General features: G+C 44.2%; 1 protein-coding gene across 2 annotated transcripts; it reads right to left on the reverse strand.

Annotated features, from left to right (window-relative positions):
• Window positions 1–3614: 3614 nt before the first annotated feature.
• On the reverse strand, window positions 3615–68331 carry LOC139577114 (protein FAM222A-like). Of its 2 annotated transcripts, XM_071403943.1 has the most exons (3): window positions 67395–68331; window positions 33198–33352; window positions 3615–8745 (listed from the first exon to the last, which is right to left on the reverse strand). In XM_071403943.1, the coding sequence occupies exons 2-3, from the start codon at window positions 33301–33303 to the stop codon at window positions 7256–7258; spliced, it is 1596 nt and encodes a 531-aa protein (XP_071260044.1). In that variant the 5' UTR covers window positions 33304–33352; window positions 67395–68331; the 3' UTR covers window positions 3615–7255. The 2 variants fall into 2 exon arrangements, with proteins under 2 accessions (XP_071260044.1, XP_071260045.1); XM_071403944.1 differs by lacking the exon at window positions 33198–33352.
• Window positions 68332–144179: the final 75848 nt, after the last annotated feature.

The following is a 144179-nucleotide window of genomic DNA, read 5'->3' on the forward strand; positions in this document are numbered from 1 at the left end:
CCCTATCCCCTGTTCATATCTGCAGTAGTTCTATGGCCACAGGCATGTACACAAGGTGAAAAGACGCCATGGACTTGAAGCCAGGGGGCGGGGGCTGGGGGGGTTTACTGAGAGATCTTAACAGCCTGTCTATCACAGTCAATCCCTCTTTACCTCTCCCCCATTGGCCTCACACTTAGTATCTTCCCTCTGCCAGTGTCACAGTGCCCTTCAGATGCCTGAGATGCAGAGCACTGGGGGAATGCATCAATAGACATTCTGTGAGATTAACTTTTCTCCATATCCATTGGCCACAGTTAGATAGCAAAAAGGTCGTGGAGGTCATTCTCTCTGTAGTAAAAGAGTAGGCGGTTGTTATATATCCACTGACCTCTGCCCTTCCAGGAACAACTGGCAGGTGATAAACAAGAACATACCATTTGTGCTTCATACAAATGGAAACCTTTCAATACCCCTCACTGAAGACTGTGCTAGGCCGGGATACAAACAAACTGCACCGACATCCCACTGCACTTGACTAATAAAGGTAATTTTATGCTTCAGCCGACATCTGCAGCATTTACCAGTGAAAAGACAGTGTGATATTGGTGTAGTGTGATTTGTTGGAATCCTGGCCAGAGATCTTGATAGATTGGCAGAAGGGTTTGATGTGAGTAACCAGTGTGCATCATAACACTCCCAGAGGCACACACTACTGTTTCTCAAAACATAGCCTATGTGAATATGGGAGAACAGTCACCGGCTGTGAGGCTGAAACCAGCAGCAGCCGCAACGTGGCAATTATCCTGATTACTAAATGCTTCAGGGGCTTGCTCTGACCCCCACTGCCTCTCCATCTCTCTCTGTTTGTGAGATCTGTCACAGAGAGCAGGCAGGGCCCCTCAGCCAGCTAGGACCTGGGCACATACAGCCACATCCATGCATAATCCAACATAAAACAAATCCTCCCCCAATCATCAAAAACAGTAGGCCATCTTTCAAAAGAGCCTTCGCTGCCTCGGAGCCCAGGGTGTTGTGGAAGAGGAAGGCCCTCTGAGACGACGCTGCATTGGCTGTGTTTCAGTGACTCCCACCCCCCTTATACTGCCCCATCCCTTCAGTCCTCCTAACATTGGGTTTGTTTAAGCACTGGTGAACTCTATTGGCCCTGGATGAGGGCGAGGAAGGGAGGGAGGGCTTCCATAATGACATGCCATATGGCACTTTGCCTCTGCAGCTGAGAGAGGCCCTGCACGGATGGACCCATGGATGGACGCCCACAAGTCTTATTGAAAATGTAATTCCATTATCCTAATATAGGCTGAGCATCCATTGTTCTAAGTAGACAGAGGGTAAGGTATATTACATCAACAGTAACCCCCCTTTATCCAGAGTCTGGGACAGAGGGACAGACGGTTTGGAGGCTGTGTGTGACCACAAAATAAAGCCTCCTATCCCACCCAATGAAGCACGAGAGATACATTGTAATAGTATTACTGAATGCTAACAATCTAAAACAATCGCCTTTATTGACCAAGGGTCAATGGTCCCGATTTTTATAGATGAATGGAACGATGACACTTTCTTTATGGAATAGTTTAACTCAAACACAGTATTATTCTCTATCCTCAGATAATGACTAGTACAACTCTGAAAAGCAGTGTTGCAAATGGACATTACATAATAAATCAACCGTCTACAGGACTAGTTTGAGAGGATAGTGCCCATTGTGGAGTGCAGAGCTTTGAATTTGGCTATAATATAATATAAGCCTCAATTTAAGTCTGTGTGGAGTCAGGAGAGAGGAAGAGAGCTGAGGAGTAAAGTCCTGCACGTCCACTGTTTCAAAAGCACATTGACAATCTGCGTTTCAACGCACAACAATAACGTCCCAAAAGGGACAGACAGAAGATGACATGCCCTGCATGAAGAGATACCCGTCTGGAAGGGTGCTCTGAGACGTTCCGTTTGTGGTGACAACAATCTGACAGATACGACCAAAAGAAGAAAGACAATCCGTCAGCATGCCAAGTCCCCAGGGGCTCATGTGGTCAGCTTGAGTGTCTGCCACAGTGAAGTCGAAGGGCAGAGGGCATGAGCTCACAGTTCAGATGTTTATTTCTAAAATATCCTTTCAATTTTCTAATAAGGAGAAAAATGTAGATTTGATGGTATTTTGTCATTTTCAAAAAAAATAAAAACATGAGAAGAAATACCTAATGGGATAAGGGATATAATACAATATAGTTAAAGGGTTTAATCGATTCTTCTCTTCAAGAAAATCCCCTTGCTCTCTGAAAAACAGGATATAGTGCATTACAATCCTGTGGGCAAATTCATCCCACTCCCACAGTTCGTCACCCAGGCGTTATCCAATACTCTCATTAGATGGGAGGCCCATCACCACTAACGTTTCCTTGTGGAAAATGCTGACACCAACTGCTCCACACAAGTCTCACTAGCCCTCCTCCAACATCATGTGACATGGTTTAATGCATGGGTGCAGAAGTCAAAGGGAAGGGGATTTGGGATCTGATGCATCTTCTGTAAATCTGTCAAAATATTTAGACAAGACTGAATAAAACGATGCCAGAAACAGAACTGTGGCGGGGGTACTAAGCTGTTGAAACAACATTAAAATATTTTACTATGGAATGTTAAAGGCCCAGTGTAGTCAAAAACATGATTTGCCTGTGTTTTATATACATTTCCAAACTATGATGTTGGAATAATACTGTGAAATTGTGAAAATTATAAATGGCCTTTTAGTTTAAGAGCTGTTTGGTGGGATGGAGTTTTGGCCATCCATGGGGACATCACCATGTGGTAAATTAGTTAATACACCAATAAGAGAGCGTTCTAAACCGCTCTGCCAATAACAGCAAATTTTCAGCTCAAACTGAAAACTTTCAGTTCAGTTCTTCCTGCTCGAGAAATGTTTGTTTCTTTTTGACCATTTTAATTGAAAACAATCAATCACAGTAAGGTAATTAAATTGTTACCCCGAAATGATTTGATATTGAGATAAAAACTGCTGCATTGGGCCTTTAAGGAGGCTTACTTAAACTACTAGTGCAAGTCCAGGTACTCTTTGGTCTAAGAGCTTTGCTTCGTCAGCCTTCCAAGGACTTCCACAAACATTAGCATATTCATTAAGACTCATGATTCTGATTAAAAAGCGGGTTGAGGGGAAAACGTAAATTACGTTTGCTGATGCGTTGAGGTGCTGTTAGTGGTCTCCTTTTTGTGGCTCTAGTAAATCTAGGGATACAGTGTTGGAATATCTTCAAATTCGAAGATACAAAGACTGTAGGTCGATAATTGTTATTTTTCAGTGTATGTGAACAATGGACGCAACTCATACTAGGCCATTTGAGAACACGTGGCAAATTTAAAAGAGCAATTCCTTATGCAAAGGTTAGTTTGGCTTCTGTAATGACCTCAAAAGCATGTATGAAGCCTTTTTAACACACATTTCACACACACAAACCTTAGATATAGCCACACCATGACTCGCCAGAAACACAAGCATCTCCAGAATCATGTGGATATTTGACTTGAGATAATTTTCTCTCTTTTTTTTAGGACAATAGAAAAATAATGACAATTCTCACAGCCAAGATTTGGCTTCTGAATATATTCTCAAATTAGATTTATTTTACACCTGAAAACAGAAAAGGATGGGGATTGGGGAACATTGGGAATGTATTCACAACTGTAGTTTACATTTTTTGGTGTAAGCTCAGAGAAACGTTAATACAGTCATAATAATTGCACTTTATAAATCTCCACTGTTGCCAGCATTTTCCCGTGACAAAGCCCAGCTCTCTCTCCAGTTAATAAATTCAATTTACCAGTGAAATTTGACTGACAAAGGAAATGCTAATTTGGGACCAGAGGACTGCTTCACTGCTGCACTGATCCTATTTGTCTTTTTTCTCGGGTTCACTCGAGTCCCAAAAGGCATTAGACATCTCAGTAATTTAAGTGCAGCACATTCAAGGGAAACTCATAGACATAATAAATATTTAAATGTTCTGAATCCTGAAGTCAATGAATGACCCGGGCTCAACTCATCTCAACCATGGGCTGAAACGTACTAGGAAAAAGCAGTGAACCGTGTCTCACCTCACATCACCTGAGAGGACAGGGCATGATTGTTTCACTTTGTTCTTGTTTTTCGGGGTATGGGGCACATCGGTGTACCCTGGACAGACTCCCTTGGTCCCGGCTCACACTCCTTCTATATGATACGTCCCAAAAGTGAAAGGGATATCCCACTTCTACCATACTTACTTATAAAAGTTAGGCAAGAGAGGAATAGCATTATAGCTGAATTAAGTAAAAAGCCCTCTCATAGGAAAAAGCTGATTCAGCCTCATTTTCAGATTCCTAAACTGGGGGTTTCTTTGTTGGGGGGGGGAGGTCTAGGGGACAAAAATAAACTAACACACACGAGGTCATAGTGGACAACCTCTCAATCATAATCTTCAATAGTGACATTTTTCTAATCTTTTTTTTTGCAAAATGTTTTGTTTTGAAGATATACTGTAGATTCCAGTGTTGGTTAGAGAAGAGAGCACTCTGGCCAGCCACTATGCCTTACACCAGAACATCAGAAACTGCACGTCAGTTTGAGGAGGAATAACAAAATAAACCAATAAACCCCACATGAAACAATAAAAAGCGTTGAGACACTTTCCCCCATAGCAGCCAATGCATATAATATACCCACAAATATAGAAAACAACAAAAGTAGTTTCAAGTTTAAGTTTCTTCAACATATCATATCCAAACTACCCATTTCCAACCTCCAAAGTTAACAATGTTTTTAAACTCCAAGCAGTGCAATTTATAGTATCAATTATAACAATAATTACTAATATTGTAATATATTTTTCATTCAATATTGTGATTCTTGCACATCATACCAAAGTACTGATTCCATGTTTTTATTTTTCTTCTTAGTATATTGTGTATGCATATAGGTGTGTATGCGTTTGTGTGTGTGTGCGTTTGTGTGTGTGTGTGTGTGTGCGTGTGTGCATGCGTGTGTGTGTGTGTTTGCGTATGTGTGCATTTGTGTGCTTGTTTGTTTGTTTGTTTGCGTGTTTGTTTGCGTGCGTGTTTGCATGCTTGTTTGTTTGTTTGCGTGTTTGTTTGCGTGCGTGTTTGCATGCTTGTTTGTTTGTTTGCGTGTTTGTTTGCGTGGTTGTTTGCATGCGTGCGTGCGTGCGTGTTTGTTTGTTTGTTTGTGTGCGTGGTTGTTGTTGTTGTTTGTTTGTTTGTTTGTTTGTTTGCTTGCTTGCGTGCGTGTTTGTGCGTGCGTGTGTGCGTGTTTGTGTGCGTGCGTACGTGTTTGTGTGTGCTTGCGTGTTTGTGTGTGCTTGCGTGTTTGTGTGTGCTTGCGTGTTTGTGTGTGCTTGCGTGTTTGTGTGTGCTTGCGTGCTTGCGTGTTTGTGTTTGCGTGCGTGTTTGTGTTTGCGTGCGTGCGTGTTTGTGTGCGTGCGTGCGTGTTTGTGTGCGTGCGTGCGTGTTTGTGTGCGTGCGTGCGTGTTTGTGTGCGTGCGTGCGTGTTTGTGTGCGTGCGTGCGTGTTTGTGTGCGTGCGTGCGTGTTTGTGTGCGTGCGTGCGTGCGTGTTTGTGTGCGTGCGTGTTTGTGTGCGTGTGTTTGTGTGTGCGTGCGTGTTTGTGTGCGTGCGTGCGTGTTTGTGTGCGTGCGTGTCTGTGTGCGTGTTTGTGTGCGTGCTTGTGTGCGTGCGTGTTTGTGCGTGCGTGTTTGTGTGCATGCGTGCGTGCGTGCGTGTTTGTGTGCGTGCGTGTTTGTGTGCGTGCGTGTTTGTGTGCGTGCGTGTGTGTTTGTGTGCGTGTGTGTTTGTGTGCGTGCGTGTGTGTGTGCGTGCGTGTTTGTGTGCGTGCGTGTGTGTGTGCGTGCGTGCGTGTTTGTGTGCGTGCGTGCGTGTTTGTGTGCGTGCGTGTTTGTTTGTGTGCGTGCGTGTTTGTGTGCGTGTGTGCTTGTGTGTGCTTGTGTGCGTGCTTGTGTGTGCTTGTGTGCGTGCTTGTGTGTGCGTGCGTGCTTGTGTGTGCGTGCGTGCTTGTGTGCGTGCGTGCTTGTGTGCGTGTTTGTGTGCGTGCGTGCGTGCGTGTTTGTGTGCGTGCGTGTTTGTGTGCGTGCGTGCGTGTTTGTGTGCGTGAGCGTGTTTGTGTGCGTGAGTGTTTGTGTGCGTGAGTGTTTGTGTGCGTGAGTGTTTGTGTGTTTGTGTGCGTGCGTGTTTGTGTGCGTGCGTGCGTGTTTGTGTGCGTGCGTGCGTGTTTGTGTGCGTGCGTGTTTGTGTGCGTGCGTGCGTGTTTGTGTGCGTGCGTGCTTGTGTGCGTGCGTGCTTGTGTGTGCGTGTTTGTGTGCGTGCGTGCGTGCTTGTGTGTGCGTGTTTGTGTGTGTGCGTGCGTGCGTGTGTGCTTGTGTTTGTGTGTGTGCGTGCGTGCGTGTGCTTGTGTGCGTGCTTGTGTGCGTGCTTGTGTGCGTGCTTGTGTGCGTGCTTGTGTGCGTGAGTGCTTGTGTGCGTGCGTGCTTGTGTGCGTGCGTGCTTGTGTGCGTGCGTGCTTGTGTCCTTGTGTGCGTGCGCGCTTTTGTTCTTGTGTGCGTGCGTGTTTGTGTGCGTGCGTGTTTGTGTGCGTGTTTGTGTGCGTGCGTGCGTGTTTGTGTGTGTGTTTGTGTGCGTGCGTGCATGCAAATGTATGTGTGTGTGTGTTTGTATGTGTGTGCCTATTCTTTTGGAGTTTAGAAAGCAGCCCTACACCTTGGCCCTTTGGGTCCTTCTATGTGACTACAGCACCCCACTGGCTTTCTATTTGGATGGGGGAACAGAGGTGGCTGTATGCACTTCATATCAAGCTATGATTCTCAGGAAAAAGTTTGGTCAACTCAACAACAAAACAAGAAAAAAAAACAGCCCCAAATTCCAGTTGGCAAACTAAACCACGGAACATCTGGAGAATCTTCTAAAAACCAAAACCACTGAAATCCATTTTCTCCCCCACTGATAAATAACCACTGGGCTAAGAGGGAGAACCCCCCCAGCCTGTCATCCAACACAGGATCCAGTCTAACGCCATCGCTTCCCTCCCTGGAGCCCCCGAGCTGCTTCAAGCAGTGCCAGTCTCAACAGACTTGTACATCCCCAGGAAGTCAAGATCTTCTCTGTCCCTCACCTTTAATCCAGATTTCGCATCATTCATTAATTCTTGAGCTCTGGCACTCGCGCTCTTATCCCCCACTCTATCTGTAAATCGGGAGGCGGATGTGGGCATGCTGGTGGTCCAACAGCCTTGGCACCGACACAGTCTCGTAGCCTTTGCCCAGCATCTGCTCTTTAATGCAGGGCGGGTGGATGTCGTTGACCAGGTACTCCAGAGACTGCAGGCTGCTGCTCAGCACCGATGTGTTGCACAGCTGGCTCTTACTGGGCAGGCTGCAGCACAGGCCTCCCCCACTCCCGCTGTCCATGGCGGGGTAGTGGTGATGGTGGTGGGGGTGGTGGTGGTAGCCCATCTCCCTGTGGCCCCCCGTAGCTGGTCCTCCTGTGGTGGTCCTCAGGAGCTCCTGGTGGGGGTTGTAACAGTCACTGTCAGGGGTGACCAGCACGCTGTTCCAGGGCGGGGCAAAGTACTGGCCCACAGAGAAGTTGCCATGCATCCCCATGCAGTTCAGAGGGGAGGAGCTGACCTTGTCCAGGCACCCCCCGCTGCCAACGCCCCCCGTCGGGTGGTAGGGTCTGGAGGAGGAGGAGGACGACGACGACAACACCTGGGCCTTGGCCATAATCCCCCCTCCCCCCGGGGCACCACAGCTTTCAGGGGACTTACTGATGGCCCCTCCTCCCCCACTGCCCCCACTGTACATGCGAAGCACAGCCTGTTGTTGTTGCTGCTGCTGTTTCTGCCACAGGATGTAGTCCATACTGTCCGAGTACACCCCGGCCTTCATGGCCTCGCCACTGTGGGCCGCCAGCGGCAGCCCCGCTCCTGTGTACACCAGGTTAGGCTGGGGCGCAATGCTGCCCACATAGCCGCCCCCTGAGGAGCCAGAGGAGATGCCCATGACACCCCCCGCACCCTGCTTGGAGGGGCTGGGGTTGGTGGAAGGTGCAGTGGAGGAGGTGGCCCCCTGGCACACTTGCTGCAGAGCCTGGGCCTGGCAGTGCTGGTTTATCTGATAGATGATGCTCTGGATGGAGGGAAGATTGGACTGGGAAAGGGGCTGGGCCAGGCCTCGCCCCCCTGTCACGGGGATCATAGAGCCGGCCACAGTGACGTTAGGGGGCACCGAGCGGGAGAGGGCAGGGGCTTCAGGGGGCTTCGAGGACCCCGTGTGGTACACCATCTGGCCGTGGCCATTGGCTAAAGTGCTACTGCTAGGGGGCGGGTACGGGGCCACAGCTATTTGGGCCGGGGAGAGCTTAGTCCGTCTGCCTTCCGAGTTCTTGATGATGCCCTTAGTGGGGCCGAAGGGGGAGGGTGAGGAGGCATTGACAATGGCCAGGAGTCCTGTGTAGCCGCCGGTGTGGAGGTGTGGGTAGGGGCTGTAGCGCTGGCTACCTGTGGTGTCAAAGCCATTCACAGTCCGGTTAAGGTGCTTGTGCTGGGGGACCCTGATGTTGGTGGGGAAGATCTTGATGGACAGCGGGCTGCTCTGCATCTTCTGGGCGTAGGCATCCAGCTCAGTCACACTGGGGTAGCGGGGAGAATGCATGGGAACCACCAGCTCACCTGCAAGACAAAGAGAGAGACACTGGAGTGAGAACAAGGGACAGAGCTAACCAACATGTGACCAAGTAATACATCACCACAGGGAACATCAAACTAATACGTCACCACAGGGAACATCAAACTAATACGTCACCACAGGGAACATCAAACTAATACATCACCACAAGTATAACTACAATGGTTCACAATTTTTAAATATATTTTAATGAGACCATGTTGAATAACTAGAGAGAACTGTGACGACTGCTGATAAACTACTGCTGGGAATCTCTGAATTGTAACGTTTAGATCTAAGTTGTAGTATAGGGGAGTAACCACAGATTGAATTTGAACACATTAATATAGTCATATACGTACACATCTCTATGGGAGTAACACTAGCTAGATATTCTGCCTGGTACCAGAATTACACTCTCATAACCAAGCTCATGTGTCACGCACAACTGAAACTAGTGGTTGTAGTGGGGCTATGCTACCTGAAGTACCTGCAGCCATTCCAACCCCCAAAATGAAATTCCACAATGTTGGAGTCCGCTCACACAAAATACTTTGATTGGCCTTTACTCAGGTAGGAAGAGTTTAACCGACGTGAGTAGAGGTGGCAGGCAGCAAAATGTCCATACAAAAAATAAAACGTGTCAGTGTTTGGGGCGGTGTACCATGGCGATATTAGATTCAAACGACATTATTCAGACAATTTCATGGCTAATTAACTACGTCCGACAAAAAGTGGCGTCAGGGAAAATAACTAAATTGACCAACGATAAATCAACTGCCACCAATGACACACAACCTCTTCAAAAATGTGATTTTTATGCAAAAGCTAACCAAAAAAAGCACCAAAATGAGAAGCCAAAGAATCAGTCAACGAATGTTTTGGAAACCTGAGGAGTGTCGAGGGTAGGGGATGTGTGAGCGGGACTTACTCCATATAATTTCCTATCACAAAGTCATGTTAAAGAGACTCCATAGCTAAGCAGTCACAACTCTAATTTCTCCGCTCCCATTACTGATACCATGGAGAGTTCATTTCTACAATGCAATGGGCCTTCAACTAGGAAAATTATTCAATCTGCAAGATCCATATCATAAAGGAAATAAAGTGGGAGTTAAAAAGCAGGGGGGAGGGCATAGTATTATTGTCTGTGAATTTTCAATGCCAAATGGAAGATGCTTTTTAAGCGCAGTCCCTTTGCTCCGACTACAAGAGGAGCCTATTAAATGCTGTATGTCGAAGTAAAACATTGATGGTTCAAGACAAATATATTAGGCCTATATATCACAACCTTTTCAATAGTCAATGACAGATATATCAGACTCCAGCATCACAATTGGTCCTAAATAAGACAAGAGACAATGGATTAAAAAAAACACAATCCTATGTTTATGGCTGTAAATTAACTGATCACAATGTAATGAGATGGAACTGTCATACACAGTGTACAAAACATTAAGAACACCTTAATATTAAGTTGCAGGTGTATGACTAACACCAAAGATGTCCGAGTTTCCTGATAAGGACACTGTACATATGTCCTAATACAGACACCGTACAGATTACAAGGACACTGTACATGTCCGAATCTGGACTTGTACATAAAGGACCATAGGCATCCAGATCAGTGGGTAGCAGGACCGGGGCTGCCTGACTGGGACACAACCCTCCCTGGTGACAGCAGTGGTGGCACCATGCTTTGATGTTCCCACAGGCACTTATTTCATTTGCTCTAAAGAGAAAAAAAACACGCTAATGGTACGGTGGCAGTTTTTTTCTGATCTTCTTTACAACACAGGATTAAAAAAACATCTTTGATCATCACATGGTTTAAATGAGGAGAGATACTCAGCTTTGGCATATCAATGACCTGTGCCGCCCCTCGCACTCCCATAATTTCTCCTAATTACTGCCACATGAGAAAAAATACAATAAAAAAAACTTGCCAGAAAGAGCCAGGATTTTATTTTATTTTTTTAAGGTGGCTAATTCCCATTTCTTTCTGGTGACCGAGTCCATATTTTCCACACCTGACTGCTGTGCCGTCTTTTTCCCTCCTGCAGAAACCTCATTCTATGAGATCAGGCTGGCCACAGAGAAACGCCCCACTACTCCCTCTCTCACCCGTTGTTTGTCAACAGGCAGAACCTCTCTCAGCCCCACAAAGGCAGAGGAGTAGAAGGATGAGGAGTAGAAAGATGAGGAATAGAAGGAGGAGTAGAAGGATGAGGAGCAGGAGGTGGAGTAGAAGGATGAGGAGCAGGAGGTGGAGTAGAAGAATGAGGAGGGGTAGAAGAATGGAGGTGGTAAATTAGTGTCTGTGCTCTTTCTGATTCTAATTGCCTACAATAATTTCTTTGTTGCAGAGTTTGTGACACACACAATTCTCTACGTCATTCTCCCATTCTCTCGATTTCTCTGTTTCTCTCTCCCCTCTCATTTGTGCACAAACACGCTCGTACACACACACACACGCTCACAAACACTTTGATGTGGTGTTTGATGTGCATGGCCAGGGTCTCTTCATCGGTCTTCTCCCAGGAGGAGCAGTATGTCAGGATAAGTAAACTAAGGCCATGGAGAAAGGACACTGCCTGGCGGTGTTCAGGCCAGATCTGCAGCTTTGCGGGACTTATTGGCTCTGGCTGCAGTAGATCACAGTGCTGAGCAGCAGAGTACAGATGGTACTGGCTGATAAACACCCTCTGAGGCACCTACCCACTGCATCCTCCCCCTACTGCCTCCCCACAGGGCTAGGGGTTTCCTGCACACACACACACACACACACACACACACACACACACACACACACACACACGAGCTCCAGCTGTGATTGTGTGTTTCACTTGCCATCACTGGAGCATCCTGCTCTCTACTGAAATGTAGGGCAGGGACGACAACAGGTGCCTGGGCGGGCGACAGCCTGCAATGCCTCCTGGGCTAAATGCTTCACACTCGCTTCATTTCAACACCTGACAGCCCTGTACGGATTAATTACTTCCCCTGGGGATGGAAGAATACACTTTTTTCTCTTCTTCAGAACGAGGCATGAGGCGACGACCGGCACTCTCACGTGTACATCTGAAACAGCGTCACAGAACAGAAGAAATACAGGAAAGACCAACACGGCTTTATAGCAAAATGCTACGACTACCACTCTCCAAACCATCACTTCAATGACTATCCAACCCCGATACCACAAGATTAAACTACCTGAAGTGAAGAGAAGTGGCATTGCCGGGTGCAGCTAGTGGTGGTGAGAGCTGGGCTGGGCTCCCACGCCAGGGTGAGGAGATGGCAGGGAGGCAATTAACGGGCTGACCTTCGCCCTTAACCACCCAGCGCCTGGCACACAATGCCCATGTGTCAGAGCGGGCACATCTCTAAATGCCATCGCTCATTAGTGCCAAGCACCCGAGTAAGAGAGGCAATGTGTGTGTATGTTAGTGTATGTTAGTGTATCTGCTGATGTAAAAAGGGCTTTAAAAATACATTTATTTGATTGATTCACGGGTTGCCCGCAGTCCCCATGGTTATATCCACAGGGTGGGCGGGTTTAGGGTCATTAAATATTGTGTGGGTGACGGGCAGGTTGAATAAAGAGAAAACAATACCTTAAAATCCAATTTACACAAGACCACCTACTCTTTCCATGGCATAGACTGACCAGGTGAAAGTGGTAATCCCTTATTGATGTTACTTGCTAAATTAACTTAAAATCAGTGTTGATGAAGGGGAGGAAGCAGAGGAGACAGGTTAAAGAAGGATTTTCAAGCCTTCAGACAATTGTGACATGGATTGTTTCCCATGTGTATCAAGAATGGTCAACCAACCCAAAGGACATCCAGCAAACTTCACACAACTGTGGGAAGCATTGGAGTGAACATGGGCCAGCATCCCTGTGGAACACTTTTGACACCTTGTAGAGTCCATGCCCGACAAACTGAGGCTGTTCTGAGGGCAAAAGTGGGTGCACGCTCGGTCTCTCCTGAGATGTCCTAGCACTTACCTTCAGATGGGAAGTCCTCCCTTCAGCAACAATCTCTTGGTGTCCAACCCACACTTATACATATGTTTTTTTTTTTTGTTGTGTTCGTTTCAACATCACGTACAACCTGATTCCCCCCCTAATCGATATCAGTGATTTATAGCTACTTGTCAAAACAACAGTGTTTCGGATGCTTGTGCAGTTTATAAGGAGCTTGTTTAAAAAATACAAGTAATGTGATTATTGTGGCAGATGTTTGTGTACATAGCACATTTTATCTGAGGTTTTTCCCTTCATTATTTTAGGCTATCTGGCATTAGTGCATAAGCCTAATCTTTAGGGCCTATAACTGTACGCTAGCCAAATAGCCTACACCCCAATTATCAAATGCTTTTGAGAACAGGCAGAAAAAGTTAGTCGATCCACGAGTCAAAAAGGACAATGTCGGAGTTTAATTCAATAATAGAAAAGCAGCGAAATGGAGAGTGGATGATAGCAGTGTGTGTTATGTGTGATGGTTGTGAGACGCTATACAAATCGACAGTCACAAGACGGGGACTTTAAATAGGCCTATGGCACATCAGTGAACTGTAGCCTACTGTGCAGATGGGTTAAATGGAAACTGAAATCTGAAAACTAACTGTAGGTCTATAACCTCTCACATAGCCTTGCAGTAAAATTGTACACCAAATGCAGGCTACATTTTTTGTGGAGAAACATGATTTCTTTCCTTCAGCATCATCAGAGAATGCAAATGCGCAGTTAGGTACACTACATGATCAGAAGTATGTGGACACCTGCTCGAACATCTCATTCCAAAATCAAGGGCATTAATATGGAGTTGGTCCCCCCTTTGCTGCTATAACAGCCTCCACTCTTCTGGGAAGACTTTCCACTAGATGTTGGAACATTGCTGCAGGGAATTGCTTCCATTCAGCCACAAGAGCATTAGTGAGGTCGGACACTGATGTTGGGCGATTAGACCTGGCTCGCAGTCGGCGTTCCAATTCATCCCAAAGGTGTTCGATGGGGTTGAGGTCAGGGCTCTGTGCAAGCTAGTCAAGGTCTTCCACACAGATCAACAAACCATTTCTGTATGGATCTCACTTTGTGCATGGGGGCATTGTCAAGCTGAAACAGGAAAGGGCCTTCCCGAACTGTTGCCACAAAGTTGGGAGCACAGAATCATCTAGAATGTCATTGTATGCTGTATCATTAAGAGTTCCCTTCACTGGAATTAAGGGGCCTAACAATGAAAACAGCCCCAGACCATTATTCCTCCCACACCAAACTTTACAGTTGGCACTATGGTAGCGTTCTCCTGGCGTCCGCCAAACCCAGATTTGTCCGTCGGACTTCCAAATGGTGAAGTGTGAGTCATCACTCCAGAGAACGCGTTTCCACTGCTCCAGAGTCCAATGGCGGCGAGCTTTACACCACTCCAGCCAACGTTTGGCATTGCACATGGTGATCTTAGGCTTGTGTGCGGTTGCTCGGACATGGAAACCCATTTCATGAAGCTCCCGACAAACAGTTCTTGTGCTGATATTGTTTCTAGAGGCAGTTTGGAAATCGGTAGTGAGTGTAAAAACAAAGGACAGATTGTTACGTGCTACGCGCTTCAGCACTCGGTGGTCCCGTTTCGTGAGCTTGTTTTGCCTACCACTTCGGGGCTGAGCCGTTGTTGCTCCTAGACGTTTCCCCTTCACAATAACAGCTCTTACAGTTGACCGGGGCGGGTCTACCAGGGCAGACATTACGGTACCACGTTAAAAGTCACTGAGCTCTTCAGTAAGGCCATTCAGGTACCAATGTTTGTTTTTGCATTTACTCCCCGGGCCCTAAACGAAAGAAACAGAGACGAACAGAGAAGAAAAAAATATCTCTGACCAGCACACCACTAGTGTCTGTGTGTACCACTACTGAGAGAGCGAGAGAGAGATGGCAGAGCTAGGGATAAACTACAGCATGGTGAGATGGAATTGAAGAGAACAGGACTGAACAGCAGAGGGCCTTTCTCAACAGTGCCTTTAATAACACAACGCAGAAACACAAAGTGGCTGTAACTGTTCTTCCATTGGTTTTGGTGACATGGAGCTCACCAAGGGCATCGTCCTTGGAGTGCCCTGTGCCGTCTTTGGGGGTGGTGTGTGTGTGTGTGTGTGTGTGTGTGTGTGTGTGTGTGTGTGTGTGTGTGTGTGTGTGTGTGTGTGTGTGTGTGTGTGTGTTGCCCAATCCTGAACACTCAATTAACACTCCTTTAATCAGACAGCGGTACTCTGAATTCTGATTAACTAATTTTCTGTGTGTGGGGGTGGAGGAGGGAAGGATGTAGGAGGCAAGGTGGGAGGAGGGAAGGAAGGATGGGGTGGGGGGTGGGGTCCACTGGGTATGATGAGGTCCACTGGGTACGATACAGCAATAAAGAGAACTGGGAATGGGATTAGACTAAACAAATCCCTTAAATTCGGTGCACTTCTAAGTGAGGGGTCAAATTGTGTTGATCACAAGAAGCAGTGGCAGACGGAGTGAGCAGGAGAGCGTGGAGTTAGGTTAGTTGGAGGCAAAGGGAGGGAGGGATGGAAGGAGAGAGGGAGGGAAGAAAGATAGGAGGAAAGGAGAGAGACGCGGAGTCAGAGAGAGTGCAGTATCAAATTCAGAGCAGCATAAAACTGCTTGGCATTCTAATTAGTGGCTTAATTGAATATTCACAGGAATAAGCCAGAAAGAACTGGATGAAATCCTCTCCTTCCTTGCTTCCATTTATTAGAGCTCCAAACGTTCTAAAATCAGGAGCAGGTTGGGGATATTTCTAGTTATTATGAGAAGCCAACGAGTCACACATCAAATCAGAGCATCTGGTATTTTCTCACTCTCAGGCACAAGCCAGTATCAATGTGGTGCTTACTTTACACATCCATCTATCCCCTCTTTTATCCTACACCAACAAAGCCAAAGGAAATGTCCTTGTTTAAAAAAAAGAGGGTAAAATACTAGGTGGTTGGGATGTTTGCAATTATGTCTTCACAGAATGATGAACACATAACATGCATTAGCTATAACCAAATCAAAAGAGGCTGTGAGGACGAGAGGGTTAGGGAAAATACAACAGGAGCTGATTTGTAGGTAGGTAGGGGGAGAGAAAGATGAAAGAAAACACAGGGTCAGCCACAGTGCAACATCCACCAGGTTCACCGGCGTTAACCTGTTCTCCAGAGACGAGTCGCTGCTGTTAAATGTGCATGAGCTGTCAGCACCATTGAGGGCCACAGAGGACATTAGCCGCTGCAGCCCCGTCACCCTATAAACCACAATACTTTTAGGCCAAGCCATCCTAATCTACTTTTTTCCATTTCCACCATGCTGTTGCATATTCAATCTGTCCTCCCTCCCTCCACGGAGCGAGCAAGCAACGCTTTGCCCTTTCCACCTCATTGTTATGGAGCTATTCAAGTTAATAATTAATGGCTAGAATGGCCTTCCAATCCCTCATGCCCGAATCACTTACTTTGGAAAAAGTTTTACTTGCTTAAATGTATTGCCATTCGGGAATTGACAGATTTGAAAAAGCATTGTTGCGAGGGGACACCCTTGACCCGTGCCTATTGTTGGGTCCTCGGCTAAATAGAATCAGGGTCTATGACATCCCCCCCCCCCCCCTTGTTACCAACGCCAGACAAAAGCAGGGCTGTGAAAGGAAGCGCAGGCCAGGGGGTGGAGGGAGGAGCCAGAGGCGGCACGCTAAACAATACCTGCCTTGTGCTAATGGAGGTGTCATCTGGCACATGGCTGATTAGTCAACGATTACAGGCCGGTCCTCGATTGCCGTGACAACTGCTGCAATGCACAATGGGCCCTGATAGAGCCAGCTGTTAGGTCCTCTGCAATTAACCCTGCATCCCTGTCGTCTCCGGCGGTGCGCCACCTCTAATTGACTATTGGGCACACAAAGCAGGGGCTGTAGGCCAGACCCCCCCCCCCCCAGCCAAAGGTAAAAACTATAATAATAGCTGTCCTGCCGACTCGGCCACCAGTCAATCAAATGTCTGGCTCCCCTGCCGGAGCTTCCGGAGGAGAGAGAGATGGAGAGAGAGAAAACTGAATGGAAGAGCTTGCGTGGCACAGTTGCCTGGCGGGGGTGGGGGACATGCTGATTATGCCCTCAGCCAGGGAAACGAATTCAAGTGCATGTGGGGGGAAATGAGTCCCACTGCTTGCTTTGCTCAGCATCAGGAAAAAAACATCCCAGGTACACTCATCTATCTCAGTTAATCACAAGGTTGATTGTTACACTGAACAAAAATATGAAAGCAACATGTAAAGTGTTGGTCCCATGTTTCATTAGCTGAAATAAAATGTTCCATATGCACAGAAAGCTTATTTCTCTGAAAAACATATTTGTTTACATCCCTGTTAGTGAGCATTTATCATTTGCCAAGATAATCCACCCACCTGACAGGTGTGGCATATCAAGAAGCTGATTAAACAGCATGATCATTACACAGATGTACCTTGTGCTGGGGACAATATAAGGCCACTCTTAAATGTGCATTTTTGACAAACACCACAATGCCACAGATGTCTCAAGTTTTGAAGTGAGCATGCAATTGACATCCTGACTGCAGGAATGTCCACCAGAGCTGTTGCCAGAGAATTGAATGTTCATTTCTCTACCATAAGCTGCCCCCAACATCATTTTAGAGAATTTGGTAGTACTTCCAACTGGCCTCACAACCGCAGACCACGTGTAACCATACCAGCCCAGGACCTCCACATCTGGCTTCTTTACCTGCGGGATCGTCTGAGACCAGCAGCCCAGACAGCTGATGAAACTGAGGAGTATTTCTGTCTGTAATAAAGCCCTTTTGTGGGAGAAAAAACAAATTCTGATTTGCTGGGCCTGGCTCCTCAGTGGGTGGGCCTGGCTCCCAAGTGGGTGGGACTATGACCTCACAAGCCAACCCATGGCTGTGCCCCTGCCCAGTCATGTGAAATCCATAGATTAGGGCTTAGTGATTTGTTTTTGTTACTGACTGATTTCCTTATATGAACTGTAACTCAGTAAAAAAATTGAAATTGTTGCATGTTGCATTTATATTTTTGTTCAGTATATTATATATATACACTGTATATATATTTTAGAGGGTAGATCAGCTTTATTGCAGATAGATTGTGGCTTTAATGTAATTGTCTATATCATTTCCAATCCCCCATATAGATATCTCTATATATTGTTTTTTATTATTTTTTGTAAATATATGTATTATTTTATATATACAGTACCAGTCAAAAGTTTGAACACACCTACTAAGCTCCAGGTGGTATCTGATTTTAAGAACATTGGCATCATACTTGATTCCAACCTCTCTTTTAAAAAGCATGTGAAAAAGTTAATTAAAATAACCAAGTTCACCCTAGCTAATTTCAGATTTATACGAAATTGTTTGACTACAGAGGTAGCAAAACTGTACTTCAAATATATGATACTCCCCCACTTAACATACTGCTTGACTAGTTGGGCCCAAGCTTGCTGTACAACATTAAAACCTATTCAGTCTGTTTACAAACAGGCTCTCAAAGTGCTTGATAGGAAGCCCAATAGCCATCATCACTGTTACATCGTCAGAAAGCATGAGCTCCTGAGTTGGGAAAATCTTGTGCAATACACCGACGCATGTCTTGTATTCAAGATCCTAAATGGCCTGGCTCCCCCTCCACTCAGTACTTTTGTTAAACAGAAAACCCAAACATATGGCAGCAGATCCACAAGGTCTGCCATGAGAGGTGACTGTAAATTTCCCTTAAGGAAAAGCACCTTTAGTAAATCCGCTTTCTCTGTGAGAGCTTCCCATGTCTGGAATACACTGCCATCAGACACACATAACTGCACCACATATCACACTTTCACAAAATGCATGAAGACATGGCTAAAGGTCAATCAGATTTGTGAACATAATCCCTAGCTGTGAATTGCCGCTTTCCACGTTGTCTGTTGTCTGTAGCGTTGTCTTGCTTGTCCTATGTTGCTCTGTCTGTATGCTACGTCTTGCTTGTCCTATGTTGCTCTGTCTGTATGCTACGTCTTGCTTGTCCTATGTTGCTCTGTCTGTATGCTACGTCTTGCTTGTCCTATGTTGCTCTGTCTGTATGCTATGTCTTGCTTGTCCTATGTTGCTCTGTCTGTATGTTACGTCTTGCTTGTCCTATGTTGCTCTGTCTGTATGCTACGTCTTGCTTGTCCTATGTTGCTCTGCGTGTGCTCACTGCTCAATGACTGTCTATATTGTAATTGTTTTTAATAACCTGCCCAGGGACTGCGGTTGAAAATTAGTCGGCTGGCTAAAATCGGCACTTTTACTGAAACGTTGATTAATGTGCACTGTCCCTGTAAAAATAATATAAACTCAAATTCAAGGGTTTTTCTTATGACTATTTTCTACATTGTAGAATAATAGTGAAGACATCAAAACTGTGAAATAACACATATGGAATCATGTAGTAACCCAAAACGTGTTAAACAAATCAAAATACATTCTATATTTTAGATTCTTCAAAGTAGCCACCCTTTGCCTTGATGACAGCTTTGCACACTCATGGCATTCTCTTAACCAGCATCATGAAGTAGTCACTTGGAATGCATTTCAATTAACAGGTGTGCCTTGTTAAAAGTTAATTTGTGGAATTTCTTTCCTTCTTAATGTGCTTGAGCCAATCAGTTGTGTTGTGACATGGTAGGGGTATTATTTAAAATATATATATTTTACATTTATTTAACTAGGTAAGTCAGTTAAGAACAAATTCCTAATTTCAATGACGGCCTAGGAACAGTGGGTTAACTGTATTGTTCAGGGGATTTTTACCTTGTCGGCTCGGGGATTCGATCTTGCAACCTACATAGAAAATATATATATTATATAAAATATATACACACACACACGTACGTATATAAATATATATACAGTTGAAGTCGGAAGTTTACATACACTTAGGTTGGAGTCATTAAAACTAGTTTTTCAACCACTCCACAAATGTCTTGTTAACAAACTACAGTTTTTGCAAGTTGGTTAGGACATCTACTTTGTGCAAGACACAAGTCATTTTTCCAACAATTGTTTACAGACAGATTATTTCACTTATAATTCACTGTCACAATTCCAGTGGGTGAGAAGTTTACGTACAGAAGTTGACTGTGCCTTTAAACAGCTTGGAAAATTCCAGAAAATTATGTCATGGCTTTAGAAGCTTCTGATAGGCTAATTGACATAATTTGAGTCAATTGGAGGTGTACCTGTGGATGTGTTTCAAGGCCTACCTTCAAACTCAGTGCCTCTTTGCTTGACATCATGGGAGAATCAAAAGAAAATCAGCCAAGACCTAAGAAGAAAAATTGTAGACCTTCACAAGTCTGGTTCATCCTTGGGAGAAATTTCCAAACGCCTGAAGATACCACGTTCATCTGTACAAACAATAGTACGCAAGTATAAACACCATGGGACCACGCAGCCGTCATACCGCTCAGGAAGAAGACGCGTTCTGTCTCCTAGAGATGAACGTGCTTTGGTGCGAAAAGTGCAAATCAATCCCAAGACAACAGCAAAGGACCTTGTGAAGATGCTGGAGGAAACAGGTACAAAAGTATTTATATCCACAGTAAAACGAGTCCTATATCAACATAACCTGAAAGGCCGCTCAGCAAGGAAGAAGCCACTGCTCCAAAACCGCCATAAAAAAGCCAGACTACGGTTTACAACTGCACATGGGGACAAAGACTGTACTTTTTGGAGAAATGTCCTCTGATCTGATGAAACAAAAATAGGATTGTTTGGCCATAATGATCATTGTTATGTTTGGAGGAAAAAGGGGAAGGCTTGCAAGCCGAAGAACACCATCCCAACCGTGAAGCAGGGAGGTGGCTGCATCATGTTGTGGGGGTGCTATGCTGCAGGAGGGACTGGTGCACTTCACAAAATAGATGGCATCATGAGGCAGGAAAATTATGTGGATATATTGAAGCTACATCTCAGAACATCAGTCAGGAAGTTAAAGCTTGGTCGCAAATGGATCTTCCAAATGGACAATGACCCCAAGCATACTTCCAAAGTTGTGGCAAAATGGCTTAAGGACAACAAAGTCAAGGTATTGGCCATCACAAAGCCCTGACCTCAATCCTATAGAAGATTTGTGGGCAGAACTGAAAAAGCGTGTGCGAGCAAGGAGGCCTACAAACCTGACTCAGTTACACCAGCGCTCTCAGGAGAAATGGGCCAAAATTCACTCAACTTATTGTGGGAAGCTTGTGTTAGGCTACCTGAAACGTTTGACCCAAGTTAAACAATTTAAAGGCAATGCTACCAATACTAATTGAGTGTATGTAAACTTCTGACCCACTGGGAATGTGATGAAAGAAATCTACTATTTTTGACAATTCACATTCTTAAAATAAAGTGGTGATCCTAACTGACCTAATATAGGGAATTTTTTATTACAAATTCTTATCTACAATGATAGCCCACCCCGGCGAAGCTGGGCCAATTGTGCGCCGCCCCAATCACAGCCGGATGTGATACAGCCTGGATTCAAACCAGGGACTGTAGTGATGGCTCTGCCCTGAGATGCAGTGCCTTTGACCGCTGCGCCACTCGAAAGTATAAAGATAGCCCTATTTGGTAAAAGACCAAGTCCATATTATGGCAAGAACAGCTCAAATAAGCAAAGAGAAACGACAGTCCATCATTACTTTAAGACATGACGGTCAGTCAATACAGAAAATATGAAGAACTTTGAAAGATTTTTCAAGTGCAGTCGCAAAAACCATCAATCGCTATGATGAAACTAGCTCTCATGAGGACCGCCACAAGAAAGGAAGACCCAGAGTTCTCTCTGCTGCAGAGGATAAGTTCATTAGAGTTACCAGCCTCTGAAATTGCAGACCAAATAAATGCTTCACAGGGTTCAAGTGTAATATTCTTGTTAGAAGCGAGTATTGAGTTATTTGTTATAATTAATTGGTATTAGATTTAAAAGGTGATTGAATTGCTCCCGAATTGTAATGTTGTTAATGCATTTCTTTTGAAGAAATGTTTCGGCCTTTCTAGGGAGTTTTTCCTAGCCACCGTGCTTCTACACCTGCATTGCTTGCTGTTTGGGGTTTTAGGCTGGGTTTCTGTACAGCACTTCGAGATATTAGCTGATGTACGAAGGGCTATATAAAATAAACTTGATTTGATTTGATTCTTTAATGTATAAGTGAATAGGTTGGTTTACTTTTAAGTTGGGAGAAAAAGCTGGGACGAAAAAGAGGGAGAGAGACGTTGAGAAAAGGATGGACGTTACATTATGACCGTTGGTGAAGAAAAATGATAAAAGACGTTAAAAATAGAACAAAACCCATACCTACCGAGTTTAAGGGAAATACAGATTTTATTTTATAAGAGAGTTGTTATAATTTTGTTAAGACTTAGTAAAGACTGAAGCTATCATCTCATCGTGGAGGTATTTGACAGCCTTGAGGTTAGCCTAGCATCGTGTGACACCGAGAGAGAATTGCTTGGGAAAGATTAACGAGTTCATGTTCCCATGGGATTTCGGTTACTGCGAAAGAGTACTGTCTGCATTGATAGCTGTGCTCGCTGTGGATCTTGTGAGGAAACCTGCAAGGTACTGCCATCCTTCACTGAGGGAATATCTACGAGTAGTGAGTAACCACAACGGTGGGGTGCTTCTGGACTTTATGTGTGTCATCATTTTTTTGAGCTCCAACGCGCCAACGGGGTTAAGCAAGCTTGAAACAATTTGGACATGGGTTGTGCACGACTCATTGGGGTTTATTATTTACTATTTATTTTGATGTGGTGCTTTGAAAATGTAATAATACACATCTTGAACCTTATGTTGCCTTGGTGGAGTCATTTACTGTTTCAATTTAATTTAATGCATGGGAAAGTATATCCTTATACAAAAACAAAAATCTATAATCATTCCATCTGAAGTTAAAACCCTATTTGTCATCACCCTAGATAGTTTACAATAGGGATTCTTATTGGAGATGTCCTTCTCACCTAACATCCCATGCTGTTGAGATATTCTACGTAAGTTAATATCGTGAAAGTCAAATTCGAGACTGGTAAGAGGGTTACACAAGTAACAGACATCTCAACATCAACTGTTCAGAAGAGACTGTGAATCAGGCCTTCATGGTCAAATTGCTGAAAATAAACCACTACTAAAGGACACGAATAAGAAGAAGAGACTTGCATGGGCCAAGAAACACGAGCAATGGACATTAGACTGGCGGAAATTTGTCCTTTGGTCTGGAGTCCAAATTGGAGATGTTTGATTCCAACAACCGTGCCTTTGTGAGATGCGGTGTGGGTGAAAGGATGATCGCCGCATGTGTATTTCCCACCGTAAAGCATGGAGGAGGATGTGTTGCATCAGATGACCTGGCCTCCACAATCCCCCAACCTTAACCAAATTGAGATGTTTTGGGATGAGTCGGACCGCAGAGTGAAGGAAAAGCAGCCAACAAGTGCTCAGCATATGTGGGAACTCCTTCAAGACGGTTGAAGCTGGTTGAAAATGCCAAGAGTGGGAAAGGCTGTTATCAAAGCAAAGGGTGGCAATTTGAAGAATCTCAAATATAAAACATATTTTGATTTGTTTAACACTTTTTGGGTTACTACATGATTCCATATGTGTTATTTCATAGTTTTAATGTCTTCACTATTATTCCACAATGTAGAAAATAGTAAAAATTAAGAAAAACCCTTGAATGAGTAGGTGTTCTAAAACTTTTGACCGGTAGTGTATCTGTACTGTTAGTTCCTCTATTTCATTTTTTAAGATAAAAACAATTTAGGTTAAAAGAGTTTGTTTTAAAAGATGAGTATTGAATTGCATGGCTGATTTGGTTAATTACTTGCTTGGAGATGACATCTAAAAGATTTGGTATGTAGGCTAGCTATAATTGTTCAGATTCTTATGAAAGTTCATGATGACAAAGATATCTTGAATTATGATTGTGATGCATAGGCCTACAAAGGGTACTTGCAGGAAAATAAGTCAGCCTCACCCCACCCCCCATCTGTGAACTCCCTGTCTCTGATGGCTACTCGACTAGTAACAGAAATATAGATCTCCCCTCTGATCTATCACAGCCAGCTACAGAACCATGGCGCTATGTAAAAAATGGATTTAGACATTAAAAAGTAAAAAAACAACTCATATTACTCCTAATTGTTATCTTTAATTTCAAAAAGGTCATTCTCACCTCAAATCCAATCAAATAATTTCCTGGCAAATGTTGGATTTGTGCTTCCTTCCTTCAGCCTCCTGGCACTGATCACCTCAGGCTCAGGCCTATGAGAGCAACTTCATTGTCATAAATTAGCTTCAACAACTGTCCTTCTGGAAGGTTCTCCCATCTCCACAGAGGAACTCTGGATTCTGTCAGAGTGACCATCGGTCAGGGAGGTGACCAAGAACCCAAGGCTCTTCTCCACCGATTGCTCAGTTTGGCCGGGCGGCCAGCTCTAGGAAGTCTTGGTCGTTCCAAACTTCTTCCATTTAAAGAATGATGGCCAGTGTTCTTGGGGACTTTCAATGCTGCAGACATTTTTTGGTACCCTTCCCCAGATCTGTTTCTCGACACAATCCTGACTTGGAGCTCTATGGATCTCATGGCTTGGTTTTTGCTCTGACATGCACCGTCAACTGTGGGACCTTATATAGACAGATATGTGCCTTTCTAAATCATGTCCAATCAAGTTGTAGAAACATCTCAAGGATGATCAATGGTAACAGGATGCACCTGAGCTCAATTTCACTTCTCATGGCAAAGGGTCTGAATACTTATGTAAATAAGGTATTTCTGTTTTCTATTTTTAATACATTTGAAAACATTTCTAAAAACCTGTTTTAGCTTTGTCATTATGGGGGATTGTGTGTAGATTAATGAGGATTTTAAAAATGTAATCCATTTTAGAATAAGGCTGTAACGTAACAAAATGTGGAAAAAGTCAAGGGGTCTGAATACTTTCCGAATGCACTGTATATAGCGATATAGTGACGTCCATTGTTTTTATTTTCTATTTGGTATTTATCGCTATACCCAGACGTTAATCAATCAACTAATTTGTTGGTTTGATGTAGCAACATGCCTTTTATGGGCTGTAGGGGAAATGACTGAGGATTGATTGATTCTGAAGGAGTTCCCTGTGCACAGGGCCTAGCACACATACAAAATCCTGTTTATAACAGATTATCCAAACCACCCCTCTCCAGTTGAACCTTACTTCCTCTAGTAGCTAGCACTGTGCATCATTTTAGAAGAGTCTGGATTTTCTCCCTCTCTCTACCTCCCATCTCTCGCTCTTGCACTCTCTCTCTCACCCAGAGTAAGTGAGTTCCTTTTGGGGTGCTTGCAGAGTGAAATCACCTTGTGGCGAACACTTTATTATCTGTAGTCAAAGCGTCACCACAAATAGCATTCTACACACACGTGTCACTTCCCATTTGTCTGCGCTCAGGCTGCATTAGCAGAGCCCCGGCCGAGCCCAAAGCAGAGCCCTGCAGACACCACTGCTACAATACTCAAGTGTTACCATTATTAGGATTATTATTAGACAGAGTAGTCCTAGTAACGCTGGTGGTCATGTCATAATGGTACCTTTATAGTGATTTTGTTATCCAGAGAGACCGTTTCCATATGTCACCACCACAAAATTCCTATGGCTGAGTTATTCAAATGAAGCTTTCTTGCTAAATATTTCTTGTTGTTGGTCATCTTAGCTCAGTGTTGTTTGTGCAGCATATGTCATAGACAGACTGTATAGAGGATAAACAGAGGTGTGTCTGAAATGGCACTATTCCATATGGGCCCTAGTAAAAAACACAGCACTATATAAGGAATAGGGCTCTGGTCAAAAGTAATGCACTATATAGGGAATAGGGTGCAATTTCACATGCAGCCAAATAGTTTTAAAAAACTCCCCACATTTAAAAAAGGAGGTCGCTGACTATCTTCAACAGTGATTCTAGTCCTCCATCTCCCGGGTTGAGCAGATAGCGAGACCAACAGAGAGAGACAGAGAGCTGGCCGAGCCGGTCCCCCTTTGTGTTGGCTGGGGAGGAGGAATGCAGGACGTCAGCAGTAGCCATGTCGGCTCTATTGTGGGACGGAGGCCCGTGTACCAAACAAACACCGAATCTGGGGCAACATGTTTACCCCCACAATTCACACGACCCCGATAAACAAAACAGGCCAAACAAAAAGAGCTATGCCAAAAAACAGGAGTCCAATTGAATTTTTAGAAAAATTAAAAAAATTACATTTACAATCTCACGCCGCCGGCAAAGCCCATAGACCCGACCTCATTTCAAGCACCGAGACACGCCAGTCTTTATTCACCAGCCTGTCCTTTGGTTAAAATGGAGTGTACCCGAGGGGAGTCTGGGCCTGGTACAGTGCATGGTTCTGGGGGGGGGGGGGGGTATGGCATGGCGGTATGGCTGTGACGAGCCTGGCCACCCTCATTGTACACACAGCATGTTCTATAAAGCTGAGCTTTATCAGCAAATCCCCGAGTCAGCAGCACCAGCGAGTGGGGGGGGCTGTCATGCGTTGCGACTTGCACACCAGCCAATATTGTCATGTGTGATTAGGCCTGTGCTCACGAGCCCGTGAACTCATTCCTGTGGCATCAAAGTCACCCCAGCCCCCTTATCTCTCCCTCCCTCTTCTCTGTCCGTTTCTCTCCCACTCCGCCCAGCCCCCTCCAACACAATGTGCCCCCATTGCCCTGTTAGAAGCTGCGCTCCAGTGCCCAGGGACACAGAGCCAACATTCAACATCAACCCAGACTGGTTTTCATTTCCAAAACAGTAGTGTTGGCCTTTTTATACGCTAATGATCCCTGATCTCACACACACACAAGCATGCACTGGGGCACTAGTTTCAATCACAACACACCTCTCCAGATGATAGCCCTGATAAATAGGAACAAAAGGAGTCTCTGTGTAAAGCCACACACACCAGCTATATCATCTATGATGACAACAAGGCACCTCTTCTGTCCTGGCTGCTGTCTTTCAATAATATTTGCGACTGTGCTACACTATTTCCTCAAAATTGCTACACAAGGGGAGCAGAGCCGGCGGCATGCACACACAAACACACAGCACCCATCCTCCACAAACTCAAGTAACCCAGAGTTTGAGTACGGGACCTGAGGACTGGAGATTGTAGGAGCACACAGAGCCAGAGACAAGAGGCAGGCAGGCAGGCAGAGCAGCAGAGGGAGAGGAGGGAAGGCCGGCTCTGGGCAGGACTGTCAGACTGGAGAAGGCCTGCAGGTAAATGGGAGAAGGCACCCGCAGGCTGCCTGAGGCAAAAGCCCAGGCCCTTCTGTTCTATCATTTAGGAGACAAGTCCTCCACTGATTCCCAATTAATTATTAACGCTGTACAGACAACAAGGCACTCCACCAGCGGGGGAGACACACAGAGAGAGAGAGAGACAGAGACAGAGAGAGACAGACATACCTTTAATGACTCAATGCAGGTCAGAAAGGAAACTTCCAATCTGGATGGATACCGGTCTGGATATATGAGTAAGGAGAAATTGAGTGTTCTCTCTACATAAATCCTTCTGTCACTTAAAAGCACAGTGTGGTTTGGATGGATGACTCGTTTTAGCCCTTAGGGATCCACAGAGCAGTAGTGACAGCCAGGGTCAGCAAGAACACTCACATCTGACACAGCTACTGTACACTGCTGTAGTCATGATACCTCAGATGGCCAACCCCCTTACACATGCACACAATACAGTGAGGTAAGAGTATTACAGCATTGTTAATTATCCACATTTTGATGAAGAAAGAGTCCTTCCCTTGGCAGTGATAGGCTGCCATATCTCAGCGACAATAGAATGTCACAGCCAGCACACAGTGATAGAATGTGTTACTGCCCTGCACCTGCGATACCAAAATGCCATCTAGCTGGGAACGGGGAGCCTACAGTACATTTCCAAACCAAGTCCCAGTGTGGCCAAAACTAGAGTGGTGGCCTGCTTTCTGGAGCCTCACTGCCCTATGAAGAAACACCACCCCCACCCCCACGCCACCGCCACCGCCGTGCCCCATAAACAGACGGTAGAGGGCAGAGCGAAGGGGCATGGCACTGTGAGATGCAGCCTGCCGGAAATTATCTTCTGAGTGCCAGCCCTGAGATGCCCGCCACCCTCCTGGCACAATGGAGTGCCAGTGGGCATGAGACAGGCTGCTGGTGCGTGTACTGTATTTCCAGACTGTGTCCATCCACCAAACCACCCACCCAGGTTCAAATAGTTGTTTTCTTTCAAACATATTTGAGTGCTTGATCGCGATTTGCACTTTTGGGACTATTCCATTAGTTCCATGGCGCCAGGCAAGCGTCAATCGAGCGCAGGTGAAGTAGTTACATCATGATTTTTTACATTTGTTTTATTTATGTGAGTAGCTGTTACACTTAGTGGTACTGAGGGGGTGTGACATGGAACGCTTGGCTGTCAATCACCTCTCACTTTGAGAAAGACCACTTTAACAGCTCTCCCTGTTCCCTAACGCGGAATAAATGGAATAATGATGGCGGCCGGCCATGTGCAGTGAGTCTGTGGAATTCCAAACGGGAGATGGAAGAGGCAGTTCAATCAGTGGGGAAAGGTCAAGTGCATGCAAATTCTCCCCGGGTACACTGCTCCTCCCCTCTCTCCATTTCCACTCCAGTCCTCTCTCCCTCCGGGCTCAAAGGCAATCAGGGAAAAGGTTGTCATTTCTGCTGCCACATTTAAGTATTCTACAGAAAACCTTTCCCTTTTTCTCCCCATAACAGGCTGTGGAGGTATCCGATTGGATATGGAAAGGTAATTCTACTGTCATGTTTACCTCTGGCTCAAACACCAGAGAGAGAGTGGTAGATAGGGTGCTTTTTCAGACACAGACTATTCCCTATATAGTGCACTACTTTTTGACTTTGAGGGCCAATAGAATATCAGCATAGAAATAGATTTTCATAAATGTATTTACTGTTCTAGCCATTCTATGTCTATGGATACCAGGGATGTAGTGAACCTAGGATATCAGCATAGAACTAGATGATTAGAATGGACATTACCATTCATTTTGACACATTCTAGTTATTCTATTTCTACTGATGCCATAGAAACCCTCTGTGCACCTCCATGATTGGCTCTCGAGGCCTGCTGGATGATGATATCAGCGTGCCTTCTGGACGTGGGGTAGAATCAGGGCCTGCTGTTGGCTAGAGGCACGACACAGATTGAGCCGAAAGTCTGATCCAATCAGGGGGCAGACACAGGAGCGTCTGTGACATGTGCGGTCTAACAAGGGCAGGACCTACGGCGGACTGACCGGGGAAAGAACCCACGACGTGCAGATCCCAATCTGACAGGGCTGGCACAAACACGCCATATTGATAGCCACGAGCGTCATGGTCACTCCTGCTGATCTTGCCGACATCAAACAAACCATACGATGAAATAAGAGAATAAAATGATCTGGACAGTGAACACATTCTCACATTCTCGTCAAATTGTTACATTATCAAATTGTTACATTCTCAAATTCTCATCAAGTTGTTACATTCTTATGTTGGTGAGATGAGAAGTTGACCTGCTGTAGAGAGTACAGTAGCCTCTGTCTGGGACTATAAAAAGGTTCTATCCTCTCCTCCAAATGAATGGCTGCTGAGCTGTGCTCCCTCCTGACCAGCCCCCTTAAGGGCCCTACACACGCTTTCAAACAGAGCTACGGAGCGTCAAATACGGTGTGTAGCGGCCTTTCGTTGGGGCCCTCAGCTTCTCTCTTAGCCCTCAGCTACACCCTTCTCTGTCTACACCTCCCTATTTAGAGAGAGGCCGGTTCCACAACCATGAAGGGCTAGGGACCTGAAGGCTGAGGGGTGAGAAGAATAAGCCTAGGTGCCTGGGGACTGGAAACTACGTTCAGTGGCATCCCTCTCCCCCTACAGGCCCAGGGCCTTCCCTCTCTCTCCTCTGACTGGTCTCGGTGCCCTCTCTCTGGGGGAGAACGGCCTGAAGAGAGACACTGGCTCCACTGCCGTGTCCTCCCCTGCTTCTCACGAAGTGCCGCGTATAGTGGCAGACGTGATGGGGAGGGGAGGACGGGAAGGGGGGTGCTACAAATGTCCCATAAGGGGAGATTTAATAAAAAATGACAGGTCCTGGTAGTGCAGCCCCATACACAGGGAATTTGGGCACGCTGAAAGCAAATGCCTATGATTTATAATTTAAGTAATTCCTCCCCACTCTTAATTCCACGGCCAGAGAGCAAGAGAAGAGATTTTTTTTTAAATCTAAAGGCCCCAGTGAGGCTAATCCAATAGGATATTTTTAAAGGTCCAGTGCAGTCAAAACCTAGATATTTCAGTGTTTTATATATATTTCCACACTATGAGGTTGGAATAATACTGTGAAAATGGTGATAATGCCCTTTTGGTATAAGAGCTGTTTGAAAAAAACACCTGAAATTTTTGCTGGTTTTGGTGGGATGGAGTTTTGGCCTTCCATGGTGACGTCACCATGCGGTAAATTAGTTAGACTACTAATAGAAAGGGAGGTTCAAACCTCTCTGCCAATGACAGCTACATTTCAGTTTTCCCCTCCCCACCCAGACATTCCTAGCCACATTTCTTCTTGAGAAATTGCCCTTTGCTAAGAGCTATTTTTATTTCTTTTAGACCATTTTAACTGAAAACAATCACAGTAAGGTATTTAATTGTTACCCAGAAAACATTTGATATCGAGATAAAAATGGCTGCATTGGACCTTTAAAGGCAGGGAGTCAATGTCATTTTAAAAAGCCTCGCTCTCGTTCTCCCCCCATCGCTCTCCCACTCCCCATCTTTCTTTTCTTCTCTACATCCCGATCTCCCCATTTCTTTCTCTCCCTCATCACCCTCTCTTCATCTCTCTCGCTCTCCTGGCCCAGATGCAGAGCAGACTGTGATAATGGAAACATCCCTCTCTTTCCGCCTCCCGTTTCTCCCGCTAAGCTCTATGCGCTCGGGGGAAATTGATTGTCTGGCGAGCCGATCTGAACTCTTCCCGCTGATGGCGAAGCCAGTTAAGTCCTTTTTTATTGAGGGTATGAGGGATTTTTAATGGGAGTCGCATCAATGAACTGTGCAGCTGCTCAGCATCGCTGCCCCCCTCACCCACCACCACCCCCTCACCATCCCCCCACTCACTGCTTTTCTGCAAAGGACAGCAGATGCAAATGGCAGAGCAGCTCACCTCTCCTGCCACTGCCAGGTAATAATCTCCCTCACATCCTATTTCTCTCTGTGAGGGGGTGGTGTCTGGCAGGCAGGTAGGCAGAGACAGGCATCACTCGGGCTACTAAGAGCCAGGGTCACTTTACCCCACAACCCCCACTCCTCCTCCCTCAGCTCAAACTGGGCCAGAGGGTGATCAATCGACGGGGACCTAGCTTTGCACGAAGGAGCCCAGTGTGTGTGCCCACGATCCCCCTGGCCAAAGCTGACATCTGCCTCTCCGCACCCCTTTTGAGCCTGGCTGAACAATCCCCTCTCTCATTGAAGGGCCAGTGGCTGTAAAGTACAGTACAATGCTGAAATCCAACACTCAGTCTCACCTCCGCGGGACAGAAAGGAGGCCATTCTTCTCAAATCCACTCATTATATATGACCACAGTGGTAATCTTTCAATCAAAGGGTTTAACAGGTGGAGAGAGAAAGAGAGAGAGCGAGAGAGAGAGACTGTTATTTTTCTCTATTGATTCAATCTGACTCCCACTGGCTGCTCTTCAATAAGAGTCCTGAGGAGGAAGTGGGCTAATCCTGTCCAAATTGGAGGGAGAAGGAATCGATTAAGACAGCCATTGCCTCCCTCTTTTTCTCTTACTCTCCATTTCTCCCCTCTGACTCATTCTCACAGCCCTCCCTCTTTCTTCTCTGTCTCTCTCACTTTCTGGAAGCTCATTAGGGAACCTGGCTGGAACTCATGCCAACAGTACCTGTTCCATTCCCATGGAACCAGGACACCCACCCCTTTGATCTCAACCTTGGCACATACTTGAAAAACATACACACACGTAGATCTGAACAAAAGCAACACTGACCTTGTCCTCTCATTCCCCTTTGACAGTTGAACCAATCATGTGTATTACATGGGGGTGTGTGACACTTACCCCTCAGGCTGAGGTGTCGCGCTTGTGTCGCCTCACTAGCTAGCTTGACGTGGCGCAATCGGCTAAGACGCTTGAGGAGGGCAGTCATGTGAGTTTGGGAGGCAGAGGTCCCTAGTTCAGGCCAGGTATGTTGTAATCTATTTACTGTGTTGAAAATGTATTTCTCTGAAGCTAGCTGGTTGTTGTACTCCCATCTTGAGTCTTGGTTCACGTTACTGTAAAATAAAAACAATTGGTTCTCGTGATATTTACTCTATGTAAAACTATACGATCACATTGTGTTATTATAGCCATGTCTGCCCTTTCATTTATGATTATGGCGAAGACAGAGCTGAGGGAATGCAAATTCATAATCGTCTGATTCTAACTTGAACACCTACGCTGTGTGCTTTATTGCCAGACTATAATAAATGGGGCAATTGCCTGAACCCGATGATCCTGTGTATGCCTGTGTCAGTCCTGCAAAGTAGCAACAGTCAAAAATCTAGGGGTTACACATGCAACAGGAAGATGTATACATAAGCGGGCCAGACCCACTAGTCGCGGTTAAATAGCGTCATGCGGATGTCCAACAGTATGTTTTTCTCTAGTGGAATTTTTTTATTTTACTACTAGTGATATGTTGTTGACAATTAGGGCTATTAGCAGGTGGAATTGTAACATGTTTAAGCTTTTGTAAACTGAGGTTGAAAATGCTAGGTTAACTCCTTCTCTCCATCCGCCTTCCCTTTTAAATCGGCTTGCCATGCAAACATAGGCCACTAAAGACTCTTGGAGCGTTCTATAAGCGGAACAGCCCCCTCCACCACCGACACACACACACACAGGACAGTCTCATTCCACTAAAGGGCTAATCCCGAGGCTTCAGGGAAATTAGGCAGAAAGTCACCTTCCAGGGGAATACAGCAGCTTTCTTTAATCCTTAGCTGGTCCAAACTAGTTTCTTTCCCCTTCATTTCCATAACAACTTCCCATGGCCAGTCCCTTTATATACAGTATTTTATGAGGGGGACTTTTGGGGATTTTAGAACCCCACAAGGATAGAAGAACCAACACACACACGCACACCTACACAGTCACCGAGGGCCAGGGAGGCACGTTAAACTCTGCACAGTCAGCACAGCTAAACAGTCCCTCTATTCACAATGAGTAACAACATAGCAACACCAAGGTCTCCCTCTACCAAATCAAATACATTGGGAAACCTAACAAAACTCCTGACCCTTCTTTGTATTGGACTCACATTTTCGGCTGAGAGCTTGAGGTGGCTCCAGGGCCTTGCTGACGCACAAGGGGTACTGGGAGGATGGGATTGGAGGGTTCTGCCTCCTCTGCAGGCAGGCCAACATGGCAGGGGGGCGGGCGGACAACTACAACTGGGGGACTGCCAAGGCCAACCTGGGGGAGAGAGAGAGAGAGAGGGGGTTGAAGAAAGAATGTGAGAAAAGCAGGAGGATTTAGAAGAAGCAAAGCTCCATGGGCATGGAGGTCTGTGAAGTTCAGTGGTGGACTGGGACTGGCTCTATGCCACCTACAACTGTCTGCCTGCCTAGCAACTTGGACAGGGATAGCTCTATGCCACCTACAACTGTCTGCCTGCCTAGCAACTTGGACAGGGATAGCTCTATGCCACCTACAACTGTCTGCCTGCCTAGCAACTTGGACAGGGATAGCTCTATGCCACCTACAACTGTCTGCCTGCTTAGAAACTGGGACTGGAACTGGCTCTATGCCACCTACAACTGCACTGGTCCGGGGGCAGCAGAGTCAGACAGGTTAGGAGGAGTAGAGTCCAACCTCTGACATTTATAAATAGGACGTCTGCTTGAGCCTGACTTCTGTCTATGGTGACTGCATTATCTATAGACAGCTAAATGGTAATGCTGAGAAAAGAGCAGTCTACCTGCAGAAAGTTAACATGGGACCACACTGGGAGAATGTCAGCAAAGGCCTGGGGGACCAAGATCCTAAAGTCCCCAAAAAGATAGTAAAACAAGGAAAAGTCTTCCTCTCGGGGACATTTTCGATGTCCCCATGAGGACAAAGGCTGTTTTAAGGTTAGAGGTTAGAATTAGGGTTACAGTTAGGGTTAGGAGTTAGGGTAAGGGGTTAGGGAAAATAGGATTTTGAATGGAAATACATTTTAGTTCCCCACAAGGATAGAAGAGCAAAACGTGTGAGTGAAAATGGGTTGGGTGTGCCAGCAGTGCATCAGGTCCAGTGACAGCACTAATCAATCTCCCCCTAGGCTAAACATATCCAGCTCTACCCCCGCTCTAGAGGAACAGAGCCTCTCAAAAAGACCATCAGTGTGGAAACACAGAACACAACACGCACGCAGCCAGCCAAGATCACCTCCATCAAGGCCCATACACAGACCTGCAGGGCAGCCTCATCCACATAGACTGGATTAGATCGAAATTCAGTCACATATCGCCAATGAGGGATTACACAATGATGAGTGATTACAAGAACCGTGGGCTGAATTAATGACCATAAAGAAGCAAACTGCATCTTCTCATTAGACGTAGAGTAACATTTTGTTTGTAAACTAAAAAGAGACGTGCAATGTAAAAACAGTAGGTCAGAACCTCAACCAGACCTAAAACAGTACTGTCTATGATGTTTCAAGCTATTTCTTTCCTCTGTCTAGGACACTGTGCTGATGGAGTCTCCTGACGGCACTGCATGGATATGAATCAGTATCGTTTTCATTACATGAAAACAAAGAGAGCAGGCAAATATTTCACCGGGGCTGTCAATGCTGCCATCTCTCGCTGTGATGCATAGTGGATTATTGAACAATTATTTCTCACGCGCCTGTCAAATGCTGGTCTCTGTTATTCATTTTCCCGGTGAATCACTAGATGAACATTTAGCCACATTCGCTCCAGTACTTAGTATTATAGATTCTAATATGAAAGAAAGGAATTAAAATGATGAGTAAATGACTAGCGGTAACTCTCTAGAACCCGTAGCGGCCGTCGAAGGCCTTTCTTCAAATTACTATAGCGGCCACGAACGGCCTTGTTTTTCTAACAATATCTGTGTCAATATCGAAAAATGTACATTACCTGTTGTACTCACATGGCTGTTGTCAACCATAAAAAGAGAAACAGGGTTTACTTCACTTCTTAAAATAATGGCGCCGAAGCGGACACAACTTTTAACTGTGAAAGAGGCTGTATCTGTGTTGGTTAGTGATACGGATTCGGACATGTCCTTGCAGATTGAAAAGCGATGATGTTGCGGTGAGTTAAATACAGTAAGTTAAAAGTACATATATGTTTGGTGCTGTCGATGTTTGATGCTGTGGAACAGCTCTCAGATTAGCAAGTCCTGTCATGATAACTTGGTTGGTACAGGCTAGCACATCAGCAGTGGAGCTGGAATGATTGCCCTCTGTCTCATGAATTAGTTGCAGTGTGTATTTAGCTGTATATAGTCACCTAACTAGTTGGTTGTTTTGTCTTGTTTCTACCGATGTAAGTCATATGGAAACAGCCCAAGCTGCTTGTTATAGCTAGCTAGATAGTTAGTCTATCATGCAAGAAAAGTTGTGTGAAGGTAAATTTGGGCTGCACTTTCACTAGCTAGCCGTACACAGACTACCATCTAACTAGCCACCAAAATGAAGGCTAGAGTAATGTGTTTATCTGTTGGGCTTAGGTTATGGTTTGTTATGTTTGCTAGATGCAGATATGCACAGGCTATGCATATCCTCGTTTCCGATTCTTTGACAGCTTAGCTGTCGTGTTAGGGTAGATACCCCCGCAGTGGAGCTCATATGATAGCTAGCTATAGCAAGCAGCTTGCGCTGTTTCCATATGACTTACATCGCTTGATTAAGATGGTACCGGAAAAGAAGGCTGACGTTTTACGTATTCCTAAACAATTGTGTTTTTTTTGTTCGTTTCTTTGCATTATTTGTAACTTATTATTTTACTTATTTTGTACATAATGTTGTTGTTACCATCTCTTATGACCGAAAATAACTTCTGGATATCAGAACTGCAATTACTCACAACGAACTGGCAGAATCCTTTTTTCCTTTAACGAGTCCGATGTGAATGATACTCTGCTTTCCCGGGAACAGGCCCAGATCCCTGTCATTTGCATGAAGAGATGGTGGAGAAAAAAAGGGTCCGGAGGGCAGGCTGCCTTCTGAGAATTGTTAAGCGATCGAATATACCCCCACTGCCTTCCATTCTGCTAGCAAACTTTCAATCTTTGGAAAATAAAATCGATGAACTACGTGGAAAATCGATGACAACATTATCAACATACAGCTGGCTGATTATAACAGTGGCATCTGCTAAGACAAGGGGTGGCGGACTATGTATTTTTGTAAATAACAGCTGGCGTACAATATTTAAGGAAGTCTCGAGGTTTTGCTCGCCTGAGGTAGAGTATCTCATGATAAGCTGTAGACCACACTATCTACGTAGAGAGTTTATCTGTATTTTTCATAGCTGTCTACATACCACCACAGACTGATGCTGGCACTAAGACCGCACTCAATGAGCTGTGTTCTGCCATAATCAAACAGAAAAACGCTCACCCAGAGGCGGCGCTCCTAGTAGCCGGGGACTTTAATGCAGGGAAACATAAATCTGTCTTACCAAATTTCTATCAGCATGTTAAATGTGCAACCAGAGAGAAAAGAAAATTATAATAAACTCTGGACCACCTTTACTCCACACACAGAGACGCATACAAAGCTCTCCCTCGCCCTCCATTTGGCAAATCTGACCATAATGCTATCCTCCTAATTCCTGTTTACAAGCAAAATTAAGCATGAAGCACCAGTGACTCGATAAATAAAATCTGGTCAGATGAAGCAGATGCTAAGCTTAAGGACTGTTTTGCTAGCACAGACTGGATATGGATTCCTCCGATGGAATTGAGGAGTACGCCACATCAGTCATTGGCTTCATCAATAAGTGCATCGATGACGTCGTCCCCACAGTGACCGTACGTACATACCCCAACCAGAAGCCATGGATTACAGGCAACATCCGCACTGAGCTAAAGGGTAGAGCTGCCACTTTCAAGGAGTGGGACTCTAACCCGGAAGCTTATAAGAAATCCTGCTATACCTTCCGACGAACCATCAAACAAGCAAAGCATCAATACAGGACTAAGATCAAATCATACTAAAACAGGTCTGAAGCTCGTCGGATGTCCAAGCACACCAAGGTCCAAGCACACCAACACAGTCGTGAAGAGGGCACAACAAAACCTATTCCTCCTCAGGAGACTGAAAAGATTTGGCATGGGTCCTCAGATCCTCAAAAGGTTTTACAGCTGCACCATCGAGAGCATCCTGACTGGTTGCATCATTGCCTGGTATGGCAACTGCTCGGCCTCCGACCACAAGGCACTACAGAGGATAGTGCATACAGCCCAGTACATCACTGGGGCCAAGCTTCCTGCCATCCAGGACTACTATACCAGGTGGTGTCAGAGAAAGGCCCTACATTTTCAAAGACTCCAGCCACCCTAGTCATAGACTGTTCTCTCTGCTACCGCACGGCAAGCGGTACCAGAGCGCCAAGTCTAGGTCCATGAGGCTTCTAAACAGCTTCTACCCCCAAGCCATAAGACTCCTGAAAAGCTAATCAAAGGCCTACCCAGACTATTTGCATTGCCACCCCACCCTCTTATTATCAGATTCCTTCTCTCACAGTTGAAGTGTACCTATGATAAAAATTACAGACCTCTACATGCTTTGTAAGTAGGAAAACCTGCAAAATTGTCAGTGTATCAAATACTTGTTCTCCCCACTGTATGTATAGTCACCATAATAACTCTACCTACATGTACATATCACCTCAATTACCTCGACACCGGTGCCCCTGCACATTGACTCCGTACCATATCCCTTGTATATAGCCCCGCTATCGTTATTTACTGCTACTCTTTAATTATGTTATTCTTATCTTACTTTTTTGGGGGTATTTTCTTAAAACTGCATTGTTGGTTAAGGGCTTTTAGGGATAGGCGTCCCGTCAACGGGACAGTTGTAAATCATGCAGCGCCTTGTCACGATTGCAGATTTTAGAAAAACAAGAAATGTCGGTACATATACGTGTCTTATATCGGCTGAAAGCTTAAATTCTTGTTAATATAACTGCACTGTCAAATTTACAGTAGCTATTACTGCAAAAAAATGCCATGCTATTGTTTAAGGAGAGCTCCTAACAACAAAACACTTTTTTCACTGCGTTAGGTTTGATAAATTCACCTCTGAAGGTGAAATGTGTACTTACATTCTGAAATCTTGCTCTGGTTTATCATCCAAAAGGGTCCCAAAGATAACATGAAGTGTCGTTTTGTTAGATACAATCCTTTTTCATATCCTAAAAAGATGCATATAGCATGCACGATCGATTTTGTATGTCCACTCGTTCAATTTGCAAAATCTAACCCTAAATGTTGTTTACCTTTACCACACATCACATTCGTATTTATTCCTCAGAGATCCTAGAATGTAACCAGACTTCACTATATCATCAGGGGTTTAGTATATCCTATAGGTCACCAAATTTGGTCAGAGAGCGACACCTTCATGGGACGCCGATGACGCGGGCGGTCTTCACTTGATCGCCTAACTTTGTCAAATAAGCACCAATCGGGGTCAAACAAAGCTAGCTAGATTGCCAATGAGCTGGGCTTTACGGGGGAAACAGATACGGGGGAAACCCCGTATCTGTCGCAAAATGTAGCTGCTAACCTTGTGCGACAGCAAGCCTTTTCCTTTTGGACAAAATGTATAAGAATATGGAGAGTTATGAAGATATGAAAACTGGGTATTTTGCAAATGTTGAACTTATAATATAGCTACTAATACTGAAAAAGCTAAATCAAAGTATACAGATTTGACGATATTCATGCAGAAAAATCTAATGTGAACGTAAATGTCTCCTTCACGATTTGCCCAAATGTACCTGGGTGACTTCACACTAAATGTCATGTAGTTGCTCATACTTAGCATAAGTTATCCGTCTGAAACTTTGCACATACACTGCTGCCATCTTGTGGACATCATCAAAATTACACAGAGTGATGGCTAGATATGGGACCTTTCTGTTGCATTTCAAAGATGGTGGTAGATAAAGAAAAAAACAACCGTTTTTTTTCTTTGTATTTTCTTTTACCAGATCTATTGTGTTATATTCTCCTGCATTCAATTCACATTTCCACAAACTTCATTTCCTTTCAAATAGTACCAAGAATATGCATATCCTTGCTTCAGGGCCTGAGCTACAGGCAGTTAGATTTAGGTATATCAATTTAGGCTATCCCTAAGAAGATTTATTTTAACACTAAGGTCTACAACTGTTGTATTCGGCGCATTTGATTTGATCTGTCTAATACTAGTTGCATTCACTGAATTGTTGTCAACGTAGGCTACTATTTCTACTTTTTGTGTCAGGCCTGGTCTGTACTAAATCTTATTGAGAGAGGTTATCTACATTTTTAAATAGTCTCTGAATAGTTGTTTGCATTTTTACAGAAGTAATAATCGTTGTCAATCAAATAGCCTACTTTGTGTGGGTTGAGATACTTTCTGAATATTGTCCTCTGGTCACATTTTGGATAATATATTATACTTGGTACATTTTGAGTAAGTAATTTAGTCAAATGTAGGGTTTTGTGTTGGTGTCAATCATTTTTTGATAGTGAGTGTCTTCACACAATGAAAGACAAAATGAGTGTTAGTCTTATTGGCATGAATCATGAATGTGGTATCTTTAAAGAAGAGGTTGTGCTCTTTAAAACTAAGTTAACTTGTAATTTGTTCTTTGTAATGTGTTCTTTGTTTTTGAGCCATGTCTGTTTGTAATGTGTGAGAAAATTTGCTTTATCAAGTAAATTCCAACTGCAGCATTATAGAATTATATTGGGGTCTAAACAGTTAGGAGCAAATTTATATATTTTAAATGCACAGATTAAAAGACAAATAAAGAAAGTTCAGAACACTCAATCTAACCAAATGAATCAATATTTCAAATGAATCCTTACTGGGGATCTGTTAGACAAATTGTTATAACATAGTGTACCAACTGAAGCTAGATGTGTGCATGTGCTGTATGCATAGTCAAAGAAGACCTATATGTGCACACACAAAGGGGTTTGAAAAAGAGGAGCACTCTTTCCCCCCGCCAGGTGCCCCTGAAAAGCCCACTAGTGTGCAGTGCCATTTCCGCTCACACACAGAGGCAGCCTGGCCCAAACACTCAGGCACTTTGAGCTCATTACTGGCCATTCACAGGCTAAAAGCCTCTCTCTGTGTCCTCTGTGAAGATACTAATTTCACAACAAGCCCTCCCTCACAGCCCATTCGTTAAAGGCTAGTGGTTCAGGGGGATGGGGGGGGGGGGGGGGCACAAAGCATAGATAGAGACCAAAGACCATCCTCATGGGGAATGCCTCATCTCCCCCTCCCTCCCTCTACTAAAATGAAAGACAATTGTGTAACTACCCCTCCATTATTCTCCATTTGCTCTTGCCAAATGTATTCAGAGTCATTATCTTGCTCTCAAAGAGACCGCTTTCCCCTTCCATTTCAAGAACCAATTTTCTCCTATTACAGCCTTAACTTTGAGAGGAGAGGAGGAAGTCGGACTTGTTTGTCACGTCCCCCCGTCCGTTTATCCCCTCCTCTTCACCTATTCTAATCCTAAACAGATGTCTATCAGTGGCAGGAAATACAATTTTACAAAAACCCCAAACAAATGTATGCGCTCACAATGGCCCATCCTTTAACAACCTAAAAACAGATTGTGTACCTGCATGGGAGCAAGTTTGGGTTAACCACTTCGGAAGGTACTGCTAATGGACACACACCACCTGCCCCTATTCACTAATCAAGTCCACACACCGTTATTTTATTACACCAATGAGAGGAGAAGTCCAAAGCCAGGAGTATCGGCCCCTGCCCCCATCTGCTAACTCCACTGCCACAGGGTTTGGAATGGGGGGCAGAAGATCCATCTCTGCACAGGGGCGAATAAGCTGGAATAAAGAGACTGTGGGCTGGTGGAAAGGGGGTATTCTCTCAGTTTTAAGGTTGTTAAAGTGGAGCATTGATCACAGGAGATGTCTCCCCCTGTCTAGATAGGCATCCATCCAGGTGGGGAGAGCAAACCGAGAAAAGGGCCGCTCACACTCCAAAAGTGGACGCCATAAAAATAATGTATGAGTAGTGTGTGTGTGTAGTGTCTGTCAATGCATGTGTGTGCGCGTGTGCATGCGCTATGCCCTGGTGACCCCCCTCCTCATCCACCATAGCAGGCCTGGTCAGGGAGCCTAGTGGCTGGCTGGTAGTGGGCCTGCTTAGTGAACAGGGCGGGCTTGGGCCTAATTGAATGGTGACCCACCGGCTCACTGTGGGACGCCCCATGAAGCGCTTTTAACAAGCTGCTGTGTCTCCCCTGTTAATCAGACCAAACAAGTTAATCCAATAGACACTCAAAGCCCTTTCTTTTCCTTTAACAAGGCACTGCCTCTACCCCCTAATCTCCTAGCTCCCTTCTTTCTCTCTCCTTCTCTCTTCCTAACCCCCTCTGTCTTTCTCTCACACCATACCGCCACATGAATGGAGGGAAAATGAAAGTCCCCATTAGGAGTGGATGGCAGTAAACCCTCCCCCCTCCACACACAGCAATAAACACTCACACTACTCTATCGTGGATAGAGCAATAGGACCGCTACAGACAAACACAAAAGGGAGAGACTCACAGATCACAGACACACACAAGTACAAACACACACACATTCTGAGAGGATATTTGCTGACAGGGACATTAAATATAGCATTTTTAACAAACCCCCCACAGCTCCACAAACAAGAGACCCTACAACAACAGTCTATACCCAACAGTCCTGCCCAGCCCAACACACCAGCAGAACCAATTCCTAGACCAACAGATGCCCATTGTGTTCTAAATCCTACAGAAACCATTTGCAAGGTTACACATTATTTTCTATAACATGTAAGGAGGATGGTGCAGCAGGATACATTAATAACTTCTTAAGTATAGGGGGCAGTATTTTCGTTTTTGGCTAAAAAACGTACCCATTTGAAACTGCCTATTTCTCAGCCCCCGAAACTAGAATATGCATATAAAACACTCTAAAGTTTCCAAAACTGTCAAAATTTTGTCTGTGAGTTTAACAGAACTGATATTGCAGGCTAAACCTGAGGAAAATCCAATCAGGAAGTGCCTCTGTTTTTGAAACCTCTCTGTTCTTATGCATCCCTATCACCCATTTAAAGGGATATCAACCAGATTCCTTTTTCTATGGCTTCCCTAAGCTGTCAACAGCCTTTAGACATAGTTTCAGGCTTTTATTTTGAAAAATGAGCGAGAACGATCACATTGCGTAAGTGGATAGGTGGGGGCTCTCAGAGTGAGTTTTGCGCAACAGAGAAAGGTTGATATATTATCGAATAGATATTTGAAAAACAACCTGAGGATTGATTATAAAAAACTTTGACATGTTTCTGTGGACATTATGGATATTATCTGGAATTTTCGTCTGCGTCGTCGTGACCGCTATTTCCTGTGGATTTCTGAGCATAACGCACCAAACGAACGGAGGTATTTGGATATAAAATAATCTTTATGGAACAAAAGGAACATTTGTTGTCTAACTGGGAGTCTCGTGAGTGAAAACATCCGAAGATCAAAGGTAAACGATTAATTTGATTGCTTTTCTGATTTGTGACCAAGTTACCTGATGCTAAGTGTACTTAATGTTTTGTCGAGCGATCGATCGATAAACTTACAAACGCTTGTATTGCTTTCGCTGTAAAGCATAATTTCAAAATCTGAGACGACAGGTGGATTAACAAAAGGCTAAGCTGTGTTTTGCAATATTGCACTTGTGATTTCATGAATATTAATATTTTCTAGTAATATTATTTGACTGTGGCGCTATGCTATTCAGCGTTGCTGATGACAATTATCCCGATACCGGGATGGGTGGTTCAGAAAGGTTAACTTTACTGGTAGTATTGATGGTAATACAGTTGGATAATAATTAGAAAACCTTACCTCTGAGGCAAGTATGCCTACCAGAAAGTATCCATTGTCGCCACACAGCCCAGTTTGTTAGTTATTGCCAAGTTAAGTACCAGCTAAAACTGGGCTGTCAAATAAAATAAAGTGGTACCCTTTTGATTCCATATTCCAGTCAGCTTCAGTTTATCAGTCATGAGATGCTGTCAGTCCAATGGCAGAGAGTAGGTCATCTACACACCTGCACAGACTAATCTAATGTCAACCATGTCATAGCAATTGAGTTCTGAGCCAACTGCTGCATCAGTAAAGGGCTAGTGGTCATTAATGGCCAATAAAAAGGTCACAAAAAATGAGTCAACCATGACACTATGACCAAGCAACAAGCCCTGCATTACAGTATATGTATGACAAATACATATACTTATTGGTGCTGTTGGTCTGTGGGAAATGAAAGCAAAAGTGGAGTCTGTCAGAGACAGAGGAAACAGGAGCAAGTCTGCATTTAGTCTCTGTGGTCCACCGCAAAGAAGCCACTTTCCTGTAACGGCCCCAATGATGCCTCCAGCTCTTGACATGTCAGTGAGTCACTGGGTTGCTCTATAGCCTACACCGCTTACTGACTACATGCTAAGACAGCCGCTCCTGAAGTAGGACTTAACATCCAAATTACAACTCTAAAATCAGCTTAAATTGAATCTATTTTAGAAATACACGTTTTTGTTGTTGTTATTTTATAGATTTTTTGTTGAAAAATGTGCTTGATTTTTGTTTAAAGCTAAGCTAACTTTAAAATCATGCCTAGCGGGCTCTTACTAGACTTAAATCAGTTCCAGAACTATCTTTCAGTAAAACCCTATCATACTGTTCTCAAGGTCTCGTCTCCAGACCTGGTCTCAAAACCCACAGAGAGTATCCCAGGGTCACACTCTGAAATTGTGTCACAGTTAGATCTATTCATGGATTAACACAACGGCCTATTATACTGCCCCCTCATCCACACTGCTCCGTTTGAATATTCAGACAGAGCGTCATCTTTCATCGTTTGGTTCAATGTTCGTTGGTGCCGTCGTTTCTCAGCTTGGCTCCAACAGATCAAAGAGAAGCCGTCGTAATTTTAGGAAGGAATCAAATGCAGATGAACAGAGGGCGACAGAAAGAGCAAATATTTACAACCGCGCACACACACACACACACACACACACACACGTCACATGCACGCAACCCGTCTGAAAACATGTACGTCTGAAAATGTGTGCTGGTCAATAAATCAATGCAATATAATAAATAAAAAAAACAATGTGATGCCTTTCCTTCTCTCCTTCATGTTTAAATCTGAACAACTCTGTGTTACTAAGCTGACCCCAATTTCAATTGGTGCAAAGCACAAGTGCAGGGTCTCTGATTGGAGGGAGTTATAGATCAAATGTTCAGTTATGCAGGGATGAGGCACTCTCCGGGATAATCAAAAACAGTCCACAGTTTAAATACTGACTCTGATCGCATTCAATAAAACTGACAGATGACAGACAAATTTACTTTTGTGTTGTTGGATTTCAGGTCCCTACTATATGTGGCAATGAGCACACAGCAAAACAGTCAGAAACCTAGCAGGTGTTATCCTCCACACACACAGTCACGTTTTCAGACCCGGGGATCTCAGCAGTCCTCCCTCTAGCCTGTAATGCTCAAGTGTCCAGCTGTTGCCATCGTGCTTCTTCTCAAAGCTGGTCCTGACCGAGCAAAGCCGGGCTGCTTGCACCACGAGAGAATCCTATTGGACGGTGAGGGAGGGGAGACCCAATGCACGTTTATCTTAATCACCTGCTGGCTACAGACGGCACGGAAACGCCACCAAGCTGTTCTCATGGAACCAGGAGATATGGAGACCAATATGACTGGTAGACTTGTCTCTCTCAGACTCACAAAACACTGAGAATGAAGACCAATCGAAGAAAACGAGTGTGCAGTAAGATGAACCGTTGGGGTGAGCAATCGTGGAGTGAGAACGGCTGGGGATGACTGAAGTTGTGTCTCCTGGGGGAGAGTGGGGTATGTCAGATTGGAACAGAGTTTGCCTCTTTCTTTGAGAGATAGATGGAGAGAGAGAAAGAACGAACTAGGATGAAGTCATCCCCTTTAATAATGTCGCTCCTGAAGTTCAAAGTAGTTGGTGTTCCCGGCGCATCAAAAACATCAGCGTAAAAAAAGCCCAGAGACATTTCTTCCTGTGGCCACCTCTCAATCAGAATAGTGGCTGCTACTCCAGGCTGCAGCCCTGTGAGTTTCAGCTCTGCGCCCAGGTTAGTCCGTCACTGGAGACAGGTAGTGCTGCCAACACCCAGTAATTAGTGCAGATGGAGACTGTAATACTCTTTTCCCTCCCAGCAGAAATGGCAAGGGAATGAAATCTATAAATTCTGGCATATTAATTCAATTTCAAACCACTCCTGAGTCTGACACCTTGCTGGAGGGCGGAGATAAAGGGAAGGGTGAGTGGCAGTCTGACGCGTGACCTCTCTGAACATTGAAGTCTTTGACGTCACATACACATAAATACTATGGACAACCTCTCTCTTTATTCTCTCTCCGAAACAAAAACTCACTCCTGATTCCTTACCCTAGGCATTACAACTGGGACCCTATCCAGTCAGTTAAAACCCATTTTAGCTAGGTTGGTTGTTCCTGCAACACCATGCCTCCCTCCCCCATTTTTGTTCTATTTTTTCTCTTTTTTGGAAGATCTAGTTGGAGAAACTATTAGCATGAGAAAGCAGCCTGGCAATTGTCTTCACCCCACTGAGTCATCCCTGGGTAGAGGATTAGCTAGAGAGAGCCCTGTTTCAACTGCACAGATGCTGCTGCCTCCTGCCCACAACAACCACCCACTCCACATTAGATAAAGACCGCCCAGGATGAAGCCAAGTGACCCATAACTTCAAACAATATTAAATCAAAACACCCCGGCAGTGAGTTGAAAATGTAATCCCCCCCCCCAACATTGCACCACCCTCCTCCTACACAACTGTTGACCCCATTTGCTTTTTCTAAATGTCCCCTTTATACATTTTTTATTTTTTTAAATATATATTTTTTAATCTACTTAATAATATGCTTTTCTGTTGAAAATGCAAATCGAAGTAAAGGCAGCTTAAACGTGTTCCCTCTCCCTCTCTGTGATGATATATGTGATGTATTTAGAGATGGATCTGCCTAAATCGACCCCATGGGCCACCCTTTCTGCCTCTAATCTGCACGTCAACGCCTGGCCTACTCATATGGAGGTGTCACATTTCATGCTCGCTTCTTTCTGAGAAAAAGCACTTCAAACATGGCCGCATCTTCTCCTGACCTTTCCACAGAGATGATCGATTAAGCCCAATTGCCCAAGCCCAAACGCATACAACTGTTATATTAAAAAAAAGGAATTCACCCCAGAGGCACAACTTCAAATCCACATAATATTTGTAGGCTCGATTTTCATTGGGGGTTTCAATCCATTTTCTCCAACTTTGTGTAGAGAGGGAGAGAAAGATCCCCTTCAGTAGCTGTTCTGGTATCTGAACTATGACACAGTCAAAAGTTGTATCAACAATCGCTGTTGCACATCCCAATCCAGGGATGTGGCCTCCACAGGACTCATCATAGGGAACAGTCATACTGTCGGTTTTCAGTCTGGATGGTCACTTGACCCAGCAAACACACAACGAACTACCACACAATGTTGCCTCAATTATTGGTTCAGATGGTTCCTCCCTGTTTCGGACCGTTTACTTCCATTTCTTCCCTATCGAAACATGGCCAAATCATGCTCCATACCGCATCGCCGTGCGCCTCCCAAATTTTGTAAAAAAGCGTATGGGTCTGCATTGACATGATTGGTTGACGGTAGGTGGGGGCGGTACGTCCTGTATAAACACACATTTATTTGACAACTTCATTCACAACAGCTCTGCTCTACAAAGCGCGAGTATGAATGCCCTGACTTCTGCATAGGCCGCATCGCAGTAAATGCTGTACTGCCAATGTAGACGCCGGAATAACCATAAATCATCTTTCACTCTATGCTAATCACATCCTATTTGAATAATGAGGCGATAGCACCCCTCCCTCCTGCCCAGTCCCTCTGAATCCTTCACTGGAGTCTTTGATAGACACTCATTCTAGTTTCAGCTATAAAGCTCCTCATGCATTTTTTTATAGAATCTATTACTTTAGGATTAAATTATATATTTAAAAAAAAGACTGTCCTGCTTACATTTTTTATAGTTTGCATAATTGGTATCAGCGCCCCAAATTCGAGCTATAAAAATCTGGTTTGTACAGGACTGACGTCCGGAACGATCCAGACCAAGCCTACAGAGCACTGTCTGTACACACACCAACTCTGGTCTACTGTGCCCCAACACCCCCTTCACTTTCCCTTTCTCTGCAGCGTCAGGAAGTCTGCAGCATAATGCAACAGCCTCCTTTGTTTCGCGTAATGGGAGGCCATCTTCCCCAGCCAGGATCTCCACTCTGTCCTGACCAGGCATCGTGAGGAGGCACACATCCTTTTCACTCATCCTCCTCTTCCTCACTTTTATTACAGCAGCCCACAGCCTCCCCAGCGTCAGGGCCAAACCAGGTGGCTTATCCGTTTCCTCCATGGCTCGCCAAAGTTTCCCCCGACAACTTAAATTCAATTAAGATGACTTAAGCTAGCCAGCTCCCCAGAGAATAAGACAGAGTATCACCAGATGAGGGGGTAAGAGAGAGAGATGGAGGTAGGAAACTCCAGTGACATCACATCATAGTTAATAAATAGAAAAAGGCTCTAGATGTAAGTTGTCCATCGCTCATGACAAACGATCTGATAGGGGGGAGTTTCTCCCAATGATGCGCTCGTTCCAAATGGAGATGTGAATAACCAGTCTATCACCACACTACTTAGCACCGGCCCCACTGCACAATTAATAATACGATGGTGTAAAATATGTATATATATATTCAGATATGCAGTGGAGATGCCACCAGCTGGTGCAGGGGTGTCGAGGAGGGGAGGGCCATTGGTGGTGTTTAACCCTAGTTTGAACTATCTGAAAGGAGGAGCAACACAGTGGTTGGTGACTGTGGGGATTGGTGAGGACCTGTAAACCTGCTAAGTAGCCTTTGCCGTTTTTGTAGGTTGACAGTGGTGGCAGCTGGTGTCTAGGGACACCTAGTTCTGTGGTAGCCTGTTTTTACCAGGTGACCTCCTCTCCTGCCCCCTGGCTGCCTCATGCACTTCCTGATACGCTCTCTCTCTCTTCCTCCCACAACCCAGCTTAAGGCTGCTCATTCCCCATGAAAAAGACAAAACAAATATACATTTTAATAAATCCTCAAATCAGCAGTGAAAAGACAAAAGAGTGACATCAGCAGTTTTGTAAGCCTAAATGCTAACTAAGACCAGTTTGAACTGCAAATCAGTTTGGAGTGTTTCCCCCTCACATCTCAAATGGCCTTTGAAAGCTTGATCCAGCCTGAGCTGAATAGGTCGGGATGTTAAAGGGGGAGATGCTAGAAAAATGTACAGACAGCCAAGGCAACTTGACCTAATGGCGCGCGCACGCACGCACACACACACACACACACACACACAGCCACTGTGGGCAGCGTTTGTTTGGGGGACAAGGTGACCCTGTCGCCCGGGGGGGGGGGTCTCTCATCCAGACACAATGAAGGCCTCTCATCCTTCAGACAGACTCCCAGCCGGCTGTGTCAGTTGTGGCCTGCGACAGGACGGGGGGAGAACACCCCACCGCAGCAGTCTTAAACCCCTTTTCAGAGACAGAGAGCCCCACGAGATGGGCTCAAATCCCTGCTTGCGATGCCCAGGCATGCAACCGACAGATGGGGTGGCTATTGAGTGGCGGATGGGCTCCCCCATCCATCCCCAGTGGAAACAATGGGGAGGCAGGACAAGAGTGCTGCCTCAATGGGGAGGGGAGGCGGAAAATGCCCACACACACACAACTGTTGAGCTATGCATAGCAAACCCCTTGAAAGTGAAAGAACATAGAATATTTTTGGGTCGAGGGTAAAAGGATCACACGCATTGTGTTCTGACGCTGGCTGTGGCAGCTCGCAGAACTCAATCTGGGACAGCAGTGTTTGTAATGAACCTTATCGAGAAAAACACAAAGACGTCCCCTCACCACACACTAACACATTTGCAGTCTCACATAGGTATACATTCACGCATGCACAGAAATAAGGTTAAACAGAAACACTGCTGTCCAGATTCAGTGTTCACACAGCCTCTCTTCAGTCTACCAACGCCAGTAGAACGAGCGTGTGCGCTGTCCATAAGATTCTGCAATTCATGAAAATAACCAATAGGCAGCAAGTTTTTCCAGTAAGAGAGGACCAAACAATTACTACAACATCGTAACAACTCTACATTCTGTTAATCTACCATGGATATTTGTGTAGATCAAGTTAACATTTACACCACAGATTCATTTATAGTAGTGATTATGGTACTGTAGGATTCTGCAATGACAGAACAGTGTCACACTGTCTCAGTGAGCTCAGCCAGGCTGATTGGAGCTGAGCTTTCCTGGTCTGATCAGGTTTCCATGAGACTACCACCAGGGAGTTCCCAACCCAACTGGCCTGGAGGGGGAGAGTGGAGACAAGTACCATGATCACATACTAGAGCCACCATATCTGATAAAACAGCTGAACTCTTGCTCTGTATATTGCTGTTCTGTATATTTTCACACCATCCATTCTTAAATGAAGTGGGACTTTAGTAGCAGTGTACAGAGGCTTTCGTGACAAATTAAGGTGTCAATAAGGCTTTTCCTAGACAAAGGCAGTAAGTGGGACTCTGAGAACAGTTTTCCCACTGTTAGGAAAATTAACACCAATTGCATGTATCAATTAAACACAAAAACCCAACCCTTAGTAACCACCAGCCAGACAGTCTTCTGAGAATAAAAAAACAAGACTGTTGTAGACAACATGGAAGCAGCTGTGATCTCCACAGAGTTTATTGTAGGTTACAAGAAATGCACTGTTCTACAAGGTCGCTGTTCTGTTATGCACAAAGTGACTTGTTGGCCTGGTTACTGTTGCATGTCTCATTGAGATGGCTACACCATGACGGCTCAGTGCTCCGCCGTGTCGGAATATACTGTAGCAACATTGAAACATACTGCTGCTACAGAAAGCAGTTTATTTCCAAAGATATTCTCCCATAACAAAACTGATCGACAATTCCATATATGCTTGGAACTAGCTATAAATACAGGGATTTCTTCCAGATCAAAGTACAGACACCTGCTGGAGTCATTTAGGAGAGGAGTGGCTGAGGGAGTCCTAAAATGTTGACCGTACTAGAGTATCAGGTAGGGCCAGTGTGCTTTTGACTCCGCATGCCCCCACAGCAGCAGACCAAGATTAGACTTCTAACATTGGAGACTCAATTTTCCTGCCACAAATGAGACCTAACCCAGCCCTGTTTCTTCTCTTTTTTTCCTTTTCAGTGTGGTCTCTGAACGAGCTCATCTAAGTTCTCAGCAAACAATACTGCTTCTTTGCTCTTCTTTAAAAGATTAATAGGATGCTGTCATTGTGGTAGAAATGCAACCGGAGGGGTTTCTGTGACAGCAGGAAAAGTGTGACAACAAGGCAACGAGAGACCATTGTCACGGTTACCAACTGGCTGCCTCCATCGCCACCACACGATTGTTCTTTCAGGTCCAGCTGCCAATCACAGTGGTGGGGTATCAACGGAAGACATTTGAATGCTAAAACCATAGGTCAGGAGCAGACTATTTCCTTATCACCGACGGGCTGGGTGGGGACTGTGGAGAATGGGGGCTGGAGGAAGGGAGGAGAGGTTTCACCACTACACAGCCATATGACTGTGTAATGCCGGATTCGCCCCTCAATCACGGCACAATGATGCGTTATCACCAAATGTCTTCCTCACAATCCCCTGGTACAATTGGCAGCACGGCCTCGTCACCGTCAATGGAGAACAAAATGAAAACGGGACTGGAGACAAGCCTTACGTGACACTTAATTGGAGACATCCAGGCATTCCCTCTCTCCGCTCCAGTCAACGGTATCCATCAAACTTTGTTTAAACCTATTGCAGTTTAAGCAGCCGCTGTCAGTCTAAAGGGAGACAACCAGCATTATATGCCTGAAAAGCCTGTTTTTAAAATAGTACATCCACTACTTCTGGCTCATAACAAAAACAGTCCAAGTCAAGGAAGGTGGATGGCAGTGTCACTCATAGAACTGAGCTCTTCTCAGTCAGTCCATAAAGAACTATGTGCTATTATATGTACAGATGTAGGATCTTAATTTTATCACCCTGTTGCAGGAGAACTTTCATGCAATGCAGTACATTTAAAAGATCTAGTGTATTTGAGGTTTAAAATGTTTTCTGCAGTTTTTAATTTCCACAGAAATTTCAGACTTGATTTTCCCCTTAATAAAAACTCATCAACCCCTACAAAAATAGCTATTAATTATAATCTACATAATAATTCCTGTTGCCACCGGATTATTTTCCTGCTGTACCAAACTGTCTCAAATTAAGATTCTACATCTGTACAAGATTTTCCTCTTCCATGTACCATTGCACCAACAGCTTGAAAGAAGCTAAAGACAGACAGCATGAGAGAGAGGGGGAGAGGATAAAGCAAGCGAGGCGGTGAGAGAAAGAAGAGACAGAAAAAAAGCTCAGTGAGCATCTGCTTTCCTCCCTTTCTCCCAGGCTCATCCCAGGAGGAAGTCCCATGCATGCTCTCCCTCTCAGATCCTGCTTTGTGGCTGACAGACAGGACTGCCACTCGGCTCTCCCCACTCAGACGGCTTTATGGGCCTCCTCGTCCTCACTCTCTCTCCCCATGCTGCCATGAGGTTGGAAGCGAGGGAGGCGAGAGGGAGAGAATCTCCCAGTGGGTTCTTGTCAGTTCCAGGCCATTACACCTCACTCGCTGGGACTTTGTTTACACACACACACGCATGTGCACGCGAACACACACAGAGGTTGAGAATTGTTAGGAGGGATGCCGCTTGGAATGTGAACAAGAAGAGCTGCAGATACAGAGGCAACACTTGAGGAATTTAACAATGTCAAAAACAGGGATCTCACACCCATCAAATAAAGAATGATACGTGTAGTTGGCCCTTCTGAAAGGGTGCGTTAAGAGTTTTTTTGTTGTTGGTTTAAATAAAAATGTTTCATTTACAATGCATGACAACCAAAATGACAGGTTCACAGATCCATTCTATTTTTCATTTTGGTTGTTTAATGCTGTACAGAATGGATGTTGCCTAAGTATGTGTCGCCGAACAAGCCGCTCTACAAGTCTCATAGGGTGGGTGTATTCCAGTGGCAATGTATAGTGTGACAGACTATATGTGAAAAACCATGTCAGCCATATTGAGTGTACCCATGAGGGTGCAGTCAAATTGCTGTGATCTAAGGTGCTTTTCCCCCCTTCTAGTAAATATATTTATATGGTCAGTAGTTAAGTCTACTGACTCAGTACAGGAGTCAGGTAGGGTGAACATGCTTGACACACTTCCGTGGTCTGCAGACACTAGAGTAGGAGCACGGTGGTCTTCAGGACACTAGAGTAGGGGCACGGTGGTCTTCAGGACACTAGAGTAAGGGCACGGTGGTCTTCAGGACACTAGAGTAGGGGCCCGGTGGTCTTCAGGACACTAGAGTAGGGGCCCGGTGGTCTTCAGGACACTAGAGTAGGGGCACGGTGGTCTTCAGGACACTAGAGTAGGAGCACGGTGGTCTTCAGGACACTAGAGTAGGGGCACGGTGGTCTTCAGGACACTAGAGTAGGGGCACGGTGGTCTTCAGGACACTAGAGTAGGGGCACGGTGGTCTTCAGGACACTAGAGTAGGGGCACGGTGGTCTTCAGGACACTAGAGTAGGGGCACGGTGGTCTTCAGGACACTAGAGTAGGGGCACGGTGGTCTTCAGGACACTAGAGTAGGGACACGGTGGTCTTCAGGACACTAGAGTAGGGGCACGGTGGTCTTCAGGACACTAGAGTAGGGGCACGGTGGTCTTCAGGACACTAGAGTAGGGGCACGGTGGTCTTCAGGACACTAGAGTAGGGGCACGGTGGTCTTCAGGACACTAGAGTAGGGGCACGGTGGTCTTCAGGACACTAGAGTAGGGGCACGGTGGTCTTCAGGACACTAGAGTAGGGGCACGGTGGTCTTCAGGACACTAGAGTAGGGGCACGGTGGTCTTCAGGACACTAGAGTAGGGACACGGTGGTCTTCAGGACACTAGAGTAGGGGCACGGTGGTCTTCAGGACACTAGAGTAGGGGCACGGTGGTCTTCAGGACACTAGAGTAGGGGCACGGTGGTCTTCAGGACACTAGAGTAGGGGCACGGTGGTCTTCAGGACACTAGAGTAGGGGCACGGTGGTCTTCAGGACACTAGAGTAGGGGCAAGGTGCTCTTCAGGACACTAGAGTAGGGGCAAGGTGCTCTTCAGGACACTAGAGTAGGGGCACGGTGCCCCTTGCGTGTTCAGCCTCTACAAATGTTGCCAAGCTCGGAGTGCAGATGACTGGCTGGCTGTAGTGACAGCTGGACAGCTGTTCCTTCCCGGAGACGCAGTCACAGAACCATACCACACAGGGGGGTAGGATGTTTCATATGTCTGTATGAAGTTCCCCCAGATGAGGGAAGCTGTCAAACCAAAGCAACGGACGTAGTAACAATTTCTTGAGTCTCTCTCTATTGTCTCTCTGAAACCAGACTGAGTGAAGCAGCTCACAGTTGAGCGAACACCAGAAAGAAATGGATGAGATGCCATCCCCCCTCCCCATTTACATTTGAGTCATTTAGCAGATGCTCTTATCCAGAGCATTCATCTTCAGATAGCTAGGTGGGACAACCACATATCACAGGTATGTGGTCTATGCCCGCTTCGAGGCAAGTAACACTGAAACATGCATGAGTGTAAGACCTTTAAACAGGTCAACATTCACAAGGCCACAGGGCCAGACGGATTACCAGGACGTGTACTCCGAGCATGTGCTGACCAACTGGCAAGTGTCTTCACTGACATTTTCAAGCTCTCCCTTTCTGAGTCCATAATACCAACATGTTTCAAGCAGACCACCATAGTCCCTGTGCCCAAGCACACTAAGGTAACCTGCCTAAATGACTACCGACCCGTAGCACTCACATCAGTAGCCATGAAATGCTCTTATTGCACTCCACACTGCCCTTTCACACCTGGACAAAAGGAACACATATGTGAGAATGCTATTCATTGACTACAGCTCAGCATTCAACACCATAGTGCCCTCAAAGCGCATCACTAAGCTAAGGACCCTGGGACTAAACACCTCCCTCTGCAACTGGATCCTGGACTTCCTGACGGGCCGCCCCCAGGTGGTAAGGGTAGGTAACAACACATTCACTATGCTGATCCTCAACATGGGAGCCCCTCAGGGGTGCGTGCTCAGTCCCCTCCTGTACTCCCTGTTCACTCATGACTACACGGCCAGGCACGACTCCAACACCATCAGTAAGTTTGCCGATGACACAACAGTGGTAGGCCTGATCACCGACAATGATGAGACAGCATATAGGGAGGTGGTCAGAGCCCTGAACGTGTGGTGCAAGGACAACAACCTCTCCCTCAACGTGATCAAGACAAAGTAGATTATTGTGGACTACAGGAAAAGGAGGACTGAGCACGCCCCCATTCTCATCGAAGGGGCTGTAGTGGAGCAAGTTGAGAGCTTCAAGATCCATGGCATCCACATCACCAACAAACTAACATGGTCCAAGCACACCAAGACAGTCGTGAAGAGGGCACGACAAAACCGATTTGCCCTCAGGAGACTGAAAAGATTTGGCATGGGTCCTCAGATCCTCAAAAGGTTTTACAGCTGCACCATCGAGAGCATCCTGACGGGTTGCATCACTGCCTGGTATGGCAACTGCTCGGCCTCCGACCGCAAGGCACTACAGCAGGTAGTGCGTACGGCCCAGTACACCTTCCTGCCATCCAGGACCTCTATACTAGGCGGTGTCAGAGGAAGGCCCTAAAAATTGTCAGACTCCAGCCACCCTAGTCATAGACTGTTCTCTCTGCTACCGCACAGCAAGCAGTGCCGGAGCGCCAAGTCAAGGTCCAAGAGGCTTCTAAACAGCTTCTACCTCCAAGCCATAAGACTCCTGAACATCTAATTGCCCCTCCCCCCTCTTCTACAATGCTACTACTCTCTGTTATTATCTATGTATAGTCACTTTAATAACTCACCTACATGTACATATTACCTCAATTACCTCGACACTGGTGCCCTCGCACATTGACTCTGTACCGGTACCCTCTGTATATAGCCCCACTATTGTTATTTACTGCTGCTCTTTAATTATGTGTTATTCTTTGCTCTTACTTTTTTTTCTTAACTGCTTAACTCTTAAGGTCTTTTAAGTAAGCATTTTACTGTACACCTGTTGTATTCGGCTCATGTGACAAATACAATTTGATTTACACTTTTCCTCAATAAAGTAGTTGTGAGAATTTGCAAGTGTTGGTTCAGGAAAGTGGATTGATTTTTATTTTCTAAAAATAAAAAGGGGGGGGGGGGGAGGTGAGGGGATTATTTAAGATACCTCTGAAGAGGTAGGGTTTCAGGTGCTTTCGGAAGATGGCCAGGGACTCTGCTGTCCTAGCTTCAGGGGGTAGCTGGTTCCACCACTAAGGCACCATGGTCTTGTAGAGGATGTGAACTTCAACTGGAAGCCAGTGGAGTGTGCGGAGGAGCGGGGTGAGATGGAAGAACTTGGGAAGGTTGAACACCAGGCGGGCTGCAGCGTTCTGGATAAATTGCATTGGTTTGATGGCACAAGCGGGGAGCCCAGTCAACAGTGAGTTGCAGTAGTCCAGATGGGAAATTTAGTGCCTGGATTAGAACCTGCACCACATCCTGTGTGAGGTAGGGTCGTACTCTACGAATGTTGTAGAGCATGAAACTGCAGTAGTGAGTCACTGCTTTGATGTTTGCAGAGAACGACAGGGTGTTGTCCAGGGTCATGCCAAGGTTCTTTGCACTCTGGGAGGGCAACACTGGAGTTGTTAACCGTGATGGAGAGTTGAAATGAGAAGGACATGTAGCAAAAGAGCGAAATAACTGAAGTTACCTGCTCAAATCGACAAAGCAAAAATCTTGGGTTAAGAAAAGCTTGAAGCCGTGCCAGTCATTTCTGCCAAGCAGAGCAGGCAATTCTTTATGCCACCAAGGGTCAACAATTCCTTCAACTCAATAAAAATGTTAATAAAACTAAGAGCCTACAAACCTGAGCTCTGATCCCATTTGGTCTCTAAAGAGAGAGCAAGAGAGAGGATAACCAGCACAGCTATCTCACACGGAGAATGACATTTAGCCAGTGGAATAATCCTGGTCAAACTCTACCAACTGCTGACCACCAAGTAGATAATGCTTCAGCGGATATACGACAGCAGGCAGTTTGAACTTATATATGGGGAAAAGGATCAACACACACCGAACACGGTTGTTACGGCACTCTGTAATCTAGGAAAACCAATAGAGCTCCAACCCCCACCCAAATCTCTAATTCCATATCCACTCACCTAAATAAATGAAAAGACCCATTAGGCAGATTTCCGAGGATGGCGATGGGCTTATAATTATACATGACATCTGAGAGATAAAAAGTGATTACTCTGGATGCCAGTCGGGCAGGGTGGGAGGGGGGGGATTGCTTAGCAACTAGTCATTATCCTCGGGAGTGGAGCGAGGTGACCGGCCATCCGTCTAACTCTGGTGGCTCGCCTGGCTCCACAGCCCCCCCCTCGTTGTCTCTCCGTCAGAATACAAACAGAGATAAAGAACGCGGCAATCGCTCTCGACACACAAATAGGTTAACACAATAAAGCCGGCTTTGCCTGGCTTAGTCGGGGGAGGAAAGCAATTCCAGCAGCAGGCAGGAGGTAATAAAACAGGCGCTAGGAGAGAGAGGGAGAGTGTGTGTGTGTCCATACGTGTCCTCATGCCAATATTTCTATATGTGCGTAGAAGCAGGCATAGAGAAGCCAGGAGGCCTGAGGGTCTAATATCACAAGGATTTCCAACCCTGTCTTGACACAAGCAATAACACAAGAGAAAATGATGGAAATTCCTGTCTACTCCTCTGCTCAGATCAGGGCAATAGTGAGTTTATGCTAGAAACATATTGGAAGTTCCACGGTAACAGAGTGATGCATGTCAAACAAAATCAAGGATTGCAAAGTTAAACAAACCATACAACTCTATGCACAAGGACTGCTTTTAACAATTTCCACTGAACATTTTACAAAAACACATTTACATGAACTGTGCAGATGCACCCGAATGGTGGAACAAACAGCAAACCATCATTCTGTTACCAAACGTTGCATCTGCACACTTCAATTAAATGTGTTTTTGTAAAATTTGCAGTGGAAATGGTTCAAAGTCTAATTGCCCATATACCAACTCCCCCACCCCTCCCCCCTCGCATGCCCTCTCACAAATCCGTCTCTAGCTTGGTTAAAATTCAACAGGTAAAATTGAATGAGTTTTATCTGTGCACGCCTCGGCTTTCCATTCTGTGTTGCCGCTGCTAGGCCTGGCAATAAAAGATCCAAATCTACAGAGTTTTATTAAATGGTGTTGCATTCACGCCGAGCTGGGGAAACGAAGAGGGGTGTTTTCTCCAATTACCATGCCGACCAGACGACATTGTTTTCTCCAGTCAGTGGAAATTTCATTACCTTTACAGCAACACCATCAGAATAGTTGTGACTATTTTTTGTCACAACAGCTAACAGTCGCTGTGTCACCCACATATAAGTAGTTGTCACGTCCTGACCATAGAGTCCTTATTTTCTATGGTGGAGTAGGTCAGGGCAGCTGAGTAATCGTTGTCTATAATTGGGGATCATATTTAAGTAGTGTTTGTTCCCACCTGTGTTTGTGGGATATTGTTTTGAGTTAGTGCATGTAGCACCTCTTATTTTACAGTTCGTTGTTTGTTTCTTTTTTTGTTTTGTAAGTTTCACGAAATAAAGATGTGGAACTCAGAGCACGCTGCGCCTTGGTCCGTTAATTCATTAGACGATCGTGACAGTAGTATCCATTGGCAACAATAAAGTAATGTAGCCATTGTCACACACACTCCTGAAGCCAGGCTAGCATGCACAATGCCTATTGTTTTTCAATGATACATAAACAGAATTGGATGAGCAAAATTGTAGTCCGCAGCTTATGTCTGAATCGACTGCATTCTATTTAAACAAATTAATCCACGACACATCCATACAGCTGAAGCCCATCTACAGCACAGACCCTAAGGACATAGGATGACCTAGGTCATTCACATAGGGCCTCCATCCCCTGTGTAAAACTGGCAATATGTAAAGGGCACTGGGCACCCATAGCCAGAGCTACATAATCATTAAGGATTATTTTTATTTTTTTAATGGCTGACAAAAGTTCAACCAATTTAGGTCATATGGCGATTTGCAACTGTGTCAATCATTGACCCTGATAATTCGAGCTGACAGCTTCTTCAGCCAGGTAATGAACCAACCAGCAGAGCTGTAAAGTGCTGGCTAATGTCAACTGAGAATTAATGACCAAAGCATAAAGAGAAAACATCTTTATCTTGCTGATGTATTTCCTGCTTTTGCAGAAACAGTACAAAGCCCCAAGGGAGGGTAGCCAACCAAAATCCAGCAGAGAAGGAGATTAGGGTGATGTGCAGTTCCTTGTTCCACTAAAGCTTGATCTTCCTCAATAGGCGAGGAGAATCCGATAGTGCCCATTCAAGATTAAAGTACAACAGCATTGGGAGAAGAGAGATTAATCAGACGCTCGCACGAGATAAAACCATCCCTAGCTGCTTCTGGCAGGGAAACAAGAGGCAATAAAGAGTTCTAGAGATAATAAGAAACACGGGAAAACACACAATAGTGAATCAAACGGCACCCAAGCCTCCACTACCAATCAAAATTTCCTTCATGAATAATTGTTGATGAGGCCATGATACACACACGGGCTTAAGGGGAGGGGGGGTTATCCAAGGCCTTAATACACTACTGAGGGGTATGGGACCCCTTTTGGCACAAGAGCACCCATCCACTATATGTATCTTCGCTGCACAAACCTGAAACCTTATAGGATTCACATAACTATCTTCAATGGGGTCAAGGTCCTCTTGGAGATTCCATCTTGTATCTCAAATGCATAACTGCATTTTAACCATTCTGCATAACTTTGAAAACTGGTTAGCCCATCACTGAGGAGGAATGCAGTGCTTTAACTTAGCCTGGTCCCATAATGTTGTATGGGCTGTAGGCAACCCTTCAAATTGTTGCCATGCCACACATAAGGCATTACAACAGAAGAGTTGGCTAACGCACCTATAGTAGTAGCTAGGCTAGGGGACCAGGCTAAGTTATAGTTCCACTCTTGTGGAGCATGATGAAAAGTCCACTGCCTGCCATCAGTGGATGAACGCCTGCTAGGATACAGCACATTACTACTTCATCCTCACAGACAAAGGCAAGGAAATCATGTCTGGTGATTACCTCAAGGTACAGATATGGCTTTGAGAACAAAACCAGCACCACACAGGAGCCGCCTAATTCGCTGCAGGGGGCATACACAATCAAGACTGGACTCCTTTTCTCTGCACTCCTAAATCCAAAAAGATCCAGTGTTTCTAAAATAAAATGAATAATAAATGTGTGTGGGATCAGACAGGGCAGTAGGAAGGAGAGGGCTGATATCAGTGACCAAAAAGGAGGCAATATTGGGGGTGATAGACTGCCTGGTGGGATAAAGAAAAACAAAAAATAATATAAATATATATAATTTTTTATGTAGTCATGTACGACCTTATCGTTTACCAACAATAATTTTTGCCTCAAATAAGTGGTTCTAAAACCTCTCTCCTCAGGGACCCCCAGCCAGTTCATGTTAATCTACTCCAGAACTAGCACACCTGATTTAACTTGTCAACTAATAATCAAGCCCTTAATTAGGTGAATCAGTCCAGAGCTAAAACCAAATTGTGAAACGTCTGGGAGTCCCCTGGGGATCCCCGAGGAGAGGTTTGAGAACCACTGCATTCAAGACCTAAGGAATGTCAAAGCGTGCATGTCTGAAACAGAAGCTAAGTAAACTGACATATGATTGTTCCTTACCCTTCACAAGAGTGGATTAAACAAACCACGCCTCTTTTTTGTCCTCACATTGTTTGAAAATACAACACATTGATCGAACCAGTTCCTCTTTAAGCTATGTTTTGCTAAGGCAGCAGGATCAGGGAAGTAAGTGTTACTGAAGAAGCTATAGAGCAGGAGTATTCAACTCCTACCCTACGAGGTCCGGAACCTGCTGGTTTTCTGTTCGACCTGATCCTTAATTGCACCCACCTGGTGTCCCAGGTCTAAATCAGTCTCTGATTAGAGGGGAACAATAAAATAAAAAAGCCAGTTCCACTGCTTCGAGGTCCCGAGTTGAGTTTGAGGGCTATAGAGCCACTTGAGACAGATTCCATACCGCCTAACTACCACTATACAGGGATATCCATAGTACTCCACTAGTACCTCAGAATGGCAAATAATGCAGGACTGCTCAAAACACAAAACAAATGTTCAAGTGAACATCTTCTATTGTATTTATTCATGTGTAAATTGTTTACACAAAGAATAGTACCCACTGTAGTCAGAGCAAATATACACTGAACAAACCAAACTTTGTCACATGCGCTGAATACAAGTAGACTTTACCGTGAAATGCTTACTTACAAGCCCTTAACCAAAAGTGCAGTTCCAGAAGAAGAAAATATTTACCAAGTAGGCTAAAATAAAAATAATAAAAAGTAACACAATAAGAATAACGAGGCTATATACAGGGGGCACCGGTACCGAGTCAGTGTGCAGGGGTACAGGCTAGTTGAGGTAATCTGTAAACATGTAGGTGGGGGCAAAGTGACTATGCATAGGTAACAAACAGACAGCGAGTAGCAGCAGTGTACAAGGGAAGGGGGGGGGGGGGATTTGTTCAGCAGTCTAATGGCTTGGGAGAAGAAGCTGTTGAGGAGCCTTTGGTCCTAGACTTGGCGCTCCGGTACTGCTTGCCATGCGGTAGCAAAGAAAACAGTCTATAACTTAGGTGACTGGAGTCTCTGACAATTTTATGGGCTTTCCACTGACACCGCCTATTATATAGGTCTTGGATGGCAGGAAGCTTGTCCCCAGGGATGTACTGGGCCATTCACACTACCCTCTGTAGCGCCTTACAGTCAAATGCCGAGCAGTTGCCATACCAGGCGGTGATGCAACCGGTAAGGATGCTCTCGATGTTGCAGCTGTAGAACCTTTTGAGGATCTGGGGACCCATGCCAAATCTTTTCAGTCTCCTGAGGGGGAAAAGACTGTCTTGGTGTGTTTGGACCACGATAGTTTGTTGGTGATGTGGACACCAAAGAACTTGAAACTCTCGACCCACTACACTACAGCCCCCTTGATGTTAAATGGGGGCCTGTTCGGCCCGCCTTTTCCTGTAGTCCACGATCAGCTCCTTTGTCTTGCTCACAATGAAGAGAGGTTGTCCTGGCACCACACTGCCAGGTCTCGGACCTCCTTCCTATAGGCCGTCTCATCGTTGTCGGTGATCAGGCCTACCACTGTTGTGTCAGCAAACTTGATGGTGTTGGAGTCGTGCCTGGCCACGCAGTCGTGGGTGAACAGGGAATACAGGAGGGGACGAAGTACACACCCCTGAGGGGCTCCAGTGTTAAGAATCAGCGTGGCAGACGTGTTACCTCCTCTTACCACCTGGGGGCGGCCCGTCAGGAAGTCCCGGATCCAGTTGCAGAGGGAGGTGTTTAGTCCCAGAGTCCTTAGCTTAGTGATGAGCTTCGTGGGCACTATTGTGTTGAACGCTGAGCTGTAGTCAATGAACAGCATTCTCACATCGGTGTTCCTTTTGTCCAGGTGAGAAAGGGCGGTGTCGAGTGCGATTGCATCATCTGTGGATCTATTGGGGCGGTATGCAAATTTGAGTGGGTCTAGGGTGTCCGGGAGGATGCTGTTGATGTGAGCCATGACCAGCCTTTCAAAGCACTTCATGGCTACTGACGTGAGTGCCATAGGGTGGTAATCATTTAGGCAGGTTACCTTCACTTCCATGGGCACAGGGACTATGGTGGTCTGCTTGAAACACGAAGGAATTACAGACTCAATCAGGGAGAGGTTGAAAATGGCAGTGAAGACACTTGACAGTCAGTCCGCGCATGCTTTGAGTCCTGATAATCCATCTGGCCCAGCGGATTTGTGAATGTTGACCTGTTGAAAGGTTTCGTTCACATCGGCTACCGAGAGCATTATCACGCAGTCATCTAGAACAGCTGGTGCTCTGGTGCATGCTTCAGTGTTGCTTACCTCGAAGAGAGCATAAAAGGCATTTAACTCGTCTGGTAGGCTTGCGTCACTGGGCAGCTCGCGTCTGGGTTTCCCTTTGTAGTCCATAATAGTTTTCCAGCCCTGCCACATCCGACGAGCGTCAGAGTCGGTGTAGTAGGATTCAAATCTTAATCCTGTATTGACGCTTTGCCTGTTTGATGGTTCGTCTGAGGGCATTGCTGGACTTCTTATAAGTGTCCGGATTAGTCTCCCGCTCCTTGAAAATCGGCAGTTCTAGCCTTTAGCTTGATGCGGATGTTGCCTGTAATTCATGGTTTCTGGTTGGAATATGTACGTACAGTCACTGTGGGGACGACTTCATCGATGCACTTATTGATGAAACCGATGACTGAGGTGGTGTATTCCTCAATGCCATTGGATGAATCCCGGAGCATATTCCAGTCTGTGCTAGCAAAACAGTCCTGTAGTGTAGCATCCGCGTCATCTGACCACTTCCGTATTGAGCGAGTCACTGGTACTTCCTGCTTTAGTTTTTGCTTGTAAAGCAGGAATAAGGTGGATAGAATTGTGGTCAGATTTGCCAAATGGAGGGTAGGGGAGAGCTTTGTATGCATCTCTGTGTGTGGAGTAAAGGTGGTCTATGATTATTTTTCCCCTGGTTGCACATGTGACATGCTGGTATAAATTTGTTAAAACTGATTTAAGTTTGCCTGCATTAAAGTCCCCGGCCACTAGGAGCGCCGCTTCTGGGTGAGCATTTTCTTCTTTGCTTATGGCCTTATAGAGTTGGTTGAGAGTGGTCTTAGTGCCAGCTTCGCTTTGTGGTGGTAAATAGATGGCTACGAATAATACAGATGAGAACTCTTGGTAGAGAGTGTGGTCTACAGCTTATCATAAGGTACTCCACCTCAGGCAAGCAATACCTCGATACTTCTTTAATATTATACATTGCGCACCAGCTGTTATTGACAAAAAAAAGACACCCCCCCACCCCTCGTCTTACCAGAGGTAGCGTCTCTGTTCTGCCGGTGCATGGAAAATCCCGCCCGCTCTATATTGTCTGTTTCTTCGTTCAGCCACGTCTCGGTGAAACATAAGATGTTACAGTTTTTAATGTCCCATTGGTAGGAAAATCATAATAGTAGGTCATCAATTTTATTTTCTAACGATTGCACGTTAGCAAGGAGAATGGAAGACATTGGGAGTTTACTCACTCACCTCCGGATTCTCAGAAGGATCCCCAATCGGTTACCTCTTTTCCGGCTTCTTTTCTTCACGCAAAAGTCCTGGATCTGGGCCTGTTCCAGTGAAAGCAGGATATCTTTCTCGTCGGACTCGTTAAAGGAAAAAGTTTCTTCCAGTCCGCGGTGAGTAATCGCTTTTCTGATGTCCAGAAGTTATTTTCGGTCATAAGAGACAGTAGCAGCAACATTATGTACACAATAAGTAAAAAAATAAGCGCAACAAAAATAAAAAAAATAACAGTAACAGGAACTCAGATCAATATCTAAATGAGATGCTATTTGGATGCCTTTGAGAGAAAAGGTTAATGTGTCACTAAATGTTTTGCCTAAATGTGTTTCCTGGAAAGAAAGAAGCAACTTTTATTGTCAGTGGTTGTGGAAGCTGAGCCACAAGATAGGATCACTGCTTTCCATTACCTATAATTTTATGAAAATATATCCTATACAGAATAAACTAAATGCCTCTCTGGAAAACAAATGTGCTAATTTTTTCAAATCACAAATAATCAAGCTGGCACAGTAAGCTTAGAAATGAATATCTATTGAAGATAAACCAGAGCAGATTATTTTTTATATATACACTACCATTCAAAAGTTTGGGGTCACTTAGAAATGTCCTTGTTTTTGAAAGAAAAGCACATTTTTGGTTCATTAAAATAACATCAAATTGATCAGAAATAAAGTGTAGACATAGTAATTTACAACATTAACAATTGTAGCTGGAAACGGCAGATTTTTTATGGAATATCTACATAGGCGTAAAGAGGCCCATTATCAGCAACCTGTGTTCCAATGGCACGTTGTGTTAGATAATCCAAGTTTAACATTTCAAAAAGGCTAATTGATCATTAGAAAACCATTTTGCAACTATGTTAGCATAGCTGAAAACTGTTGTGCTGATTAAAGAAGCAATAAAAAAAACTGGCCTTCTTTAGACTAGTTGAGTATCTAGAGCATCAGCATTTGTAGGTTCGATTACAGGCTCAAAATGGCCAGAAACAAATAACTTTCTCCTGAAACTCGTCAGTCTATTCTTGTTCTGAGAAATGAAGGCTATTCCATGCAAGAAATTGGCAAGAAACTGAAGATCTCGTACAACGCTGTGTACTACTCCCTTTACAGAACAGCGCAAACTGGCTCTAACCAGAATAGAAAGAGAAGTGGGAGGCGCCGGTGCACAACTGAGCAAGAGGACAAGTACATTAGAGTGTCTAGTTTGAGAAACAGACGCCTCACAAGTCCTCAACTGGCAGCTTCATTAAATAGTACTTCGTTAAATAGAAGGCCAGCATCCCGGAGTCGCCTCTTCACTGTTGACGTTGAGACTGGTGTTATTCCATAAAAAATAAATCAGCCGTTTCCAGCTACAATAGTCCTTTACAACATTAACAATGTCTACACTGTATTTCTGTTCAATTTTATGTTATTTTAATGGACAAAAAAAGTTGCCTTTCTTTCAGAAACAAGGACATTTCTAAGTGACCCAAAACTATTGAACAGTAGTGTATATCGTCCAAGGTATGTTTGCAGTGGCATTGCACACACCGTAGTTCGGTATTGCTGTCTCTGGGTCTGCATTAAGACAATCAAACCATTTTGGGATTAAAATAATATTAATACATAGAACAGGAAATTAAAGTTAAGCTATTATGAAGATATTCATGAGCAAACCTTACTTATTCACTCAAGACTGCAGTTTTAATAAGCAAAGAGTACAGAGCATTCACCCCAATGCTATCAATCAATCAAATTGAAATAGGATTTCAGTGTTGGAAATTGATATAGTGCCTGGGCTTGCTTAGTATATTACTTCCGCTTTAATATCTTATAGCCAAAATTAAATCTGTCCTTCAACCAACTCTTTGCACATTAAGAAGGATACTTGTTGAAAGTTCAGGCAACGGTATAAAATTTGTTCTGCTTTTTAGATGGTTTTGGGACGCATTTAACCAAAGACGGAGTATGAAACATAGGCTAGTATTATTGCATTCACCCAACATAAAGTTGAGTTTGGAAGGAATCGCTTTAGTTTTAACAATAAAAACCTTGCTTTAATAATTTCCTGTATGGATTTAGAATCCTGCAAATGAGGCGACCAAAAAAACGAATCAGATTGTATATTTATTTCTGTTTTGAATAAAGACTGTCAGGCTACTTAGGCCTACTTTGCATTAAAATCCCAAATCAAAGTAAAACCCATTCAGCCTTCAGAAAGGCATTATGAGTCACGATATTTAGCCCCCAAAAATTAAAACAGAGCCAAGACTAAATCCAAGAGGTAATTCACTGGTCTACATATTAGGCTGTCCTGCTAGCTCCAGTAGCTAACCCTATCGTCCCCAACCCCGTCCCCAACCATAATGTTGAGTTAAGGCACGCATTATACTAGGGAGACTATTTGTTTAGGTGAGGAGCAGTCTCGGAGCTAATATGAGCACAATTTGCTCAGCAGGTCATAGGGCCGAGTGTAGGAAGTAAATGAGGCTCTGCCCCCTCGGGTGAAGTCTCACCCAATGTTTTACTCAATACTAGCAAGCAGGCGCTGTGCTTTGCTATGGCAAGTGCTGTACATGACTGGCGACTCCAGGAGCCTGCCCCTGGATGTAGTGTGGTCCCATGGAAGATTATCAATGAGCAAGTAAGGGACCAGGGTAAAGTCCACTGTACTGTACTCCACTATCCAGCCACTGAAACAATGCAGAGATACTTTTAGCAGAGGCCTGGCCTGAAGTGGTCTATGAATACATGGATTATCGAGGCCTGTTAACTAGCCACAAACTCCAGGAATTTCACAGGAAAAAATTTAATCCATTTGCTTATCAGTGTGTTTGTGTATCTTCTGGTCGCTGAAGATGAAGAGGTGCATGTGTGTAGCCTGATGGTCCCCATGTTACATCCTACACAGATTAAAAATATGTACTTTTTTCCAGGTCAACACCTGCTGTTTACAGTAGCCTGATATTGTGTGTGTGTGTCGCATGTACTTGGGTATAGCCTGTACTTAATGGCTATATAGAACATAGGCTATGACACCGAGCTCCAACTGAAAAGTTCTGAGGAATTACGCACTGGTGATGCTCGTTCATTTGAGGAAGATAACATCTAAGCGCGTCCTTAATCAACATCAATGAATGTCATCAACTATTTAAAGAAACTAAGCCAGTTATACTTGGGTGTGAAAATCACTAATTGCCGCTGAAACTCTTTACCCACCGCTCATTAAAAATAATATGACGCATGGGGGCATACAGAAAATAATTCCTTGTGTAGAATACTTCCGACAATATACTCAATTGCTCCTTATCATTGAAAAGAACAAATACAACAAGTCAAAGCAGATCCTAAATCCATTAAGTAACTGACATCGATTTTACAACATGTCCTTTATTGTAGGTTAGCCTAGGCTACGCATGAAAACAGGTTTTATAGCCTGTCCTACCCCAGTCATTGAAACATCTCTGTACCGTAGACTCAGCATTTTACATCCTCATTCTATTTTCCTACAATACTATCCATCAATTGTTATGCATATCCATCAATTGTTATGCAATGTGCCAGCTTTCTTACACTCCATCCATCAATTATGATATGAAGACATGTCGCCGAATGACCCCGGCTGCCATTAGCAGAAACACAATTCCCAAATTACGCATGCGATAAATGTATGACTATAGTTTTGAAACCTGAAGATAAAATTGGCTAGTTACCATAAATTGTTTCGTAGTGCAGATTAGAACTCCATGCAGGTTAGCTGGCGATGAGTAGTCTGCTTCAGATCGGTTTCATTTCGCTCTCCAAAATCCAAAAACCACCCGTTGTTGATCAACAGCAATACAGTTTATTCTCCCCCTTTCAGTGTCATGCACATTTTCAGACAGTGAATCAGAGTCCAAACTGGAAAACCCAATGGTTAAATTAATTGCTCCTTCCGTCAATGAACAATATTATTGTAACTGATGCGTTTCGTTTCCTGGGCTGAATGACCGTGAATTCAAACCCTGGGAAATAACAGGTTGACAAATCCAGGAGTGTTGCGTGTCAGTCTCTCCCGTTAAACTGTGGTCTCACCTAACGCATATTATACTCAACCTTTCGCCCTCCGAAACTAGCCTGTAAAATGATACGCTATCGTGTCATTTCTTCTCCTCGTTTCCCCGAGAATATTTCCAAAAAGATGTCACAAAACGAAATTCTCAATCCAAAAGAATAGATGGATGCGAATGATTCCCCAAAGCAATTACGCATATAGGTCAAAGTGGTTCACATATTTAGTCTAATCAATCTGAATTTGTCCACTAAACAAAATGTTTCAACGTTGTCTGTAGCACAGAGTAACCGTGCAGATTCCAATACTTTGAAACAAATGCAGGTGTGAGAAATAAGAGGTGCTATTAAATCCTTAGCCCGTTTGGCATACACTTTCTCCGGCGATGTCTGTCTACAGCCTCTCGCAAACGTCTGTCCTCCCGATTATAGACTCTGATTTCCAATTGAGGTGACAAAACCAGTTCCAAACATTCCTTTGCGTTGACCTTCTCTTTGATCTAAATACCAAGCAATATTGATAATGTCCGAATAAATATTTGTATGTTTAAGGCAGCTCACTGCTATTCAGGATGCGGTCCTCTCCCTGTGCAAAGCTGCCGAAACTGACAATAACCCGGAACGATGCAGACTCTAACCGCTCCTTAAACCGCCCACCAACCAATCATTGTACTGAGGGAATTGAAACGTTCCCACGGGTTAGCCAATCATTGATAATTGAGGATTGTTACCACGGTGACGTTGTCAGCGTCCAGGCGTCAAGTTTGAAACCACATTGTTTAATCGCGGAAAGGTTTATCCTAGTCAGTGAAATAAGTAGTTGCCGAGAAAGCAGAGAGATTCAGTCTAGCCGACTCAACTGAACATTGTACTATAAGTAAGACATGTAGATCCTATAATAAACGGAATACATTGATTTACGTTTCTTTAAATGCCAATGTTTTAAATGTAACCTTTATTTAACTAAGCAAGCCAGTTAAGAACAAATTCTTATTTACAATGATTGCCTACCCCGGACGACGCTGGGCCAATTGTGCTCCGCCCTATAGGACTCCCAATCCAGCCTTGAATCAAACCAGGAACTGTAGTGACGCCTCTTGTACTGAGATGCAGTGCCTTAGACCGCTGCACCACTCTGGAGCCTTTATTAGAGGCCTTATAGCAAGCTGCAATACAATGCCTTGTATAGTCAGTGGTGTAAAGTACTTAAGTAAAAATAATTTGAACTACTACCTACATTTTAAGTATTTTTTAAGTATCTGTACTTTACTTAACAATTTATATTTTTGACAACTTTTACTTTTATTTCACTACATTCCTAAAGAAAATAATGTACTTTTTACTCCATACATTTTCCCTGACACCCAAAGGTACTCATTACATTTTGAATGCTTAGCAGGACATGAAAATGGTCCAATTCATGCACTTATCAAGAGAACATCCCTGGTCATCCCTACTGCCTCTGATCTGGCGGACTCACTAAACACAAATGCTCCATTTCTAAATGAGTGTTGGAATCTGCCACCAGCTATCCATAGAATAAACAATATAATGGTGCCATTTGGTTTGCTTAATATAAGGAATTTGAAATTATTTCTACTTTTACTTTTGATACTGAAGTATATTTTAACAATTACATTTACTTTTGATACTTAAGTATATTTAATGGCAAATGCTTTTAGACTTTTACTCAAGTAGTATTTTACTGGGTGACTTTCACTTTTACTTTACAAAAGTATGGCAATTGGGTACTTTTTCCACCACTGTCTCATGGTGTTCACAATTTGTCAAACAAATGCTAGAGCCTGTTGCTGTCAGCGCCATATAGGTAAAGCCTGACAACATGGGACAGAGCAACCCAGACCACAATTAAGAACACTGTTAACTTTTCCCATCTCAGCAATACTTTAATTAAGACATCTTATTACATGTATCATCCACAACAAAGATGGAAATTAAATAACTAACTCTGTCTTTTTGAACTTTTATTCCTGACCCTAACAGCTTCTAGACTATCCGTAATTGGATTTCTGCTTGCAAAAAAATGCATTCTACATTGATTGCTGGGAGCTCCATGGAGTTTGTAATGAGTGACATGAGGCCATCTCTACAAGCACCAGCCCACTCTGTCCAGCCAGCCCAGCACACACACAGACAGACCCTGCTGGAACACACAAAAGTAGTACAAGGCAATCACATCATGGCCTCTCATAATAAGCTGACGCTGGGAAGTGGGTGATGCAGCACTCAGCTTATGCCAGTGCCGATAAGAGTCTGAAAGTATTACCTCGCTCTGGCAGCCCGCTCTCCCAGAAATCCATCCTGAGCCAGGTCATCAATTCTGCCCTATCTGATCGCTCACCAATCCTTCTGCTCCTGGCAGCTCCATGTTATGTTGCTAGCTGTCCTAGCTCTTCCCTTTGAAAATACTATGTATGACTTTCACTTTGATGCTAGCCTCTTGAAGCACAGTAGGCTAAAGAGTAACAGGTTTCTGGAGGATACATATGGTATGTGGTCTTTTATGTGGTCTGAGACTGGACAATAGCCTACTCTCTGAGAATCCATAGTTAACCACTCTGATAGTTCCTCCCTTCTAGTCAGCCTCCAGTTGCCATGCTGCTTCCTTTATCGAAGTACCTGGATGGGTTGTGAGAGAAAATCCTGTCTCAACTACAGTGGGGAGAACAAGTATTTGATACACTGCCGATTTTGCAGGTTTTCCTACTTACAAAGCATGTAGAGGTCTGTAATTTGTATCATAGGTACACTTCAACTGTGAGAGACGGAATCTAAAACAAAAATCCAGAAAATCACATTGTATGATTTTTAAGTAATTAATTTGCATTTTATTGCATGACATAAGTATTTGATACATCAGAGAAGCAGAACTTAATATTTGGTACAGAAACCTTTGTTTGCAATTACAGAGATCATACGTTTCCTGTAGTTCTTGACCAGGTTTGCACACACTGCAGCAGGGATTTTGGCCCACTCCTCCATACAGACCTTCTCCAGATCCTTCAGGTTTCGGGGCTGTCGCTGGGCAATACGGACTTTCAGCTCCCTCCAAAGATTTTCTATTGGGTTCAGGTCTGGAGACTGGCTAGGCCACTCCAGGACCTTGAGATGCTTCTTACGGAGCCACTCCTTAGTTGCCCTGGCTGTGTGTTTTGGGTTGTTGTCATGCTGGAAGACCCAGCCATGACCCATCTTCAATGCTCTTACTGAGGGAAGGAGGTTGTTGGCCAAGATCTCACGATACATGGCCCCATCCATCCTCCCCTCAATACGGTGCAGTCGTCCTGTCCCCTTTGCAGAAAAGCATCCCCAAAGAATTATGTTTCCACCTCCATGCTTCACGGTTGGGATGGTGTTCTTGGGGTTGTACTCATCCTTCTTCTTCCTCCAAACACGGTGAGTGGAGTTTAGACCAAAAAGCTCAATTTTTGTCTCATCAGACCACATGACCTTCTCCCATTCCTCCTTTGGATCATCCAGATGGTCATTGGCAAACTTCAGACGGGCCTAGACATGCGCTGGCTTGAGCAGGGGGACCTTGCGTGCACTGCAGGATTTTAATCCATGACGGCGTAGTGTGTTACTAATGGTTTTCTTTGAGACTGTGGTCCCAGCTCTCTTCAGGTCATTGACCAGGTCCTGCCGTGTAGTTCTGGGCTGATCCCTCACCTTCCCCATGATCATTGATGCCCCACGAGGTGAGATCTTGCATGGAGCCCCAGACCGAGGATGATTGACCGTCATCTTGAACTTCTTCCATTTTCTAATAATTGCGCCAACAGTTGTTGACTTCTCACCAAGCTGCTTGCCTATTGTCCTGTAGCCCATCCCAGCCTTGTGCAGGTCTACAATTTTATCCCTGATGTCCTTACACAGCTCTCTGGTCTTGGCCATTGCGGAGATGTTGGAGTCTGTTTGATTGAGTGTGTGGACAGGTGTCTTTTATACAGGTAACGAGTTCAAACAGGTGCAGTTAACACAGGTAATGAGTGGAGAACAGGAGGGCTTCTTAAAGAAAAACTAACAGGTCTGTGAGAGCCGGAATTCTTACTGGTTGGTAGGTGATCAAATACTTATGTCATGCAATAAAATGCAAATTAATTATTAGAAAATCATACAATGTAATTTTCTGGATTTTTGTTTTAGATTCCGTCTCTCACAGTTGAAGTGTACCTATGATAAAAATGACAGACCTCTACATGCTTTGTAAGTAGGAAAACCTGCAAAATCGGCAGTGTATCAAATACTTGTTCTCCCCACTGTAACTGTGTCCATTGAATCCAGCAAGTCAATCAGCAGCAGCCTGCTCATTCGGGCGTTAGGGGCAGCGCCCCACTTGTGATTGGTCCCCACCAAAATGTATTTAAAAAAAAATAACATATATTATATAATTATGTTATAAATGCTCATAAAAGTGTGGTAAATGTGTACATTTTCCTGTTTCAAAAATATATTGTTCAAAACAAACTGTTCAGTTACTTACTACTTTGCACCTCAGTGACTGCCAGCAGCAGCAGAAGCATCAGCTCCGCCTCCATGGGCACATAGGTGGTGCAGACATTGCTTGGAATGTTTTGCCAGCTATTTGCTATGAGGAGGAACTTCCCCAATGAAATCGTAGGATTTCATAGCATAAATTATAACAGCACAAAGTAAATGGACCATCCTGGGGCCCTCAAATGTGCATCCATTCAGTCACAACTTCTGGGTCTGCTCTAGTCTTCCTCCCAGTGATGAATCTCTCGCACACGGGACTAGATCTGCTCTATCAGGTACAGATCGTGCTAAAGCAAATGTTAATTAACTTGTAAATAAATAATCATAACTGTCATGGGAGGCTGGGACCTGATAAACTGGACAACTACATCCAATAAGAGTCGAAGGACAGAGGGATACACTAGCTAGAACCTTCTCATCGCAGATCTGGTAGAACAAAAAAGCATGGCCAATTTTATTGTTCCCCCCATGTTGTATATCAGGATCTACTGTAGGTCACAGGGCGACATGTTGTGTGGACTTAAACAGCATAAAACTGGGTGTATCACAAAGCATGATAACATGTATTAGGCAGCTAAAGTAATTTTGAGAAACATTGAGACATAGTTTGGTAGATTTTTGTTGGTCAAATTAACCAGCTACACTATATATATGAAGGTATGTGGACACCCCTTCAAATTCCGTCTATTTCAGCCATATTTCAGCCAGCTATTTCAGGTGCACAAAATCGAGCACACAACCATGCAATCTCCATAGACACAATTTGGCAGTAGAATGACCTTACTGAGTAGCTCAGTGACTTTCTACGTGCCACCGTCATAGGATGCCACCTTTCAAACAAGTCAAATTTCTGCCCTGCTAGAGCTGAAGCACATAGAGCGTAAAAATCTTTTGTCATCGGTTGCAACACTCACTACCGAGTTCCAAACTGCTTATGGAAGCAACATCAGCAAAATAACTGTTCGTTGGGAGCTTCATGAAATGGGTTTCCACGGCCGAGCAACCGCACACAAGCCTGAGATCACCATACGCATTGCCAAGCGTCGGCTGGAGTGGTGTAAAGCTCGTCGCCATTGGACTCTGCAACAGTGGAAATTAGTTCTCTGGAGTGATGAATCACGCTTCACCATCTGGCAGTCCGACAGACGAATCTGGGTTTGTCGAATGCCAGGAGAACACCACCTGTCCCAATGCATAATGCCAACTGTACAGTTGAGTGGAGGAGAAATAATGATCTTTGGCTGTTTTTCATGGTTCGGGCTAGGCCACTTAGTTCCAGTGAAGGGAAATCTTAAAGCTAAAGCATACAATGACATTCTAGATGATTCTGTGCTTCTAACTTTGTGGCAATAGTTTGGGGAAGGCCCTTTCCTGTTTCAGCATGACAATGCCCCCATGCACAAAGCGAGGTCCATACAGACTGGCCTGCACAGAGCTCTGACCTCAACCCCATCAAACACCTTTGGGATGAATTGGAACGCAGACTGCAAACCAGCCCTAATCACCCAACATCAGTGCCCGGCCTCATTAATGCTCTTGTGGCTGAATGGAAGCAAGTCCCCACAGCAATGTTCCAACATCTAGAGGATAGCCTTCCCAGAAGAGTGGAGGCTGTTATAGCAGCAAAGGGGGGACCAACTCCATGTTAATGCCCATGATTTTGGAATGAGATGTCCGACAACAAGGTGTCCACATACTTTTGGTCATGTAGTGTATCTATATACCTTTGATAAGTAGATAGCAAGCTATAGCTAGCTGGTAGCTCACTAGCTAGTTAGCTCCATGCCAATTTCAAGTTCTTCTAAACTAATATCTGACTAACTTATTAGTTATTTCAGAATAAAAGTTGACTGGCTAGCACATCATGCTTCTGGCGTTATGTTAGCTAGCTATCCCCAGTCAGATAATGTGTTTTCACTTATTGCACCTGTATGCTTGTTGCGTTCTCCCTGGTGTACTTGTTTGTTCGTGACGCGAGTTGGCTGCTCGTTCTAAATAGTATAATCTAATCTGTTCAAAACAGTGACAGCATGTGCAGCACTGGTCATTCGGTTTTCGACATGCAAAAGTAAAATAGGATTTATGCTGTTGTTTAAATGCACAGATCGCTTTATATATCTTAAAGAAACTACCGGTAGTTTGAAAACCTGGCATCATATTACTGTCATGCTGCCTTGTTGACAACTTCAACCACCTCACGCCCCGGGTATTTAGCCAATCAGCAGCCGCCGTTACAGTCAATCAACGCAATATCTTATTAATTGAAAATATTGGCCTGGGTACTGCTGTTGTGCCCGAGTGAGGCATGCAAACAAGTCATTTGATTAGTTGATAAGCAGATGACTCAGCTGTTGAATCTCAACAAATATTCAAAACATGTTTACTATCTGCTTTGATTAGAGTACACCCAATACAGAGAAGATTGGACACAAATACTTGTGAAAACACTCAGCCGTTCCAATCCCCCAAGTCACCATGAGGGAACATAAAAATAATGAATTATTTATGCAGGAGACAAGGGCAATATCACAGTGAATCATTTTCTTTGCGGCTATATTAAATATATATATGCTTGTGCATCGGCTGGAAATCATTCCCAATAATACCTGAATCTGTGACCTAAATGCATGATGATAGGCCCAGCAGATCACATTGAACATTTTCCTGCCAAGAGACCTGGAAGTATTGCACAACAAAGCAGTGCCACACGCAACGCAAAACTTCCCCCATGCAATGCACTGGTAACCCAGGCTATCAATTGTTGTTTATCCCCAAATGAGATTAAACAAAAATGGCCTGGGTACTGCTACAGCAATTTTTCTCTTTTAGTTTTTGAGTGGCCATCTGGCCTACAGTATATTGGGTACTGTAAATCTAGAGAGGTGGCTGTGGTTTCCCATTGTATTTTGAAAACGTTTGATCCAGATTAGTCTCATTGAGAGACAATGTATTTTGCAAAAGAGATATTTTTTTGCAAGAGATAACTTTTATCTTTGATCCAGAAATTGTATATCAACTTTGCAATACCATTAGTGGGAGTAGGTCTTACCTCCTAAAGACATCACGTCCCAGGCCAGCCACAGTTAAAAGTTGTGCAATTCCTTTTTCATGGGAACCTCATAAATACTGTTAGTCGAAGCTCTGGCAAGATTTTCTGTCTGTTACTCAAATGCAAGACTTGCCCTGTTACAATTTGCTTCCCGGGCAAAGTGAACTGGGGTTTAATTGAACAAAGTTCAAGTCTCCACAAACAGCAAGGTAACAGCAAAAAAATCGATTGCGGCGGAGGCATGGAAGAAAGAGATAGCATTGATTTATCTGCCATTGATTTGGGCGGGGATCACTGCATCGTGGCCCCCGGGTGAAACACGCTGTCTGCCAACTGAAGGGGATGAATCTGAAAAGGTGTCAAGTGGTTAGGGGACACAGAGGTGGGGGGTGACAGAGTAAGGAAGGTAGACAGGGGTGGGGCAAGGGCAAAAAGTACCAGATTGAAAAAGAGAGTGTGTATGAATCAGTCTGGATCAGCCTGGATGAGGTACGCTATAGATGACTTGTGAGCTGTAAAGACTGGAAACAGTTTCTGGAAACAGTGATGCTTTTAGGTTTCCAGACCATGCCTGTGTGACATTGCTAAGGGGTGATCAGGGAAAATCAACTACAGATTCCCTGTAAACCAAGAGCACCACAATTAAGTACTGATGGGAAGTACACACCATGATATGAGTGATGCTGTATCCAGGATGCTTGATTGCATGTCGGGTACGGTGTTAGTGTACATGTATTTACATTTGAATAGATTTGGCTTACATTAGAATTAGATCACATCCAAATATGTAGTCTTCAGTAATGCAAATGCCTATTTTATCATCAGTGCTCATAATAGTAACATATTTCTCAAAAATAATTCAATTCCAGTGTGATATTCAACTTGAAACGTCTTGCCTAATTGTTCATGAAGGTTTTGACTGACCTAGTGGGTTGAATTGTCCCATGATATTACATCCATGTGTCTTTCAACTCCCTTGCATATAAATGAATACATATATGCATGCATTGTGTAAATACTTTTACTTGAGATGTACTAATGGCCCACTGTTGACATGTTTTTGTCTGGTATCCAAAGTGATTTTCCTGTGACTTGACTTGTGATCAGTAGCACACCAAAGGGGTATGGGAAAGTCAGACAGAGTGTGACTCCTCTCGCCTGAGGTGTAAAATGTCATACGATCTTTCTACACTCGTAAAACAGGAGCTGGGCTTTCATCTTTGTCAAGGCATAGCCATATGGATGTCATATACGCAGGTTAGCATTTCTCGTCATGAATCTTGTTCTGGAGGCAGCTCTGCAGAGTGGTCACTAGCTGGCACAGCCACAAAGTCATACAATCTGACCTTAACCTTAATAATACTGCTAACCCTAAATTATTAAGGGCAAAAAGCACATTTTTGGTTTATCAATTTTTACAATATAGCCAATTATGACTTTGCATATCAAATCAAATTTGATTGGTCGTGTACACATATTTGGCATGTTATCGCAGGTGCAGCGAGATGCTTATGTTTCTAGCTCCAACAGTGCCGTAATACCTAACAATATAAAACCATACACACAAATCCCCAAAACATTTAAATTAATAAATATTAGAACGAGCAATGTCACAGTACGGAATATAAATATATATGTATATAATGGTGTGTATAGACAGTGTGGACAAAATATGAATATAAAAAGTTTATACAGCAGTAGTTATATAGGATGAGCCTTGCCTGGAATACAGTATGAAGTGGGTAAAACAGTATGTAAACATAATTCAAGTGACCAGTGTTTAATGACTATGTACTGACTTCCGGCGCCGACAGAGATGGCTGCCTCGCTTCGCGTTCCTAGGAAACTATGCAGTATTTTTTTTTTTTTTACGTGTTATTTATTACATTGGTACCCCAGGTAATCTTAGGTTTTATTACATACAGTCGGGAGGAACTACTGGATATAAGAGCAACGTCAACTCACCATCATTACGACCAGGAGTATGACTTTCCCGAAGCGGATCCTGTGTTTTGCCCACCACCCGGGACAATGGATCGGATCCCAGCTGGCCAACCAATACAACGACGCCGTAAAAGGGGCAGACAAAGCGGTCTTCGGGTCAGGCTCCGGAGACGGGCACATCGCGCACCGCTCCCGAGCATACTACTCGCCAATGTCCAGTCTCTTGACAACAAGGTTTCTGAAATCCGAGCAAGGGTAGCATTCCAGAGAGACATCAGAGACTGTAACGTTCTTTGCTTCACGGAAACATGGCTCACTCGAGACACGCTATCGGAGTCGGTACAGCCAGCTGGTTTCTTCACGCATCGCGCCGAAAGAAACAAACATCTTTCTGGTAAGAAGAGGGGCGGGGGGGTATGCCTTATGATTAACGAGACGTGGTGTGATCATAACTGTAACACTCGTCGTGGGTGGAAGAAGAGGAGGAACAATGCGCAGCGTGGTAAGTGTCCATCTTGTTTTAATAAGAATACTGAACACTGAACAAAAACAATAAAACAACAAACGAACAGTCCTGTACCGTGAAGCAAAACACAGAACAGAAAATAATCACCCACAACACACAATGAAAAACACGCTACCTAAATATGGCTCCCAATCAGAGACAATGACTGACACCTGCCTCTGATTGAGAACCATACTAGGCCCAACACATAGAAATCTAACAACAGAACAAAACATTGAAAAACAACATAGAATGCCCACCCCAACTCACACCCTGACCAAACTAAAATAAAGACATAAAAAAGGAACTAAGGTCAGAACGTGACAATAACAACATACAGGAACTCAAGTCCTTCTGTTCACCTGACTTAGAATTCCTCACAATCAAATGTCGACCGCATTATCTACCAAGAGAATTCTCTTCGATTATAATCACAGCCGCATATATTTCCCCCCAAGCAGACACATCGATGGCCCTGAACGAACTTTATGTAAACTGGAAACCACATATCCTGAGGCTGCATTCATTGTAGCTGGGGATTTTAACAAGGCTAATCTGAAAACAAGACTCCCTAAATTCTATCAGCATATCGATTGTGCTACCAGGGCTGGTAAAACCCTGGATCATTGTTATTCTAACTTCCGCGACGCATATAATGTCCTCCCCCACCCTCTTTCGGAAAAGCTGACCACGACTCCATTTTGTTGCTTCCATCCTATAGACAGAAACTAAAACAGGAAGCTCCCGCTCTCAGGTCTGTTCAACGCTGGTCCGACCAATCTGATTCCACGCTTCAAGATTGCTTCGATCACGTGGATTGGGATATGCTCCGCATTGCGTCAAACAACAACATTGACGAATACGCTGCAAGTGCATTGACGAGGTCGTACCCACAGCAACTATTACAACATTCCCCAACCAGAAACCGTGGATTGATGGCAGCATTCACGCGAAACTGAAAGCGCGAACCACTGCTTTTAATCAGGGCAAGGTGACTGGAAACATGACCGAATACAAACAGTGTAGCTATTTCCTCCGCAAGGCAATCAAACAAGCTAAGCGTCAGTATAGAGACAAAGTAGAGTCGCAATTCAACGGCTCAGACACAAGAGGTATGTGGCAGGGTCTACAGTCAATCACGGATTACAAAAAGAAAACCAGCCCCGTCGCGGACCAGGATGTCTTGCTCCCAGACAGACTAAACAACTTCTTTGCTCGCTTTGAGGACAATACAGTGCCACTGACACGGCCCGCTACCAAAACCTGCGGACTCTCCTTCACTGCAGCCGACGTGAGTAAAACATTTAAACGTGTTAACCCTTGCAAGGCTGCAGGCCCAGACGGCATCCCCAGCCGCGTCCTCAGAGCATGCGCAGACCAGCTGGCTGGTGTGTTTACGGACATATTCAATCAATCCTTATCACAGTCTCCTGTTCCCACATGCTTCAAGAGGGCCCCCATTGTTCCTGTTCCCAAGAAAGCTAAGGTAACTGAGCTAAACGACTACCGCCCCGTAGCACTCACTTCCGTCATCTTGAAGTGCTTTGAGAGACTAGTCAAGGACCATATCACCTCCACCCTACCTGACACCCTAGACCCACTCCAATTTGCTTACCGCCCCTGTAGGTCCACAGACGACGCAATCGCAACCACACTGCACACTGCCCTAACCCATCTGGACAAGAGGAATACCTATGTGAGAATGCTGTTCATCGACTACAGCTCAGCATTTAACACCATAGTACCCTCCAAACTCGTCATCAAGCTCGAGACCCTGGGTCTCGACCCCGCCCTGTGCAACTGGGTACTGGACTTCCTGACGGGCCGCCCCCAGGTGGTGAGGGTAGGTAACAACATCTCCACCCCGCTGATCCTCAACACTGGGGCCCCACAAGGGTGCGTTCTGAGCCCTCTCCTGTACTCCCTGTTCACCCACGACTGCGTGGCCATGCACGCCTCCAACTCAATCATCAAGTTTGCAGACGACACTACAGTGGTAGGCTTGATTACCAACAACGATGAGACGGCCTATAGGGAGGAGGTGAGGGCCCTCGGAGTGTGGTGTCAGGAAAATAACCTCACACTCAACAAAACAAAACAAAGGAGATGATCGTGGACTTCAGGAAACAGCAGAGGGAGCACCCCCCTATCCACATCGACGGGACAGTAGTGGAGAGTGTAGAAAGTTTTAAGTTCCTCGGCGTACACATCACAGACAAACTGAATTGGTCCACCCACACAGACAGTGTGGTGAAGAAGGCGCAGCAGCGCCTCTTCAACCTCAGGAGGCTGAAGAAATTCGGCTTGTCACCAAAAGCTCTCACAAACTTTTACAGATGCACAATCGAGAGCATCCTGTCGGGCTGTATCACCGCCTGGTACGGCAACTGCTCCGCCCACAACCTTAAGGCTCTCCAGAGGGTAGTGAGGTCTGCACAACGCATCACCGGGGGCAAACTACCTGCCCTCCAGGATACCTACACCACCCGATGTCACAGGAAGGCCATAAAGATCATCAAGGACAACAGCCACCTGAGCCACTGTTCACCCCGCTATCATCCAGAAGGCGAGGTCAGTACAGGTGCATCAAGGCAGGGACCGAGAGACTGAAAAACAGCTTCTATCTCAAGGCCATCAGACTGTTAAACAGCCACCACTAACATTGAGTGGCTGCTGCCATACATGTAAAAAATGTATCACTAGCCACTTTAAACAATGCCACTTAATATAATGTTTACATACCCTACATTACGCATCTCATATGTATATACTGTACTCTATACCACCTACTGCATCTTGCCATCTTTATGTAATACATGTATCACTAGCCACTTTAATTCTTGTCAATAGGGGGGCGCCATTTCGACTTTGTAAAAATTCGTTCCCAAATTAAACTGCCTCGTACTCAATTCTTGCTCGTACAATATGCATATTATTATTACTATTGGATAGAAAACACTCTCTAGTTTCTAAAACCGTTTGAATTATATCTGTGAGTAAAACAGAACTCAAGTTGCAGCTAACTTCCTGTCAGGAAGTGAGAAATCTGAAATCGATGCTCTGTTCCAGGGTCAGTTTATTAAATTGCATGTGATCTATGAGTCGACATGCACTGCATACGATTTCCCCTAGATGTCAGTAAGCAGTGAGAATTGGAATGGTGTTGCTAGGCAGATCTGAGGCCATATAAAGGCTCATGGAACCGGGGGTGCACTCTTTTCAACGTTCGTCATGGCGCAAAGGAGGACCTCAGGATGGCATTCTGAAAAGCTCTCGTTATAGGCCTTAGATATATCCGGCTCTGATTTTATTCGATATAGGTGTTAAAGACATCATAATGTAGTTATTTTAAACCGAGTTATATCAGTTTATATCAGTATATTGCGATTTTCGGATATTTCTTTGTGCTGCGTTATGAAGAGTTGGGCACGTCTAGGCCACATAGCTAATGTTTGCTGCTAATTCCTAAGTTGAAGAAGACAATCTACAACCGAGCAACGATGATTCTGGACAAAGGACCACTTGCACAAGATTCTGATGGAAGCTCATCAAAAAGTAAGAACTATTTATGATGTTAATAACCTTTTCTCAATACAGGGGGTGCTGTTTCCACTTTGGAAAATATCGTCTCCAAATTAAACTGCCTCATACTCAATTCTTGCTCGTACAATATGCATATTATTATTACTTTTGGATAGAAAACAATCTCTAGTTTCTAAAACCGTTTGAATTATGTCTGTGGGTGAACCAGAACTCTTTCTACAGCGAGAATCATGACAGGACATGCGAAGCTCTGAAAAATAGTCTCTGATCTCGGATCAGTTTTAAGCTCTGTGTGTGCCCTATGGATCGAAATGAACTGCACCCGCCTTCCCCTGGATGTCAGTAACCAATGAGAAGTGGAATGGCGTCTCTACGTGTTTCTCAGAGTTTATAAAAGGCAATGGAGTGAGATGTCCCTTCTTTTCGACGCTCGCCAGGACGCAAGGGAGGACATCAGAATGGCATGCTCAAAAGCTCTCGTTATTGACCAAAGATCTATCCGTCTGTGATTTAATTCGATATAGGTGTTAGAAACATCATAACGAAGTTATTTGAAACCGATTTATATCAGTTTATGCGAGTATATTGCTATTTTTCGGAATTTCCTTAGTATTGCGTTTGAGGATTTGGACATGTGTGTGCCGTGTAGCTATCGTTAGCTGCTAGTTCCGAAGTTGAAGAGGTCGTTTTACAACAAAGCAACGATTATTTTGGACAAAGGACACATTGCCCAAGATACTGATGGAAGCTCGTCCAAAAGTAAGAGTTATTTATGATTTTATTCCGTATTTATGTGGAAAAATGTAAACGCAGTTGTCGGACATTTTTGCGGCACTAGTCTGGCTGTAACTCACAATGTATGTCTTGTAACGTTAATTTTAAAAATCTAAATCAGCGGTTGCATTAATAACCAATGCATCTTTCATTAGCTGTCCAACCTGTATTTTTTTAGTCAATCTAATCGATAAATAATCGTAAACATAGGTGCCTTTCCAAAATGGCGCCGGCCAGAATGCATGCCATGTTTTGACAGATTACATTGCATAACCACGATTTGTGATGCTAAATATGCACATTTTCGAACAAACTCTATATGCATTGTGTAATATGATCTTACAGGACTGTCATCTGAAGAATTCTGAGAAGGTTAGTGAAAAAATTAATATATTTTGGTGGCGATAACGTTATCGCCCCTTTTGCATTGATTCAATGCTGGGGTGATGTTAGCTCATGTGGTATGCTAATATAACGATATATTGTGTTTTCGCTGTAAAACACTTAGAAAATCTGAAATATTGTCTGGATTCACAAGATCTGTGTCTTTCGATTGCTGTATGCTGTGTATTTTTCAGAAATGTTTTAGGATGAGTATTTTGGTAATTGACGTCGGTCTCTGTAATTATTCCGGCTGCTTCCAACGCTATTTCAGATTGCAGCTGCAATGTAGAACTGTGATTTATACCTGAAATATGCACATTTTTCAAAAAAAATATATGCTATACCATAAATATGTTATCAGACTGTCATCTTATGATGTTGTTTCTTGGTTAGTGGCTATATATATCTTTATTTAGTCGAATTAGTGATAGCTACTGATGCAGGAAAAAAATGGTGGGAAAAAAAAGTTGTGTCTTTTGCTATCGTGGTTAGCTAATAGATTTACATATTGTGTCTTCCCTGTAAAACACTTAGAAAATCTGAAATATTGTCTGGATTCACAAGATCTGTGTCTTTCGATTGCTGTATGCTGTGTATTTTTCAGAAATGTTTTAGGATGAGTATTTTGGTAATTGACGTCGGTCTCTGTAATTATTCCGGCTGCTTCCAACGCTATTTCAGATTGCAGCTGCAATGTAGAACTGTGATTTATACCTGAAATATGCACATTTAAAAAAAAAAAACATATGCTATACCATAAATATGTTATCAGACTGTCATCTTATGAAGTTGTTTCTTGGTTAGTGGCTATATATATCTTTATTTAGTCGAATTAGTGATAGCTACTGATGGAGTAAAAAACTGGTGGAGTAAAAAAAGTGGTGTCTTTTGCTAACGTGGTTAGCTAATAGATTTACATATATATTGTGTCTTCCCTGTATAACATTTTAAAAATCAGAAATGATGGCTGGATTCACAAGATCTGTATCTTTCATCTGGTGTCTTGGACTTGTGATTTAATGATATTTAGATGCTAGTATTTACTTGTGACGCTATGCTAGGCTATGCTAGTCAGCTTTTTTACTGTGGGGGTGCTCCCGGATCCGGGATGAGTACCAAGTAAAAGTTAATTCGTTGTTCTGTTGAAAAATTTAAAACTACTATTCCGCCATTAATTTCGGTGCGGTCTCGCTTTAACGCACGCTGTATGTCGTAGTAACGTTAATTTAAAAAAATCTAACACAGCGGTTGCATTAAGAACTAATGTATCTTTCATTTGCTGTCCAACCTGTATTTTTTAGTCAAGTTTATGATTAGTTATTGATTAGATTAGGTGCCTCTCCCAAGATTTCTCCCGAAATTTTGTTGGCAGCTTGGCTACTATTCTCATTGTATAACCACGATTTGTGCCGCTAAATATGCACATTTTCGAACAAACAATATATGTATTGTGTAATATGATGTTATAGGACTGTCATCTGATGAAGCTTTGAGAAGGTTAGTGAAAAATTTAATAACTTTTGCTGGTTTATTCGCTATCGCTAACGTGCATGAATCAATGCTGCTGTGTGGTTGGCTATTGTAGTAAGCTAATATAATGCTAAATTGTGTTTTCGTTGTAAAACACTTAAAGAATCTGAAATATTGGCTGGATTCACAAGATCTTTGTCTTTCATTTGCTGTACGCTGTGTATTTTTCATAAATGTTTTATGATGAGTATTTAGGTAATTCACGTTGCTCTCTGTAGTTATTCTAGTTGCTTTGGTGAGAGTTGTGATGGTGGCTGCAATGTAAAACTATGATTTATACCTGAAATATGCACATTTTTCGAACAAAACATATGCTATACAATAAATATGTTATCAGACTGTCATCTGATGAAGTTGTTTCTTGGTTAGTGACTATTTATATCTTTATTTGGTCGAATTTGTGATAGCTACCTATGCAGGAAGAAAATGGTGGGGAAAAAAAGTTGTGTCTTTTGCTATGGTGGTTAGCTAATAGAAATACATATTGTGTCTTCCCTGTAAAACATTTTAAAAATCAGAAATGATGGCTGGATTCACAAGATGTGTATCTTTCATTTGGTGTCTTGGACTTGTGATTTCATGAACATTTTATTATATGATATCCCTGTGGCTTTAGGCTAGGCTATGCTAGTCAGCTTTTTTGATGGGGGGGATCCCGGATCCGGGTTTGTGACTCGTTAGAGGTTTAAACAATGTCACTTAATATAATGTTTACATAACCTACATTACTCATCTCATATGTATATACTGTACTCGATACCATCTACTGCATCTTGCCATCACTCATCACTCATTCATATATCTTTATGTACATATTCTTCATCCCTTTACACTTGTGTGTATAAGGTAGCTGTTGTGAAATTGTTAGGTTAGCTTACTCGTTGGTTATTACTGCATTGTCGAAACTAGAAGCACAAGCATTTCGCTACACTCGCATTAACATCTGCTAACTATGTGTATGTGACAAATAAAATTTGATTTGATTTGATGTACATAGAGCAGCAGTCTCAAAGGTGCAACTTGCCCATCTAGAAGAAGTTGATCAGTTCTGCCTCCAGGACAAGACTCATCCCAATAAACGTCAACCTCCTTCATGCACAGTACTATAGCGCTAAAAACTGTTTACTGCTTTACACAGTAAACAGTAAACAGCAGGTAGCCTAGTGGTTAGGCTACCTTCCTAGCTAGCGGCAGGCAGGCTTGTGGTTAGAGTGTTGGACCAGTAACCGAAAGGTTACAAGATTGAATCCCCAAGCTGACAAGGTAAAAATCTGTTCTGCCCCTGAACAAGGCAATTAACCCACTGTTCCTAGGCTGTCATTGAAAATAAGAATTTGTTCTTAACTGGTTTGCCAAGTTAAATTAAAATAAATAAAAAACACAGAGAGAGAAAGAGAAAAATAATACAAAGCAAAGGATACATCAGTTGTAACCTACATGGTTATATACAGTTGAAGTCGGAAGTTTACATATACTTAGGTTGGAGTCCTTAAAACTTGTTTTTCAACCACTCCACAAATGTCTTGTTAACAAACTATAGTTTTGGCAAGTTGGTTAGGACATCTACTTTGTGCATGACACAAGAAATGTTTCCAACAATTGTTGACAGACAGATTATTTCACTTAGAATTCACTGTATCACAATTCCAGTGGGTCAGAAGTTTACATACACTAACTTGACTGTGCCTTTAAACAGCATGGAAAATTCCAGAATATGATGTCATGGCTTTAGAAGCTTCTGATAGGCTAATTTACATAATTTGAGTTAATTGGAGGTGTACCTGTGGATGTATTTCAAGGCCTACCTTCAAACTCAGTGCCTCTCTGCTTGACATCATGGGAAAATCAAAAGAAATCAGCCAAGACCTAAGAATTTTTTTTGTAGACCTCCACAAGTCTGGATCATCCTTGGGAGCCATTTCCAAACACCAGAAGGTAACACGTTCATCTGTACAAACAATAGTACACAAGTATAAACACCATGGGACCACGCAGCCATCATGCCGCTCAGGAAGGAGACGCGTTCTGTCTCCTAGAGATAAACGTACTTTGGTGCGAAAAGTGCAAATCAATCCCAGAACAACAGCAAAGGACCTTGTGAAGATGTTGGAGGAAACAGGTACAAAAGTATCTATATCCACAATAAAACGAGTCGTACATCGACATAACCTGAAAGGCCGCTCAGCAAGGAAGAAGCCACTGCTCCAAAACTGCCATAAAAAAGCCAGACTACAGTTTGCAACTGCACATGGGGACAAAGATCGTACTTTTGGAGAAATGTCCTCTGGTCTGATGAAACAAAAATAGAACTGTTTGGCAATAATGACCATCGTTATGTTTGGAGGAAAAAGGGTGAAGCTTGCAAGCCGAAGAACACCATACCAACCGTGAAGCAAGGGGGTGGCAGCATCATGTTGTGGGGGTGCTTTGCTGCAGGAGGGACTGGTGCACTTCACAAAATAGATGGCATCATGAGGCAGGAAAATTATGTGGATATATTGAAGCAACATCTCAAGACATCAGTCAGGAAGTTAAAGCTTGGTCGCAAATGGGACTTCCAAATGGACAATGACCCCAAGTTGGGGCAAAATTGCTTAAGGACAACAAAGTCAAGGTATTGGAGTGGCCATCACAAAGCCCTGACCTCAATCCTGTAGAAAATTGATGGGCAGAACTGAAAAAGCGTGTGCAAGCAAGGAGGCCTACAAACCTGACTCAGTTACACCAGCTCTGTCAGGAGGAATGGGACAAAATTCACCCAACTTATTGTGGGAAGCTTGTGGAAGGCTACCCGAAACCTTTGACCCAAGTTAAACAATTTAAAGGTCAATGCTACCAAATACTAATTGAGTGTATACTAACTTCTGACCCACTGGGCTGTGATGAAAGAAATTAAAGCTGAAATAAATCATTCTCTCTACTATTATTCTGACATTTCACGTTCTTAAAATAAAGTGGTGATCCTAACTGACCTAAGACAGTGAATTTTTACTAGGATTAAATGTCAGGAATTGTGAAACTGAGTTTAAATGTATTTGGCTAAGGTGTATGTAAACTTCCGACTTCAACTGTAGGTGCTTAAATGCCTTCTTTTTTTTTTAAAACCTTTTCTCTATAGTCTGTATTGTTGAACACATAACCTAGAGACATAATGTGCAAACACTGTACAGGCATTAGGTAAAGTACTTTTAACAAACAATTCAGAAAGCTATCTCAACATCTAAAATGTTTAGATGTAGGGGTGGAGTGGACTTATCTTGGGTGTTTTGCACGTAAGAATCTGAACTGTCTCAGGGTCCAAATAAACAACCCTCAAAATTGTATTTTATCACCAAAGCAACAGCTGTTTTTGGCAGTGTCACCAAAAAATATACCCAAACCCTCTTGTTTGTTCATTATGAAAGCTGTGGCAGCATCTTGAACCTCTCTTCTAAGACAAGGCCATTGTTCCCTGATACCTCCATGCCACTGGTGGATGTGACAGGTGAGAGGGCCCTCTTCATACAGAAACCTGGCAAAACAGTGGCACCAATTACTGTTGTTACACTTGCTGTCTTCCCAAAATAACACAGTAATGGTGGGATATGATAAAACATAGAAGCCCAAAGTAAATGTAATATAAATATAATAAGCATAATATACTATTGAGTATTAATTACCAGTTATCATTATTGTTAGTAGTGAGTATCTGTACTAACTAGGTATTTTATTCAGTAGTGTTATTGTTATCTTATAAAACTTCATTGATGATTTGAAGAGTTTTTGTAGATACAGTGGGGAGAACAAGTATTTGATACACTGCCGATTTTGCAGGTTTTCCTACTTACAAAGCATGTAGAGGTCTGTCATTTTTATCATAGGTACACTTCAACTGTGAGAGACGGAATCTAAAACAAAAATCCAGAAAATCACATTGTATGATTTTTAAGTAATTAATTTGCATTTTATTGCATGACATAAGTATTTGATCACCTACCAACCAGTAAGAATTCCGGCTCTCACAGACCTGTTAGTTTTTCTTTAAGAAGCCCTCCTGTTCTCCACTCATTACCTGTATTAACTGCACCTGTTTGAACTCGTTACCTGTATAAAAGACACCTGTCCACACACTCAATCAAACAGACTCCAACCTCTCCACAATGGCCAAGACCAGAGAGCTGTGTAAGGACATCAGGGATAAATTGTAGACCTGTACAAGGCTGGGATGGGCTACAGGACAATAGCCAAGCAGCTTGGTGAGAAGGCAACAACTGTTGGCACAATTATTAGAAAATGGAAGAAGTTCAAGATGACGGTCAATCACCCTCGGTCTGGGGCTCCATGCAAGATCTCACCTCGTGGGGCATCAATGATCATGAGGAATGTGAGGGATCAGCCCAGAACTACACGGCAGGACCTGGTCAATGACCTGAAGAGAGCTGGGACCACAGTCTCAAAGAAAACCATTAGTAACACACTACGCCGTCATGGATTAAAATCCTGCAGCGCACGCAAGGTCCCCCTGCTCAAGCCAGCGCATGTCCAGGCCCGTCTGAAGTTTGCCAATGACCATCTGGATGATCCAGAGGAGGAATGGGAGAAGGTCATGTGGTCTGATGAGACAAAAATAGAGCTTTTTGCTCTAAACTCCACTCGCCGTGTTTGGAGGAATAGAAGGATGAGTACAACCCCAAGAACACCATCCCAACCGTGAAGCATGGAGGTGGAAACATCATTCTTTGGGGATGCTTTTCTGCAAAGGGGACAGGACGACTGCACCGTATTGAGGGGAGGATGGATGGGGCCATGTATCGCGAGATCTTGACCAACAACCTCCTTCCCTCAGTAAGAGCATTGAAGATGGGTCGTGGCTGGGTCTTCCAGCATGACAACGACCCGAAACACACAGCCAGGGCAACTAAGGAGTGGCTCCGTAAGAAGCATCTCAAGGTCCTGGAGTGGCCTAGCCAGTCTCCAGACCTGAACCCAATAGAAAATCTTTGGAGGGAGCCGAAAGTCCGTATTGCCCAGCGACAGCCCCGAAACCTGAAGGATCTGGAGAAGGTCTGTATGGAGGAGTGGGCCAAAATCCCTGCTGCAGTGTGTGCAAACCTGGTCAAGAACTACAGGAAACGTATGATCTCTGTAATTGCAAACTAAGGTTTCTGTACCAAATATTCAGTTCTGCTTTTCTGATGTATCAAATACTTATGTCATGCAATAAAATGCAAATTAATTACTTAAAAATCATACAATGTGATTTTCTGGATTTTTGTTTTAGATTCCGTCTCTCACAGTTGAAGTGTACCTATGATAAAAATTACAGACCTCTACATGCTTTGTAAGTAGGAAAACCTGCAAAATTGTCAGTGTATCAAATACTTGTTCTCCCCACTGTATATGTAATTGTCACCGTCTTTGGGATTGCTTCAATTTGTTCATTAACCGTTATAAAGGTGGTCGGCCTTAGACTCCCACCCTCCCTCTGCCCCTCCTCCCTCCGCCCTCCATCAGTCAGGATCCATCATCCTTTGCTCAGCTCTGTCCTCAGTGTTGCACCTCCGTTGGCAAGTGATAGAGCACTATCAGTTCTGACAGCCCCCTGGAGCCATTGGGATTTGAGTGCTCCCACCTTTCACCCACTCCCCCTCTCACCCCCACCACTCTCTCTTTTCTACACTCCCCCTCTCACCCCACCACTCTCTCTTTCTACACTCCCCTTTCACCCCCACCACTCTCTCTTTTCTACACTCCCCCTCTCACCCCACCACTCTCTCGTTTCTACACTCCCCTTTCACCCCATCACTCTCTCGTTTCTACACTCTCTCTCTTCTGTTTTTCGAATAAAAATAAAGGACGGGGCTGTAGATGATAGGCGGAACAAAAGCTGTCATAGACAGAGAAAGATCTGCATGGGATGCGGAGGACAATGCGCTACTTTGTCGCTGGTTTCATGATTGGCACATGTTTCATTTCAAGCAGACAGCTAATCACATTAGGGACAACCTCTCTCTCTCTCTAGAACACTCCAACACTCTCTCCAGGAAAGCCAATCAACACACTGAACTGTCTCATTTGACTCTTGGTTCAATTAATACTTTCTCCTCAGTCTCCTTCCTCACAAATTTCCTAGTTTAGAATGGAATGACTAACTATGAAGGTTAGGCTCCCTGACCACACTTCTAAATATCTGCAGAGTAATATATTATCGTTTAGGTTGGATCACATTGCTTGCGAGAAATGTGCTCCTAAAGCATCATCACTGGGTGTGAAACATTTTCATTACGGAACATTGTATGATGATGATGATGATGGAGACATTGTTGCAGGCCCTGATGACATTGTTATATCTATTCTTCAACCTTTTTCCATGATGCTGAATGAAGCTGGAAGAATTTGACTAAAATGACATTGCTGGCTCCTTTGTTATCCTAGCGAATGCTCCGTGCTAAATTGACGGAAATCTCACAAACTAAACAACATTTTGAATATTATCTAAGATGACTGTGCCACTAGAAATACTTTCCAAAGATACATCAGGGTTGTGTTCATTAGCGTGCACAACGGAAAACATTTTTAATAATTTTGCAATAGGAAAATGTGCATTTCTTATCGGACCCAGGTAGTCCCTCCTTGTTTCAGTCCTCTTTCTTCCATTCGGTGCCCAATGAACAGCTCTGGCAGGGGCCCAACAAGCACTGTGGGACTTCGGGAAACGAAGCACTTAAAGTACGAATGAGGACAGAGAAACGGGGCTAGAATCAGGGTCCTGGGGTGGAGAGCAAAAGAGCCGGAGCAGAAAAGAAACATGCAATCACCACACAAGGGGGAACCCAGTTGAAACAAGCAGCAGTAAATTAGAAATGGTTACAGGATGGGGCTCTGTACAATTAAATAGTCAATTTCTCATTTCACAGGATATAATTGACTCCGAGAGTAATTTTGTGCTATTCAGCTGATGTTGCCCTAAAAAAAGAAAGACTCAAAGAAGCTTTTTCAATAATGGAGAGCCAGGTGCTAATTTTCATTCCATCATATCCCACTGTCTCTATCTTGGAGACATCATCTAGAAAACGCTGTTCACCTCTGTTGTGTGGTGTGCTGGGTCATGTTCATTAGGACACACTGTATAAATGTTTAAAAACATTTTAAAATGTAAAATGGAAGTCCAGATAGTCCTTCCCTCTTTCAGTCTGTTTTTCTTCCATTTGGTGGCTAATGAACACAACCCTGGAGTTTAGAACTTCACTGGCATCTGTCTCTCTGAGAAGAATGAGGGTTCTTTTCCCTCGCTTTTCTTTCTCCTTGAAACAGGAACTATATTTTCTCTGTGTAATATCCATATGCTCTCCATATGTATCTTCATTTCCCCTCTCTCCCCCTCTCCTTTCCTGCTCTTCTTTTCTATCTTTTTAGCCCATTGACATTTTCTGTAATTCTTTTATCTATTTTTCTCGGCACTGGATCTTGACTAGTGTTACCTGAATTAAACATACAGGTAACTGCCAAAATAAAGGAAACGCCAACATAAAGTGTCTTAATAGGGCGTTGGGCCATGGGCCGCCAGAACAGCTTCAATGCACCTTGGCATAGATTCTACAAGTGTCTGGAAGTCTATTGGAGGGATGCAACACCATTCTTCCACGAGAAATTCTATAATTTGCTGATGCTGGTGGAAAACGCTGTCTCAGGCGCCACTCCAGAATCTCTCATTAGTGTTCAATTGGGTTGAGATCTGGTGACTGAGACACACACACACACACACACACACACACACACACGCACACACACACACACGCACACACGCACACACGCACACACGCACACACGCACACACGCACACACGCACACACACACACACACACACACACACACACACACACACTCTTTAAACCCCCTATTCTTCTTTGAGACCCCTCTTTTAAAGTCACTGAGATCTCTTCTAACCATGGTAGCCAAATAATGGGCAACTGGGCATTTTTATTCATGACCCTGAGCATGATGGGATGTTAATTGCTTAATTAACTTAGGAACTACACCTGTGTGGAAGCACTTTCTTTCAATACACTTTGTATCCCTCATTTACTCAAGTATTTCCTTTATTTTGGCAGTTACCTATACCTCCATCTTCAGTATCATTCCACCTCCTCCTCCTGCTCAACTCTGACCCCAAAATCTCTCATTTCTTTCCCTGGTGAATTATTATCCTGTCTTCTGCGAGACCCTGCCAATCTATTAATCTATCTTGCCATTTGACTGTCCCCAACCCTCCCTTCCCCACAACTCTGAGGTTGGCTGCCTCCTCTCTCTCTCCATCTGTCAGTCAGTCTTTGTGTGCAAATCCCACTTCTTTCTCCCGCAGACTGCATTATTCAATTTAGAAGCCATTTGTTTCACAGCTGGCAGGAGAGGGTCGGTATGCACTCTCTTCCATGTAGACCTTGGTGCTAAATCGTACACACACACACACACACACACACACACACACACACACACACACACACACACACACACACACACACACACACACACACACACACACACACACACACACACACACACACACACACACACACACACACACACACACACACACACACACACACTACCAGTCTACCTCCTGCCTTACCATGCATGCATCCCTATTTCTATTTCACATCCATTTTCTCTCTTCCTCTGAATTAGCGGCAGGTATATGTGTGTGAAGAGGGATTTAGGTGTTGCAGCCTCTTAGGGCAGCTCGGGGTTTCACACCTGGAAATCAATTTGTTGAAATGAGCATTTCCCTGAAAGGCGTTATTATGATTCGCTAATACCCCCGGTGCAGAGGTAGTGGGGTCTGCGTGTGATCCCTACCTCCTCTTAATTGGGTTCTTCGGAAAAGCGTGTCTCACCTCACAGACCACAGAAAGAGGTAAGTTGTGTTTCTGTTGCGATGCCATAATGGTGCAAGAGAAGATACATATGGGTTTGACTCAAGGATATATTTTTAGATTCGCTCAGACGTTGATTTACCGCATGAAGGTGAATATATCACATTGTATGGAAATCTTTGGTTGTGGCTCACTGAAGTCAACGGAATTGGATTGGATTATGTATGAGAGCATCCAAGGGGCAACATGATTCTCCATTTTGATATCCATTTTCTCCATTTTAAATTGAATGTATCTATAGTGACAGAAGATACTCACTAATGTACTAAACCTGAGTTTAGTACATTAGTTGGTCTGTTGGTCTGGTTATCTCTTAGTGGAACATTGTACCAAAATACATACATACTGTATATCATTAAATGCAGTTCCCATAGAGATGTGGACCCAATTTAATTTGAAATGTCACCAAAGGTCCAAGTCCTCTTGACAGTGTCAGTGTCAGTGTCATGCACAGAGATTTGGAGGAGGCAGGTGCTCAAGCCCCCAAAATGCCACTCCCCCCTAAAATAAAATCGACTTTCATAACTCTAAATTCATACCATGCCAACTGTCTTTGTAGCCAAAATGTCAACATTTATGGCCTGTCTCCTTCCGCATGCCATGGGCTTCAGCTCCTCAGCCTCCTCTAGTAACCAACTGCAAATGGAGGCAATCCGTTGCCCGGGCAACACACCCTCCTGGCTTCTGTCATGCAAATCTATCTGAAGAAAGGGCACAAAGTTAAGGAAGCCAATCCAGTCACTTTGCACTGTCCTGTGAGAGAGAGAGACAGGATTTTCTGGTGTTGCGGAGGGACTCTTCACAAAATATCTGTCTATCTTTTTTCTCTCTCTTCACCTCTCCCCATACAGTAGGTGGTCAATTGAGTAAGGAAATACTTTTTTTACCACAACCCCATTAATTCCTCTTTTAGACACACACACAGAGGAAGAGAGCCTACCTCTTGAAACATTTCCCCAACCTAAAAATGCACTGTACTCTTATCTTGAAAACTACAAACAGAATTGAAATAATAACATATAAAGCTCCAAATAATATAGGGGGAAAAAAGACGATACCATATTTGGCTAATGAAATGTAGGAGTGCTTTTGTGTACCCAGAGGACCCTACAGTGGGCATTTTCTCCTCCCTGGACTTAGAGCACCCTCCTGCCTAATGGAAGCGAAGCAGAACAGATGGGACACAAATTGCACTTTCATACACCTCAAGGTTCAAGGCAATTTCCCCTGTGCCTGTGAAGTTCTCGGATTGCCTCTCCAGCCCTTTGAGCTGTGCACTCTTCAAAGGGGTTTGGTTTGTTCTGGGCCCAGACACACACACACTCACACACACACACACACATAGTTACAGACAGACAGACACGCACACACACACATGCACGCACACGCCTCCTCCATAGTACTTGTTCACACCCGACATGAGTTTTCACAGTAGGCGCTGTGCATTTGGTCTGAACACACAATAAAGTGTCCATGATTGTGTAGTTGTGTTGTGCTAACCGCAGCTCGCTGCTCCAAACTGGCCATCCCCATACATTTTGACGTGCCAATAGCACTACTTTTGTATGACACTCCAACCTACACTCTAACAGCACAATCCGGCAGATTATTACAGCTAGAAAAAACAGACATGTATTTTAAAAGGGAACAGCATTTCTGGTATTATTAAACGGAGCAGATTTGTTTCTTTTGATGTCACGTGGTGTGCTGGTTGAATGGTCCAGGTGCTGGCAGAGCAGAGTGGAGGGAGCTGCTGAGGAAGTAATAGATGTTGTTTACTGCTCCATTAACAAACAAACATCAGGGCCCATTTGACTAAAAACTGCTGACGGGGAATGCAGTGATTAACTGCCATGGCAACCACCCCTGGTTAATAAAGTACTGGATGCTTTGGGGAAGCGCAATGGACCTTGTTAAGAGAAAGGGTATGGGTTTGTGCGTGCGTGTGCGTGCGTGAATGTTTATGTGTGTGTTTTGGAGGGTGATTTTTAAGTGCTCTGTGTTTTATTTCTGGCCTTTGTCCGATGAAGGGAGGAGTAGGCCTGCTCTGCATCCAATCGAAGGGTTAACCATGTCTCCAACGCAATTACAACCAATTGTGGAGGTAGTTAGCAATTAGTGGATTAAACGTAATGAGTTTGTCGTTACCATGACACAATCATTTTAGATGATACTTGTTAAAATGAAGAGCACTTGAAAAAAGAGGGGATTGTTTCAGCTACTGTAGCAGGCTACATCCATTAGACATGGGTTTTGCTACATAATAATCATCAGTTTCGGAGATAAACGTGATTTGTTTTATTGTTGTAAAAGTAAAACAAACCAACAAATAATGCAATTAGCTCAGAATAATGGCCGACAATGGAAACCAAGCCACAAGCTGAACTTCAACTGTGGCGGAGGGCTCTTGCTGTGGGTGGCATGAAAGTAGCCATTACTCAAAGCTCCTTCATTGCAATCAGACTAGTTTTAATGAACATGGTCTGTGTTAGGATTACAGCTTGATATAAATAGATATGGTGGAATAATTGATTATTATGCTTAAGCATGTCCTGTGACTAACATGAATTAAGGCCCTGCGACCTGAGATCGTAGAGAGGCTTTGAAGTCTACTGATTTATGTTCTTGTCACTGAATTATCAACCATTTATTCCATATATTTCCACTTCATTCTCACTGTACTTATTCATAGTCCCAGCTTAGATGTTGAGAAGTGTAAAACCTGTAAGAGTGTAGCGCTGAAGGATCTGAGCTAAAAGGAGAGGCGAGGTATTCTGAGAACCAATGACTTAGATAAGAAGTCCTTGTTCCTGGCTCTGACTTATTGTGCTCTTACTACAACTTGGTAGAAGAGAGTATTAAGGCTAAGTAAAAACAACTACTAAAGTGACAAACCTATAGAAAGATATGGGAATGGGGGAGCTAAACAAGTCACACGGTCCAGTATTCTTCAGTTGGTAGAGCATGGCGCTTGCAATGCCAGGGTTGTGGGTTCGATTCCCACTGGGGACCAGTACGAAAAGAAAAACAAGTATGAAAGTGTATACACTCACTACCAGGGGTTGGAACAAAATTACTTCACAAACGTTTATTTTGTTTCGTTCCACTGTTCCGACCAGCAAAATCAAGTTCAGAATTGGTTCGAACCCCCAAAAACTAATGGTTTATATCAATCCTTTCTGTTCCTTCTCTAACCTGTGAAATCAACAGTTTTTTACATTTAGCTCATTAAATGACTTCATCAATCAGTGCAGACAGAGCAGGCAAGCAGTTGTTTACATGCATGATGGACAGACAAGTGTAGCCCATAGCGCAAGATGCGACTGAAATTTTGCAGGTGGGGAAAGAGCGAGAGACGGTTGAGGAGGAGACTTGAAGCGCTGGGCATCTTGTTATGACATGCATTATCTGAATTATACCTAGGATGAGCGGCTTCTATGGAGGAACTTTGAATGTCCTTGGAGGTAGCTAGCTAAAAAGCTTGAGCGAGCTAGCTAACAAGCTGGTGTGTGCAGAGCGGCACCAGAATTAAAAACATATCTTACCTTTTATAGTTAATAAATCCAACAAGAAACATAATAACTAGGCCTATAGTATCCTTAACTAGCATTGAAAAAGTAGCTTTGAAAAAGTTAATCCATTCTTCTATAGCTAATTCAAAATCTCTCTCCCCATCTTCTGAATCAAGTACCGTCATTACAGTAGCCTATGCTTCGGAGGGGGGAGGGGCAGGTAGCCTAAACACACACAGGTAAAGATTTTGCACTTGCAGGCAGACACTGGAATACGTTTCTGAGTGACAGAGGGCTTTGCATAGGTACTTTGTTGCGTTTTGTTGTGGCAAAAAAAATGCCTGGAGCACAAAATAACGATATTAACCGGTTCCTCTGCTTTAAAAATAACGGTTCTGTTCTGGAACAGTATGGATCACTTTCATTCCATGTTCAATTTCTTGAAAAACGTTATTTTCCGGTTTTCGGTTCTGTTCCCTGAACCAGTTCCAACCCGTTTTCGGTTCTGTTCCCTGAAGCGGTTCCAACCCCTGCTCACTACTGTAAGTCACTCTTGATAAAAGCATCTACTAAATCAGTGGTTCCCAACCAGGGGTACTAGGACCCCTGGTAGTACTTGGCCTATCCAAAGGGGGTACTTCGGAAGACTCACGAGACAATAGGCTTACTGGTAAAATGCACATGAGGGGGTACTTCAGAGGTACTCCAGGCAGAGCAAAATACAGTTGGTGGTACAATAACTGATAAAAGTAGTGAACCACTTTGCTAAATGATTAAAATGTTAAATAAAAAGAAAACATCAAACACATTTTAGTTTCGCAACTGCAATTTAGTCTGGATATTGGACAGTTCTTTGTCTGTAGCTTTTCCTGTTTCTTTATGAAAACATCTGTGCGACCGTGGTCAGAGTTCAGAGATGATTTATGAAGAGAGGCTGAGGGGGGAGAAACAGATTAGTTCAAAATCTGGAGAGATAAAGATGAGATGGCTATCTGCTGCTGAGGGCAACGAGACGAGCCCAGAGCCCCCATCTGTATCGGGCTCCAGGGAATGTACTCAGGGCTCTGACAGAAAGCAGCAGACGATCTCAGAGCAGAAAACAGTCAACATCTTATATTTTTATTTTTTGGGGGCGTGGGAATATTAAAAATATTGACATAACACACAGACAAATAATTGGCATACATGTCAGATGTTGGAGCAAATTACGATATTAAATTCCCTTTCTTGGGTTACTTTAGAACAGCCATAGTCATTGCTCGCTTTGTGAGAGGCATGCATCTTTCGGCAACTTAATTGGCAGCTCGCGGCAATAATCTGAATGAATGTGTTCTGCAAATTGTTTTCCTCAGCAAGCTGAATGCGCCTCCTAGTTCATAGAACCGTGGTTACATGAGTAACCTTTAGATATAAGCACCTGGGACAAAGGTAGCGGCAACAGCGGTTTCTAGAGCATCTTGAAAAAAAATTATCCTATGAATTTGGATCCCGCTTTAGAATGGTTGGAGCTATTATCGACTCCGTTCCATTCCTCTCAGGAACACGTGTCGGTTTCCATCTACGACGCATACAGGCTTTGTCGGACTCGTTAGAAGAGAGTGATGAATCTGAACATGATGACTGGGGGAAATTAATTCATTCTCCACCAAGATTGCTTGATGAACATTACCATCCCTGATGTTTTCCTGAACTTTCTAATACATTTCTGATGATTTTCAGTCACTCCAAGGCATAGACTTCCTTCAGATTGAAATTTGCCATTACCTGATTTGAAATATCTTTGTGCTATATCTTTAACTGAATTAATGGCAGTGAGGCCAGATTCAAAAGACTCTTTTAAACTGTTAGAAATGTGTTGCTGATACCCCCGAAGTGTCCTACAATAGAGAATTAAATAGCTTGATGGTCCATGTTAATAGTATCTTATAATATATATATATAAATATAATGTGTGAATCCATTTGATATTATGTATGAGTCAATTTGACTTTGTGAGGTTGGGATTGTTTCACAAAAGTGGCTTCCTCAGAAATATTAGTGACTACCACTGCTTTAGAACATGTTGCCTATTACAATACAGATGCAGCATAACCCTTAAGAAACATGTGAGTAGGAAGATTTTTTTCACATGTTTTGTTCTTTTAATTTCTCTTCAAATAACAAGGTGGCCTCCCGAGTGGTGCAGCGGTCTAAGACTCTGCATCGCTGTGTTAGAGGCGTCACTACAGACACGGGTTTGATCCCAGCCGGCCTCGCCCGGGAGACCCATGAGGCGAAGCACAATTGGCACAGCGTCGTCCGAGTTAGGGGAGGGTTTGGCCGGCTAGGATGTCCTTGTGCCATCGCGCTATAGCGACTCCTGTGGCGGGCCGGGCGCATGACTTCGATCGCCAGTTGTTCGGTGTTTCCCTTCCGGGTTAAGCCAGCAGTGTGTCAAGAAGCAATGCTGCTTAGCAGGGCCGTGTTTCAGAGGACGCATGGCTCTCAACCGTCGCCTCTCCTGAGTCCGTACGGGAGTTTCAGCGATGGGACAAGTCTTTTTTATTAAAACATTTTTTTTACCCCTTTTTCTCCCCAATTTCATGGTATCCAATTGGTAGTTACAGTCTTGTCTCATTGCTGCAACTCCCGTACAGAACTCGGGAGAGGCGAAGGTCGAGAGCCATGCGTCCTCCGAAACACAACCCAACCAAGCAGCACTGCTTCTTGACACAATGCCCACTTAACCCGGAAGCCAGCCGCACCAATGTTTCGGAGGGAACACCGTACACCTAGCAACCGTGTCAGCATGCAGTGCGCCTGGCCGCCAAAGGAGTCGCTAGTGCGCGATGGGACTGTAACTTCCAATTGGATGTCACGAAATTGGGGGAAAAAAGGTGGTAAAAAGTAAAAAAATATATACAGTATATATAAAAACAAAAAAAATTCTAAACAAGGATCATCCTCTCCTACTTCACTGGACGGAGCGCATGTGGTATGGGATCCACACACCGTAAAGCTACTAAAGGTTCCTGTCTGCAGTGAGACCATCTGATAGCAGCTGGAAAGGAGAGGTCTGATCCACTCAGCTGAGCTCATAAAGAGAAGACAGCATGATTTATCCAGCCCACTCCTTTCCTCTGGACCTGCTGCTTTTCTGGCTGCCAGAGGGAATCAACAGTAGTAACAAAGGCCATAGAGATAGCATGAGATAGCCGTGGCATGCATGCCAGAAATCTATATTAAAGCAGTCAAAAAGCCACTGTCTGGTATTTTCCGGAAATGGCCAATAAATCCCTGTCTGTCTGTCATCCTGGGGAAAGATTGTTTGAAGTCACCTCAACGTTACATTAACATTACATCATCTGCTACCAGACAGAAACCAGGGGGGGACTTTGTCATCTGGCCACTTTTTATTATTTTTTGTTGTCGTACTGAGGGAAAAAAGCAACAACATTTGTGCTGATGAATCACCAGTAAGCTGGGCTGATTTAGCTTATTTCCCCTGCTTTCAGCTTCCATCTTCCTTTCATTTCTACCCCTCTCATTTAGGTAGGATGGCTGTCAGCCTTGATGCTGGCCAGCGTGAGCCGAGCGCTGCAACACTGGGACAGGGAGCTAGAAGGCCTATGCGATTATTTGTGGCCTCCCCGCTTGGAGCCACTGCAGAGGGAGTAAGAGAGAAGAGCGAGAGAGTGGCAAGCTTTTATAACCACGCACAATAGGGCACCCCGAACCCCAGACAGGCACCATATTTATACAGAGCCTTATGACAGAGCAGACGGAATGATGGCGCCTATGCCTCGCAGCCAGGGATCCATAATTCATGAATTGAGGTGGATGGGGCTGCAAACAGGGGCCATGCTTACCGAGGGGTGCACCGCCCGAGCAGTGTGTCTTGAGCCCTGTGTGTCTAAGTAATTAAATGGGATTAGGCATGTCCTGAATACATTTTCAGAGAGATTGGCTGGCAATGCCATTATTATTGGAAAGGATCAGAAGGGCTTATAGGCACTGGGAAGAAAGGTAACTGAAGAGAGAGGTTTGAGGATATTTATTAAAAGAAAAAAGAAAACAACTCTCTCAACTGGAGACAATCACTTTTTTCTCTCCATCTTTTTTTCCCTCGGGATGGAGGTGAGAGTCACATGGTCCAGTGGATCCTGTCTTCCTGTGGAGGTGTGGAGGCAGTGAACACATCAAAGGAAGCCCAGTCCGTGGTCCGCACCTCTCCTCTGCCCCTAAATGGACGTTTCTCATTTGTGTAACAATGCACAACGTGGATGGCACCTGATTTGCAAGAGTATGCCTGGGCCTGCTCTCATTTGAATATACCCATATGGGTTATCTGGGATCAAATAAATAAAACTGAAAACAACACGTGTAGACTTTACCGTGTAATGCTTACTCACAAACCCTTTCGCAACGATGCAGAGTTAAAAAGTAAGAAACATTTGCTGAATTAAAAAGGTAAAAGTAACACAATAAATTAGGCTATATACAGTTGAAGTCGGAAGTTTACATACACCTCAGCCAAATACATTTAAATTCCGTTTTTCACAATTCCTGACATTTAATCCTAGTAAAAATTCCCTGTCTTAGGTCAGTTAGGATCACCACTTTATTTTAAGAATGTGAAATGTCAGAATAATAGTAGAGAGATTGATTCATTTCAGCTTTTATTTATTTCATCACATTCCCAGTGGGTCAGAAGTTTACATACACTCAATTAGTATTTGGTAGCATTGCGTTTAAAATGTTTAACTTGGGTCAAACGTTTCAGGTAGCCTTCCACAAGCTTCCCACAATAAGTTGGGTGAATTTTGCCCCATTCCTCCTGACAGAGCTGGTGTAACTGAGTCAGGTTTGTAGGCCTCCTTGCTGCACACGCTTTTTCAGTTCATCCCACAAATTTTCTGTAGGATTGAGGTCAGGGCTTTGTGATGGCCACTTCATTACCTTGACTTTGTTGTCCTGAAGCCATTTTTCCACAACTTTGGAAGCATGCTTGGGGTCATTGTCCATTTGGAAGACTCATTTGCGACCAAGCTTTAACTTCCTGACTGATGTCTTGAGATGTTACTTCAATATATCCACATAATTTTCCTTCCTCATGATGCCATCTATTTTGTGAAGTGCACCAGTCCCTCCTGCAGCAAAGCACCCCCACAACATGATGCTGCCACCCCCGTTGTCACGCCCTGGCCTTAGTTATCTTTGTTTTCTTTATTATATTAGTTAGGTCAGGGTGTGACATGGGGGATGTTTGTGTGTATTTGTCTCGTCTTGGGTGGTTGTATTGTATAGGGGGTTTTGTAGAGTGTATGGGGTTGTGTTCAGTGTAGGTGTTTAGGAAAGTCTATGGTTGCCTGGTTTGGTTCTCAATCAGAGACAGCTGTTTATTGTTGTCTCTGATTGGGAGCCATATTTAAGGCAGCCATAGGCATTAGGCTATTGTGGGTAATTGTCTATGTGATGTTGCATGTTTGCACTCAGTATTATAGCGGTCACGTTCGTTTTGTTATTTTGTATTGTGTGTTAAGTGTTCGTCGTTATTAAAAAGAAGAATGTATTTCTCTCACGCTGCGCCTTGGTCCTCTCTTTCACCTATAGACGATCGTGACAGAATTACCCACCATACCAGGACCAAGCAGCGTGGTAAACGGCAGGAGAAGCAGCAGCAGCAGCAGCAGCAGCAGGAGAGGCAGCAGCAGCAGCAGCAGGAGAGGCTGCACTAATTGGAGGAATGGACATGGGAGGACGAATTAGACGGCAAAGGACCCTGGGCAGAGCCAGGGGAATATCGCCGCCCCAAAGAAGAGCTGGAGGCAGCGAAGGCGGAGAGGCGCTATTATGAGGCGCTAGCACGGCAGAGCGGCTGGGGGCCCGAGAGGCAGCCCCAAAAATGTCTTGGGGGGGGGGAACACGGGGAGTGTGGCAGAGTCAGGAGTCAGACCTGAGCCAACTCCCCCTGCTTACCGTAAGGAGCCGGTCACGGCGGAATTGGAGGTAAGCGACGCAGAGACAGTGAAGGAGTTAATGGGGAAATTGGAGGAAAGAGTTATGAGGGAGGTGCTGGTTTGGTGCATGAGGCACGACATCCGCCCGACTGAACGTGTCGGGGAGTTGATGTCACCGGCGACAGCTCTTCATACTCGTCCTGAGGTGCGTGCTAGCCGTCTGGTTAAGACTGTGCCAGCCTCACGCACCAGGCCTCCTGTGCGCCTCCCTAGCCCTGCACGTCCTCTGCCAGCTCGGCGCTACAGCTCTCCCAGCCGTGCTTCCAGTGGAGAGAGGGGGCGTCGTACCGGGCAGGCACCGTGTTATGCGGTGGAGGGCACGGTGTTCCCGGTGCTTGTGCTTAGCCCGGTGCGCAACATCCCAGCTCCCCACATCTGCCGGGCTAGAGTGAAGATCCAGCCAGGGCGGATGGTGCCAGCCCTGCTCTCAAGATCTCCAGTGCGCTTTCACGGTCCGGTCTACCCAGTGCCACCTCCACGCACCAGCCCTCCGGTGGCAGCCCCCCGCACCAGGCTGTCTCTCCATCTCATCGCTACAGAGTCTCCCGCCTGTCCAGCGCTGCCAGAGCCTTCCTCCTCTCCAGCGCTGCCGGAGTCTCCCGCCTGTCCGGCGCTGCCAGAGCTTCAGCCCCTCAGTCCAGAGGCGCCAGAGCCAATCTGTCCAGAGCTGTCTGAGCTGCCTGCCTGCCCAGCGCCGTCTGAGCTGCCCGTCTGTCCCGAGCCGTCGGAGCTGCCTGCCTGCCCAGCGCCGTCTGAGCTGCCTGCCTGCCCAGGCCGTCTGAGCTGCCCGCCTGCCCAGCGCCGTCTGAGCTGCCCGCCTGCCCAGCGCCGTCTGAGCTGCCCGTCTGTCCCGAGCCGTCGGAGCTGCACGTCTGTCCCGAGCCGTCGGAGCTGCCCGTCTGTCCCGAGCCGTCGGAGCTGCCCGTCTGTCCCGAGCCGTCGGAGCTGCCCGTCTGTCCCGAGCCGTCGGAGCTGCCCGTCTGTCCCGAGCCGTCGGCGCTGCCCGTCTGTCCCGAGCCGTCGGCGCTGCCCGTCTGTCCCGAGCCGTCGGCGCCGCCCGTCAGTCAGCCATGCCCAGCCGGAGCCGTCAGCCAGCCATGACCAGCCGGAGCCGTCTGCCAGCCATGACCAGCCGGAGCCGTCAGCCAGCCATGACCAGCCGGAGCCGTCAGCCAGCCATGACCAGCCGGAGCCGTCAGCCAGCCATGACCAGCCGGAGCCGTCAGCCAGCCATGACCAGCCGGAGCCGTCAGCCAGCCATGACCAGCCGGAGCCGTCAGCCAGCCATGACCAGCCGGAGCCGTCAGCCAGCCAGGACCTGCCAGAGCCCGCCAGCCAGGACCTGCCAGAGCCCGCCAGCCAGGACCTGCCAGAGCCTGCCAGAGCCCGCCAGCCAGGAGCTGCCAGAGCCCGCCAGCCAGGAGCTGCCAGAGCCAGCCAGCCAGGATCTGCCCCTCAGTCCGGTGCTGCCCCTTAGTCCAGTGGGGTTATTATGGAGGGTGGCCGTTAGGAGGCCACGGAAGCGGGTAGTGACTATGGTGAAGTGGGGGCCACGTCCCACACCCGAGCCGCCGCCATAAGAAGGCCCACCCGGACCCTCCCCTTCTGTATCAGGTTTGCGGCCGGAGTCCGCACCTTTGTGGGGGGGTACTGTCACGCCCTGGCCTTAGTTATCTTTGTTTTCTTTTGCACTCAGTATTATAGCGGTCACGTTATGAGGGAGGTGCTGGTTTGGTGCATGAGGCACGACATCCGCCCGACTGAACGTGTCGGGGAGTTGATGTCACCGGCGACAGCTCTTCATACTCGTCCTGAGGTGCGTGCTAGCCGTCTGGTTAAGACTGTGCCAGCCTCACGCACCAGGCCTCCTGTGCGCCTCCCTAGCCCTGCACGTCCTCTGCCAGCTCGGCGCTACAGCTCTCCCAGCCGTGCTTCCAGTGGAGAGAGGGGGCGTCGTACCGGGCAGGCACCGTGTTATGCGGTGGAGGGCACGGTGTTCCCGGTGCTTGTGCTTAGCCCGGTGCGCAACATCCCAGCTCCCCACATCTGCCGGGCTAGAGTGAAGATCCAGCCAGGGCGGATGGTGCCAGCCCTGCTCTCAAGATCTCCAGTGCGCTTTCACGGTCCGGTCTACCCAGTGCCACCTCCACGCACCAGCCCTCCGGTGGCAGCCCCCCGCACCAGGCTGTCTCTCCATCTCATCGCTACAGAGTCTCCCGCCTGTCCAGCGCTGCCAGAGCCTTCCTCCTCTCCAGCGCTGCCGGAGTCTCCCGCCTGTCCGGCGCTGCCAGAGCTTCAGCCCCTCAGTCCAGAGGCGCCAGAGCCAATCTGTCCAGAGCTGTCTGAGCTGCCTGCCTGCCCAGCGCCGTCTGAGCTGCCCGTCTGTCCCGAGCCGTCGGAGCTGCCTGCCTGCCCAGCGCCGTCTGAGTTGCCTGCCTGCCCAGGCCGTCTGAGCTGCCCGCCTGCCCAGCGCCGTCTGAGCTGCCCGCCTGCCCAGCGCCGTCTGAGCTGCCCGTCTGTCCCGAGCCGTCGGAGCTGCACGTCTGTCCCGAGCCGTCGGAGCTGCCCGTCTGTCCCGAGCCGTCGGAGCTGCCCGTCTGTCCCGAGCCGTCGGAGCTGCCCGTCTGTCCCGAGCCGTCGGCGCTGCCCGTCTGTCCCGAGCCGTCGGCGCTGCCCGTCTGTCCCGAGCCGTCGGCGCCGCCCGTCAGTCAGCCATGCCCAGCCGGAGCCGTCAGCCAGCCATGACCAGCCGGAGCCGTCTGCCAGCCATGACCAGCCGGAGCCGTCAGCCAGCCATGACCAGCCGGAGCCGTCAGCCAGCCATGACCAGCCGGAGCCGTCAGCCAGCCATGACCAGCCGGAGCCGTCAGCCAGCCATGACCAGCCGGAGCCGTCAGCCAGCCATGACCAGCCGGAGCCGTCAGCCAGCCATGACCAGCCGGAGCCGTCAGCCAGCCAGGACCTGCCAGAGCCCGCCAGCCAGGACCTGCCAGAGCCCGCCAGCCAGGACCTGCCAGAGCCTGCCAGAGCCCGCCAGCCAGGAGCTGCCAGAGCCCGCCAGCCAGGAGCTGCCAGAGCCAGCCAGCCAGGATCTGCCCCTCAGTCCGGTGCTGCCCCTTAGTCCAGTGGGGTTATTATGGAGGGTGGCCGTTAGGAGGCCACGGAAGCGGGTAGTGACTATGGTGAAGTGGGGGCCACGTCCCACACCCGAGCCGCCGCCATAAGAAGGCCCACCCGGACCCTCCCCTTCTGTATCAGGTTTGCGGCCGGAGTCCGCACCTTTGTGGGGGGGTACTGTCACGCCCTGGCCTTAGTTATCTTCGTTTTCTTTTGCACTCAGTATTATAGCGGTCACGTTCGTTTTGTTATTTTGTATTGTGTGTTAAGTGTTCGTCGTTATTAAAAAGAAGAATGTATTTCTCTCACGCTGCGCCTTGGTCTTCTCTTTCACCTATAGACGATCGTGACACCCGTGCTTCGCGGTTGGGATGGTGTTCTTCGGCTTGCAAGCCTCCCCCTTTTTCCTTCAAACATAACAATGGTCATTATGGCCAAATAGTTCTAATTTTGTTTCATCAGATCAGAGGACATTTCTCCAAAAAGTACAGTCTTTGTCCCCATGTGCAGTTGCAAACCCTAGTCTGGCTTTTTTATGGCGGTTTTGAAGCTGTGGCTTCTTCCTTGCTGAGCGGCCTTTCAGGTTATGTCGATATAGGACTCGTTTTACTGTGGATATAGATACATTTGTACCTGTTTCCTCCAGGAATAACAGTCCTTTGCTGTTATTCTGGGATTGATTTGCACTTTTCCCAACAAAGTACGTTCAACTCTAGGAGACAAAACGCATCTCCTTCCTGAGCAGTATGACAGCTGTGTGGTCCCATGGTGTTTATACTTGCGTACTATTGTTTGTGCAGATGAACCTGGTACCTTCAGGCGTTTTGAAATTGCCCCCAAAGCTGAACCAGACTTGTGGAGGTCTAAAAAAATTTGGGGAGGTCTTGGCTGATTTTTTTTTGAGTTTCCTATGATGTCAAGCAAAGAGGCACTGAGTTTGAAGGTAGGCCTTGAAATACATCCACAGGTACACCTCCAATTGACTCAAAATATGTCAATTAGCCTATCAGAAGCTTCTAAAGCCATGACATCATTTTCTGGAGTTTTCCAAGCTGTTTTAAAGCTTAGTGTATGTAAACTTCTGACCCACTGGAATTGTGATACAGTGAATTCTAAGTGAAATAATTTGTCTGTAAACAATTGTTGGAAAAATTACTTGTGTCATGCACAAAGTTGATGTCCTAACCGACTTGCCAAAACTATAGTTTGTTAACAAGAAATTTGTGGAGTGGTTGAAAAACTAGTTTTAATGACTCCAACCTATGTGTATGTAAACTTCCGACTTCAACTGTACAAGGAGTACTGGTACCGAGTCAGTGTACAGCGGTACGTGGTAATTGAGGTAAAATGTACACGCAGGTCGGGTAAAAGTGATTAGGCAATCAGGATAATTAGACAATAAACAGAGTAGCAGCAGCGTATGTGAAGAGTATCAGGAGACAGACAGAGGTTCCTGCCAGACAGACAGAGGTTCCTGCCAGACAGATGAACGGGCCGACAGACAGACATGGCAGAAATTCTTTCACCACATTTCTGAACACCTTAACACCGCTGCTAACAAACCCTCATGTGTGACTTAGTGTAAACCCAACATGCACAGCTAACACATGCTCCCCATATAGTCCGCCATGTAAAGTCCTCGGCAGACTTGAACTATCGGAACAAAACTAAATGCAACACGGTAAGTAAGTGAATGTCGTTTTTCGTCACAAAATTGGTGGCTCCTTGTAATACATAGGTCTGCCTACGGTGCTTTCAATGCAGATTTGCTCCACTCAAATATTTTTACGGAACGGATAATTCCATCCACGGTGGTGGGGGCAGTGCTGTGCACACAATGAAGCTGTATTTTACCACCCAACTCAACGGGTTGAAATGGAACCAGAAAATTGATTTAGTTGTTTCACAAAATAATTAACTCTACATATATCAATTTAAAGTCCTCAAAAAAGAAGCACCAGGGTTGCTATGAATTAATGGAAAGTATAAAGGTCGTTCCTTGATCAGTGCATTTGGAAAATATTCAGACCATTTCCCTTTTCTTCCACATTCTGTTACATTACAGCCTTATTCTAAAATGGATTAAATAAATAAAAAATCCTCATCAATCTAGACACAATACCCCATAATGTCAAAGTGAAAACAGGTTTTTAGAATTTTTGTAAATGTATTAAAATTTAGAAACAGAAATACCTTATTTACATAAGTATTCAGACCCTATGAGACTCGAAATTGAGCTCAGGTGCATCCTGTTTCCATTGATCATCCTTGAGATGTTTCTACAACTTGATTGGAGTCCAACTGTGGTAAATTCAACTGATTGGACATGATTTGGAAAGGCACACACCTGTCTATATAAGGTCCCACAGTTGACAGTGCATGTCAGACCAAAAACCAAGCCATGATTTCGAAGGAATTGTCCGTAGAGCGCAGAGACAGGATTGTGTCGAGGCAGAGATCTGGGGAAGGGTACCAAAAACTGTCAACAGCATTGAAGGTCCTCAAGAACACAGGGGCCTCCATCATTCTTAAATGGAAGAAGTTTGGAAAAACCAAGACTCTTTCTAGAGCTCGCCGCCCGGCCAAACTGAGCAATCGGGGGAGAAGAGCCTTGGTCAGGGAGGTGACCAAGAACCCGATGGTCACTCTGACAGAGCTCCAGAGTTCCTCTGTGGAGATGGGAGAACCTTCCAGAAGGACAATCATCTCTGCAGCAGTCTACCAATCAGGCCTTTATGGTAGAGTTGCCAGACAGAAGCCACTCCCCAGTAAAAGGCACAAACTCCAGCTTGGAGTTTGCCAAAAGGCACCTAAAGGACTCTCAGACCATGATAAACAAGATTCTCTGGTCTGATGAAACCGAGATTGAACTCTTTGGCCCGAATTCCAAGTGTCACATCTGGAGGAAACCTGGCACCCTCCCTACAGTGAAGCATGGTGGTGGCAGAATCATGCTGTGGGGATGTCTTTCAGTGGCAGGGACTGGGAGACTAGTTAGGATCGAAGGAATGATGAACGGAGCAAAGTACAGAGATGAAAACCTACTCCAGAGTGCTCAGGATCTCAGACTGGGGCAAAGGTTCACCTTCCAACAGGACAACGACCCTAAGCACACAGCCAAGACAACGCAGGAGTGGCTTTGGGACAAGTCTCTGAATGTGCTTGAGCCTGGATTTAAAACCGATCAAACATCTCTAGAGAGACCTGAAAGTAGCTGTAGAGCGACACTCTACATACAGAAGATCACCCTATTTGGTAAAATACCAAGTCCATATTATGGCAAGAACAGCTCAAATAAGCAAAGAGAAACGACAGTCCATAATTACTTTAAGACATGAAGGTTAGTCAATCAGGAAAATGTAAAGAACTTTGAAAGTTTCTTCAAGTGCAGTCACAAAAACCATTAACATGATGAAACTGGCTCTCATGAGGACCGCCACAGGAATGGAAGACCCAGAGTTACCTCTGCTGCAGAGGATAAGTTCATTAGAGTTACCAGCCTCAGAAATTGCAGCCCAAATAAATGCTTCACAGATTTCAAGTAACAGACACATCTCAACATCAACTGTTTAGAGGAGACTGTGTGAATCAGGTCATCATGGTCGAATTGCTGCAAAGAAACCACTACAAAAGGACACCAATAATAAGAAGAGACTTGCTTGGGCCAAGAAACACGAGCAATGTATAAGGACCGACACTGGAGTAGAGAAGCAGGTACAGGGAGTCAAACATTTAATTAGGAACAGACATGAAACAAGACAGGAACAGCATCAGCACACAGGTATACAAGGACATAAGACAATCATAGCTTAAGCAGGGAACAGAGTGGGGGAACAGACAGATATAGGGGAGGTAATGACAGAGGTGATTGTGTCGAGGTGAGTCCAATAATCGCTGATGCGCGTGACGGAGGAAGGCAGATGTGCGTAATGATGGTGTCAGGAGTGAGTAATAATGCTGGGGAGCCTGGCACCCTCGAGCGACAGGGGAAAAGAGCGGGAGCAGGCATGACAAAATAGGCATTAGACCGGTGGCAATCTGTCCTTCGGTCTGGAGTCCAAATTGGAGATTTTTGGTTCTAACCGATGTGTCTTTGTGAGTAAACGGATGATCTCTGCATGTGTATTTCCCACTGTAAAGCATGGAGGAGGAGGTGTTATGGTGTGGGGGTGCTTAACTGGTGACACTGTCTATGATTTTTTTTTAGAATTCAAGGCACACTTAACCAGCATGGCTACCACAGCATTCTGCAGCGATATGCCATCACATCTGGTTTGGGCTTAGTGGAACTATAATTTGTTTTTCAACAGGACAATGACCCAACACACCTCCAGGCTGTGTAAGGGCTATTTTACCAAGAAAGAGAGTAATGGAGTGCTGCATCAGATGATCTAGTCTCCACAATCCCCCGACCTCAACCAAATTGAGATGGTTTGGGATGAGTCGGACCGCAGAGTGAAGGAAGAGCAGTGCTCAGCATATGTGGGAACTCCTTCAAGACTGTTGGAAAAGCATTCCAGTTGAAGCTGGTTGAGAGAATGCCAAGAGTGTGCAAAGCTGTCATCAAGGCAAAGGGTGGCTATTTGAAGAATCTCAAATCTCAAATATATTTTGATTTGTTTAACACTTTTTTGGTTACTACTGTACATGATTCCATATGTGTTATTTCATAGTTTGATGTCTTCCCTATTATTCTACAATGTAGAAAATAGTAAAAATAAAGAAAAACGCTTGAACGAGTAGGTGTTCTAAAACTTTTGACCAGTAGTGTAGGTTATGCATCAAGTAAGAAGCCTATTTTGCGTTGATTTCAAAATATGTTCTCAGCAACTGTTTACACAATAAACCAACATTGAAGCATTTTTAGAATCCCCCCCAAAAGGTGTTTGTTCAAAATGTGATTATGGGCTATTCTTAACCTGTAAATACAGCCATTAGCCATGTCCTTTTTCTCTGTGAGCAAAAACCATGCCTTTCTATTTTTAGGGGATTTGGGAGCAAATACATTGAAGGAACATATCAAACTGGGATAATGTTGTAGGTTACACTGGCAAGAATAAGAATATTTGCCAGGGCATATTATTTAATTATAAATCAGATTATTTCATATGGGGGAAGCTAAAAGGCTAGCTAGCTTGCTGTTTTTAGCCAGCTAGCTAGCAAGACAACAAGAAAATCTCTGCTATCACCCCCTTGTGAATGTATTTGGGAGTCTAGGAACGCATGGACTGGCGAGGTCTCATGTTACCAAAAGGAGCACGTTGCTCCAAAAAATCAGACTCTGCCCAAGTGCACGCACGGCCGTTAAACAACAGGGTAAGCTGTGGATTTCCCTTAACAGCATATATTGTTTTCCAACCTGAATGGATGGCAATTGCGAACGAGCGTGTCCAACTGAATGATGATTTCCTCCTCCTGTCAAAACAGCTGAAGCGAGTTCTTGTTTGTGCCACTTCTAGTTTTTTTCCCTTCTTTCCTTCCAGACAGAACCTTTCGGCGACAGCAACCCCGGGAAAGACGCAGAAAGTATGTCCCCCGGGGAGAAAAGCTGCCTCAGGCTTCAGAAAGCCTATTTACAACAAGCTGTGCTTGTTACTTTCATCAAAATAGAGCACTGAGCTTTTCTTTTGCCTTGTTTTTTCCCCGTTGCACTTTTGGCAGGAGGTTGTTATTGTAAAGCCCTGAGTCTGACTCCTCTGTGCTCAGCGGTGCAGTAACAGTGTAGCTTGCCCTCGTCTGAGGAGAGGAATGGAGGAAAGGAAAGGAGGAAGGATGTACAGAGAAATAAGACCCTTCCTCCCCCTCCCCTGTTTTATGGACCTTGGAGGAGTGTTTTTTAGAGAAGGAGGGAAACCTGCTGTGTCACTGAATTTCCCCGACCTTTGATCCTCAGCTGTACACCATCAGGTTCAATTAGAGAGGATTGCTGGTCTCTCGCGGCCACGTTTGTCATAATCTATTGGGTACGGCGCATTCCAGATATTGAAGGAGGACAGAAAATCAATAGACTGAATTGGAGCTGCGAGGCCCGCAGGGAGGTCTCCTTACCCCTTCTCGTCTGCCCAGCCTCAACTTGCCTCTCCTCCATCAAGGCTCTCTCTCTCTTCTGCTCTGTTCTCTGTGGCCATCAAATTTAAAATTGAATTTCAGCAATAAAAAAAGAATGTCAGGTTTTTGTTTTTCCACAACTATACCCCCCACAATCTATTTGTCTAGTCAGAGGTTGTTTTCTGCGTCCACTAATCTTACATTCTCACATTCAGTGGTGATTTTAGCATGTAAATCTTGCTGGGGCAAACTCATAATTTTTTTTAGATGCATGCCAGCAAAGCCACTACACAACACTAAACAATACATGAATTGCAATATGACAGTGACAAACAGTGCCCACAAACTGTTAGGGCCTACATAAAGCTGTCCCAACAGCAGAGCTTTCCTTTCAGCACCATGGAGTTGATCCTTACCACCATTACACCTGGCTATCAGCGGAGCCTTGTCTGGCAGGGAAACAGTTCATTCAGCCTCATTTACTGCCTTTTTAAAAACCATAGCTGATATGGCTGACTTGCTTAAATAAATATGTTTTCTACTGACTCCTTGTGGATTTGTGGAACTCGATAAGAACCACATCCTTCTTCATTAGTAAGGAATGCCGACATGAATTTTGACTTTTGAACCATACAAAAACATTATTACATTTATGTTCAGTAATCTCATAATGTTTGTTGTTGTATCATTAACACTTAGCTCTAAGTATAAGCAAATACAAGTATACGAACTGTGATGAGGTAGGCCTATTCATTCAGCACTTTCAAAATGGACACCAACAGAAATTCAGAGATGTTACTTCAGATCAATTCAGCAAGATGTTGAGGCCTTAACTTTACTCTTCTTTAAGTCACCTCCCTGCGAGAGAGAGAGAGACTTGGTTAGACTTGTCACGTCCTGACCATAGAGAGTCCTTATTTTCTATGGTGGAGTAGGTCAGGGCGTGACTGGGGGGTTAGTCTAGTTATTATTTCTATGTGGGGTTCTAGTTTTGTTTTTCTGTGTTGGTGATTTTGTATGATTCCCAATTAGAGGCAGCTGGTAATCGTTGTCTATAATTGGGGATCATATTTAGGTAGCCTTTTTTTCCACCTGTGGGTTATTATTTTGAGTTAGTGTATGTAGCACCTCTGTAGTCACGGTTCGTTATTTGGTTCTTGTTTTGTTTTATAGTTTCACTTTATTCAATTATGTGGAACTGTAATCATGCTGCGACTTGGTCCTTCTCTACAAACGATCGTGACAAGACTACCATTTGAAGTATTTTACTAGGTCTAAAAATGAAGGAAAATGTAATCACGTAGATCCACTTTTATAGACAATATACAGATGCACAGACAGCGCATTGCGCAAACAAAATATCCCTTGCAGTATCAACTGGAATTACACTGGTCTATTACTGAACTTTTTGTTGGAAAAAATATTTAAATGTGAAGAGATAGTCACTGGCAAACATGGTTACAGACTCAACAACATTATATAGTATCCCCTCATGAAGAAAAGCACATGAGCTAATTGTAATACACAAAGTAAGCAAAAAAATGAAATGCATCATTCTAACTGCCTAAAATAATGAATAAGATACTAATGATATAGACCCATAAAAGCAACATAAAAATTGAGATGTACAAACTATGGCATAAGGGAAAGATGAGCGGATAAGAGGCAAGGCAAATTTTCGATTAAGACATTAATGAGCGAGCTAAGACTGACGTAGTCGATATGCCTATTTGATCAGCACTTTTGAAATGGACAGCAACAGAATTCAGAACATGGGCCATTCTTACAGTATTCTCCTTGTACACCAAGTCAGAACCGTAGGATAATAACGGGCGCATATAATCTGACAATGAAAGCCCTTACAATATTCGATGATGCCATTTCTCTAAAGCAGGCTATAGGCTACATGTGCACCTCCAAGTAGGAACAGTAGGCTAAGTTTCGAGGGGAGAGGGTTCCAAATTCTTAGTGTGAGACACATGGGCAACTAACAGCTTACTACACAACATACACATAGTATTACTTTCTTAGCTATAGTATACAGTATCACTCTGGCATATTACATCATTTATGCAGCAGCATACAACACATATTTTTGTGCTGTGTCCACTTGAACAGGAAGGTAGCGCAGTGGTCCTTCTTGTGGGCAAACTTTGTCATCAAAGTCAGGCATTTTCTGGATGAAGTCATGTTGGATTGAAAGCTTGGTCAATGTATTCAACCTTTTCTGGCCCATGGTGTTGTGTGTGAATGTTTATCCTTTTAACAGAGACCCTTTCAGACAGATGTTTTACATCCTTAAATCCAGACACGGACCACACACACTCTATACCGAATAGCAGGCAGGGGAAGCAAAATAGTGATTGCTTTGAGATGCTCGCGGTTAGCCACGGATTCCTTCCAAACCAGTCATTGTTGTATTTGTGATTTCCAACTTGTTGTGTAACTTTTATGTACAATGACCGATGAGCACCAATCTGTTTAATCTACACTGAACAAAAATATTAACGCAACATGTAAAGTCTTGGTCCCATGTTTAATGAGCTGAAATAAAATATCCCAGAAATTGTACATACACACAAAAAGTATTTCTCTCAAATGTTGTGCAAAAATGTATTTACATCCCTGTTAGTGAGCATTTCTCCTTTGCCAAGGTAATCCTTCCACCTGACATGTGTGGCATATCAGGAAGCTGATTAGACAGCATGATCATTACACAGGTGCAAATTCTGCTGGGGACAATAAAAGACCACTCTAAAATGTGCAGTTTTGTCACGCAACACAATGCCACAGATGTCTCAAGTTTTGAGGGAAGCTGACCGCAGACATTTCCACCAGAGCTGTTGCCAGAAAATGTAAGGTTAATTTCTCTACCATGAGCCATTGTCGTTTTAGAGAATTTGGCAGTGCGTCCAACCGGCCTCACAACCGCAGACCACGTGTATGGCGTCATATGAGCGAGCGGTTTGCTGATGTCAACATTGTGAACAGAGTTCCCTAAGGTGGCGGTGGAGTTATAGTATTGGCAGGCATAAGCTACAGACAACGAACACAATTGCATTTTAACGATGGCGATTTGAATGCACAGAGATGCAGTGACGAGATCCTGAGGCCCATTGTTGTGCTATTCATCCGCCGCATCACCTAATGTTTAATAATGATAATGCACGGCCCCATGTCGCAAGAATCTGTACACAATTCCTGGAAGCTGAAAATGTTCCAGTTCTTCCATGGCCTGCATACTCACCAGACATGTCACCCGTTGAGCACGTTTGGAATGCTCTGGATCTACATGTATAACAGCATTTTCCAGTTACCGCCAATATCCAGCAACTTCGCACAGCTATTGAATTCCCAGTCATGTGAAATCCATAGATTAGGGCCTAATTGATTGATTTCCTTAGCTGTAACGCAGTATAATCTTTGAAATTGTTGCATGTTGCGTTTATATTTTTGTTCAGTGTATAATTTATCTTCATATGACAAGGATTAAAAAGGATTTGCCGTGATTCATGATGATGACTGCTTGTCTAGCTAGATAGCTTTCAAGCTAAGATTTAGAAAGTATGATGTTGACATGTTCAGTTCAATCAAAGCTACGGTAGCTATAATGTGATTTGACGTCCTTTTATCTGTGGCCAATGACCTTGAACCTTCTTGGATGGGCACTTTTACTGTAAATCTATGGCAGCACCCAAGGGTGCTTGAACTGCCTAGCTCTCCCTTTAGATTCTGCGGTGACGTAGTGTCCCCATGAGTAACAGAACACTGAGCCAATCACAGCGCAACTAGAGAAGGCTACCAAGGCCTACGTTCTGTGCTTTTGCTAGCTGCCCCTCCAACACAGAAGCACGGAGCTAGGCTGAAACACCTGCATTTTGGAGCTGCCTTACTCAAGATAGCGACTTGGACAATAGGAACACCTATGTGAGAATGCTGTTCATCGACTACAGCTCAGCGTTCAAAACCATAGTGCCCACGAAGCTCATCACTAAGCTACGTACTCTGGGACTAAACACCTCCCTCTGCAACTGGATCCTGGACTTCCTGATGGGCCGCCCCCAGGAGGTAAGAGTAGGCAACAATACGTCTGGCACGCTGATCCTTAACACTGGGGCCCCTCAGGGGTGTGTACTTAGTCCCCTCCTGTATACCCTGTTCACCCACAACTGCATGGCCAAACACGACTCCAACACCATCATTACGTTTGCTGACGACACAATAGTGGTAGGCCTAATCACCGACAACGATAAGACGGCTGATAGGGAGGAGGTCAGAGAACTGGCAGTGTGGTGCCAGGACAACAACCTCTCCCTCAATGTGAGCAAGACAAAGGAGCTGATCATGGACTACAGGAAAAGGCGGGCCGAAAAGGCGGGCCGAACATTAACATCGACGGGGCTGTAGTGGAGCGGGTCGAGAGTTTCAAGTTCCTTGGTGTCCACATCACCAACAAACTATCATGGTCCAAACATACCAATATAGTCGTGAAGAGGGCACGACAAGACTTTTTCCCCTCAGGAGACTGAAAAGATTTGGCATGGGCCCCCAGATCCTCAAAAGGTTCTACAGTTGCACCATCGAGAGCCTCCTGACCGGTTGCATCACCGCCTGGTATGGCAACTGCTCGGCATTTGACAGTAAGGCTCTACAGAGGGTAGTGCAAACGGCCCAGTACATCACTAGGGCCAAGCTTCCTGCCATCCAGGACCTATATAATAGGCCGAGTCAGAGGAAAGCCGATAAAATTGTCAGAGACTCCAGTCACCCAAGTTATAGACTGTTTTCTCTCCTACCGCACGGCAAGCGGTACCGGGGCGCCAAGTCTAGGACCAAAAGGCTCCTCAACAGCTTCTACCCCCAAGCCATTAGACTGCTGAACAAACAATTCATTAAATTCGGCACCGGACAATTTACATTGACCCCCCCCCCCCCCCCCCCCTCTCTAGTACACTTCTGCTACTCGCTGTTTGTTTGTTACCTATGCATAGTCACTTCGCCTCCACCTACATGTACAGATTACCTCAACTAGCCTGTATCCCTGCACTCGGTACCGGTGCCCCCTGTATATAGCCTCGTTATTGTTATTCTTATTGTGTCACTTTTTATTATTACTTTTTATTTTAGCCTACTTGGTAAATATTTTCTTCTTCTTGAACTGCACTGTTGGTTAAGTGCCTGTAAGTAAGCATTTCACGATAAAGTCTACACTTGTTGTATTCGGCGCATGTGGCAAATAAAGTTTGATTTGATTTGATGTGTGTTCAAGAAAGCGACCATGTTTTATTAACTCAATGATTTAAAAAAAATGTTTAGCATTGTTTGCAAAACTGATATGTGTCATGAATTAATGCCAGAATAACATTGCTGAAGTTAAACAGGTATGGCTCAAAACAGGTGAGGCTCTGCCCCACATGCCTTGAATGACGTGTCGCCACTGCTCACATTATTTATTAACTATAACTATTCACTTTTTTTTCAACAGATATGACAATATTGATGATATTAGTGTGACAATAACTTCAGAGGTGAAACCTGTGTTAATAAATGTTTTTGTACCAACAATATTGATAAACAAATGTTCTGGCCTGAAGAGTAATGTTATAATAATAACAGTAGGCCTAAGTATGTTTTCAAATCAAGTTTCAAGGAACACTCACACAAAATCTAAAATGAAATGTCCAAAGACTAGCCTGTTGATGTTGCGAGCCAGAAGGAGATCTCCCTCTTCACTCCCTCTGTGTCAACACAAGACTCCCAAATGATTTGCCAGAAAGGAAGTGTGGGAGGAATCAAGGTCAGTGACTCCTTGACAACTGTTCCATCTGTGAAGTATTATCATGTCATTACCTGCCCATGTCAATGGCCACGCCTGTTTTTTACTCCATCTCCATAGTAACTATTGATTCATTGTTTGTTGAGCCAATTATTCCTGGACAATTACCCCTTGAAGGTGCGATATGAGCGGGTCATTGTCTGGTGTCTGTGTGTGTGTGTGTGTGTGGTGTGTCAGCGTGAGTGTCAGTGTGTGTTTGTTTGCATGTGCTTGGCCACCCCAAGGACAGTGTCCAATCTCTCTATCACAGCAGACAAAGCAGAAGAGTTGCAGAGGACATGGATCCTCCCCTCCCATCATGTGTACGGGGGAGCTCCATGCAGAAGAGTGGTCATTTAGTGGATATGGTTTTTATAGCCTACTTTGTCAACCCCTGTGTTCTCTCATATCAGGGCAATGTTCAATAAGGAACGTAACAGAAAATGTTAGTGTTTTTAAATTGCAACAGAAAACGAAATTAAGAGTTTCTTATTGGACAACTCCAGGTAGGTAGTCCCTCCCTGTTTCTGTTCAGTTTGGTGACAAATGAATATGACCCAGGAGTGTTTCCCACTTTCCCCTCTCTTACTTTCATGTCTTCAAGTATGCAGAACAAATGAGAAAATAAATATCCCCCGAAGGAGGTGGTCCACCTCAAAATCTATAAAATCCTCCATCAAAAATCCGCTCCCCTGCTTTACGAGGACATTAATCTGCTGGCTCGGCGCACTGCTCTGCTCTGCTCTTCAAAGCACCTTGACAATGCGCTTGTCCTTTCCTCAGCTACTGGGATTTCTTGTGTGCTTTGTTATAGGAATTGAGAATCTCAATAGTTTATCAAACAAAAAGAGAGAGTGCGCGCGAGAGAGGGGGACAAAAATGGAGGTGAAAAGAGAGCGGGAAAAAGATAGAGGAAGAGATAAAAAGAGAAGAAAGACTACTGCCTCTGAGTAATAGCCCTGCTAAAAGAAGCCCTCCAAGGAAAAACTAAATATCCCTCTGAAATAAAAGTCATCGCCTTCCAAAAACACTGCTCCATCTATTAATGTACTTTTAGATACATGTCTGGAGAGAGATGGAGAAGTTGTCCTTGTGGTTGTGGTTTCTGCCCCCACAATCACACACTCCTCTGGCACATATACCTCCATAGGCGACCGGGTCAGTCAAGCGAACTCTTGGCCTTTCAGGTTTCACTACCATGCTGATTTAATTGGCAGTCTGTGCATGGGGAGAGTGATGTCAGTCCAGCCAGCGAGATAGATACATTAGAAGGGTTGTATGAGCCATGGACAGAGTAGGAGAGGAACAACAAAGGCCTTGACAATCTTAGATGCATCACACAGAGTTGCACTACTACATAGCAGGAACCACTGTAGACCCAAAGTCTTTAAACAAGCGACATTGATCGTGATAAAAGGCCTCTACGCCAAAGCCCACTGTCATCACCCTAATATTTATCATTGGCGGTGCTCATTGGCTTCGGCCAAAGTGCGCCATTGAGATAATTTACGGCGCATTGGAAGGCCCTGCCCTTTCCTTTAATGGCCCCGCCACCGCTGCAGTGTGGATAGAGAGTGCTGCCGGGAACCTGAGCAGAGCTGAGCCGAGCCGGTGGCACTGCTCTGTTCTTTTAGTAAATAAATTAAGTGGGTAAATGAGGGCCAAGAGCAGCAGGAGCAGAAACCCCACTCCCGTTAATGATGCTCTTGGCTGCAGCGGCCGGGTCTCTGGCATACTAACAGGCGGGCCCAGGGTAACTAATGGTTCCAGGTGGCCTTGTCAAGCCAAAGCAGGCCCCTCCCCCTGTAGGCTACGGTGGACAGGTGAGATGCCTGCATGGGGTCTTATATAGACAGCAGGGCAAGAGAGCCAATAAGGAATATGAAGGGGGTAGGGCCAATCGACCACCAGCATCATGTACAGCCCAGGAAGCACCGCCACTCCAGTCGTTTCTTTTAATGGCCTGTCTTTTTTTTTAAAGACGGAATTCGTAATCACAGAAGAGAGACGACACAGCGAGCATCAAACTAGACGAGCGACTTTGGCTTCTACACAGCCGCCTAATAAAAAAGCAAACAAGTGATAAATAAAAGAGAATTTTATAGAGGGGCGTCTGTCGGCGTGCATGGGGCCGGGTGGAGGTTTGGGGGGAATTGGGGGGTGGGGGGACGGGTGGGGGAGAAAGCAAGGGAGAGCTGGGGGGAGACATCAGAGAGCACGTTGCCGTGACATTGCCTATTATAAATACAATGTGTCGCTATTTAAATATCACGGCAGAGGCAGGTTGGCTTCGAGCGGGGCTGGTATGACAGCTCGTAATGAGGTCCTTTGATGTGGCAGATGAGGGGGAACTGAGAGAGGGAGAGAGGGAGAGTGATACTGAGGGCCCTCTGGAGGAAAGAGAGGTGAGAGGAGGCCAGCATGTCCCTCCCACAGGCACTGGGGAGAGGAGAGGCCGGAAGCAGCTCCTCGGTGACCGAGCCAAAGCAAGGATCCAACAGAGCATTGAGAGGGAACTGCGTCAGACAGAGGAGAGAGGTGTCCTACATGAAGCCCCAGTGCAATATGCTCCAGAGCTTGGAATCCAAGTCAACATTAGAGTCTGAACAACCATATACACACACACACACACACAACACACAAAAACTCACAGAGCATAGGTTCTAGCTATTAGTCTGTAGCAGATGGCTCCTACTGACTAGGTCCCACAAACAGACCTCTTCACCTGCTGCCTCAAGCCTAAAGAGCGGCATTTGGACACAAACACAAACACAAACACACACACACACACACACACACACACACACACACACACACACACACACACACACACACACACACACACACACACACACACACACACACACACACACACACACACACACACACACACGCACCCTCTCTCAATCAAGACACACAAATCAAGCCACTACTAAGATGGAGAGTCCTCTAGCTTCATCCACCCTACTTTTGCCTATAAGCAGACAGAAACTCCACACACACACGCTCCATAAACAAACATGCATCGTGGGTAGCACTAAAAACCAAACACGAGGCGCTGCTTGGTGTCTTTTACTGTGAACAAAGCGGAACATGGAAGGAAGGGATGATTTGACAGGAATAGATCATGTGACAATGTGTGTGTGCTGAGGCCTTGTACTTTTCACATCTCCAGGTGAGGCAGTGCTATTGAAGCTTTGACGAGAGCTCAACATCAGTCTTGTTTCTCTGATTGGAAACAAATTAGTTTCATTACCCAGGTGTCATCACATCACATGATCCTATGGATGGAAGAACAGAGTGTAGGTGAGGCCTTTTGATTTTGGGGTTGCATCAACACACTCTGACTCTTTTCATCTTGAGACAAGTTTGTTTTTCCCCAACTGTGTTGCCTTGATCTGGTTCGAGCTGGCTGATCTCAATACTCCTCCGTGTTTTATATCTCAACTTCAGACCAAAGTCGTAGAGGCTATTGAAAAGTTGATTGGATTTGTACTGAACATCATTAATGACTTAAAGAATGATGTATAAACTGTTATGCCGAGGATTGCATTTGATTGACAAGAAAATAAAAAAAATAAGGAAAAGTTGATTGGAGTAGATGGCGCCGACAGATATGGTAGCTCAGGCTTCAAGCTCCTAAGGAACTTTGCAGTATTCTGTTTTTTTGTGTATGTTATTTCTTACATTATTAGCCCAGAATGTTTTTTTGTGTTATTACATACAGCCGGAAATAACTTTTGGACATCAGAGCGGCGGTAACTCAACAGCATTACGACCAATAATACGACTTTCCCGAATTGGATCCTTTGTTCGTACCCCCAGGGCAATAGATCTTATCTCAGAGGCTGCTCCAACACACCACCGGTGGAGAAGAGGTATTCGGAGTGGACTTCAGGTCCGACTCAGGAGGCGTGCACACCACCCACCGCTTCCGAGTATATTACTCACTAATGTTCAGTCTCTGGTCAATAAAGCAGACGAGCTCAAGGCGAGAATCTCCTTCCAGAGAGACATCAGGGACTGTAACATACTCTGTTTCACGGAATCATGGCTCTCTCAGGATATACTGACCCCGTCCATACAGCCAGCTGGGTTCTCAGTACATTGCGCAGTAGGGAATAAAGAACTCTCAGGAATAAAGAAGAAGGGCGGTGGTGTATATTTCATGATTAACTACTCATAGTGTGATTGTGATAACATACAGATAGCACAGATTACCAGGACGTGGTCTCTGAGCATACGATGACCAACTGGCAAGTGTCTTCACTGACATTTTCAACCTGTCCCTGGATGAGTCTGTAATACCAACATGTTTCAAGCAGACCACCATAGTCCCTGTGCCCAAGAACACTAAGGTGACCTGCCTAAATTACTACCGACCTGTAGCACTCACGTCTGTAGCCATGAAGTGCTATAGGTTGAGAGCTTCAAGTTCCTTGGTGTCCACATCCCCAACAAACTATCATGGTCCAAACACACCAAGACAGTCGTAAAGAGGGCACTACAAAGCCTATTCCCCCTCAGGAGACTAAATAGATTTGTCATGGGTCCTCAGATCCTCAAAAGGTTCTACAGCTGCAGCATGGAGAGCATCCTGACTGGTTGCATCACTGCCTGGTATGGCAACTGCTCGGCCTTCGACCGCAAGGCACTACAGAGGGTAGTGCGTACGGCCCAGTACATCACTGGGGCCAAGCTTCCTGCCATCCAGGACCTCTATACCAGGCGGTGTCAGAGGAAGGGCCTAAAAATTGTCAGCCCCCAGCCACCCCTGTCTTAGTCTGTTCTTTCTGCTACCTCACGGCAAGCGGTACCGGAGCGCCAAGTCTAGGTCCAAAATGTTTCTTAACAGCTTGTACCCCCAAGCCATAATACTCCTAAACAGCTAATCAAAGGGCTACCCAGACCCCTCTTCTACGCTGCTGCTACTCTCTGTTTATTGCATAGTCACTTTAACTCTACCTACATGTACATATTACCTCAATTACCTCGACTAACTGGTGCCCCACATTGACTCTGTACCGGTACCCCCTGTATATAGCATCACTGCTGCTGTTTAATTATTTGTTACTTTTATTTTACATTTTTTACTTATCTATTTTTTTTACCTTTTGATTTTACTTAAACCTCTACAGGATCTGTGTCCCCCCATGGGATGGTAAAGCTAACGTAGGCTAATGTGATTAGCATGAGGTTGTAAGTAACATGAACATTTCCCTGAACATAGATGTCACGGATCCCTTTGGAACTTTCATTGCGCACACCTGGCCCCTATTCCCACTGATTGTATTTGTATATATGTGCCCTTTGTTCACCATGGTGCTGTCGATTATTGTTACAATGTCCGTTGGTGCGTGTGAGTACCTGTGCTGTGTGTTTTGGGCTTTTGTGCCCTTGTGGATTGCGCAGATGATTATGGGTCTTGTCCCATGTGTTAATCATTGTGCGTGTGTGTATTTATTCGAGGTACTCCTCGCTCTTTTGTTTGGGTTTCAACCCTGTGTTTTGTGTACACGTTTGTTTGGTCTTCGTCCCTGTGCCTTTACACGGCACGCCATCATTTGGGCTGAATAAAAAACCCTATTACGCATTCCTGCGCCTGTCTCTCGAATCTCTTCATGTGAATGTGACAATAGACATATCTGATATGGGCAGAAAGCTTAAATTCTTGTTAATCTAACTGCACTGTCCAATTTACAGTAGCCATTACAGTGAAATAATACCATGCTATTGTTTGAGGAGAGTACACAATTCTGAACTTGAAAATGTATTAACAAACCAATTAGGCACATTGGGGAGTCTTGATACAACATTTTGAACAGAAATACAATGGTTCATTGGATCAGTCTAAAACTTTGCACATATACTGCTGCCACCTAGTGGCCAAAATCTAAATTGCGACTGTGCTGGAGTAATACACTAAGAAAAAAAGAAACATCCTCTCGCTGTCAACTGCGTTTATTTTCAGCAAACTTAACATGTGTAAATATTTGTATGAACATAACAAGATTCAACAACTGAGACATAAACTGAACAAGTTCCACAGACATGTGACTAACAGAAATTGAATAATGTGTCCCTGAACAAAGGGGGGGTCAAAATCAAAAGTAACACCAGCTGCATTAAGTACTGCAGTGCATCTCCTCCTCATGGACTGTACCAGATTTGCCAGTTCTTGCTGTGAGATGTTAACCCACTCTTCCACCAAAGCACCTGCAAGTTCCCAGACATTTCTGGGGGGATGTCCCTAGCCCTCACCCTCCAACCCAACAGGTTCCAGACGTGCTCAATGGGATTGAGATCAGGGCTCTTCGCTGGCGATGGCAGAACACTGACATTCCTGTCTTGCAGGAAATCACACACAGAACGAGCAGTATGGCTGGTGGCATTGTCATGCTGGAGGGTCATGTCAGGATGAGCCAGCAGGAAGGGTACCACATGAGGGAGGAGGATGTCTTCCCCGTAATGCACAGCGTTGAGATTGCCTGCAATGACAACAAGCTCAGTTCGATGATGCTGTGACACACCGCCCCAGACCATGATGGACCCTCCACCTCCAAATCGATCCCGCTCCAGAGTACAGGCCTCGGTGTAACGCTCATTCCTTCGACGATAAATGCGAATCCGGCCATCACCTCTGGTGAGGCAAAACCGCGACTCGTCAGTGAAGAGCACTTTTTGCCAGTCCTGTCTGGTCTAGCGACGGCGGGTTGTGCCCATAGGCGACGTTGTTGCCGGTGATGTCTGGTGAGGACCTGCCTTACAACAGGCCTACAAGCCCTCAGTCCAGCCTCTCTCAGCCTATTGCGGACAGTCTGAGCACTGATGGAGGGATTGTGCGTTCCTGGTGTAACTCGGGCAGTTGTTGCCATCCTGTACCTGTCCCACAGGTGTGATGTTCGGATGTACCGATCCTGTGCAGGTGTTGTTACACATGGTCTGCCACTGCGAGGACGATCAGCTGTCCATACTGTCTCCCTGTAGCGTTGTCTTAGGCGTCTCACAGTACAGACATTGCAATTTATTGCCCTGGCCCCATCTGCAGTCCTCATGCCTCCTTGCAGCATGCCTAAGGCATGTTCACGCAGATGAGCAGGGACCCTGGGCATCTTTCTTTTGGTGTTTTTCAGAGTCAGTAGAAAGGCCTCTTTAGTGTCCTAAGTTTTCATAACTGTGACCCTAATTGCCTACCGTCTGTAAGCTGTTGGTGTCTTAATGACCGTTCCACATGTGCATGTTCATTAATTGTTTATGGTTCATTGAACAAGCATGGGAAACAGTGTTTAAACCCTTTACAATGAAGATCTGTGACGTTATTTGGATTTTTACGAATTATCTTTGAAAGACAGGGTCCTGAAAAAGGGACGTTTCTTTTTTTGCTGAGTTTACATTATGGCCTTTCTCTTGCATTTCAAAGATGATGGTTTTTCTTTCTATTATCTTCACATTTCAACAAACTTCAGTGTTTCCTTTCAAATGGTATCAAGAAAATGCATATCCTTGCTTCAGGTCCTGAGCTGCAGGCAGGTAGATTTGAGTATGTCATTTTGGGCAAAAATTGAGTCGATCCTTAAGAGGTTTTAACACTTATTTTTCTTATAACTGCATTGTTGTTTAAGGGCTTGTTGGTTAAGGGCTTGTAAATCAAATTGTATTTGTCACATGTGCCGAATACAATACCTGTGGTATTTGGCGCATGTGACAAATGACATTTGATTTGATTTGAGATACTCAAGTCTTTTTGTTCACCCGACCTAGAATACCTAACAATCAAATGCAACTGTATTACCTCCCAAGAGAATTCTCTTTGGTTATAGTCACAGCCGTGTATATTCCCACTCAAGCCAATACCACAACGGCCCTCAAGGAACTACACTGGACTTTATGCAAACTAGAAACCACATATCCTGAGGCTGCATTTATTGTTGCTGTGGATTTTAACAAAGCAAATTTGAGGAAATGCTACCGAAGTTCAATCAACACATTGACTGCAGTACTCACTCTGGTGAAATACCCGACCACTGCTGCTCCCCCTTTCGCAATGCCTACAAGGCCCTCCCACGCCCTCCTTTCAGCAAATCAGATTAAACTACATTCCCCTCCTCCTATAGGCAGAAACTCAAACAGGAAGTACCCATGCTAAGGTCTATATGTTAAAGGAATTTGTTTCCTATATGTTCATTAACCAATTTAATTATACAAAGCAAACACTCTGTCCGTTTATAAGAATTTGTAAGATCCTTATTTGCATAAAATAGACTAGAAATTGAATCAATAGTGTTTATTTTCGAGAGTACTCTCCCCAAAAACCATGTATTTCAGTTTATATATCACAAACAGCGTCATAGAATCCCTCCCCCTCCGACGAGGAGAATAGTTCATTTCAACACACTCAAGCACATACCCTACACAATATGTCTGCATTATCTCCTGAAATCTCTCCTCAGTTTATTACCACTTAACTGACAGTTCCAGTCCCCTCCAGATACAGAAAACCCAGAGGTCTTGAACTATTCTCCCTTATCTCCACAGAGTTATAGCTGAGTCGGTTCAAACATAGGTTAACCTGTCTGGCTCCGGGGAACTCCTCCCACATTCCACTGAAAAGGCAGAGCGCGAAATTCAAAAAATATTTTTTATAAATATTTAACTTTCACACATTAACAAGTCCAATACAGCAAATGAAAGATACACATCTTGTGAATCCAGCCAACATGTCCGATTTTTAAAATGTTTTACAGCGAAAACACCACGTATATTTATGTTAGCTCACCACCAAATACAAAAAAGGACAGACATTTTTCACAGCAACAGGTAGCATGCACAAAACCAACATAACTAACCAAGATCCAACCAAACTAACCAAGAAACAACTTCATCAGATGACAGTCCTATAACATGTTACACAATAAATCTATGTTTTGTTCGAAAAATGTGCATATTTGAGGTATAAATCAGTTTTACATTGCAGCTACCATCACAGCTACCGTCAAAAATAGCACTGAAGCAGCCAGAGTAATTATAGAGACCAACGTGAAATACTTAAATACTCGTCATAAAACATTTCTGAAAAATCGATGGTGTACAGCAAATTAAAGACAAACATCTTGTGAATCCGGCCAATATTTCCAATTTTTTAAGTGTTTTACAGCGAAAACACAATATAGCATTATATTAGCTTACTACAATAGCCTACCACACTACCGCATTCATTCATCAAGGCACGTTAGCGATAGCAATAGGCACGTTAGCGATAGCGAATAAACCAGCAAAATATATTAATTTTCACTAACCTTCATAAACCTTCATCAGATGACAGTCCTATAACATCAGGTTATACATGTTCGAAAATGTGCATATTTAGAGCTGAAATCAGTGGTTATACATTGTGCTAACGTAGCATCTTTTTCCCAGAATGTGCGGATATTTTTATGACACTCAACTATTCTGACCAAATAACTATTCATAAACGTTACTAGAAAATACATGTTGTATAGGAAATGATAGATACACTAGTTCTTAATGCAATCGCCGTGTTAGATTTCTAAAAATAACTTCATTATGACATCCAGCTTAGTTATAGCAAGAGAGTGCCCAAAATCTGGGCGCAAACTACTAGTTCACATGTTCGACAGTTATATGAAATAGCATCATAAAATGGGTCCTACTTTTGAGGATCTTCCATCAGAATGTTGTACAAGGGGTCCTTTGTCCAGAACAATCGTTGTTTGGTTTTAGAACGTCCTCTTCTCCAGTCAATTAGCACGGAAAGCTAGCAAAGTGGCGCGAAGCTCTCCTTCCTGAACAAAGGCACACAACGCAACACGCCTAACGTCCCGAAAAAAATTCAATAATCTAATAAAACTATATTGAAAAAACATACTTTACGATGATATTGTCACATTTATCAAATAAAATCAAAGCCGGAGATATTAGTCGTCTATAACGACAGCTTTACAGAAGGCAATACCAGGTCCCTTCTCACGCGTTCCAGGAAACAGGAAATGGGTGTCACGTCATGCCAAGAGCTTTTATTCCACCTCAGATCAAGATAAACACTCAATTTCTTCTCTCACTCCCTATTGACATCTAGTGGAAGGTGTATGACGTGCATGTATACTAATATATATCAAGCCCATTTATAGGCAGGCCCTAGAACAGAGCATCGATTTCAGATTTTCCACTTCCTATCAGGAAGTTTGCTGCAAAATGAGTTCTGTTTTTCTCACAGATATAATTCAAACGGTTTTAGAAACTAGAGAGTGTTTTCTATCCAATAGTAATAATAATATGCATATTGTACGAGCAAGAATTGAGTACGAGGCCGTTTAAATTGGGCACGATTTTCCCCCAAAGTGAAAATAGCGCCCTCTGTCCTCAACAGGTTTTAACTATCCATTTCGTTTTCTTTAGAGACACACAGACATTCCTTTCTACCCTCATACATGTTCCATAAGAACTAACATTATTCATCCATATAGAAAAACAGTAATTCAATTAGTTATAGTTATAGCTAAATGTATACATAGTTTAGTCATTTATTCATAAAATTCATAACAATCCACACTTTGACTAAATATTATACTCATAAGTACACATCTATTTTTATTAGATAACAATATCTATGGTTATACAACATCAACCTATCAGATACTAACATCTGTATTTTTCCCGACTGTTCTAGGTCTACTTCAGAATCATAACTCTTCTTATCAGGATTTTCGTTACAATCTTCAGCAAAGAAACAGTCTAAACATAAAAACAAGAAGAGACCTAAACATTTAAAAATGTCTCAAAGTAGCCGGATCCATCCTCTGTCTGGGAACCAGTATTCATCCTTCCACTGGTCAGAACTTAGAATCAGTCCGTATCTTATCATCTGTATTGTCATCGATTTCTCCAGAGTCCTGGAAATGAGACCTTTTACACCCAGAATCAAACAGCATTCACACAGAACCAAAACACTCATACAGGTGAAAGTGGCCCACAACACAGTGATTATGACAATTTTCCATTTCCCAAAAATACTATCAAATCAATTTGTAAGAGAATTATCCACCCCCTAGTTCTCTGCCAGAACCTTGGTCACTGATCAGTCTGGAGCTGTGTTATTAAAAAAATAAACATACAGCAATGAATCCCAATCATTCTACATACCCCGCCCTTTTCTGCCAATTTACATATCGAGAGTCAATCTATTTTACCAGGCCATGAGGGAGGTGGCGGATAATTGGTCAGAGAACTCTTTACTGCATCCCCATTTTCATTAACGAATCTCTGTTGCTTATAATAGATATCATTAATCCAATCCATATTTATTTTTATTGTCAACCATCAATATAATGTAGTGGTTAAGTCTTCACCTATTTGATCCATATTTTTGTATTCATCTGTAACTTCCCTGAGGATGCCAATAGCATCCATCTAAACTCCCATCCTGGTCAAAACTCCTCCTGTGCCTACTTTAGCCTCCTATAACTGGCCTCTGATGACTAATTCGAACTGGTTGGACCAATAACCCCTGGTCGCAATTTCCTGACCACCCTTTTTGGTAGTTTCTGTCGTATGCGTCCTTTGCTGGTATGAGCCCACCCTACATCAGTTATAGGTGCTGTGAGGTTAAGAATTGTCTCCTGTCCTTCCAAACCTAACTCCGTCACATTAACGATTACCTTTCAGCCATTCAAATCATCTAATTTCTCGGTGCCATCCTTGTATCTTTAACACTGGCACTCATCAGAAGTTAAAGTGAACCAAGGTGGGTTGACCGAGTACTTCAATCTGGCCATCCCAATCCCTGTACAGTTATTTGCTTTACTAGGTAATTGTGTAATGTTTACCTTAAATCCTACATCATGATCTTCTTTGACTCCTTATTTTGTTAGACACTTATCAGTGAACTATATAGTTTATCTTTTAATTTTTTATCAATGACAATGGCGTCATATAACTAGTACCTCCAGGTGGTTGATTTGGATAATCAGAAAGGTTTCAAAGACGAGGATGCAGCTCAGAGCCCCTACTCTTCCCAAAAACCGCCAACCCTCTCCTGCCCTTAGTCGGTCTGCTAGGTACCATCCTATACTCAAACTTCTAGGAGCACACATAGTATGGAACTGTCAGGGTAGGAAATCTTCGTTTAAGGAGGTAACCCCCGGAGCTTATTGGTTCTCGGTTCTTCTCCTAACTCTATGTGTGATAAGCAGTGCTTATATGGGTACATAACTTAAATTTCTATGGATATACACTTCTATGCAAACTTGTTAGCTAGAAAAAAATGTTTTATTAGTTTATTATCCAATAGGCCACAAAGTGTCCTATCCTAGGTCCCCCTAGGCCCCGTCCTATCCTAGGCCACAACTTACCCATCCCCCCTTTGATACCTGGCTCTACCCAGGTAACAACCTTGCCGCATCTTCTAAACAATGACTTAGGTAAGATTAGTAAATTATCCTCATGTTCTGACCTTATCATGTAGGATCGCCCCTTTCATTCTTCACATGTCCATCCTGTATCAATTCTCTGTCAAGTGTCTTATCTACTTTAAAAGTTATCTGTGCTGCCCCTTAGTTCCTGAAACCAACTAAGTTTACATTCCCTCTTTGTCTCCCCTCAGTAACCGTGACCCAGTCTGTGTCAATCCTATTTTGCTGATTTCCTGGCCCCCCTTCCCCACCTTCCTCTCTGCTCCCAAACCTTCAAGGTTTTAGCAGTGCGGGGAGGGCTCCTCCTTCCTCCTATCTGTCTGTCAATTATATGAGTGGTTGCCAAATCTTGACCAAGTGTCTTACTGTCTGATCTCATAGATTTTAGAAAAATTACCTATCCATGATGGCCATCTCCAAAGTAATTACATAGGTTGATTAAGGTTATCTCTGTGTTCCCCATAATTCGGAATCAACACAAATGTAATTTATCCCTATCCTGTTGGCCTGGATTATGTTCTAAATACTTAACCTAAGTCTACAATTAATCCAAGGCTATGCCATTTCTTTCTTCTCATTGGTTCAAATTACCACTATGTAAAAGAACTATAAACTCATTCATAATTATCAATTACTCAATTTACCTTAAAATCAGTATCACAAATGACCTCTCAATCTCGATACAAATGGCCCTCCCATGAGGCTGATCAGACCACAAGAGAAGGCCATGGGAGGTCAAGAATCATACCACCCTTTTACAGTCGTTTTCCATACAAATTAGACATATTAAAGAGCCCATCTAAAGGATTCACGTTTTTAATTAAAACTCAGAAAATAAAACTCCTAATATTCCATATGTGAGTGTACCCCTTTAAGATCACTAGTCTCTGGGAAACATGGAGATCCCCTCAAACCCAAACGTTTACTACAAACAAAACCTAATAATTATGATAATTCTAGCTACTTCCTCAAATCATTAGTTTTAAATTTCCTCAATGGTTATATGTGAAACCCATTCATTCCGTTTGCAGACAGTCTCCCAAAATTCTTAATAGGAATATCCTGCCATTAGATACCCACAACTGTGATTAACATGCACCTATCCTTTAAAATAATATTAACTAACCTTCAATTCCTTTTACCGACCGGACCTGGTTCCACTTAATGGAAACAGATTATAATGTTTAGAATACGTTAACTTCCTCTTCCAATTCACTGGTGTTACCTAAACAATCAAACCAAAAATCGTTAACCAGAAATTATTACAAAACTTTTACGATTCAACTATTCCGACCTGAATCGCTTACAGCCAAATATAACCCAGCTCTCACAACCAACCAGTGATGCCCTTCTAGCAATTTTGTTTTTCCTATATTTAGCATCTTTTCAGACTATCCTGACAAATTCAGCTACTTAAAAAAAATGTATTGGAACTTTTAGCAACTTTTGAAAAGTGTCTCAAAGCTACAATGCACGCATTTTTCCTCTAAATGACACAAACAATTTTCTCTATCACCCCCCCAGTCACAACATCATTGCCTGGCTGCACCAGTGCATTGTGAGTGACGTCAGCAGCAGGCGCTCAGCCTGTACCCAGGCAGCAGCAATTTCAGCGATTTGCAAATCATTATTGGCTGACTGCAGCAGCAGTTCTACGGGTTCGACAAGCCAAACACAATTAATATCGTTGGTCATTAATGTTTTATTTTGAACAGAACTTTTAACATCAATCAACGTCTCCCAATCACAATTGTACTGCCAGAAGTACAGAAAATAGTGGGAGTCTTTCCCTGAACAATTTTCAAATCAATTTGAGAACCGTTATTGTTTTCTACGTAATGACACAGTTTTACGTTATCACTCAATGATTTCACAACGTCATTTATCAACAACTCAATTATTATAATTGTCTGTAGTCGTAACTCTGGCACCAAGACAATTTCCCAGAAAATAGCCCTAATTTAAAGGTCCAAGCTTTTCCCCAGCGAGGATTGAGTCCGTTTCGGTGCATCCTCGCTGCATTTTGCTGTCCTGCACACCCCCGTAACACACAGACTTTTAATCATTTTCCCCAAGACCGTCAGTGTCAAGAAGGGTTTCTCTTCTTGAGCGAGAGCAAAGTCTACTGTTGCTAATTCAAACACCTCGGTCTCAGAGTCCAACTTATCCAACATATCAAGGTGTAATTTGTCCTCAATACTGTCACAGTCATATTCGTCGTACCAGTCGACTAACTCCTTCCTGACTATTTTAGAATTATCAGTTTCTAGGCAGGATTCACCATCGTCACTGCCTGAGTCAGGTTTTGGGCGCCTTGCTCTCTTTTCTTTTTTACCCCACTTTCCCTGTGGTTTCTGTTTACAATCGCGGTTATTATGGCCCTTTTCATCACAATGTTTACAAGGTGCCTTGCACTCTCTGGCGAAATGTCCAGTTTTATTACAATTAAAACATTTTATGTCCTTCTTTTTCTTTTCACCTGTCTTCCTCTCTCTATCCCGATTGTTGCACCTTACCTTTTCCTTAGTTGAATTACAATTTAGGTAGTTATACCCTACTCTAGCACAGTGTTAACACGGTGCCTCACAATCTCTAGCAAAATTACCCGGTTTGTAATCGTTAAAACATCTATCTCCCCCTTTCTTTTGACTGTCTCTTACCATTTTTCTCGACTCTTTCCCTTTCTCTACCTCTATCCAATTTCTCAATAAGGTTGCTAAATCCTTTCCTCCTTCCCCTACCCGTGTGTTCGGTAAGGCAATTAGGGGATCTTCACTTACCTCTCTCTCTGCACTTTCTTTTTCACCATAATAATAATGTGAATCTTTCCTAGTCTTATGTCTATTCTTCTCTCCTAAATCGGAGGTTTTCCTGAATATTCCTATTTTGTTACCATATTTACACGGTGCCTCACAATCCCTGGCTAAGTGCCCGCTCTGGTTACAATTATAACATTTTCTCTCTTCCTCTCTCTCTTCCTCTGATCTCCCCTTTCTGTCTGTCCTAGTCCTGATTCGGTAAATGTGTCTGATATTTCCCCCTGTCCAACTTGTCTTTCTCCTTCACTGTCTGTTTCTCGGCCCATGCCCCTTCTAATCCAGCTCTATTTAATTCTGCCCTAATCTGTTCCTGCTCCCTCTCCGTTTCTCTAACCTTCATTAAGCGCTCATCTCCCGTTAATTCCGGGACCTCCTTTGAGAATATACTGCCCATTTTGTAAAATTTTATCTCTCTTAATTAATGTGTATGTCACTACTCCCTATGTGCGTGTGTCTCTATTATGATTAATATATATCTTATACGCAAATCATTATCTTCCTATTCTATGTGTGTTTTTTAAAACTCTGATTTTGTCTCACACTCTATGGTGTGTGTATTTCTCCTTTCTGGAAACTTTATCTATAGGGCTGAATTTCGATTGGACATTAGATCTCACCAGTATACAACTATAAGCTATTTTACAGGGGTCGTAAAGCCCTGGTTAACAGCCTATTTCTCTGTTGTTTTTTGGAACCCTTTGACGTTAATTCCTCGTATCTCACACCGCTATATTTAGGCTTCCATCTCCTCCTATTTTGGATATTAATTTATTTTAGTATTGAATAGGTTAAGTTATTTGGTTCGTCTAGAATTACCTTCCTTTCTCACCAAGCCTAGTTTATCCTGTTTTAATATATCTATCGCTACTGATCATAGTCCCGGACTACGTCCCATATACCGATAGACTATTTAGGTCTTAGAACTTTATTTTGGGCTGTCCTTTTTTGTACAAAACAACCTTCCTATCGAACAACACCGACTAGATCCCTTCCTCCTCTAGCAATTAAGCTTAGTTTTATTTTTGGTAGTGCACATGTACCTCAGGTCACTGCGGACCTGCCTCCAATCGATTTTTGTTTGATCACAAAGCAAACCCTCCTAGTGTATCTGTTTGGAATACCCAAGCTCTTATCATTGTACAATTCTAAGCATTTTTAGAATACCAAATCAAAGATATCTTAAAACATTCCCCCCAAATACGAGAATAAATACTACCAACCTTTTCTTTAGACTGGGAAAAGCAATGTATTTTGGATCTCGTCACCACCTCTGTCATGTACCAGTTCGCCCCTGGCCTGAAATTTACCCTCAACTCAGAGGTCAGGTCTTCGTCTTATGGATCTTAGATCCGTCCGTGCACGGTTTTCAGCAGTTTCCTGGTACGACAGAGGTAGGTTTTGAAATCCGGCTCGAAGGACCAATTGTTAAAGGAATTCGTTTCCTATATGTTCATTAACCAATTTAATTATACAAAGCAAACACTCTGTCCGTTTATAAGAATTTGTAAGATCCTTATTTGCATAAAATAGACTTAGACCAGTGTCCAAATTGAATCAATAGTGTTTATTCTCGAGAGTACTCTCCCCAAAAACCACGTATTTCAGTTTATATATCACAAACAGCGTCATAGAATCCCTCCCCCTCCGACGAGGATAAAGATGATCAAATAGTTCATTTCAACACACTCAAGCACATACCCTACACAAGTCTGCATTATCTCCTGAAATCTCTCCTCAGTTTATTACCACTTAACTGCCAGTTCCAGTCCCCCCCAGATACGGAAAACCCAGAGGTCTTGAACTATTCACCCTTATCTCCACAGAGTTATAGCTGAGTCGGTTCAAACATAGGTTAACTATCCATTTCGTTTTCTTTAGAGACACACATACATTCCTTTCTACCCTCATACATGTTCCATAAGAACTAACATTATTCATCCATATAGAAAAACAGTAATTCAATTAGTTATAGTTATAGCTAAATGTATACATAGTTTAGTAATTTATTCATAAAATTCATAACAATATACAACGCTGGTCTGACCAATCGGAATCCATGCTTCAAGATTGTTCTCATCACGTGGACTGGGATATGTAACGGGAAACCCCTGAGAATAACATTAATTGTATACACGGACACGGTGACTGAGTACATCAGGAAGTGTATAGGGGATGTTGATTCACTGTGACTATTAAAACCTACCCAAACAAGAAACCGTAGATAGATGGCAGCATTCCCGCCAAACTGAAAGCGCGAACCACCACATTTAACCATGGCAAGGTGACTTGGAAAATGGTTGAATACAAACAGTGTAGTTATTCCCTCCATAAGGCAATCGAACAGGCAAAAAGTCAGTACAGAGAAAAAGTGGAGTCGCAATTCACGAGACGTATGTGGCAGGGTCTACAGACAATCACAGATTACAAATGGAAAACCAGCGCCGTCAGAGCATGCGCAGACCAGCTGGCTGGAGTGTTTACAGACATATTTAATCTCTCCCTATCCCAGTCTGCTGTCCCCACTTGCTTCAAGATGGCCACCATTGTTCCTGTACCCAAGAAAGCGAAGGTAACTGAACTAAATGACTATCGCCCCGTAGCACTCACTTCTGTCATCATGAAGTGCTTTGAGAGGCTAGTTAAGGATCATATCACCTCTACCTTTAATTTTTTAATTTTACCTTTATTTAACTAGGCAAGTCAGTTAAGAACACATTCTTATTTACAATGACGTCCTAGAAACAGTGGGTTAACTGCTTTGTTCAGGGGCAGAACGACAGAACGACAGATTTTTACCTTGTCAGCTCAGAGATTTGATCTAACAACCTTTCGGTTACTGGCCCAACGCTCTAACCACTACCTTACCTGACACCCTAGACCCACTTCAATTTGCATACCGTCCCAATAGATCCACAGACGATGTAATCGGCAACGTACTGCACACTGCCCTATCCCATCAGGACAAGAGGAATACCTATGTACGAATGCTGTTCATTGACTATGGCTCAACATTCAACACCATAGTACCCTCCAAGCTCATCATTAAGCTCGGGCGCCCAGGGTCTGAACCCCAGCCTGTGCAACTGGGTCCTGGACTTTCTGACGGGCCGCCCCCCAGGTGGTGAAGGTAGGAAACAACACCTCCACTTCGTTGATCCTCAACACAGGGGCCCCACAAGGGTGCGTGCTCAGCCCCCTGCTGTACTCCTTGTTCACCCATGACTGCGTGGCCACGCATGCCTCCAACTCAATCATCAAGTTTGCAGACGTTAGAACAGTAATAGGCCTGATTACCAACAATGACGAGACAGCCTACAGGGAGGAGGTGAGGGCCCTGGCAGAGTGGTGCCAGGAAAATAACCTCTCCCTCAACGTCAGAAAAACAAAGGAATTCATCGTGGACTTCAGGAATCAGCAGAGGGAGCTCGCCCCTATCCACATCGACGAGACCGCAGTGGAGAAGGTGGAAAGCTTCAAGTTCCTTTGTGTATTTTTCACTGACATTCTGAAATGGTCCACCCACACAAACAGTGTGGTGAATAACAGAGCCTCTTCAACCTCAGGAGGCTGAAGAAATTCGGCTTGGCCTCTAAGACCCTTCCAAACTTTTACAGATGCACAATTGAGAGCATCCTGTCGGGCTGTATCACCGCCTGGTACGGCAACTCCACCGCCCGCAACCGCAGGGCTCTCCAGTGGGTGGTGCGGTCTGCCCAACACATCACCGAGGGCAAGCTACCTGCCCTCCAGGACACCTACAGCGCCCGATGTCACAGGAAGGCCAAAAAGATCATCAAGGACATCAACCACCTGAGCCAAGGCCTGTTCACCCCGCTACCATCCAGAAGGCAAGGTCCATACAGGTGCATCAAAGCTGGGACCGAGAAACTGAAAAACAGCTTCTATCTGAAGGCCATCAGACTGTTAAACAGCCATTACTAGTCGGCCACTACCCAGTTACTCAACCCTGCACCTTAGAGGCTGCTCCCCTATATACATAGACATGAGATCACTGGCCACTTTAATAATGGAACACTAGTCACTTTAATAATGTTTACATACTGCTTTACTCATCTCATATGTATATAGTGTAGTCTATTCTAATGCATTTTAGTCAATGCCACTCCGACATTCCTTGTCCTAATATTTATATATTTCTTAATTACATTGTTTTACTTTTAGATTTGTGTGTATTGTTGTGAATTGTTAGATACTACTGCACTGTTGGAGCTAGGAACACAAGCATTTTGCTACACCTGCAATAACATCGGCTAAATATGTGTATGTGACCAATAACATTTGATTTGATTTGAAATTTGATTTGATTTGAGTATAATGGCATACTGTCGGAAATGGGGCTCATGAGACTGTTTCAGATGCAATACAATTCTCACAAATACCTATTGGTAAAATCAAATTGCCCCCATATAGAATCTACAAATAAACACTTGCCAAGAGGAGGATGATATTCAACCAAAAGCTTTGAGAAACAAATGGACAAGAAAAACACTGTTCCTCCTTTTTTCTGTGGTACGGAACAACATTCCAATATTGACTGTCAACATAGGGTTAACTAGAGATCATTAAGCCTGTAGAAACCTGGGCCCGCAATCACAAAGAATCTCAGAGGAGTGCTGATCTAGGATCAGGTCCCCTGTGTCCATATAATCATATTAATTATGATCATAGATCATAAACTGATCTTAGATCGGCACTCCAGTGCTTTATTACTGATTACTGTATTGTAGGGTTTAAAGCTTGCAAGAAAGGCATTTCACTGTACTTGTGCACATGACATTAAAACTTGAAAGTTATGAATACAGGCACTGAACTCAGAAACCCAGCAACTGCCATGTCACCTGGTTGGCGTGTGAGAACCAGTGTGGTACGCCTCATTTCCTCTATCTTCATGCCTGTTGGCAGGCAAATGACTCGGGCACACGATCAGCCTCTACGCCGGAGGCTGCGTGTCATTTCCACCCCTTCATGTGGAGCATGAGAACAGTTCTCTCTCTCGCTCTCTCTAATCAGAAGGGCTTCACATGGAAATGTTTCTCTCTTTGAGTCCAAGAGGAACTCTAGCCTTGGCTTATATCTAGTGGACGTGGTATCCAGTACATAATTGAAATTACCTCTGTGAGATGAAGATTGAGATACTATCAGCATTTTGATCTATTTTCAATATATTGGAAGAGGTACCTTCCGAATAATTTATTAGTCAAACTGATGGCCAAACTACAAAGCCCAGAGAATACATAACATCTAGGAACGGCCTGGGTTAGAAGTACAAGATTAGTGGTTCAGACGCCACCACTGAGGGGGATTGAAGTCTACCGACTAGCTTAAATCTTGCAGCTCTCACATCAAATAAAATGGATGTAGAAAGACAAAGTTCTATGTAAAAATGTCTTCAGTAACTACCACAGAGATAAACGTAGAGGCATTAAAAGTGTGTTGTAAATACGTCACAGTCTGCGGCGCACTGTTTGCGTTGCAAAAAATCTATATGGGGGCTTCGTCAGCGTTGAGTGATCAAGGAGCACACAGAACCCAACAGTGAATAACTTAACCGCTGCAGCATCATGGAGGAAGAGCTTACAAACAGACTTGTGTGATGAGAAAAGGACCACATCGCTATCATTGTTTATGAAATAATTCTATATCTGGCTGAGTTTATAGTTTATTTTGATATTTTCCTTCTATGAGGCTGGTGCTGTCTCCTCAGCACATGTTGTCTCCGTGTTTCATCACTGGGCTGTAAGCACGACAGTAACCTGATGCAGGGGCCAATAAGGAATAAGGGGGGTGGGGGGACTGAAACGGCACTTTTCGGGCAGGAGCTCCTCTTCCTCCTCGCCACTCTGACAGCAGGGTAGAGAGTCTCCCAAACCTTCTCCCTTGACTCCCCCCCCTCACCCTACCCCAAAACCGGCCTCCCTCCCTATGAGAGATCAGAAGATAGGGCCTTTGTCCCGGCTCACCTTCCCCAACTGCCCCCTCCACCACAACCACCACATCCTACAGCTGTGAACTCAGAACACTGCCCGCTCTACAGGGTGTGAAAGAGGTTAGAGGGAGGGGAGTCTCGATGACGGTGGTCTCTGCTCACACCGCCCTGGCTATAGCCTCAGTCTCAACCGGCAAGGCTGGATTGATACCAAACAGAAGCCCTCAACTGAACTGCTCCACCCAGCCGTATCAAAACATTCCCATTGTTTTGGAGAGAGCCGACTTCTATGCAGAAGCCACAGGGTGTAGAATGTGATAGCCCTCATCTGTCTTTAGGGTCAGAAACCAAAGATTTCATGCTTGCTTTGACAGAAACTCAAATCCAGACAGCCCATCAAAGGCAGCATGACTTTCCCCCATATATTTGAGGGATTCCGCCGTGGCACAAAGAGCTCTGTAAATCATTACTAATCAGACATCAGAAACCAAATTAAATAGGCTGAGGAATCAATGGAATCCAATCGATCCAGTCTAATGGACAGCTGATTCCCCTCAGAGAGCACTGGAATTCCAATGGCAATTCTATAGCATGCCATGGATCTATTTCCACTTTATAGCCGCAGCTGTCAGACTATATTTTGATCAATCCCAGACCTTTGCGTCTGAGCGTGGCTTGCTCGTGCTTTAAAAAATATATATATATTTCACCTTTATTTAACCAGATAGGCTAGTTGAGAACAAGTTCTCATTTACAAATGCGACCTGGCCAAGATAGAGCAAAGCAGTGCGACACAAACACAGAGTTACACATGGGATAAACAAACGTACAGTCAATAACACAATAGAAAAGTCTATATGCAGTGTGTGCAAATGTAGTAAGATTAGGGAGGTAAGGCAATAAATAGGCCATAGTGGTGAAATATTTTCAATTTAGCAATTAAACACTGGAGTGATAGATGTGCAGAAGATGAATGTGCAAGTAGAGATACTGGGGTGCAAAAGAGCAAAAAATAAATAACAATATGGGGATGAGGTAGTTGGGTGGGCTATTTACAGATGGGCTATGTACAGGTGCAATGATCGGTAAGCTGCTCTGACAGCTGATGCTTAAAGTTAGTGAGGGAGATATAAGTCTCCAGCTTCAGTGATTTTGCAATTCGTTCCAGTCATTGGCAGCAGAGAACTGGAAGGAAAGGCGGCCAAAGGAGGGGTTGGCTTTGGGGGTGACCAATATACCTGCTGGAGCGCATGCTACAGGTGGGTGCTGCTATGGTGACCAGTGAGCTGAGATAAGGCGGGGCTTTACCTAGCATAGAACTATAGATGACCTGGAGCCAGTGGGTTTGGTGACGAATATGAAGCGATGGCCAGCCAACGAGAGCATACAGGTCGCAGTGGTGGATAGTATATGGGGCTTTGGCGCCAAAACGGATGGCACTGTGATAGACTACATCCAATTTGCTGAGTAGAGTGTTGGAGGCTATTTTGTAAATGACATCTCCAAAGTCAAGGATCGGTAGGATAGTCAGTTTTACGAGGGTATGTTTGGCAGCATGAGTGAAGGATGCTTTGTTGCGAAATAGGAAGCCGATTCTAGATTTAATTTTGGATTGGAGATGCTTAATGTGAGTCTGGAAGGAGAGTTTACAGTCTAACCAGACACCTAGGTATTTGTAGTTGTCCACATATTCTAGGTCAGAACCGTCCAGAGTAGTGATGCTAGACGGGCGGGCGGGTGCAGGCAACGATCGGTTGAAGAGCATGCATTTAGTTTTGCTTGCATTTAAAAGCAGATGGAGGAGCAGTTTGTTTTAGTGCTTAACTAAAACAAAAGCTGGGAGTGCAGTAGGAATATTGGGAACGAACCAGTCTAATGGAATCATGCTGACTAGCTAGATAACGTTCCCTCGTTCTCTCCCTGTGTCACGATCGTCTTCGGGTGAAAGAGAGGACCAAGGCGCAGCGTGATATAAATACATTATGTATTTATTTAAGAAATACGAAGAACACTAAAACAAACTGACGAACGTGGAGCTATACAAACAATAAGTGCAGACACTGGCAACTTACACATAGACAATCATCCACAACCTACCTAATGACTATGGCTGCCTAAATATGGCTCCCAATCAGAGACAACGATAGACAGCTGTCTCTAATTGAGAACCAATCTAGGCAACCATAGACTTACATATAAACACCTACAATGAACACAACCCCATGAACTCTACAAACACTCCATAGACAATACAAACACCCTAGACTAGACAAAAACACACAAACATCCCCCATGTCACACCCTGACCTAACTAAAATAATAAAGAAAACAAAGCTAACTAAGGCCAGGGCGGGACACCCTGGAAGTCGATGACGTTTCCGACGTTCCTGTCTCTCCTGCAGACGAGAGACAGATGGCTCCTGGTTCAATGATGGAGGGTTTTTTAATTTCTTTAAGATCAGACGAAGACAACGTTTTGACCAAAAGACAGTGAGAACACCACACACACATGACCACTATAGATACGTCAGGATAAGGTAGAGCATTTCACAATTCACCTTGAACGTTGTCATGGTGTTTTGAATTGACCCGGTGAATAACTTGGTCATCTGTTTACACAGGCTCTTCATTGATTGCCACTAGCTATGGAAACAGTGAGAACACATTTATTCTACTGTAGGTCAGCAGGAGATCAATTGGGCAATGAACAGGGTTTGGGGGACTGCTCACAGGAAGAACATTAATCAGAAGGATAACAGGGTGTGTTCTCATTTCCCCCATGCAGTACATGAAGAAACAACTAGCTAAAACACTCCTCACTTTCACCAGTAAAATGAGCAACTTCCAAAAACGAGTCAGCTAAGTGGAAGAAAACATCTCTAACTCAAGAAGATTTGGAAATCGACAAGGGAAGTTGGTATCTGCTACCTACTGGATCCATATTCATCTATAGTCACGCTCAGTTGATTAAATGATGTTTATCAACATTACAAAATAGTAATGAGTGTTAATCATGAATTAATCATGTCAATACTGTGTGCACTTCTGCTTTGAATATTCACTGTAAAAGGTTGCTGTAAATTCTACCAATGTTCACCTTGTTAGATGCCTACAATTATGGTAGATCCCTGAGGCATACAAGTCCAGTAACCCAATCTGAAAGTGAGAAGAAATCTCCTATCATATCAAGTGAAATTACTCTGAGCATTTCTCAGCCTATTCCGATAAGATATAGATCAGCAGAATAGATTGGCTTTTTTCATTATCGGTTAGGAGATCTTGGAACACATTGGGTAGATAATTTGTTAATGTTTCTTGTGACCTCCCCAGATTTAAATGATGTCTTTGGCTACGTGTCAACCCAACCCTTATACTTAGCAAAGAGCATGCACTCCTCAGCACAGTGCACATTTTAGGATATCCTCAGCTTCAAGCCTCAACCCTCCTTGAGTCAATCGTGCAAGGCTTGAGGCTGAGGATATCCTAAAATGTACACCGTATCACAGAGACATATTTTCCTGCAACATATAGTAACTGTCCTATATTCATTTGCTGTTATAAGAGACTGTAAGGAGAGTTTTGCATTCCACATGAAGGGTATGAATTGACTCTGTACCGGTTGTATATAGCCGCGTTACTGTTATTTTATTGTTGCTCTTTAATTATTAAAAAAAATATATATTTTGTACTTCAGTTTATTTTAGCAAATACTTTCTTAACACTTATTTTTCTCAAAACTGTAAGCATTTCACTGTAAGGTTAAAATTAGATTTGAATTGAATTGAACCGGGAGAGTGACCTATAGACCTCTGTGGTCACTGCGGTGTGTTCGAAGGGATGGGGAAAGGAGGAGGCGGAGGAGGATGATGATAATGGAACAAACATATAAAAATGGAAATTCACCTTGAGCTGAGTGAAATGTCAAGGCAAATTATTCAAAAAACTCGATTCACTGATTGTTTACATTTTTTAAGTAACGTTCACATTTTATCGAAGTCGGTAACACTGTAGATGCTCCATAGACTATCTACAGACTATCAGTAACATTTCAATTAGCTATCTACTAACCCTAACCCTAGCTCTAAACCTAACCTTAACCTAACCCTAAATTTAACCATAACCCTAACCCTAGCCCCAAACTTAACCCTTACCCTAAGCCTTATTCTAAACCTAACCCTAACCATAACCTTAGCAAGCAGTTGCTTATCAACAGATAGTTTGTTGATAGTAGGACGATCTGTAAAGAATCTACAGATGGAAAATCCGGACTATCCAAATAAAGTGTGACCTCGAAGTGTAATTAGTTCCATTTAATAGGCTATTTTAATCTGGGAATATATGGAAAGGAAATAGGCTATATATTCTAATACAAAAACATTTTATTTATATTAATACATGCCGTTGCAATATATTTCCTCCTCAGACTGTGTTTTTCTGCAGCATACTACTTTATGAACCATTTAGGCTGAACTAAGTAACTTTGACACTGCAATTTAACTGTTCATTGTTTCAAACAAGTGAGCAAAAAACAAATAAATGCACAAAGAGTGATCTGTTTTGCTCTGACATTATTCTTTGATTATTTCACCTTTCATCTAAGTACAGTACCAGTCAAAAGTTTGGACACACTTACTCATACAAGGGTTTTTCTTTATTTTTACTATTCTCTACATTGTAGAATAATAGTGAAGACATCAAAACTATGAAATAACACATAGGGAATCATGTAGTAACCAATAAAAGTGTTAAACAAATCTAAATATATTGTATATTTTAGAGTCTTCAAAGTAGCCACCCTTTGCCTTGATGACAGCTTTGCACACTCTTGGTATTCTTTCAATCCGCTTCATGAGGAATGCTTTTCCAACAGTCTTGAAGGAGTTCCCACATATGCTGAGCACTTGTTGGCTGCTTTTCCTTCACTCTGCGGTCCAACTCATTCCAAACCATCTAAATTGGTTTGAGGTTGGGTGATTGTGGAGGTCAGGTCATCTGATGCAGCACTCTATCACTCTCCTTGGTCAAACAGCCCTTACACAGCCTGAGATCCCGATTTACAATTCTGAGTTGGATGAAAGTTCAAAACGTATTTTCTCAGTCGTAGCAAATTTTTCCCGAGTTCCCAGTTGTCTTGGACTCACTAAAGTCCGAATTTGCAGTTCCGAGTTTCGAGTTAACAGTTGTTTTGAGCGTGGGCACACGTCATGCTTCATTGACAGCATGGCCAATGTTGAATGTTTACAATTTTAAACTAGGAACAGAGACCCTTGATCTTAGACTTAGGACACACAGCCACAGCCACTCCACTGAATAGCAGGATAATGATTGCTTTGCAATGCAAACCACTCATTGTTGAATTTGCGATTTACAACTTGTGTAATGTTTATCTCCGATGGCCGATGAGCACCGATACTTTCTATCTATAACTTCTCTTCATTATTTCTCTTCATATGACAAGGATTAAAAAGGATTTGCCAGTAGATTGTCGACTTGATTCATGATGATGACTGCTAGCTAAGATTTTGAAAGTAAGATGTTGACAGTGAAGTGACTAGGGTGGGTAATCTAGGTTGTTTTATTTCTATGTTGGCCTGGTATGGTTCC

This window comes from Salvelinus alpinus, chromosome 5, assembly GCF_045679555.1.
Source record: "Salvelinus alpinus chromosome 5, SLU_Salpinus.1, whole genome shotgun sequence".
Lineage (NCBI taxonomy): Eukaryota > Metazoa > Chordata > Actinopteri > Salmoniformes > Salmonidae > Salvelinus > Salvelinus alpinus.

Coding starts and splice junctions, on each gene's coding strand:
- LOC139577114 (XM_071403943.1), bottom strand. CDS start 33,303: ATGTTGGCCTGCCTGCAGAGGAGGCAGAACCCTCCAATCCCATCCTCC. Junction 8,746..33,197: donor TCAAGCTCTCAGCCGAAAAT/GTGAGTCCAATA, acceptor TTTGTCTTGCAG/GTGAGCTGGTGGTTCCCATG.